We start from the raw sequence: 132,761 nt of genomic DNA on the forward strand, positions 1-132,761 counted from the left end.
GAATAGGAGTCTGATTGTCAAAGTGTTTTGAAGCTTAAAATACAGAAAAACAAGGTGTGGCCCACTGACATTTTCTTCAGTGTATCAACACTTGCGCTTCCTGCAACATTGCCCTCTGGTGGTTGACACTATAATCTATAAATTAGACGCACGGTTGTAATGACCGCAGGGTTCAAAGCGTGGAAAGAAGTGGATTAAAGTCCAAAAAGTATATGTTTTAAAATAAGATTTAACACTGTTATAAGGTAATTAAAGGCTGGAAAACCAGTTTTTTTTTTTTTTACAACTTTGGCCATTAATTTACATTTTTTAAAAGAATGCAAGCACAGAAAAAAGAAGCATTCAGTAGCCGGTAATGAAAAATCTGGTATTAAGTATTTGTATTGAAAAAAATCAGATGGTATCCAGCCCTCGCTGAGATGGTGGTGAGTGTGTTGTGGACCCACCCTCCAGCAGGTCTCGGGCCAGCCCTGGCTCAGCTCCGGTGGAACGGACAAAGTCGGACAGCACTGCGTCCATGTCCACGGTCATGTGATCATGAATTCAGATGGATGTTGGGGGTCCAGGAGGAGCTCTGGTCACAGCCACACCTACAACACAGAAGAGTGCTTAGCTTCAACTGTGGGACAGAATATTCATGTTTGTAGAAAACAACATTGTTTGGTTTGAGGTTTTTTCACACTGGGCTCAATATATCCATATTGTGATATATCTAGGGCTGCAGCTATCGATTTTAGTAATCGAGAAATATATATTTTTTTTTAATTGAATAATCGGTAGATTTTTTTTGTGTACATTCTGTAAACCATTTAAAAGCATATCAAACAGACTTATGAAAGGTTTGGATCTTCTCTTCTCGTTCTGTTCATTCTGTGGGAATTAACATCTGCACTGTCTAGTTTTATCAGTGTTATTTGTTCATTCAATGCTTATGCCATTGGTTTTAATTTAATCTAACTTGTTTTGTCACTTTGACAAGAAGGAACAGTTGGAGCAGTAAAAGATACATGAGTAAGGACAACTATTACTATTACATTTTCAGTTTATTAGAATGTACATTTAAACTTGTTTACAATAATATCATTGTCAGTTATTTTTCTGCTGATGTTTGTACTTGACCTTGTTATGTTGTGATGAGTGAGCGCTATTGCGGCCCATTCCTCCATGTTAAGTGCTGATTGCTGTAATTGTCTAATAAGAACATTAGTTATTAATATTAACAAACACTGTGGCCCTCCAGTGGTTTAGTTTGTTATGGTATTTAACTTGGTGTTCAATTAAATTATGTTTTAGGTACATTTATTTTGTTATGAACACAATTTGACCATAACTATTTTTCATGGACAATATTGTATTGAGTAATTAAGTACACTGATGTATTCATAACTGGCTTTAGTCACTTTCTCCTGGCACAGTTTCATCACATCACAATTTTATAGCATCACAATTTTATAGCATCACAACCTCAACATTTGAGTCTTACTTTCGCCGGCTGGACCTCATTAATATGCACCAGAATACACTAGAGAGCCCCCAAACCCCCCTGTTGAATGAGGCTGTAGACCAGGGGAGTCCAAACTTTTTTCACCAAGGGCTGCGTTTTGAAACTTAAAGGGGCAGAGGGTCCCGTTGACAAAAAACAAGTTGTCAACAACTTGACAGTCGAATTTGTTGAATGACAAAGTGAATCATTTGAAATGTTGCTTTTGACATCATTGCGATGAGCCTCCACCTTCAATTAGACCTGGAACATTAATATTAGGTTGTATAACATCAATATGCCTGAATTTTCCCAATTTCACAATAAAAAGTATTACTTTTTGTTGCTTGGGCCGACAAAAGCAGGACACTGGAGGGCCAACAAAAATTGGGCTGGGAATCGCTGGGTACCTCACGATACGATACACGGCTCACGATACGAAATCGCGATACTGGGATTATCGATATATTATCTATAATAACTCGCGATATCATATGTTTTGTTTTTTGTAAATTTATCTCAATTTATTTTTGGTTGAAACAATGATAAATAAATAACTTGTATCCTATTTGTCATGTCATGCTGGCACTTTAAGGGGCGATACTTGACGAGAACGTAGTGATAATCGATCGCGGGAGAAAATAACGCAATATATCGCCATATCGATATTTTGGCGCTCACCTAAGGTGCACACACGCATGTGTGACGGACAATGATGCTTGCATTTGTGTGCGGAGATGCTGGGCAGGAACAAGGACATTGCTGCGGTGCCGTTTTACTGTTTTTCAGCACACTGTCACTTTTTCATCAAGAAGGATCGAGACACGTGTACGATTACGAGGCGTATCATGACATTTAAGAATTGCGATGCATCGTTACAATCCTACCTTTAACATTGAAGGATACTACTTGTAAGTAGTATCCTTTAACATTAAAGGATACTACAAAACTCTCTGGTCGAACACAACAAATAAACACAACAACTAGAGAAATATGAAACAGAAGAACAGAAAGTGAAAAGGGCCATGCCAAAAACATGCACTGATCCCAACACATGATTGTATGAAAGATAAAAAAATGGGGGGAAGTAAATTCTTAATGAAGGGCCCTAAGAACATACCCCAGTCAACACCTGCTTCCGACGCACGAAATTCCTCTGTTTACATTGAGAATGCGTGAGCTAACAGTGACGTAGAAGAGTTTGGTTGACTTATTATTCTCGCCAATAAGAATACCTTTCAAATGGTGGGTGGGACTTAGGGCTTCTTCACACAGAATCCTCTGTATTCACATGCGTAAAGACAGTCAGCCTACATTTTTAGGCAGGAGGCAACTAGATTTTACGCATCACGTTTTCTGATTTTATTAGCATTTTGTTAGATATATGTATTATTATACCAATACGAAAATTAATTAAAAAAATTATATTTTTTTAACCTCAATATGGGAAAACTCATAGTTACACATTTTCACATACATTGTTTTTAGCAATTATAAGTATTAGTGGCCTACAAAACATCAAAATGTATGTTTTATGATCATAGAGGAGCTAAAACTGTAATAAAACAGTTTGGCACAGTTGGCACATATTTGGATCACTTGAATATACTTTTTGATACAAAAAGGTCAAAGCACCAAAATGCCTGTTCCTAGAGACCTGAAACTTGACACAGTTGTTGTCATGACAACAGCATGTACAGTGAACAGCATAAGCACACAATGAAGTATGTCCTGCTCAGGACCTTTACAAATGGACAATATTCAGGCGAGACTAAAAAAAGGATGTTTTGTTCATGTTTGTGCTTCTGTAGTGTAAGTTCTGAAGCCCTGACAGTGTGACATGTGCACATCTGCAGAAACTAGAAGGCCTAAGCTTTCCCATGATGCATCACACTCACATGTGGAACATAACATCATCTTTTAATAAACAATAATCATTTGTGTCCAACCATTGTGCACAGGGCCAAACAGGTGGATGGGAACAGGTTAAACATGTACCGAATGGGGTCATGTTTTAACTCTGGATAAGAAAATGTATGAAATGTCATGTTTATCCACAAAGCACTTCTTTATAAATCCATTCTGCTCTAATAACTTCATACATCCAACTGATCCAAATAGAAATATATGGAACACATTCTAGTAAAGTATTGTATGTTTCATGATCTGAACATTCTGCAGCAGCATCTTCTGCACAGATCAGCTTCTGATCAGGTCCACAGCTCCTTCTCTCCTCCAGAGGAGCTTCTGATCAGGTCCACGGCTCCTTCTCTCCTCCAGAGGAGCTTCTGATCAGGTCCACGGCTCCTTCTCTCCTCCAGAGGAGCTTCTGATCAGGTCCACAGCTCCTTCTCTCCTCCAGAGGAGCTTCTGATCAGGTCCACGGCTCCTTCTCACCTCGACCCAGAGGAGCTTCTGATCAGGTCCACGGCTCCTTCTCACCTCGACCCAGAGGAGCTTCTGATCAGGTCCACGGCTCCTTCTCTCCTCCAGAGGAGCTTCTGATCAGGTCCACGGCTCCTTCTCACCTCCAGAGGAGCTTCTGATCAGGTCCACGGCTCCTTCTCTCCTCCAGAGGAGCTTCTGATCAGGTCCACGGCTCCTTCTCTCCTCCAGAGGAGCTTCTGATCAGGTCCACAGCTCCTTCTCTCCTCCAGAGGAGCTTCTGATCAGGTCCACGGCTCCTTCTCACCTCGACCCAGAGGAGCTTCTGATCAGGTCCACGGCTCCTTCTCACCTCGACCCAGAGGAGCTTCTGATCAGGTCCACGGCTCCTTCTCTCCTCCAGAGGAGCTTCTGATCAGGTCCACAGCTCCTTCTCTCCTCCAGAGGAGCTTCTGATCAGGTCCACAGCTCCTTCTCTCCTCCAGAGGAGCTTCTGATCAGGTCCACAGCTCCTTCTCACCTCCAGAGGAGCTTCTGATCAGGTCCACAGCTCCTTCTCACCTCCAGAGGAGCTTCTGATCAGGTCCACGGCTCCTTCTCTCCTCTAGAGGAGCTTCTGATCAGGTCCACGGCTCCTTCTCACCTCCAGAGGAGCTTCTGATTAGGTCCACAGCTCCTCAGCGCAGCACAAACAGCAGATCAAAAGTACTATTCCACCTTGTTTAAAGCCTACGGGCCACAAAAAAAAATATCGATACTGTGACTCAGTATCGATGCGGAGTCCGTGACGATATATCGCCGTATAAATATTTTACTTACTCGCACGCACAAAACATTAGTACATTAGTAATACATAAGAAGATATTTCCTCTACAAACATCCTTATTTGAACTCTATATAGTGCTTTTCCTTGTTCATAAGAGTCATTCTCATTATGTAAAATCCCATGTGACTGTCAGCCAATCACAAGTCCCTGCTTGTTTGACGGTGGTCGTACAGAAGTGCAGTGGTGTCCTATTCTTCACACTGCGCTGGAGCGGGTGTGTCAGCAAACAAAGGCCCACTTAAAACAGGAGCTGAATTATTGAAAGGAAACATGACCTGGTGCTCCTGTCCAAAAGGCCAGTCATGGTGGAGGGGCGGGGCCAGGACTCCTCCGCCTCTCACTGAAGTGTGTGCTCAGCTCTGACTCATCACAACACACAGCCCGACTCACGCAGATCCAGGGACTATTGTCAAACGCTAGATCCACCACAATCCCATTTTAACTCTGATCGTCGGAAATAAAGGCTTCAAGGCACATCACAACATGCTGAAGAGCCTATGTTTCAAAACTTGAGTCTGACTGTAGAAGCAGGGTTCAGAATAAGCGGTATTGCATCGCAAAATGCGACGCAATTTCTCTCAAATGCGATGTGTTCGTCAGAAAAGTGTGTATCGCAGCTTTTGCGATACAAATGTGTGTTCAATTGTATCATCAAAGCGCCTAAAAGCACTGATCACTCGTCAATCGATTGTCAACAACGGCATGACACATGTAGGACGCTGTGTTGACGTGACGAGTCTGAAAGTGGGAGGAGCCACAGTGCGGTAAAGTTAGCGTCACAGATTCAGACTTCCAAAAGTCTTTGCAGATCATTCACAGCCAAAATACTCATATTTACACTGTCAAGTGACACAACCTCGTTTTAACAATCAGATGCGTATTTTGGGCGCCGCAAATTACACGGCTCCGAATGTGCAGAGCCGAGACGAGTGCTTAGGGACCGTCATCAAATAGCAAAACGAAAAATGGATTGGAACGTCAAATAGAGCGGTACAATTTGAATAACACATAAAATACACCATGATGGACGCCACAGCAACACTTATTTTTCCATCAGAAGCTTAAGACATATTTTTTGTGAGTGTAAAGACAATTAATATGTAAATGAGACTCCTGAGAATAGTCATCTGCTTGATGATGATACGGAAGAAAGTTGTAAATAAGGCCATATGATTTTGTGTTGACTAATTTGTTATATATATTTATTATATATATATATTCTTTCACAAATGTCTGGACTACACAGAGTTCAAAAAGTGCTGAGAGAAGAGGTTTTCCGACTTGGACAAAGCAAGACTAGGAAATATGTCCGTTTAGAGATTTTCATCAAAAATCTATTTGGTCTGTAAACAAACTACCGGTATCAGGATTTGATATAATATCAAATCGTTCAATTCAAACTCACACATTCACCCTGACGGGACAGACTCGCTAAGTCAGGTCTCGGTGAAGCACAAAATCATCAGCAGAGCCAGTTGGTCCAGTTTGTTGGAGGGAGTTCACGTTTAGAGAGAAAAATCCCAGGTACGGGCTTTAATGTGCCTCGTTTTCTCAGGCGCACCAGGACCTCTGCCCGTTTTCCCATTTTGCAGCGTCTCACGGTTTTAGCCAAAAAAAGGAATAATTCTGCAGCAGATGCTGTAAAAAACTTGAACTCTTGTATTATCTTGTAGAGCTTAAGGTTGTGTTTCCCGGTGGTTGAGTGGTTAAGGCAGCAGCACAACTGCCAGGCTCCATGTGCAGCTCTGACAGACTGAAGCATGTTCCTCTCTTTTCTCTACAGCTACAGTGTCTGCCACTGCCCTGCCACTGCCCTGCCACTGCCCTGCCACTGCCCTGCCACTGCCCTGCCACTGCCCTGCCACTGCCCTGCCACTGCCCTGCCACTTTCTGCGCTGGAGGCCAGGGAACTCACAAGCTCAAAGAAGAAGAGAGAAGAGCAGGAGACTTGTGAAGAATAAAATGGCATGGAACCAATCTGTTTGTGTTGTTGGCGTGAACCAAGTCTCAAGCCCCGCCCCTGAGCGTTGCCATGGAGCTCATCTCTCTAACAGATGATGTAATGCTTAAAAGAGCTTAAGAGGGCCAATAAGCATATATTTATATTATTTAATCAATTTGTGGTGATTATAATTTATTTTTAAATTAATATGCTGTATTAAAGGGTAGGGAAGTTAATTGTTTTGTTTTTATCTTTAAATATTTGCAAGTTTGAACGTAATGAAATACAATATAAATGTTTCCTTTGTTTATGCTAATAATCGTTACTAATTGTAAAATTGTGATATTTCTCCTCATATTTGTGACTGTAAAATTAATATTGTGACATTCCTGGAGAAGGGAATCAAATTTTAGATTCAATTTTACAAAAGTAAAGTTTTGACTTTCAAATATTCCATGTGTTAACCTGTTCCCATCCACCTGTGGCTGGCGAGCATTTTCCATATCTCAAATATTCTCTTACATCATTTTATTTCCGTGGTCAATACCAGCAAGTTATACATCATTTTAAAGGTTATTTTCTTAACAAAACGAATATGTCATTGATTTACATTGAATAATTTGCCCCAAGAAGCAATTGCCAATAGTTTGTGAGAAAGTCTCAACTTTTACAAACACATGTCCTGTTTGTGTTTATGACGGACGAAACGGCTTTAATTCTGTTCATCCTTGTGCTCAGTCTGTCCGTAAGGAACCATTGAAAAACAATATCCACTTGTATTTTTCTGATTTCGAGATATTGTCAAGTAAACAAAGTTTTCTTCTTATGACGATATCAGGATCCGGCGCATTTCTCCGTCCATAACAAATGACCTGTTTGACCTATAAGACAATATTTGGTATCCTTCTTTTCTTCAGACTGTTAGCTACAGAATGAGACCATCCACGATTTTTCTGTCCACGGGTTTGTTTGCTACAGCCTCCGCAAAAAAAAAAAAAATGCGCCGCTTGCGGCGCACATGGATTCCTCTGTTTACATTAAATAGCGCCGCATGCTAGTGACGTAGCAGACGTTGAATGACATATTATTCTAGCCAATGAGAATAGCTTTAGAAAGAGGGGCGGGACAAAGGGCTTATTGACACAGAATCTTCTGTATCATCGTGCGTAAGGCTCAGGTAAGGCTGTAAAGAGCCAGATTTCTCGGCAGGATTTTACGCATCACGTTTTCTGATTTTATTAGCCTTTTGGACGTGCATTTTGTTAGATATATGTATTATTATACTGATACAAAAATAAAATAAAAATATTATAATTTTCTTGGGTAAACTCATAGTTACACATTTTCACATACCTTGTTTTTAGCAGTTATAATAGGTATTAGTGGCCTACAAAACATCAAAATGTATGTTTTATGATCATAGAGGAGCTAAAACTGTAATAAAACAGTTTGGCACAGTTGGCACATATTTGGATCACTTGTTCTGAATTTACTTTTTGATACAAAAAGGTCAAAGCACCAAAATGCCTGTTCCTAGAGACCTGAAACTTGACACAGTTGTTGTCATGACAACAGCATGTGCAGTGAACAGCATAAGCACACAATGAAGTATGTCCTGCTCAGGACCTTTACAAATGGACAATATTCAGGCGAGACTAAAAAAAGGATGTTTTGTTCATGTTTGTGCTTCTGTAGTGTAAGTTCTGAAGCCCTGACAGTGTGACATGTGCACATCTGCAGAAACTAGAAGGCCTAAGCTTTCCCATGATGCATCACACTCACATGTGGAACATAACATCATCTTTTAATAAACAATAACCATTTGTGTCCAACCATTGTGCACAGGGCCAAACAGGTGGATGGGAACAGGTTAATTCTAACAATTGACCTGCCAACCATTTAATACAGCTGATTATTATTTCATATCTGCACCTCATTGTAGCTCTTCAGGGGGAGGAGTCAGAGACTTTGAGAAAGTCACTATCCTTTGGCTCACGCCAACAATAAACAGATTTGTGAAGAATAAAGGATGACACTGACTTCACCCGTCTCCTCCCCTTCTGCTTTTTCAAGCTTATGTGTTGTGCGGCTTCACTTTTAGCTCGCGCAGAGCGGCTGCTTTTGCTCCAACTGCCCGTGTAAACACAGAAGCAGCACTACCGTCTGAGGTGTGGCAGTAGTTTGTGTGTCTGAGATGTGGCAGTAGTTTGTGTGTCTGAGGTGTGGCAGTAGTTTGTGTGTCTGAGGTGTGGCAGTAGTTTGTGTGTCTGAGGTGTGGCAGTAGTTTGTGTGTCTGAGGTGTGGCAGTAGTTTGTGTGTCTGAGATGTGGCAGTAGTTTGTGTGGCTGAGATGTGGCAGTAGTTTGTGTGTCTGAGGTGTGGCAGTAGTTTGTGTGTCTGAGATGTGGCAGTAGTTTGTGTGTCTGAGGTGTGGCAGTAGTTTGTGTGTCTGAGGTGTGGCAGTAGTTTGTGTGGCTGAGATGTGGCAGTAGTTTGTGTGTCTGAGGTGTGGCAGTAGTTTGTGTGTCTGAGATGTGGCAGTAGTTTGTGTGTCTGAGGTGTGGCTGTAGTTTGTGTGTCTGAGGTGTGGCAGTAGTTTGTGTGTCTGAGATGTGGCAGTAGTTTGTGTGTCTGAGGTGTGGCTGTAGTTTGTGTGTCTGAGGTGTGGCAGTAGTTTGTGTGTCTGAGGTGTGGCAGTAGTTTGTGTGGCTGAGATGTGGCAGTAGTTTGTGTGTCTGAGGTGTGGCAGTAGTTTGTGTGGCTGAGATGTGGCAGTAGTTTGTGTTGTATCACTTACCCACAGCCAGACAGAGTGTAGACTATGATTTCTGTATTGATCACTGATGCCCCCTTGGCCCTTTAGTACTTTCTTTACTGTAGAGCTGCACAAACCCTACTGTCCTCTTTCCTCAGTCACTTCTCTGAGGTGTCACGTATCCTTTACTATGGGCCGCGAGCAGTGGGCTTGTTGAGGTTTAGAATCAGACTCAGAAGAAACAGCAGCGCTGGTGGTTCAGGGTCACTGGAGGACATGACGCACAGCCTTGTTCTGCTGGTGTCAAGCAGAAAATGCCTTTATTTGATGTTTATCAGCCTCGTAGAAGATGCAAAAGCATGAATGAAGAGCAGCGCCACATGGAAGCTCCACCAAGTCAAGACAACGTGCAGCCTGAGTGTGACCTGGAGTCTCTCCACAGGAAGGAGAGAAGAGAGGTGACCAGGGGCTGTGCAGTCAGACTCAGGGCCTGCGGGTAACGGGATTTTATTTGACTAAAAATAAAATCATATCATGCAGCCAAGTGAATGGGCAGTGACCTGCTAAAATAGTGTAGCTAAAATTTAGCAGAATGCAGGAAATGTTGCTTTTAAATGGCGGCTAGCACAAACTGCAATTTACCTCCTTCTAATTTATCCTTGAGACTAAGTTCTTTATGTTCTTTATGTGCCCCTGCACATGTAAGAAATCATTTATGATTTCTACATTTTCTAAGAGTTGAACCACAGACTTTTAGATCTGAGGAGTTTACTCTTGACAATAATATTGTGCTCAGTGCAGGAGGCAGTGACTTCAGAGCCAGTGAGGACAATAAAGGATTCACAGAAAGATAAGATAAAAAAAATAAAACAAGCAAATGTAAAAAGCTTATGAAGTACAAACTATATAGACAAGCCCATAGGCATTACAGGCTTTATAAATAACAGGCATATTCAAATGTTTGGAGCTTCCATAAAGAGCAGCGATATTGTAATTGTCCAAAGTGTTCAAAAAACAAATTTGATTTGATGTCCACATCGCCCAGACCTACTTTTAGATATTTGTTGTTGTTGTTGTTGTTGTTTTATGGCGGTCGGCATCCAAATGTTGCATTACCGCTTCGCAGCAAAGTCCAATGTAATCCACAAGGATTCTGGCTCCTGCCCGCAATCTGAGGTTATGACATCATCTCATTCTAGAATCTGTTTTGCAATAGGTTGTGTTCACATTCTAGAATGTGATGTCATCATAACGTCAGGTGGGGGCAGGAGCCACTTTTCCCTTTGATTACTTTATTTTTCGGACTTTAAGCCGCTACATTTTCCCGCGGTCATTACAACGGTGCGTCTAATTTAAAGATTTCTGGCTAACGGCCACAGGGGGGCGCTCTAGCAGGAAGTGCAAGCGTTTTACACACTGTAGAAAAATATGTCAGTGGAAGCACAGTCCAGGGCCACGTGTTCTCTATAGTTTCAGCTTTAAAACGCTGTGTGTTTTATTACAATCAGACTTATATTCATGGAGTCATTAGTCTAATTAACGCAGCGGTCCTCAGGTGCTCCGCAAGAGCCCCGGGTCAAACGTGGCATCACTGCTGTGTTTATGTGTAAATATCTCATGTTACAACGTGGCACCTGCGGTTTATTTTCAGGTGCGGCCCGAATATGGACAAGTTCTATTTTCTTCATGAGTTTTCTTCAGGAGCGATGTATCGACATAAGAACTCCTTTTATTTCAAGCAAAATCTGCATTTTAACATAATTCAATTTATCTGCATCTGTACGAAATATCATGGACTGATGGAATGTTATGATGTCACGTGAACGAAAACTATTGTTGCACCGATTGATAGAGACATGATTGCATTATTGACAGGCGCGGTGTCACACCGGCACGCAGCGCTGTAGCAGGTCATAGCCTACCTGCCCGAGCTCCACTGTGGTTACACTCCACACTTCCAGGCCGCGACCATAGAAGTAAAAAGAAAAACTTACTCAAGATGAGTCTCAGTAAATTTGAGGTGAATTGGGCGAATGCCCTGGGAGGAGTTCGTGGAAGGGTCATGTTCAAATTTCAGGGATTTGGCAATTTTCCCATTGGAATAACATGGGAGCTTTCGCTCATCGCTACAGCTACGCCGTAACAAATATGACATGGGTCTTGTTGACGTTTTTGATGACAAAAATAGAATTTTGTGCCAAATTTCATAAAATTTCACAAAAATAAATGTTTGGTTTCACTTCAAAAGCGCTGCCAGCTGTGCCCCTGGTCTGTCTGCGTGTGTTTAAGCTGTGGCTTGTACCTGCCCGTGTACCTGCCCGTGTACCTGCCCGTGTACCTGCCCGTGTACCTGCCCGTGTACCTGCCCGTGTACCTGCCCGTGTACCTGCCCGTGTACCTGCCCGTGTACCTGCCCGTGCGCATCTCACACTCAGAACACAAGGTCATTTCCCGTGCGTTCAGATCTGGAGCCGCAGAAGATGGGACACTGACCAGGTCAGATTGAAATGAACCTGTTGGTCCCGTTAGCTCCGCCTCCTCGGCCTGATATGGTTCCAGACATGGCTCTGAGGAGGAGGGGCTTGGAGCTCACGTCTCACACATCGATTACAAAAAAAATCATATCCTGTGGGAAAATTACAAATTATCTACAGATTATTAACTATTATTTAGTAACAACCTAATGCGGTGCAAAGGTTTTGAAAAGAATATCAAAAGTATATATTATTAGTTCCTGGATTAGTTCAAATTGCATTATGAACAAAAAAAAACTCAATATGTTCTAATTAAAATTAAAATTTCAAATAAACAAATATAAAAAAAAGGTGTTTCCTGTAACTCGACCGAGCTGGATTTCAAAATAAAGAAAACCCGACCTTAAACATTTTATTGCATATTTACTGTCCCGTACGTTTGGAGAATGTCAAATTGTGAGAGAGAATCCAAAAGCTGCGGGAAAAAATCATCTGTGGGGATCGTAAGATATGAAAATCGCTGCACTTTTGATTTGGTTTTACCTCCGGGCGTGGACGCCTGCGCAGGTGCTCATATTTGGTCAGCGTGCAGCCATGGCAGGGGCGACAGGCACGCCCGGGGCAGCAGCGGTGAAGATATTGGGCGTGACTGTCGAAAAATGCTCACGGCGCCTGCTCATGGCTCTTTTCCTGTGGTTGGACTAGTTTAGATGTAGAACTATTTTATTCAATATCTGCACCAATAAGAACACTTCAATGTGAAGCGCTCTCTTCTGAGAAAAGAAAACTGTGCAAAACCTGTGCCAAAATTTTAAAATATATTTAAAAAAATGAAAATAAAATCCGACCAACCTGGATTTTTGGTTTCAATATTACCAGAAACACATTTTTTCTTGGCCTCAGTATTGCAATATTTGTAAGAAAAATAATGAAATGATTTTACCACAATATGGACTTCCTAATGATGTCATGGCTGTTCCCTCAGAGCTGTACTCTAGGACCTGTGCAAACACTGTCCACTACATGTTCAAGTTTTTACCATTTCCAATAGTCTTAAAGGTTGAATGGACAATTTTTTTGGCATAAATCTGAGTCTTATTTCCTCGTGGCGTGGACGCCCGATTAGTCCTGCCACGTGTCAATCATAGAACTCACCTACCGCTCACCTGCTGCCTCGAACAGCACGTTTCCGCGTGTCTAAGCGCATTGATCTATCATAATATAGTTCCCTCAGTGTACGGGACAAAATGAAGACGGAGAAAGACAGTTCGAGCTCAGAAGAGACGGAAATCTACGGGAGACGAGAGATGTGATGCGATCCGTTGCGCTAATAAACAAACGCACGTGTGTGTTGTATCAGTCCACACGGGGGAGTGGCATGAGCACGGGGGAGTGGCATGTGCACGGGGGAGTGGCATGAGCACGGGGGAGTGGCATGTGCACGGGGGAGTGGCATGAGCACGGGGGAGTGGCATGTGCACGGGGGAGTGGCATGTGCACGGGGGAGTGGTATGTGTACGGGGGAGTGGCATGTGCACGGGGGAGTGGCATGTGCATGGGGGAGGGGCATGTGCACGGGGGAGTGGCATGTGCACGGGGGAGTGGCATGAGCACGGGGGAGTGGCATGTGCACGGGGGAGTGGCATGAGCACGGGGGAGTGGCATGTGCACGGGGGAGTGGCATGTGCACGGGGGAGTGGTATGTGTACGGGGGAGTGGCATGTGCACGGGGGAGTGGCATGTGCACGGGGGAGGGGCATGTGCACGGGGGAGTGGCATGTGCACGGGGGAGTGGCATGAGCACGGGGGAGTGGCATGTGCACGGGGGAGGGGCATGTGCACGGGGGAGTGGCATGTGCACGGGGGAGTGGCATGAGCACGGGGGAGTGGCATGTGCACGGGGGAGTGGCATGAGCACGGGGGAGTGGCATGTGCACGGGGGAGTGGCATGAGCACGGGGGAGTGGCATGTGCACGGGGGAGGGGCATGTGCACGGGGGAGTGGCATGTGCACGGGGGAGTGGCATGTGATTGACCTTACAGATCAGCAAATAATTTCTATTACTAAACTATAGCATATTGAATTAGTATATCCTATAGCCAACGCACCATGTCCATAGAGAACAGGCAGTGAACCAATGAGGTGAGACCTCACGCACTCGGGATTGTAAACATTCAAAAGTACATGACACGGCAGAGTGAGAAGTGGCTCCGCCCAATATCAGGTGGTTCCACCGCTTTGTTTACATGGTTTTGTCTCATCTCTTTCTATGCACATCAACCCACATGGCGGATCTCCATGGTAACGGTCGTTTTTTTACTTTTCATCCCTAGCTCTACACAACGCACCAACATACACATCGCTTTAAATCATTCTTATATAACGTTAATGGTTTAATAAAATATAATAAACTTCTGACTTTCTCGAAAATTGTGCTCAACTGTGGCCCAGAAGGAGAAACGGCCTCTGCTCCATATGAACGCTCTTCATCTGCCTGGAAGAGCCGGTTCTCCTCCGGAAGAGCCGGTTCTCGTTCTCCTCCGGAAGAGCCGGTTCTCCTCCTGATGCGCCGGTTCTCCTCCTGAAGAACCGGTTCTCCTCTCCTCCTGAATAACCTGGTTCTCCAGAATAACCTGGTTCTCCTCCTGAAGAACCTGGTTCTCCTCCTGAAGAACCTGGTTCTCCTTCACTCTGGAACTCCTCCAGGTTTATACATTTTCCCAAAGAGATTTTGTAGTTTTTCCTGGCCGAGAAGTAGGGTCTAAGGACAGAGGACTCTGGGACATTTGTCTAAGGACACGGGACGCTGGGACATGTGTGATTTTGAGCGTTACAAAATGAATAGAATAGATTTGGGCAGAAGACAAGCAGACAGAAAATACTTGCCACATCATGTTTTACCTACATTCACTTGTGTATCGGACTGGAGCCCCGTGAGGGGCAGAGGGTCATGTGGAGGGGTCAGAGGGGTCAGAGGGTTAAGACGCCAGCACACATGTGATGGGACAGTAAGAGCGTCAGTCTGCGTGACATGGCAGGAGGACACGGCAGGAGGACACGGCAGGAGGACACGGCAGGAGGACACGGCAGGAGGACACGGCAGGAGGACACGGCAGGAGGACACGCCGTTACATAAACGCATTAGACCGGTTCAAATGGGATTTGTGCGCCGTTAGCTCGCTGCTCTTCTACAGCCTTCACGCGCTGTGCGGACGCGCGTTCAGCTCCAATGAGACCGCTCCGTGCCATAGAAAATGGCAACATTGAGTTAGCAAGTGGCTACTTTAGCCAGGCTAATCAGCAGCTAGCGTTAGCCAATGGTAATGCTAAAGCTCACTTACCGTAAACGGCTGCGTAGCCTGTGTGCTCTGCATCCTCTCAAGTTTCCCGCAGCGCGCCGACATGTTCCTGGAACATATTCCCGGGGAAAAAGGCTAAATCCAACTTTTCTGCACCGCACAAAAAACAAGGCGTACATTTACTAAACGGACCATCGCCGACAAAGTAACTCTACAGCACTTACAACAACAACGTCAAACCCGTCTAGTCCCGCCTTCGACAGACTGTCAGCGAATCACAGAGCGGGAGGTAGCACACAGGCGTTACTTTCAACCAATCAAGTGTGTGCAGGGCAGTGACGGACATGCGTCGAGTGAGTAAACCCTAAATGAGTGACGGAGCAGGACATGTGCTCGGCCATTGGCTGCGGCGTCCCGCGCACGCACGCGCGTCCCGCGCACGCACGCGCGTCCCGCGCGGCAGGTGGACGCCACATCCCGGACAGGCTCATTCTCTTCACATGAACAGTAAAAAAACTTGCGAACGGACCAAACCCGACACCATTGTGGAATTGTAAATGTTTATTTTTTTCTCATTTGAAACAATAAAATTCGTTTTTTGGTAGATACACTCTAAACTAGACAGAACATTTACATATCAACCAGATACAAGTTCAAATAGAAAACATTAACCAGATAAAAAAATTCAAGTCACTTGTCAGTGAGTAACACAGAATGATCACTACGTCAGGTGTATGAGCTCCTGTCAGGGTGAGCTTCAGCGCCTCCTCCGGTCAGGACTCCTGCTGCGTCTGCGCCCACTAACCCTAAAGGAGAAACAGCACAAGGTGAGACGCTGTGGACATGTCAAACTGCTAATATTAAAGCTTATTTTGGGTAAATAATAATAATTTTTATTTATATAGCGCTTTTCAGTGACCCAAAGACGCTGAACATGTATAAAAAAGGGGGTGTATTTACAGACAGGGGGGACAACACGTACATTACACATTAATATACAGATAAAATGAAGACAGAAGAAGTAGAGAGAAAAAGATGGGGATGTAACAGGGGGTAGAAGAGTAGGCAATGGGGTAGAGGAGGCTAGGGGTAGGGGAGGTCATAGGCTTGGGTGAAGAGGTATGTTTTTAGGCGGGATTTGAATGTTGTGAGTGAGGGAGAGTGGCGGACAGGTTGGGGGAGGGAGTTCCAGAGTCGGGGTGCTGTTCGGGAGAATGCTCTGTTGCCAAAAGTTTTGAGTCGGGATGTTGGTGCAGTCAGGGTGAGAGAGGAGGAGGATCGGAGAGCTCGGGAGGGGCGGTGGGGGATGAGGAGGTCAGACAGGTAGGGGGGGGCAAGGTGGTGAAGAGCTTTGAAGGTGAGGAGGAGTATTTTAAAGTTTATGCGCTGCTTGATGGGGAGCCAGTGGAGAGAGCGGAGAACGGGAGTGATGTGATCACGGGACCGGGTGTGGGTGAGGAGGAGGGTGTGGGTGAGGAGGCGGGTGTGGGTGAGGAGGAGGGTGTGGGTGAGGAGGAGGGTGTGGGTGAGGAGGCGGGTGTGGGTGAGGAGGCGGGTGTGGGTGAGGAGGCGGGTGTGGGTGAGGAGGCGGGTGTGGGTGAGGAGGAGGGTGTGGGTGAGGAGGCGGGTGTGGGTGAGGAGGCGGGTGTGGGTGAGGAGGCGGGTGTGGGTGAGGAGGCGGGTGTGGGTGAGGAGGAGGGTGTGGGTGAGGAGGCGGGTGTGGGTGAGGAGGCGGGTGTGGGTGAGGAGGAGGGTGTGGGTGAGGAGGAGGGTGTGGGTGAGGAGGAGGGTGTGGGTGAGGAGGCGGGTGTGGGTGAGGAGGCGGGTGTGGGTGAGGAGGCGGGTGTGGGTGAGGAGGCGGGTGTGGGTGAGGAGGCGGGTGTGGGTGAGGAGGCGGGTGTGGGTGAGGAGGAGGGTGTGGGTGAGGAGGCGGGTGTGGGTGAGGAGGCGGGTGTGGGTGAGGAGGCGGGCAGCGGAGTTTTGGACCATTTGGAGTCTGTGGAGGGAATGGGAGGAGGTGCCAGTGAGGAGGGAGGTGCAGTAGTCGAGGCGGGAGGAGATGAAGGCATGGATGAGGGATTCAGCAGCGGGGCGGGTGAGGCAGTGTGGGATTTTGGCGATGCGGCGGAGGTGGAAGTATGAGGTCTTGACGATGTGGCTGACATGGGGAGTGAAGGAGAGGGTGGGGTCCATGATGACACCGAGATTGCGTACCAGGGTAGAGGGGGTGATGGTCGAGGTGTCGATGCTGAGTGAAAAGGGACCAGTTTTATTGAGAGTGGATTTGGTGCCAATGAGGAGGAGCTCTGTTTTGTCACTGTTCAGTTTGAGGAAGTTGAGTGAGCCATGATTTTATTGTAGAGATGCAGGTTTGGGTGTGGGTGAGGGGAGGGTTTTGGGTGGATTTGGTGGTGAGGTATATCTGGGTGTCGTCAGCGTAGCAGTGAAAGTCCAGGTTGAGTTGGCGGAGGATGTGACCAAGGGGGAAGATGTAGCAGATGAAGAGGAGGGGGCCGAGGACTGAGCCCTGGAGGACCCCCTGCGTTACTGGGGAGAGGGTGGATGAGTGACCGGAGAGGGAAATGAACTCGGTAGGATGTGAGCCAGTCAAGTGCAGAGCCCTCAACACCCAGTTGGCGCAGCCTTTGTAGGAGGATGGAATGGTTTATAGTGTCAAAGGCTGCGCTGAGGTCTAGTAGTAACAGGATGTTGAGGGCCCCGGAGTCTGCAGAGGTGAGGAGATTGTTGAGTACTTTGACCAGGGCTGTTTCAGTGCTGTGAAGTGGGCGGAGCCAGATTGGAGGGGTTCATAGAGGTTGTTTGACTGGAGGTGGGTGTGAAGTTGGGCGGCGACGATGCGTTCCAGCGTTTTTGAGAGGAACGGCAGGTTGGAGATGGGGCGGTAGTTGGAGAGGTTGGCGGAGTCTAGGGTGGGTTTTTTGAGGATGGGGGTGATGGAGGCCAGTTTGTAGATGGAAGGAACATGGCCGAGGGATAAAGACTGGTTGAAGAGGGCGGTGAGATGGGGGATGAGAGCAGGGAGGCAGGCCTTGGTTAGAGTCGTTGGGAGGGGGTCGAGAGAGCAGGTGGTGGTTTTGGAAGCGGTGATGAGGTCTATGATATGAGAGGAGTTAACAGAGGAGAAGGTGGTGAGGGGAGGGAAGGGTGGGTGGTCAGGGAGAGGGGGGGGCAGGGGTGGGGGTGGTGATGGAGTTAATGGAGACGGCAGTCATGGAGCTGTTGATTTTGGAAATTTTGTCATTGAAGGCAAGGAGGGAAGAGTTGCAGAGGTCAGGGGAGGAGGGTGGAGTGATGTCTGGTGGCTGGAGCACAGTACACAGCTGGGTACAATATTAATTCATATAAGTGCTCTGTCCTTCACCTCTGTATCTACCTTTGTTGCAACAATGAAATTTCCCCATGTGGGACAATAAAGGAACATCTTATCTTGTATGAATAACCCCATCTAAAAAATTATGCCAAAAGAATTGGATACAAATTTCGCCTGCCCCCGTGCGCCCGCCCCCGTGCGCCCGCCCCCGTGCGCCCGCCCCCGTGCGCCCGCCCCCGTGCGCCCGCCCCCGTGCGCCCGCCCCCGTGCGCCCGCCTGCCCCCCTGCCCGCGTGTGGTGTGGTGATCTAGACCGAGGCAGGATGATGCAGTGTTCTCACCTCCTCTTGTTCTTGGGGGGCCCTCGCACGAAGCCCCAGTCCACACTGATGGGCTGTCCCATCAGGTCCTGACTGTTGAGCCCTTCCATCGCCGCTTGGGCCTCTTTGTAGGTCTCATATTCCACCAGAGCGTAACCCTGGAACACAGGCACATGTCAGTGTTAGGATGTCCCATTCCTTCAACTCTTCAGCCTCGAGGCAGCTGTGGCTACATCAGCGTGTGGAGGGAACAAATCATGAAATGTAAAGCATCATTTTTAACTGTCACTTAAGACTTTTAATCCTGAAACTACTTCTGCCTCCTCCAAGCTCGGCTCTGGGACTGAAGTGAGCGGAGCCTCCAGGAGTGATGTGCTCACGCCACCTGGGACGGCCCAAGTATTCAATCACATTCAAATGAGCCCTTTGAAGACATCATTTAAATATGTTCAATAGTGAACCTCCACATCCTAAAGTTAATTTATTACTAAGGGCTGGGAAGGAACCAGTTTGGATGGTAAAACCAATATATATTGTCTATACATTTTAGTTTAAAGAATTGTATTATTAATTTAAATTATATTGTCAACAAAGAAATATTGCAGTAAATTTTTTATTAAAGGCGGTATGGACGATTTTTCGGCGATTTGAGAACGCAGGCAGAAGTGCACATGCCCCTCCCCCGTGCGCATGCCACTCCCCCGTGCGAACTGATACAACACACACGTGCGTTTGTTTATTAGCACAACGGAGCGCATCACATCGCTCGTCTCCCGTAGATTTCTGTCCACTTCTGCGTCAGCTCCAACTGTCGTTCTCCGTCTTCATTTTGCCCCGTACACTGAGGGAACTATATTATGATAGATCCATGCGCTTAGGCACGCGGAAACGTGGGGATGAACCGCACGCGGCTGCAGGTGAGCGGTAGGTGTGTTTTATGATTGATACGTGACAGGACAAATGATTTATCCACAACACGAGGAAATATGATACAAAAAAAAAATGCTGAAAAAAATTGTCCATTCCACCTTCAAGGATCACATCCATTTTAAAACGTTGATATGTAGTGCTGTAGATCAGGGGTCACCAAGGTCCAGTCTGAACGTCCAGAACTTTATTGCATTTCTTTGATGCCACTTTTATATTTCAGAGTATTAGAATAGGGTTAGTTATATGTGTTTGATCATATTTAATATCAAATGGTCTAATGACGTTTAAATTCATTTAAACGCTTACACATGTAATAGTGTGTTTAGACTTATACACATGTAATAGTGTGTTTAGACTTATACACATGTAATAGTGTGTTTAGACTTATACACATGTAATAGTGTGTTTAGACTTATACACATGTAATAGTGTGTTTAGACTTATACACATGTAATAGTGTGTTTAGACTTATACACATGTAATAGTGTGTTTAGACTTATACACATGTAATAGTGTGTTTAGACTTATACACATGTAATAGTGTGTTTAGACTTATACACATGTAATAGTGTGTTTAGACTTATACACATGTAGTGTGTTTAGACTTATACACATGTAATAGTGTGTTTAGACTTATACACATGTAATAGTGTGTTTAGACTTATACACATGTAATAGTGTGTTTAGACTTATACACATGTAATAGTGTGTTTAGGCTTATACACATGTAATAGTGTGTTTAGACTTATACACATGTAATAGTGTGTTTAGACTTATACACATGTAATAGTGTGTTTAGACTTATACACATGTGTGTTTAGACTTATACACATGTGTGTTTAGACTTATACACATGTAATAGTATGTTTAGACTTATACACATGTAATAGTGTGTTTAGACTTATACACATGTAATAGTGTGTTTAGACTTATACACATGTAATAGTGTGTTTAGACTTATACACATGTAATAGTGTGTTTAGACTTATACACATGTAATAGTATGTTTAGACTTATACACATGTAATAGTGTGTTTAGACTTATACACATGTAATAGTGTGTTTAGACTTATACACATGTAATAGTGTGTTTATGGTGCACCTCACGGTCACTTCCTGGTTTTGCTCTGGTTCATTCGAGTTCACAATTACCCAAACGAACCAGCCAGGCAAATAAATTCTGAATCCAATAGAAAGTATTTTGTGAATGCTCCAATATTCTGCACAAATACTAACAGGGTGTGATTAAATTGATCCATAAGTTAAAATGCTCACCTTCAGGTAGCCTGTTCTGCGGTCAAGATTTAAATGCAGATTCTTGATTTCCCCAAACTCTGAAAACTTGTCGTGGATGTCCTCCTCAGTGGCCTCTTCATGTACACCAGTCACAAACAGGATCCAGCCCTCCACCGCTGAAAACACACATTCGTTTAGACTTAGGCTGAAGTAAACCTGCTTCATCACTGCACGTGCACAGCAGAAACAAAGACCACGTCTTCAACCAGTTCATGTCACAGCACGTAACGCATTCAGAGCCCTCATGACGGACACATCTGCACCTTCTCGAAATCGAATCAGGAAATTGGCCAGGATATGTGTGTATGTGTGTGTGTGTGTGTGTGTGTGTGTGTGTGTGTGTGTATGTATGTATGTATGTATGTATGTATGTATGTATGTATGTATGTATGTATGTATGTATATATATATATATATATATATATATATATATATATATATATATATATATATATATATATATATATATATATATATATATATATATATATATATATATATATATATATATATATATATATATATATTTTTTTTTTTTTTTTTTTTTTAAAGGTCGCATGACATTCTAAAATGTGATGGTCCATTATCTGGTGGGAAACGGCCCGTGCAACTTGAGTTACTATTTTTGAAAGAAACATCCAAATGGAAATCCACATGCACTGAACCTTATTCGTTATTGGGGCTGGATAAAACATTTAATCGATTTTGGATCGATGTAATTAAGATTTTGCAGTATCGATTCATAAGGCATGAGATCGATTTTCCCCCATGAAGTTAACCCCAGTAGTCTTGTGCAGGCGCAGCAGTCTTGTGCAGGCGCAGCAGTCTTGTGCAGGTGCAGCAGTCTTGTGCAGGCGCAGTAGTCTTGTGCAGGCGCAGTAGTCTTGTGCAGGCGCAGCAGTCTTGTGCAGGCGCAGCAGTCTTGTGCAGGCGCAGCAGTCTTGTGCAGGCGCAGCAGTCTTGTGCAGGCGCAGCAGTCTTGTGCAGGCGCAGCAGTCTTGTGCAGGCGCAGCAGTCTTGTGCAGGCGCAGCAGTCTTGTGCAGGCGCAGCAGTCTTGTGCAGGCGCAGCAGTCTTGTGCAGGCGCAGCAGTCTTGTGCAGGCGCAGCAGTCTTGTGCAGGCGCAGCAGTCTTGTGCAGGCGCAGCAGTCTTGTGCAGGCGCAGCAGTCTTGTGCAGGCGCAGCAGTCTTGTGCAGGCGCAGCAGTCTTGTGCAGGCGCAGCAGTCTTGTGCAGGCGCAGCAGTCTTGTGCAGGCGCAGCAGTCTTGTGCAGGCGCAGCAGTCTTGTGCAGGCGCAGTAGTCTTGTGCAGGCGCAGTAGTCTTGTGCAGGCGCAGTAGTCTTGTGCAGGCGCAGCAGTCTTGTGCAGGCGCAGTAGTCTTGTGCAGGTGAAGCAGTCTTGTGCAGGCGCAGCAGTCTTGTGCAGGTGCAGCAGTCTTGTGCAGGCGCAGTAGTCTTGTGCAGGCGCAGTAGTCTTGTGCAGGTGCAGTAGTCTTGTGCAGGTGCAGTAGTCTTGTGCAGGTGCAGCAGTGCCGCGTCCCAACTCAAGTCTGACGTCTGGAACCATTTCAGATTTAAAACAACGAAGGACAAAGAGCCGGATAAAACCAAAGTGGTTTGCAAAATCTGCGAAGTGGAGGTCAGTTATTGTGGAAATACTACAAACCTCACTTGACCAGTATCACACTACGCTAACGTTAGCTTCCGACAACAAGCCGTCCGGGGCAAAACAAAATGAAACTGAGGGAATCACTAACATGACCAGACGATTCTCCTCTGGTCATAAAGATAACAGAGGCCATCGCAACTTTTGTCTGCAAAGATTTACGCCCGTACTCGGTCGTGCAAAACCAACGCTTCAAGCGGCGTGTTCAGGTGCTAGATCCACACACCGTGTTGTGTCTGAACGCGTTCATAATTTTGGTGAAGGTAAACTGAACGAACGGTATTACTGCAGAAGAACGATAATATGAACGCGTTCATTCTGGTGTCGGTGAAGGGCACCTTCGTTCTTTTTTTCGTTCAATAAAGTCAGATTTCTAGAGACTTCCAGGCGAAAAACACCATTATGTTGCCCCAAAAAGAGCCTGTGTCTGGCAAGTGTGAGAGCTCCAGTTGTAGAGGCGATAGATCGGAGACAGACAGAGATTTAAGTGTCGCAGCACACTGCAGTTCATGTAGAAAGTGAACTTTCCCAACACTGTCCACACTACGTTATGGTGCACCGTAAACATCAGACAGAAAGTTCTCCCCACGATGTACATGTGTGTGAAAGACGCCATCATGACGAAGATGCAGTATCTGCATAACTTGACACCTGGACATCACGATCAACGCAGTCGTACCGGACAGTGACCCGACGAGCCACACCGCTAATACAGCTAATGTTGACGGGGTCCACACAGGAGTGGGGGGGGCAGACAGGAGTGTGACCAGCAAAGACCCAGCAGTCGTGAGGGACAACGCTTGATGTTTTGTAGGCCACTAATACCCATTATAACTGCTAAAAACAATGAATGTGAAAATGTGTAAATATGAGTTTACCCATGAATTTCCCATATCGAGGAAAAAAATAATGATATTTATATTTTTGTATTGGTATAATACATATAACAAAATGCCCGTCCAAAAGGCTAATAAAATCAGAAAACGTTACGCGTAAAATCTAGCCAGCTCCTGCTGAAAAATCTAGGCTCTTTACAGCCGTTACGCACGAGAATTAAAAGATTCTGTGTGTGGGACCCCTAAGTCCCGCCCCCCCATTCTAAAGCAATTCTTATTGGCTAGAATATGTCAAAGTCTGCTAAGTCACTGCTGACGTTAGCTATGTGGCTAAAAACAAGTTAGCTTCGCGCGTCGGAAGCGGTGCATTTTTTCCTCCGGAGGCTGTAGAGAACAAACCCGTGGACAGAAAAAATGTGTGGATGGGCTCATTCTGTAGGCAACAGTCTGAAGAAAAGATCGATGCCAAACACCATCTTATAAGTCAAACAGGTCATTTGTTATGGACGGAGAAATGCGCCGGACGAGCCTTCATCCTGAATATTGTCAGAGAAGAAAACTTTGTTTACTTGACAATATCTCAAAATGGGAAAACTTCAGGAAAAATACAAGTGGATATTGTTTTTCAATGATTCCTTACGGACGGACTGAACACAAGGATGTACAGAATTAAAGCCGTTTCGTCCGTCATAAACACAAACAGGACATGCGTTTGTAAAAGTTGAGACTTTCTTGCTTCTTGGGGCGAATTATTCAATGTAAATCAATGACATATTTGTTTTGTTGAGAAAATAACCTTTAAAATGATGTTTAACTTGCTGGTATTAACCACAGAAATAAGTGATGATGTAAGAGAATATTGAGATATGGAAAATGCTCGCCAGCCACAGGTGGATGGGAACAGGTTAACTGTTTTACAAACAGGAGGTTTCTTATTTTAAGCTAATGTTACTCACCGCCTGTGACAAGTAAAGTAGTTCTTTATATTCTAACAGAAACATTAGGACTGAAGTGGAACGTTGCCGTTTCGGGAACATGTGTGAAATTAGGACTAAAATGTAAGCAGAATGTTAATATAGATTATGTAAACATGTATTATCTCCACAAAGGAGAAGCGCTTACAGATTCGTAAATACAAGACGTTTTTTGTCAACATTAAACTTAAAAATTAGCCAAAGGGAGGAGATATGGACTAATATCACAGTTACACTGAACTTTTCCACTCTGATAACTTGGTGCCGTCGAATTAGCGTTCCTCTGCAGCCAGGAGGCACCATTCCCATGTGTTTGACTGTCCTTTGGCTCAGAAATGAAAGCACTGCAGACAGTTCTGGACATCACCACTCCATTTCAGAACCTCTGCAATGGACACGGTAAATGGAACATTCTTCTGGCTGCACCACACATAAAATAGATTGTCTGGACCAACATGGACATTCAATTTATTTTTAAATTACCATCAGAAAATAGACAGCATGTGACAGACTTTAGACAAAGCAGATTGAATATGCCGGACCACATGTTCAGAACTTGGTAAATTGAATGCTCCCTCCGTCTTTTTTGTCCCTAGTTCAGTTAGTTTTTGTTATGAGGGGAAGAGAAACTGTACCTCCTGCCCCAGATGTGCAGAAAAGATGTAATTCTAGATCAAACTAGCCCTGACTCTTTGATAGTCCATCACCTACGTGCTGTAAACCTCACCACGCCCTAGAGGCCACTTCTGCCCATGACAACTCTTTCAGTTGTGATTGCAAAAGCAGGTATATTCAAGTGTATCTGCATAAAGAGCAGGTACTTTTGCATCGATACAATCACTCAGCAACATTAGTATTGTTTGGCACAGAACGATGAGGGGCAGTTGGCAACCGAAAGAGATAAAGTGCAAAATCGCCAAGTGGAACGAGAGTGAGTGAGGACCAGGGAGCCACGACATGTGCTTCAAATGCCTTTAAATACTGTTCAAAATGGCATTTCTACCATCAAACTTGGTCTGTGCAAGAGTGTGTGCCAGTCAGAGAGACTAAATAAAATAAAGAATGGGTGGTACCAGTGCCACAAGTTAAAACGAGTCTTAAGGCCTGAAAGGACGACTCTTGCACTCACATCGTTGAGGACCAGGCTCGTCTCCGTCCTGCTCCACGGTGTCGTAGTCCTCTTTGACCCGGGACCGGGCGCCCTCCTCTGCAAAACACACAAAACACCAAACATCCTTGATTTTCACAGCGCACCAGATCCAACACATTCAGGATGTGAGCGCAACAGAAGAAGAGGCGCTCACCTGAGCCAAAGCCACGCCCTTTCCTCTTCTTGGCCTTCTCCTTCAGCTTGTGGATGCTTTCTGTGAGGACAGAGGACAGAGCGGACAGAGGACAGTGAGGACAGGATTAGGCACCAGCTCCTTTCAGTGGTACAATGAGCTCCTCTGGATTTAGAAAAGGTTTCTATTCACAACAGACATTTCTGGTCAACATGATAAATATCAGAGTATTGAGATTATAGTTTGGATTTATGTGAACACGATTCTGTAAAAAGAATGAGCTGTGAACTGAAAAATGAAATATAAACTACACAGTGAACGTGTTTTCAGGCAGAATAAGTATTTTTTTACGTTTGAGTTATGATTTATACATTTACTAACTGCAGCCCCACAAAGTATACTCCCTCCCGCAGTACAAGTATACTCATACTCCGCAGTACAAGTATACTCATACTCCGCAGTATATACTCCCGCAGTACAAGTATACTCCCTCCCGCAGTACAAGTATACTCCCTCCCGCAGTACAAGTATACTCCCTCCCGCAGTACAAGTATACTCCCTCCCGCAGTACAAGTATACGCCCTCCCGCAGTACAAGTATACTCATACTCCCGCAGTACAAGTATACTCATACTCCCGCAGTACAAGTATACTCCCTCCCGCAGTACAAGTATACGCCCTCCCGCAGTACAAGTATACGCCCTCCCGCAGTACAAGTATACTCATACTCCCGCAGTACAAGTATACTCATACTCCCGCAGTACAAGTATACTCATACTCCCGCAGTACAAGTATACTCATACTCCCGCAGTACAAGTATACTCATACTCCCGCAGTACAAGTATACGCCCTCCCGCAGTACAAGTATACGCCCTCCCGCAGTACAAGTATACTCATACTCCGCAGTACAAGTATACTCATACTCCGCAGTACAAGTATACTCATACTCCGCAGTATATACTCCCGCAGTACAAGTATACTCCCTCCCGCAGTACAAGTATACTCCCTCCCGCAGTACAAGTATACTCATACTCCCGCAGTACAAGTATACTCATACTCCCGCAGTACAAGTATACGCCCTCCCGCAGTACAAGTATACGCCCTCCCGCAGTACAAGTATACTCATACTCCCGCAGTACAAGTATACTCATACTCCCGCAGTACAAGTATACTCATACTCCCGCAGTACAAGTATACTCATACTCCCGCAGTACAAGTATACGCCCTCCCGCAGTACAAGTATACACTCCGCAGTACAAGTATACTCCCTCCCGCAGTACAAGTATACTCCCTCCCGCAGTACAAGTATACTCCCTCCCGCAGTACAAGTATACTCCCTCCCGCAGTACAAGTATACTCCCTCCCGCAGTACAAGTATACTCCCTCCCGCAGTACAAGTATACTCCCTCCCGCAGTACAAGTATACTCATACTCCCGCAGTACAAGTATACTCATACTCCCGCAGTACAAGTATACTCATACTCCCGCAGTACAAGTATACGCCCTCCCGCAGTACAAGTATACACTCCCCCGCAGTACAAGTATACACTCCGCAGTACAAGTATACACTCCGCAGTACAAGTATACACTCCGCAGTACAAGTATACACTCCGCAGTACAAGTATACACTCCGCAGTACAAGTATACACTCCGCAGTACAAGTATACACTCCGCAGTACAAGTATACACTCCGCAGTACAAGTATACACTCCGCAGTACAAGTATACACTCCGCAGTACAAGTATACACTCCGCAGTACAAGTATACACTCCGCACAATGGCACAGTTCTGCTTTAGGCCCGCGCGCTCTCACATATTTACAGAGGCACTCGTGGGCCAGAGGCTCGCGCCGATGAATGGCCTTGTTAGCATGTTAGCATGTTAGCTTGTTAGCATGTTAGCACGAAGTTAGCGTGAGCGGCACAGGGGCCACTTCGGGGCCGTTATTGGCCTCAGCGGCCCCCGGAAACCTGACCAGAGCCTCAATCAGTTTTCTATAGTATTTTCATACCATCACCATCCTCGTCCATGGGGAAGTCCTCTCCTCCCGCCTCATGCAGATCTAACACGTCCGCCATCTTCACTGCGTTGTTGGAGCTGAGCGGCCGCGCATGCGCTCTTTTACTCTCGTGTTACCGCGAGAACGCGTGAGACCGGGGCTGTTCTTCTTCGTCTAATACTTTCAGGCTGTACATACTGCACAATGCTGCCCCCTGTCGTTGGGCAAAAATTGCCATCGTTTTGTTGTTGTTGTTTTATGGCGGTTGGCATCCGAGTGTTGCATTACCGCCAGACTTTATTCCTTAGACTGTTGTTGCTGTTGTTATTGTTTTATGGCAGTCGACAGCCGAGTGTCGCATTACCGCCAGACTTTATTCCCCAGACTTTGTCGTAGTCCTAAAAGTTGTTCTTCCAGTGCTTTGACCTCCAGTGCTTTGACAAAGCCCAAGAGGTCATGAGATGCCTTTGTCATTGTATAGAGTCTGAGGACTACGACAAAGTCTGAGGAATAAAGTCTGGCGGTAATGCGACACTCGGCTGTCGACTGCCATAAAACAACAACAACAACAACAACATTGTATCCTATAGAAGTTCTTCCTCCCCTCAGACTTTGTCGTAGTCCTTAAAAATTCTTATTCCATTGCTTTGGAAGTACAAAGCCCATGAGGTCATGGGACGTCTTTGTCGTTTTATCCTTTAGAAGTCCTTCTTCCATCACTTTGGTGTTTCTAGCGCGTTAGAACATCCTCTTGCTCCTCATCCTCGGCTCAGTCTCCAACACCTCCCACCTCTATAAACGTTTACCCAGCCCTGTGCTACATAAGTAGGCAACCACAGCCTGACACAAACCCTGTGACTGGATCGCCAGAACGTTCCGCAGATTGAACTCCCGCCCATTATTCCGAAACCACAAGGCCAACCCGGCCCTTTCTCTATCATAAGCCTCACAGCAAATCAGCACATGCTCGACAGTCTCTGGCACCCGACAGTGACCACACAGACCGGTCGGATGTTTGCCTATCCTACTCAGTGACCAATTGACAGATGTGGAGGTTTTTATATGTTTCACTCACGCGCTCACGTGACCTTTTGACCCGACTCTCCACTAACATGACGGCAAAGCTACGAGTACAAGGACAACGCCCCCAAAAATGCGGGGCGCTACAAGAATAAAGTAATTAATGAGAAAAAACTCATAATTTAAAGAGAATAAAGCCCCGGGGCCGATCCGCGTTTCACTTTCAGCACCACTGCCTTGGATGAGTTTAAAGTGCAACACTGGAGTACGTCACATAATCATATATTATGAGGCCCGTACTGCTCTGATGTAGAACCTATGCACCCTATGCACGTGTGTCGTGACCTTGTGAGCATTCAGGACATTGAAGAAAGGGTGAGACCATTATTTTATATTTGTACTATGCTCAGTGTACTAGCTGGAGGGTTGCTGGTTCGAACTCCACTTAACTCATCGGACCTGATGTATTTGTGATCTTTAGACTCCCGCTGCGATGCTGGCTGGCTGTGTTGTATAAGGACTTCTGCTATTATTTTGAGAAAGAGAAAAGGCTGAACTGGCACAAGGCTGAGGCTTATTATATCAAAGAGTGAGGACATGTGGTCAGCGTCCACTCCAAGGACGAGCTAGGATTTATAAGAGGTGTGAACTGTATATCATATTATAGAAAAGGACACCAGCCGCTCCACCTCCTGTAGACAGACTCATCCCCGTCCGAGATGAGCCTGATGAGGGGGGCGTTGTCATGGTGATGAGGGTGGTGTTGTCCGCAAACTTAATTCGTTTTACGGAGTCGTGGCTGGAGGTGCAGCAGTTTGTCACAGGGAGAAGAGCAGAGGAGAAAGTACACAGCCCTGTGATAGTCCCAGTGTCTGAGACATTCTTCCCCAGCTGCACGCACTGCCTCCGATCCGTCAGGAAGTCGGTGCTCCCCCTGCAGGTGGAGTCAGTGCTCCCCCTGCAGGTGGAGTCAGGCAGGTTGAGCTGGGAGAGCTTGTCCTGGAGCAGAGCAGGAGGTGGTGCTGATGCAGAGCTGAAGTCCACAAACAGGATCCTGGTGTAGGTTCCCGGGGAGTCAAGGTGCTGCAGGTGAAGTGGAGAGCCAGGTTGATAGCGTCATGCGCAGACCTGTTGGCTCTGTAGGAGAACTGCAGGGGGTCCAGCAGGGGTCCAGCAGGAGGTCCAGCAGGGGGTCCAGCAGGAGGTCCAGCAGGGGGTCCAGCAGGGGGTCCAGCAGGGGGAGGTGAAGGACTTGAGGTGGGGGAGGACCAGGCCCTCAAATGACTTCATGACTATAGACGTCAGCACCACAGGTCTGTGGTCATTAAGTCCAGTGATCCGGGGCTTCTTGGGGACAGAGATGGACGACATGAAGCTGGGACATGGCATGACTCCAGGAGGTGCTAAAAATGCCAGGGAAGACCGGGGACCAGCTCATCTTCCGAAATAGTCTGCTTACATCCTGCTCCTGAACTGTGAGAGTGGTGGGGGAGGGTGGGGTTGGCCACAGTGGTGGAGGGGCGGTGGTCAAATCATCAAATCAAATGTAGCGTAGAAGCCGTTAAGGAAGAGAACCATTTCTCAAGCTGTCATACTTCCCCCAGAGTTGCTCCTAGGGCAGCGGAGCTGAAACTGTAGTTTTATATTTCTGTTCCTAACTGGTGTGACCATAAGTCATTTGAAAGAGGAACGTTTTAAGCCTGGACTTAAATGAAGAGACTGTGTGTGAAATGGGGATGAGAGCGATGGACATGCAGTAAAACGCAGCCGGCTGCACATGAAGCATATGAGCCGTCACCTTAACCACTCCACCATCGGGCCCTCCATACCTGCTGACCAATGAAGCCAAGCAGGTCAGGCCTGTGGGGTCAGGCCTGTGGGGTCAGGCCCGTGGGGTCAGGCCCGTGGGGTCAGGCCCGTGGGGTCAGGCCCGTGGGGTCAGGCCCGTGGGGTCAGGCCCGTGGGGTCAGGCCTGTGGGGTCAGGCCCGTGGGGTCAGGCCCGTGGGGTCAGGCCTGTGGGGTCAGGCCCGTGGGGTCAGGCCCGTGGGGTCAGGCCTGTGGGGTCAGGCCTGGTCAGCACTTGGATGGCAGACCGCTGGGACACCAGGGGCCAGTGCAAACTGCTGTTGTGTCCTTAAGCAAAACACTTTACCCACACTGCCTCGTATGAAAGTAAAGGTGACTATTTGGTGGTGGTGGGAGTGGCGCAGATTGCTGGTCAGTCTGCCCCAAGGCAGATGTGGCTGCAGTATTAGCACCATCAGGAGTGAATGAAGAATAAGTGTCATGAAGGAGCTGTAGAACTGTAAGAGCAGCGTTCAGCCGTGTCTGGCACCAACACGGCTTTTCACACACTTGTCTGAGGCTGAAACACTTTGAGCATAAAAAATAATGTAATAATGTGCATCTGTGCACAGGCCATGTCATCACAGGTTTATTAAGTGACTTTGTACAAGTACAAATGAAAAATAACATTAAAAATACAGATGGATACATAGCCAGAGCAAAGTGTGGTGTCGTCTCTTCATGTCCCACGTTTAAACAGTCCTTTAGTCCTGCTCGTGCCTCAGGGCGTGTCCTGGGCACGTCCAAACAGGAGGAGTTTCATATAAAAGATGTTAGAACTTCCGCTGGCTCAGTATATATAAAAATAAAGTTATAAATGGTGGTCCAAGAATAGATAAACACAAGGGAGAAGGAGGCGTTACATCATTCATCTATAAAAAGGCCCAAGGTGCGTGTTATTTTCATCATTTCTGTAACAAAATTCAAAACTAAAATGACTTTGTTCACATCTTCATCATAAAGACCCTACGACGGTGGCCCTGAGGGACAAGTTGCAACAAATAGCAATGCAAAAAATAAAACGCACAAATATAGGATAATGGGAGATACCGTTACAAAACAATCGTGAGATCTCTTTTAAAAGGGGCTGTTGGGTCAAAATGAGACCACTGTCTGCATTCAGTGTTGTGTTCTCTGTAGCGTGATAGTTGTGCTTAGCTTTACTGTGATGGCAAAACTGACAGTTTTACACCTTTTTTAGACGGTAAAAATCAGGTAGAGCGCATTTCCTTCTATATTTCATGTCCTTTCTGAAGAGGCTGGTCTCCATGGAGACGCTCCACACTGGCATTACACAGATCCATCTGGCATTTAATCAATTATAGGTTACATTTTTTATGGCTAAAAAAAAAAGACTATAAAAACCGCCACACGTTCTTATTGTGACAATCCCAGATCTGACTAGGCCGGCTTATCTCCATGGAGACTTTGTGTATTCATTGTACTTTGTCATGACTTGTCCCTTCAGGGCTTCCGTACTCAACAGAATATTTCCTCTGCTGTTTCACTGACACATGTCAAAGTCCGTCAAAACAAGCTCGGTTTTAGAGCGAGCGGCGAAGGGGCGGGGCCAGTATCAGCGTGACAACATCCACAGTGAGAAGCATGGAAACGGTCGGATGCGGTCAGATGGGGTCAGATGGGGTCGGAAGCGGTCGGAAGGGGTCGGATGCGGTCGGATGGGGTCGGATGGGGTCGGATGCGGTCGGATGGGGTCGGATGCGGTCGGATGGGGTCGGATGGGGTTGGATGCGGTCGGAAGCGGTCGGATGCGGTCGGATGGGGTCGGCCTTGGTCTAAAAGAAGGTTATCTTAAAGTAAACACATTCATTGATGGTGATGAGTCCGGATGCGGTGCAGGACCCGGTGGCGTGTGCAGCACCACGGCACCCCCTGGTGTCCAGGAGCGGTGGCATGTACAGTAAAGGTGAGGGGTCAGAGTCCTGACCCGAGTCGTCCTGACCCGAGTCGTCGTTGGCAAACACATCCCAGCGTGGTCCTGCCGCCGCTTTAGAAGATCTTGCCTTTCTTTTTGTTTTTCTCCAAAGTTCTGGAATATAAAAAAAGGTTTATTGTTCAGACTTTGGATCAATTAACCCTGTGACGAGCTGGCCCCCGTGCAGGGCGGCCCCCGTGCAGGGCGGCCCCCGTGCAGGGCGGCCCCCGTGCAGGGCGGCCCCCGTGCAGGGCGGCCCCCGTGCAGGGCGGCCCCCGTCTCGTCCTGGGTGACCCCCAAAGTCACTGGGGTTTTTGACCCTAACCCACACTTAATATGTATGCAAGCGCACTTTTGACTCTCCACAGTTTTAGTCTTTTATGTTCATGTAAATGACACAATATCTAAACGGACGTCATTAAAAACATGACTTTCTCTCCTCCTCCTGCTTCTTGCCTTGACTCTCTCCTCCTCTTTCCTTCACGTTACACAACTTGCACTTGGGTCTGAAAAGGGCCTTTTGGTCTGAGGAGAACGTTCTCTGGAGGTCACAGCTGTGTCACTGATCCAATCAGAAGGAGGATTATGTGGCGATGCCCGGACGGGCTTCAGGAATAAGGTGAATTATAGTAGAACAGTTAAACACATGACCATGTGCATGGTCAGATTGTTCAGTGTGCAGTTACCTGGACGACTCAAGCTTCTGTTGCTCCAGCCTCTGCAGCTCCTCCCACTTGGTCCTCTCGTCCTCAAACACACGCCTCTTCTCCTCCAGCTCCTTGTGTTGGGCCTCCAGGTTCTTCTTCATCTGCTCATGTCGCCTCTGCAGCTGCACAACAGACACAACCTTTTTGAACATGCTACTTGACTGAGTACAAAAGGAAATAGAAGAGCAACTAAAATATCCATCCATCCATCCATTTTCTACCGCTTGTTCCCTTTCGGGGTCGCGGGTGACTGGAGCCTATCCCAGTGACTTCGGGCCTTAGGCGGGGTACACCCTGGACAGTGGCCAACTTGTCGCAGGGCCAACACAGAGACATAGACATTACAGACAGTTCACGCTCACATTCATTCACTAGGGCCAATTTAGAGTCACCAATTTTGCCTCACACATGCATGTCTTTGGACAGTGGGAGGAGCCGGAGAACCCGGAGAGAACCCACGGTAACACGGGGAGAACATGCAGACTCCACCCAGAGAGATCATGTGATGTTGGTCTGGTCCGGGAATCGAACCCATGATCTCCTTCTTGGGAGGCAAGAGCGCTAACCGCCTTTGCCACCGTGCACCCCCTAGCAACTAAAATATGTTGAACTTAACTAATTAAACAAATTCACAAACTCAATTAACCTGTTCCCATCCACCTATTTCCCCCTGTGCACGATGGTTGGACCCAAATGTCATTGCTTATTAAAAGAGGATCTTACAGACCTCATGCAAGTGTGATGCATCATTAGAAAGCTTAAGCCTTCTAGTTTCTGCAGATGTGCAGATGTCACACTGACACATTAAAATCTATTTATGAAAGTGTAAAGTTCATTTGGGTTGGTGTGCACACAGAACACTATGTGCTCTGAAGATGTCACAGCTCAACAGCCTTAATGCAGCAGCAGTTCAGAAGTGCACAACTATGGGATGTAAAATGCATTTATGTTGGTTAAAACTCACGTTACACATCTGGTACTTTATAAAAAAAATTGATAATAATTTATTTTACTTATATTGTATAAATCAATAATCTAAGTGCGGCGGGTCCGTAAACCAAGTAATAAAATGACTAAGGCCTTACTGAGTTTAAAAAGGCCAGTACAATGTCAGTAATGTAAGTTACAAGAGAATTTTGACTGTTGAGCTGTTGAAGTCAGAACATCAGGACCTGTGATGTCACACGTCTTAACTACATGTGATGTGAAGCAGACATTTGTCTCACACAGATGTCCCACGCTCAACTTACCTCAGCCTCTGAGTCTTTGAGCTTCTGCACCTTCTCCTTGACCTTCATCTCAAACACCTGCTCCATCTCCATCTCCATCTTCTTCATCTTGGCCACGTGTTCCCTCCTCTCCTCCTCCATCTGAGCCAAAGGACTCCTGCAGCACAGGGGGGACACAAGGAGGCACAGGGGGACACAGGGGGGATACAAGGAGACACATGGGTGTACAGGTCAGCATGTGTCAGCAAGAGTCGGGTGCAACCAACAAGAAGGACAGACGGATGTGAAACCGTGGTGTGAAACCCAGATCACTGTCAGGACAGTAGAAAGTGCAGGTGACAGCTCAGACTACAAGACATTTCACTAAAAAGTAGTGAATACAATTTAACAATCAAATACAAGAATGTCAGTGCAACCTGTTAAAGTAAATGTTACTGTCCATTAAGGCCAACGCTGGTCTAGTCACACATTAGTTATTGAATACATGTTTAAACTGACAAAATGTGCTCCATGTGCCTCATTTTCAGCCTTTTATGTTATCAATGTCATTTATATTATGCATCTTTTGCTGTGTTTTTCTAAATTGCTTTCTTAACCTGTTCCCATCCACCTGTTTGGCCCTGTGCACAATGGTTGGACACAAATGATTATTGTTTATTAAAAGATGATGTTATGTTCCACATGTGAGTGTGATGCATCATGGGAAAGCTTAGGCCTTCTAGTTTCTGCAGATGTGCAGATGTCACACTGTCAGGGCTTCAGAACTTACACTACAGAAGCACAAACATAAACAAAACATCCTTTTTTTAGTCTCGCCTGAATATTGTCCATTTGTAAAGGTCCTGAGCAGGACATACTTCATTGTGTGCTTATGCTGTTCACTGTACATGCTGTTGTCATGACAACAACTGTGTCAAGTTTCAGGTCTCTAGGAACAGGCATTTTGGTGCTTTGACCTTTTTGTATCAAAAAGTATATTCAAGTGATCCAATTATGTGCCAACTGTGCCAAACTGTTTTATTACAATTTTAGCTCCTCTATGATCATAAAACATACATTTTGATGTTTTGTAGGCCACTAATACTTATAATTGCTAAAAACAATGTATGTGAAAAAAAAAAATATATATATATATATATATATATATATTTTATATATATATTTTTGTATTGGTATAATAATACATATATGTAACAAAATGCCCGTCCAAAATGCTAATAAAATCAGAAAACGTGATAAAATAAAATCTAGTTGCCTCCTGCCTAAAAATCTAGGCTCTGACTGTCTTTACGCATGTGAATACAGAGGATTCTGTGTGAAGAAGCCTTAAGTCCCACCCACCATTCTAAAGCTATTCTTATTGGCTAGAATAATAAGTCAATCAAAGTCTTCTACGTCATCTCAAGCAAGCGCTAACTGGATGTAAACAAGATGGATCCGCGCGTCGGAAGCGGCGCATTTTTTTTTTTGCGGAGGCTGTAAAAAAACCTGTGGACAGAAAAATGTGTGGATGGGCTCATTCTGTAGGCAACAGTCTGAAGAAAAGATCGATGCCAAACACCATCTTATAAGTCAAACAGGTCATTTGTTATGGACGGAGAAATGTGCCGGACGAGCCTTCATCCTGAATATTGTCAAAGAAGAAAACTTTGTTTACTTGACAATATCTCGAAATCGGAAAACTTCAAGAAAAATACAAGTGGATATTGTTGTTCAATGATTCCTTACGGACAGACTGAGCATGAGGATGTACAGAATTAAAGCCGTTTTGTCCTTCATAAACACAAACAGGACATGCGTTTGTAAAAGTTGAGACTTTCTCACAAACTATTGGCAATTGCTTCTTGGGGCAAATTATTCAATGTAAATCAATGACATATTCGTTTTGTTAAGAAAATAACCTTTAAAATGATGTATAACTTGCTGGTATTGACCACGGAAATAAAAGTGATGATGTAATAGAACTTTTCTAATTTGGAAAATGCGCGCCGGCCACAGGTGGAAGTTTTCAGAGTGAAACTTTGATCAGCCGTCAAATGCACTTTAAGTATTGTAAGTATTTCCCCACAGAATCCCAGTACATTTGGTGAGGTTTGATATTGCATCTGTGCCTCTGACAGCCTGAGGTACAGCTCAGACACTGGAAAGGGATCAAAGAGAGAGCAGCAAGTGAAGCCCAGACCAGAGCCGAGACCAACCCAGACCAGCTCAGATCAACTCAAGACGCCTCATCAAAAAAAGATTTGTGTAGAAAGTTTGCTTGTTATTGGAAACTCCCAAAAAAAATAGTAGATTCATTTTTGTCAATATCCCCAGTGGGGAACATCAGGGACTTCTTGGCCTAGCATTTAAATGTTACGTATAATCAGGTCCAAGCGCCACAAGCTGGCGAGAGGCCTATTAGTTCCGTAAGGCCGTGCGAAGCACGGCTGCATAAGTGTGCACGTAAAGCACTCGTTTGCGTTAAGTAGCTCACGAATACGTTCCCCATCTCTTGCATATTCCGTCCATATAAGATAAGATAAGATAAGATAAGATATTCCTTTATTGTCCCACATGGGGAAATTTCATTGGTGCAACGCAGGTAGATACAGAGGTAGATCCAGAAGAACAGATCACTTATAGGAAGTCTGAAAAACACTTTCAGTAGAAGATCTCCTATAAATAAATAAAAACTCCAATAGACAAATAAATAAATAAATAAATACCATTGCATGTGATCCCGACAGTAATTGCACATGAATATGTGTCACGACAGCACATGGATTGCACATGAATTTCACAGTAATTGCACATATGACAGAATTGCACATCAGTATTAGGTTAGGTCAGTATTGCGCCGGGATAACGTGACGATCTCCGGGTAAGACGACAGTTCTCAGCAGTTTCATGAGTTCCTCCTTTGTATAAACGCGGTAGGGCGCCGGCCGGGGGGCGGGGCCGGAGCCGGGGGGGCGGGGCCGGAGCCGGGGGGCGGGGCCGGAGCCGGGGGACTCAGAGCCAAGACACATCGCAACGACACGACGAAAACACTCAATCCAGCTGAATAAAGTCAAAACAAGTTAATTTAAAGCGATTCCAGTGCGTGTCCCGATCGTTGGTGAAGTTCCTCTTTCATATAAACGTGTATAAAAACGTGTACCGACGACACGCCGTACTTTAGCGCGGCCGGAGGGCGCGGGGGAGGGGCTGGTGGGCTCGCTCGGAGCTAGCTCACGTCACAACAACACAACGAACGCAACGAAAAACGCTCAAATCCAGCCGAAAAAAGTCAAAAACAGTTGAATTAAAAAACTATTCCAGCGCGTGTCCCTATCGTACAGTAAAATAGAAAAAATATACTAACTATATTTACAAAATATAGGAGATAAAGCACAATAAGTGTGAGAAAAAAGAGAGAGCGTTTACACCGGGCTGCCAGCTGTACCAGCGCCTTATGACGTAATATATAAGCATGTAATGCAAAAATTTTACATTATTACTGTATAGAGGGCCAAAAACACAAAGTGGGCGGAAACCACTCAAAATCAACGAAAGTACCCGTCAGTGACCAGGGACCCACACAATGAGGTAGGAAAGCGCGAGCGCTTTCCGAAAATGTAGTTTATGATATTTGAAAAATATCATAAATATCAAGGCAAAATCTCCTCTTTTTAAAAAAATTGGCGCGTCAGCGCCCCCAAATGTACCAAAAATGCATTGAGAGATGGGAAATGACCCAAAAAAAATCTGATCGTAGAATCATGAAATTTGGCGCAGAGGTAGATGGTGACAAGAGAAGTAAAAAATATTATTACGGCAACGCCGTCCGCCCAACCAAATGTCGGCCATATTGCTTCAAAAATGGCTAAACATGACTTCGGAGTTTTTCCAAACGTCGTACTTTTACGAACTCCTCCCAGGGCGTTGGCCCTAAAAAGCTGAAATTTGGTGAAAATGCTACTGAGGAGTGGGACATCAAAAGTTACTCAAATTACATTGATCCCTGTCACAGTCTCTGAGTGGCGAAGCCGCAAACTGTAGCTAGGATTTCAGAAATCTCCCAAATTTTAAATTTGCTGCGTTTGCGCAGATAAAAGTCCGAATTGCGTCAAATTAGAATCAGTTGTTGAACTTTTTGTCCTAAACTTACTTGAAGTGAAATAAATAAATTTGGCGCCACAGCGCCCCCTACAGATTTTATATGGAGGTAAAATGTTTAGTTTTATAAAATTATATGAAATTTGACACACAACTCAATTTTGGCATCCCCATCAAAAAAGTCAATGAGACCCATGTCATAATTTTTACAGCTTTTGCCGTAGCGATGACAGAAACCTGCCATGTTATTCCAATGGGGAAATCGCTAGAACTCTGAAATTTGAACATGCTTATAATTAATACTTTCACAAACTCCTCCAAGGGCGTTAGTCCTATTAACCTGAAATTTGGTGAGACTCATCTTCAGGGGAGGACCATCAAAAGTTATCCACATTTTTTATTAAAGTATTCAGGTTCTGTTTGTAGAGAAATATAGTTTTTTTCTGTTAATTGGTTTGGGGGAGGAGCCTCCTTGTATAAAAAGACGTCGTGCACCACAAAAGAGGTGTGTGTGGATGAGGAGGGAGCTGGGTGCACCGCAGGCACGAGCTCCAGAGCCAATGCTGGATATAATCTTTGGACAGTCCATGTAAATATTCTGTAAATACTTATTTTTGCACTCTGTTTTTTTGCACTTCCGGGAATAAATTCACTAGATTCACAAACCTTATTCTTTGACTTTGCCATAAATTTATTTAGTTAACAAGTACCCACCACATTTTTGAATGGTAAAACGAAGGGGAGAAAATGTAACAGCATCATGGATTCAGCAGTAGGTGAAATAAAAGGAAAATTGGGGCGTGTTGCGCCCCCTCCTCTTGCGGCGTGGCGAGGGCCGATCATTGCTGCTTGTGGCTATATTGTTATAATTATTGTTACGATGCATTAATTATGTCAATAAAATCATAATTTTTAAGGCAATATTAAATTATAAATTAAAGCTGCGGTAGCGGCGATGATGACTCTCGCCTCCCGCGCGACCGCCTTCCCGCCTGTCCATGTTTTCTGCTGCGTTTTGCGGCAGACCAAACAAAGCTCAGTAATTCACCGTTGATGATAGCGTAGTTTGCGATTCAAATAGTAGTTTGTCCTGACAAATTGCAAGATTGTGCTGAACGCAGACCTGAGCAGGGAGAAAGAGCCTCGGTGACCGTGACTTTTCATTGATGTTCAGGGGGTCAAAAATACCTGAGTGGTGGGAGAAAGAATAAAGTTGTTGTTGTTGTTGTTGTTGTTTTATGGCGGTTGGCATCCGAGTGTTGCATTACCGCCAGACTCTGTCGTAGTCCGTAAAAGTACTCCTCCCATCGCTTTGGCGTTACAAAGCCCATGAGGTCATGATGTGTTTTTGTGACTAGAATAGTTGTTGTGTCAGAGACCAACCGGCTTTATTCCAGGGAGACTCTTCTTCACCTTCCTCGCCCTCAAAGTCTAAAGAATAAAGCCTAAAGAATAAAGCCTAAAGAATAAAGTCTAAAGAATAATAATTGTAATGCGGCAGAGAGGAAATGTCCCATCAAAATAAAAGAGGAAGTGAAGGCATTCATTGCGCCTCTGCTGGCCAATTGTGAAAATACACAATATCTGCAATGCACTTTTTTCATGGCGTCTCGAGGAGAACCTATGACCCCATGTGTGACCTATGACCCCATGTGTGACATTCATCAATGTTCAGGGGGTCAAAAATGACCGAGTTGTGGCAAAATTTTACCATGCAAAACAATAATAATAATAATAATAATAATAAGAAACCATGGCAAGAAAAAACGTCTCGATCCATTCCATTCTGGACGGCTCGAGCCAAATATATTTGAAATCAGAAGTCATGTGAGGACAGAAAAAGTTGACTCAGAGTGTGTTTTGGAGTTTCATGATCAGAACTGGCTCATTTGCAGGTGTCAGTGTTGATCACTGACCAGATCAGATTCTCCCTTTACAGTGATTGATGGGCAGAAATAAGCTCGAGTGCAGTGACTAGTTGAGCCCACGACTATCTGCGCTAGTCTGGTGTAATGACTGGGGGGGGCCTTTAGAGGGCGCACAACCATGTTTGCACTGAAAGTGTGTTGATGGCTCGTGGATCTATTAAAGAGGATTCTTCGCCAATTTGAGAACTCAAGCGACTGTTTTTAAAAACAAATGCGCACGCGCTACGTTACTATGGGAACGAGGCTGCAGATGTGCAGTAGCACGCAGGGAATGATTGACATGTGGGAGAACTACTCAGCTGTCCACGAGGAAATGAGACTCAATCCTCTATTATTCCTTTAAGACCTTTCATTTCTTTCGGAGTTTAAGAGCAAATGGATTGTTTTGAAGCTTTCATTTGGACTAATAATGGGATTTATTTTAGGGATGGTTTATTCCCCCCCATGTCAAAACTGCTGGCGGGCCATTTTGATTTATCATGTTTGTATGTACGTAGCGAGACCCCTGAACAGCGTGACTTATAAGTGTAACATCGTTACCTATAAGTGTTTTAACATTGTGACCTATAAGTGTAATAACATCGTGACCTATAAGTGTAACAACATTGTGACCTGTAAGTGTAATAACATCGTGACCTATAAGTGTAACAACATCGTGACCTATAAGTGTAACAACATCGTGACCTATAAGTGTAACAACACCGTGACCTATAAGTGTAACAACACCGTGACCTATAAGTGTAACAACATCGTGACCTATAAGTGTAACAACATCGTGACCTATAAGTGTAATAACATCGTGACCTATAAGTGTAATAACATCGTGACCTATAAGTGTAACAACATCGTGACCTATAAGTGTAACAACATCGTGACCTATAAGTGTAACAACATCGTGACCTATAAGTGTAATAACATCGTGACCTATAAGTGTAACATCGTGACCTATAAGTGTAATAACATCGTGACCTATAAGTGTAATAACATCGTGACCTATAAGTGTAACAACATCGTGACCTATAAGTGTAATAACATCGTGACCTATAAGTGTAATAACATCGTGACCTATAAGTGTAACAACATCGTGACCTATAAGTGTAACAACATCGTGACCTATAAGTGTAACAACATCGTGACCTATAAGTGTAACAACATCGTGACCTATAAGTGTAATAACATCGTGACCTATAAGTGTAACAACATCGTTACCTATAAGTGTAATAACATCGTGACCTATAAGTGTAATAACATCGTTACCTATAAGTGTAATAACATCGTGACCTATAAGTGTAATAACATCGTGACCTATAAGTGTAACAACATCGTTACCTATAAGTGTAATAACATCGTGACCTATAAGTGTAATAACATCGTGACCTATAAGTGTAATAACATCGTGACCTATAAGTGTAACAACATCGTGACCTATAAGTGTAATAACATCGTGACCTATAAGTGTAATAACATCGTGACCTATAAGTGTAACAACATCGTGACCTATAAGTGTAATAACATCGTGACCTAGAAGTGTAACAACATCGTGACCTATAAGTGTAATAACATCGTGACCTAGAAGTGTAACAACATCGTGACCTATAAGTGTAACAACATCGTGACCTAGAAGTGTAACAACATCGTGACCTATAAGTGTAACAACATCGTGACCTATAAGTGTAATAACATCGTGACCTATAAGTGTAACAACATCGTGACCTAGAAGTGTAACAACATCGTGACCTGTAAGTGTAAACATCGTGACCTATAAGTGTAACAACATCGTGACCTATAAGTGTAACAACATCGTGACCTGTAAGTGTAATAACATCGTGACCTGTAAGTGTAACAACATCGTGACCTATAAGTGTAACAACATCGTGACCTATAAGTGTAACAACATCGTGACCTATAAGTGTAATAACATCGTGACCTATAAGTGTAATAACATCGTGACCTTTAAGTGTAATAACATCGTGACCTATAAGTGTAATAACATCGTGACCTATAAGTGTAATAACATCGTGACCTATAAGTGTAATAACATCGTGACCTATAAGTGTAACAACATCGTGACCTATAAGTGTAACAACATCGTGACCTATAAGTGTAATAACATCGTGACCTTTAAGTGTAATAACATCGTGACCTAGAAGTGTAACAACATCGTGACCTATAAGTGTAATAACATCGTGACCTGTAAGTGTAACAACATCGTGACCTGTAAGTGTAATAACATCGTGACCTATAAGTGTAATAACATCGTGACCTATAAGTGTAACAACATCGTGACCTATAAGTGTAATAACATCGTGACCTATAAGTGTAACAACATCGTGACCTATAAGTGTAACAACATCGTGACCTATAAGTGTAATAACATCGTGACCTATAAGTGTAACAACATCGTGACCTATAAGTGTAATAACATCGTGACCTGTAAGTGTAACAACATCGTGACCTGTAAGTGTAATAACATCGTGACCTATAAGTGTAATAACATCGTGACCTATAAGTGTAATAACATCGTGACCCGTAAGTGTAAACATCGTGACCTATAAGTGTAACAACATCGTGACCTATAAGTGTAACAACATCGTGACCTATAAGTGTAACAACATCGTGACCTATAAGTGTAATAACATCGTGACCTATAAGTGTAACAACATCGTGACCTATAAGTGTAATAACATCGTGACCTATAAGTGTAACAACATCGTGACCTATAAGTGTAACAACATCGTGACCTATAAGTGTAACAACATCGTGACCTATAAGTGTAATAACATCGTGACCTATAAGTGTAATAACATCGTGACCTGTAAGTGTAACAACATCGTGACCTGTAAGTGTAACAACATCGTGACCTAGAAGTGTAACAACATCGTGACCTATAAGTGTAACAACATCGTGACCTGTAAGTGTAACAACATCGTGACCTATAAGTGTAACAACATCGTGACCTATAAGTGTAACAACATCGTGACCTATAAGTGTAACAACATCGTGACCTATAAGTGTAACAACATCGTGACCTATAAGTGTAACAACATCGTGACCTATAAGTGTAACAACATCGTGACCTATAAGTGTAACAACATCGTGACCTATAAGTGTAACAACATCGTGACCTATAAGTGTAACAACATCGTGACCTATAAGTGTAATAACATCGTGACCTATAAGTGTAACAACATCGTGACCTATAAGTGTAACAACATCGTGACCTATAAGTGTAACAACATCGTGACCTATAAGTGTAACAACATCGTGACCTGTAAGTGTAAACATCGTGACCTATAAGTGTAAACATCGTGACCTATAAGTGTAACAACATCGTGACCTATAAGTGTAATAACAGTGTGATCTAGACCCCGATTGTGGGGAGGAAGAATAGGAGGAAGATGACGAGGAAGAAGATGAAGAAGAAAAAAAGAGGAGGAGAAGAACGAGGAGGAGGATGAAGAAGGGGAAGAGGAGGAGGAAAGGGGCCATTCATGTAGAAAACAAGTGTAAAACAAACCACTTACATTCCTTGGACTGTGTCAAGTCTAAGAGAAAAACACAGGTGCATTTCAGAAGGATGATCACATGACAAGCATCCATGTTTGATCTCTCTAATCACTGGAGCTATATTCAGCTACTATGGAAGTGTAGAATCTTTGCTCATCGGGAGCGGACACTCACTTGGTGGACAGTTGTGCTTTGGAGCGGTTGTTGTCCACTCCGTTGCAGGTGACCGCAGCCAGCTTTCTGCTCCTGTAGTTCTCATAGTGGACATTGTTGGTCACGTCCTTCAGGTCCTGCATGTGAGTCCTGGAGACAAATCACATGTTCAAAAGAGGACCCAAAACAAATGTAATCCATACCTAATGATATTGTTATGGCTGTACCGGATGAGCATGTCCCTGAGGATGGTGAAGTCGCAGTGGTCACCGTTTTCAACTGTGGAAAACACAAGATGAGATCAGGGAATGACAGGGTTAATCATGTCCATCATGTCTAAAATGACAAATGTCCCATCCACTCTGGCAGTGGTGCGGGAGAGAAGTTTGGATTGAAACCAACAGTATCGGCCACAATGAACAAGCTTGAATGGAGTTTCAGAGTGTGTGGTTCATCTTTGCACCGGGATGTGCAAAGGATCGAGGGCAGATGAAAGAGAAGATGATTTCTGCAACTAAACGGGAAGAAGTGAGTCAAGCCTCATATTACTTAAGGCACTAATACAAAGCGCAGCATTCATTTTGGGGAATGGCTTATTCATCATCTCATAACTATTCAAAATGCCTCAATTAGAATGGGCAGAACGAGTGGAGGTGTGGACGCACGTGTGGCGCTCAGGAACGTCTGTGTCCGGCGGCGTCACTCTGACACAGACACCACCCAGCTCGGCAGCCATTTTTGATAACATCAGTGATCAGATTAAAGTCAGGTTTGATCATTTTGCTGAGCTAGCTTTCCTTGGTTTAAACTTTAGTGGATTGCACAACATTTTGTGAAATGTCCCAAAATGTTGATGACACAAAACTGCAGCGCCTGTCAAAATATGCAAGGTTTTTGACTTTGTGAGACTAAGGGCGGAGCTAGTGGGACTGTATAGCACACAAACGGTGAGGAATGAATGCAAGTCTCCTGCAGCTTCTCTTTTTGGTCCAGATCGACTTGTCTTTTGGGTTCATTCGCATTTGTAAATCTGACTCTGAAAGAGTTGGTGCCTCACTCGCCCTGAACCTCACCACACGTCACCGACTGAAGAAGTGAACGCTGGACAGCTACAAAAGCTTTCTGCAGGCTTTCAATGGCCTGAGCAAGAGATGATCCAGAGCAGTAACTAACTGTCATCAGCATAAAAATACATGTTAGCATCAGAGATTTTGACCCAGGTCATTGATGTACAGAATAAATAGGAGGGGCCCCAATACTGATCCCTGTGGTACCCTTGTGGACAACAACAAAATCAGAACAAAGACCCTCATATTAAATGCATTGAGTCCCATTATTCGGATAATTTGAGAACCATCCAACTGCAGACTGACAATCCGTAGCAAAAGAAACTACAAAAATATATATAAATATGCCTAATTTTAGAGCTTTACAACTTGAAATTAATACAGACGTCCATTTAATTTTACTGTGGGGGTCCAGAGTAGGTTGCATGGTTATTATGGGGGCCGTGGCCTAAAACGTTTGGGAACCACTGGTCTAATATACTGGACATATGACAAAGTACAAAGCAAAGAGGAGGGGACCAAGCACAGCCCTGTATCACACCTTTTTCCAGATTCAGTGGGTCTGTCAAGTGACCGCTGATTTTAATTCTTGATGTTGGATTGTCGTAAAGATCCCCAATATTTTTTTCTTTTTTGCCGTGTTTAATATGATTAGTTTTTAAGATGCATTGATATTTACCATTTATTAATTTAAAGACAAAGATCAAAAGCAAACATTTTAAGTTACGTTACTTTTCATAGGCTTATCTTTGGGTTTATAGGCTTTATATGACATTAAATAAAGTCTGTTCAGTTTTGATCTAGTCCAAAGGCCTGTACAAAGCTGGAAGAGTGATAGCGACGTAACTTTAACCCTGGCTCTGCTTTAAAACGAAGCTGGTTCACTTTCTATCAGCACAAATCTCTATAGCAACTGGCCACATGCTCATAACCTGCTCCTGACAAAGTTCCCAATTAAGATAAGACGACGACTCTTTGACCAATCAGAGGCGAGAATCCAACTGAACGAACATGCAGCCGTGTTCGGAGGAGAGCGAGCGGCAGAGAAAAGAGGAAATACAGAAGCGAGAGCACATCGGGCAGCTGTCCAGAAGTGACGTAGGATTGCATACTATGTTAAAAGTCCTGTGAAAGTACTACACCGCCCATAATGCAACAGGGATTATTGTAGTTCCCTAAGGCCCATATGCTGCGTTGTTTGTCATAACTGTGCCAGGAGCGGAGCCTTGGGTTGCTGTCTTTTTCATCTTGCCTTATCCTGTGTGTATAGGTACTGTGTGCGGCCATATGATATAACCACACACACACACCAAAGATAACTACACACACACCCACTCACACCTACGCACTCTCAAATTCATCCTCCTCTCAATATCTGCTCCCTTCAATAAATGTTCAAAGTGTGAACTAGAGTTGTCTGTCCCTTCTGAGCGAGGAAGACTCAGTTGAAGACTGATCAGTGGTCAGTGCAGACCGGACGCACATAGTATCGCACACATGTGATCAATCAGAGCCAGTTGCTAGAGTGGAGAAGCGTAAGAGAGTGAGCCAAGAACCAAAAATTAGAAAACGGAAGGATTTGGAACTTGGAAAAAGATAGGATCTGAAAATGGGCAAAAATCTGCACAAAGTTCCGGCCTTTGTGAAAGCTGTAGGTCCCTTTCAGTTTGACTTTATCCAGCGCTCTATGGGAAACATGCTTTCTGCAGTGCAAAGGATTTTTGGGCTGCAGTAACAATGAACTGGCCACTGGGGGTTTGACGTCTGATCTATACGGGCAAGAGAACCCTACTCATGACTAACTTACAGCCTGTGATTTATTGAAATGTTATTCAATATATGGTGTTAATATTCTTCTAATTAGCAGAAAACAATATCATGCGAGTACTAATGATGCGTCTGCCCAGGCTGTACCTTCTGCCACTCCCCAGGGGTACTGCCTTCCTCGGATCCTCTTTGCGTTCACTTCGATGATAGTGTTGCTCCCGACGACAGCCAGGGGCAGTTTGTCCTGTCAAAACAACGGCAGGTTCAGAAAGATGAACGTGAACAAACACGGGCTCTCATGTTTCTTTGGCTGGTGTGGGCACCTTGATCTTCTTGACCATCCTGTTCTCCTCCTCGTCATCCGTCTCTGGGAACTCATAGATCTTGATTTTGTGTTCTTGGATTTCACGCATTATCTACAGAGGGGAGAAATCATACCATTTATGAATAAACAGTCATTCTTGACAGATAACATGACACTGAGAACACAAACTCAGACTAAACCAGCAACAAGCTTGTGTTAGCTTCAGTAGTTAGCTCCTCCCTTCACACAGATTCACTGCCTTATATCTCAGTTCTGTCGTTACAAAGCTTCTGGGAAGAGCGGCCAAACGTCTTCACTCTTAAAACTATTGTCCAATTGACAGAATTCAATTAAAGAATTAGGGCTGCAGCTTTGGATTATTTTAGTAATAGAGTAATCCATCGATTCTAATTCTAACTCTAATTTCTTGTACATTCCATAAACCATTAAAAAGCATATGAAATATTTTTTTTAAATAAATGATGTAGTTCATAGCAACAAAAAAACAAATCAGGAGTTTTGCTTAAAATAACATATTTTATTCTTAAAACAACATTTCACTTCAGTCCAAACTCTACGGTTTGTATATAAAGAATATATATATAAAGTACTAATTATCTTATCATGATGAATTCATTTGCATTTTAAGTCACATAACCTAAAATAAGAAACTTGTTTGTAAAACTAAGTGAGCCCAATGATGCTGGCGTTTAGAGCTGTAACTCTGCATTTTGTAGCATTAGCTCCGCGCGCCGCTCGCTTTAGCCTCAACACAGGCAGAGGCTAAAGCGAGCGTGCATGTGAGCGTGTATGTGTGCGTGTACGTGTACATGTGAGCGTTTACATGTGAGCGTGTATGTGAGCGTGTGCATGTATGTATGTATGTGTGCGTGTACGTGTGAGCGTGTATGTGTGCGTGTACATGTGAGTGTGTACTTGTGAGTGTACATGTGAGCGTGTATGTGTGCATGTGAGCGTGTGCATGTATGTATGTGTGCGTGTACGTGTGAGCGTGTATGTGTGCGTGTACGTGTGAGCGTGTATGTGTGAGCGTGTATGTGTGCGTGTACGTGTGAGCGTGTATGTGTGCGTGTACGTGTGAGCGTGTGCGTGTGCGTGTGCGTGTGAGTGTGTGCGTGTACATGTGAGCGTGTATGTGTGCGTGTACATGTGAGCGTGTATGTGTGCGTGTACATATGAGCGTGTATGTGTGCGTGTACATGTGAGCGTGTATGTGTGCGTGTACATGTGAGCGTGTATGTGTGCGTGTACATGTGAGCGTGTATATGTGAGTGTGCGTGTATGCATGTATGTGTGCATGTGAGTGTGCATGTGAGCGTGTATGTGTGCGTGTACATGTGCGTGTACATGTGAGCGTGTATGTGTGAGTGTGCGTGTATGCATGTATGTGTGCGTGTGCATGTGTGTGTGCGTGTACATGTGAGCGTGTATGTGTGCATGTGAGCGTGTATGTGTGCATGTGAGCGTGTATGTGTGCGTGTACATGTGAGCGTGTATGTGTACATGTGAGCGTGCATGTGTGCGTGTGCATGTATGTGTGCGTGTGCATGTGAGCGTGTATGTGTGCGTGTACATGTGAGCGTGTATATGTGAGTGTGCGTGTATGCATGTATGTGTGCGTGTACATGTGAGCGTGTGTGTGTGAGTGTGCGTGTATGCATGTATGTGTGCATGTGAGTGTGCATGTGTGCGTGTGCATGTATATGTGAGTGTGCGTGTATGCATGTATGTGTGCGTGTACATGTGAGCGTGTATATGTGAGTGTGCGTGTATGCATGTATGTGTGCGTGTACATGTGAGCGTGTGTGTGTGAGTGTGCGTGTATGCATGTATGTGTGCGTGTACATGTGAGCGTGTGTGTGTGAGTGTGCGTGTATGCATGTATGTGTGCGTGTACATGTGAGCGTGTATATGTGAGTGTGCGTGTATGCATGTATGTGTGCGTGTAAATGTGAGCGTGTGTGTGAGTGTGCGTGTATGCATGTATGTGTGCATGTGAGTGTGCATGTGAGTGTGCATGTGAGTGTGCATGTGAGTGTGCATGTGAGTGTGCATGTGAGCGTGTATGTGTGTGTGTATGTGTGTGTGTATGTGTGAGCGTGTATGTGTGTGTGTATGTGTGTGTGTATGTGTGAGCGTGTATGCATGTATGTGTGCGTGTAAATGTGAGCGTGTGTGTGTGAGTGTGCGTGTATGCATGTATGTGTGCATGTGAGTGTGCATGTGAGTGTGCATGTGAGTGTGCATGTGAGTGTGCATGTGAGTGTGCATGTGAGCGTGTATGTGTGTGTGTATGTGTGTGTGTATGTGTGAGCGTGTATGTGTGTGTGTATGTGTGAGCGTGTATGTGTGTGTGTGTATGTGCGTGTACATGTGAGCGTGTATGTGTGTGTGTATGTGTGAGCGTGTATGTGTGTGTGTGTATGTGCGTGTACATGTGAGCGTGTATGTGTGTGTGTATGTGTGCGTGTACATGTGTGTATGTATGTGCGTGTACATGTGTGTATGTATGTGCATGTGTATGTGTGCGTGTACATGTGTGTATGTATGTGCATGTGTATGTGTGCGTGTACATGTGTGTATGTATGTGCATGTGTATGTGTGCGTGTACATGTGTGTATGTATGTGCATGTGTGCATGTGCATGTACATGTGCCTGACCTGTTTCTTGAACTGCTGGCACTCCTCAGGGGTGAGTGTGTCCGCTTTGGCGATCAGCGGGATCACGTTGACCTTCTCGTGCAGGCGCTTCATGAACTCGATGTCCAGGGGCTTCAGTCTGCAGGGACACACGGATCATGAATCGCACACACGGATCCTCGTGTATGGTCCTCGTGTATGGTCCTCGTGTATGGTCCTGGTGTATGGTCCTCGTGTATGGTCCTGGTGTATGGTCCTGGTGTATGGTCCTGGTGTATGGTCCTGGTGTATGGTCCTGGTGTATGGTCCTGGTGTATGGTCCTTGTGTATGGTCCTTGTGTATGGTCCTGGTGTATGGTCCTGGTGTATGGTCCTGGTGTATGGTCCTGGTGTATGGTCCTGGTGTATGGTCCTGGTGTATGGTCCTGGTGTATGGTCCTGGTGTATGGTCCTGGTGTATGGTCCTGGTGTATGGTCCTCGTGTATGGTCCTCGTGTATGGTCCTCGTGTATGGTCCTCGTGTATGGTCCTCGTGTATGGTCCTCGTGTATGGTCCTCGTGTATGGTCCTCGTGTATGGTCCTCGTGTATGGTCCTCGTGTATGGTCCTCGTGTATGGTCCTCGTGTATGGTCCTCGTGTATGGTCCTCGTGTATGGTCCTGGTGTATGGTCCTGGTGTATGGTCCTCGTGTATGGTCCTGGTGTATGGTCCTCGTGTATGGTCCTCGTGTATGGTCCTCGTGTATGGTCCTAATGTGCAAAATGTGCCCAAACAACTCATTTTGACATGTGACGCTCACATACCCGTGTCCTGAGGGGGCGATGAAGTACAAACAGCAGTGGATCCTGCTGTCGGGCATCCGTCTGCGGTTCACACGTGACTCGGAGTTCAGGTAGTCCTCAAACTTACTGTCGATGTGGTCGATGACGGGCTGCCAGCTGGGCAAAGGCAAGGCACAGGTGTAAACATGAACCATGGTAAAAACAGTGTAGGTAACGTCAAACTGTTACCAGTTACTGTTGTCCACAGCGTCTCCAAAGCCCGGTGTGTCCACGATGGTGAGCAGCAACTGCACACCGCCCTCTTTTATTAGAACTTTGGACTGTTCCACCTGAGCAGAACACAGGAGAAGAGTCAGGTTAGTACTTTCACTCCAAGTGTCTCCAAAAAGCATGTAAAGTAACAAATCAAGGCTGAATACATGATTTAACAAGGACTTAACAAGGCAACATGTAATATTGAAATGGATATATTCCCACAAGGCTTTACAATGTTGCTCTGCCAAATGACACCAGAATTAAACTAGGACTAGACTAATACTTATCAGGTCTGAACCAGGACTACACTGTTCCAAAAAACTAAAGAACGTTGAGTGTTCCATGAGTTTCAATTCCATCCAGAAGAAGCATATTTCGAACTCTGATCTTTAACTCTGAAAAAACTCTGAATAGTTTAGTTTTTATGTATTTTCTCAGTTTTAAAATTAAAGAAAATTTATTTGAAATATTGTCCAGCCTTGTAAATCAACGGTTTATATTCAGAAACATTTCGCAGCTAAAAATTCGCTCACTTTGTTAGAGCATTTTCCAATCTTTAGTACTATACGCCTCAGAAAACTGACAGCTTATAACAGATTTATAACGGGCAGGGACTGGAACTGTGGTTGACTTCAGTGCTAGGACAGGAGTAGCTGGCTGGAGGATCGGGCTGTCGTGCTCATGGTTTCTCACCTGTACGGTCTTTTTGATTCGATGTGAAGGGCCGGGATATTCTGCTGAGTACAGGTCTGTGAGGAACAGGGAGTTGATGAGTGTGGACTTGCCCAGGCCCGACTCGCCTACAACACAAGAAAGCAGAAGGTCAGAACAGGCCCTGACAGAAAGGACAGTGCTTCTTTTGTGGCCAATTGTGCCGTTTTCCAGACAGCTCTTTTAGTCACAGGCTGCGCTCCTGTCCAGATGACTGGTTCTGTGATGGATCATCTCAACTGGTTTGACCTTTGAGAGTCCGTTTCCCAGCTCCACTGAACACACTCACTATCACAATCAGCAGCGGGGCAGACAAGTGGCACAAGCTGCAGCTCACCGCTCAATATTTAACCAAACCCAGAGAAAGAGCCATGCTGTGGTATTTATGTAGCACATGTGAGGTCATCCACTCCAGTAGAGGACTGAGAGCTGTGGACTAGAATGAAGTGTGCAGGGAATTCAAAATTACTTCATTATCACGATATATTGCTGCAATTTGTGAACCAAGACAAATGGATATAAAACTGAGTGCAAACTGCTATATTATGGGGCTGAAGGAAGGACAAACATTGTGATGTCTCTAGAGGTGTTGTTGTCCCTCTGTGGTGTTCCAGCTTGTGCCTTGGAGGTGGGACATGTGGGCCCACAGCTGAGAACAAGAGTGACCTGACAAACAATGGACCCATTTAAAGCTCCTGTTTATGCACAGCCAGATTTAACACATACGGTATATCCACAACACGGTTTTAAAAGACATTTATCCTAAATTGACTTTTTAGAGCGTTTAACCATGTTATAATAATATATTAACTTGGAGTTGTATTTAGCCTCATTCACACTCATTAATCCTCCCCCTCAAAGCCTCAGAAAACACATGGGTTCAACCATGACCCTTTTGTGAGGTCAGAGGCAGAGGAGGTCTCTGTAAGTCCATTAAACATGACCACCTGTTCAAATCACTTTCATTACAATGATGTGCTTACATTAGCATGTTGGGGGAAAGCTAGCTGCCAGTGGATGGACCAGTGTCCATTACTAGTGTATGAAAGAGTGCGTTTGAGAGAGTGAACGTGGGACAACGGATGCAAAATAAGACCAGAGCTACAATCTGTTCACAGCCTGTGTCATGTAGGTTCAAGACACTCTCGACAATGGAGTGCACTACATACTACATTTAAGATATATAGGACTCAATATATATATCTATATCAATATACCAACCCATCTTCTGATCAACCACACGTCCTTTTCATATTTATTTTCTTGCACAAAAAGCCCACTATGTAACTACGGTGGAGGAGCCGTTCATAGGCTCGTGGTCTACAATGTGACAGCTGCAAGTTCTGTTTCTCCCACAGGAAAGCCCTGTTTTAACCCAGAGAAAGGTTTTCATGCAAACACAGGAGAGACCGGCTCAGAAGGATCCTGGCCCTGAGACAAGAGTCACATCAGAGCATCTCAAAGAACCCTGTGTTTGAAGCATCACTGCTGCAGCTCAGCACGAAGCTTCAGCAGCACGAATCCAAGACATACATCCAAACATCTCCCCTACGTCTACAACCATGAGGACACATGAGGGATCAACCATGAGGACACATGAGGGATCAACCATGAGGACACATGAGGGATCAACCATGAGGACACATGAGGGATCAACCATGAGGACACATGAGGGATCAACCATGAGGACACATGAGGGATCAACCATGAGGACACATGAGGGATCAACCATGAGGACACATGAGGGATCAACCATGAGGACACATGAGGGATCAACCATGAGGACACATGAGGGATCAACCATGAGGACACATGAGGGATCAACCATGAGGACACATGAGGGATCAACCATGAGGACACATGAGGGATCAACCATGAGGACACATGAGGGATCAACCATGAGGACACATGAGGGATCAACCATGAGGACACATGAGGGATCAACCATGAGGACACATGAGGGATCAACCATGAGGACACATGAGGGATCAACCATGAGGACACATGAGGGATCAACCATGAGGACACATGAGGGATCAACCATGAGGACACATGAGGGATCAACCATGAGGACACATGAGGGATCAACCATGAGGACACATGAGGGATCAACCGTGAGGACACATGAGGGATCAACCATGAGGACACATGAGGGATCAACCATGAGGACACATGAGGGATCAACCATGAGGACACATGAGGGATCAACCATGAGGACACATGAGGGATCAACCATGAGGACACATGAGGGATCAACCATGAGGACACATGAGGGATCAACCATGAGGACACATGAGGGATCAACCATGAGGACACATGAGGGATCAACCATGAGGACACATGAGGGATCAACCATGAGGACACATGAGGGATCAACCATGAGGACACATGAGGGATCAACCATGAGGACACATGAGGGATCAACCATGAGGACACATGAGGGATCAACCATGAGGACACATGAGGGATCAACCATGAGGACACATGAGGGATCAACCATGAGGACACATGAGGGATCAACCATGAGGACACATGAGGGATCAACCATGAGGACACATGAGGGATCAACCATGAGGACACATGAGGGATCAACCATGAGGACACATGAGGGATCAACCATGAGGACACATGAGGGATCAACCATGAGGACACATGAGGGATCAAACACACACATCACATGGACCGCACCACCATAAAGACATCACAATGACACGATTGGACAGAGATCTTACCCACGACCATCAGGGTGAACTCGAAACCCCTCTTCACTGACTTCCTGTACACTTGGTTGGGCAGGCTGGCGAAGCCCACATATCCCTCTAGATTCTTCTGCTGCTGGATAGAAAAAACAAACAAAATATTGAAGGTTTAGAACGTTTATATGATGTCATAGTTGTGATCTCTGCAGTAAAAGATCATGTGGTCTACGCGGCTACGCTAAAGCCACGTTTGGACCGGCCCTGAGCACAGACTAATTCTTCTGCAGTAGGAGCACTTTAGATGCTTCTTTAGGTCACTGCCCCAAAGCGCTGGACAAAATACATCACAGGACAAAAATAATGAGATACTTTGTGAAAAATATATAGTCATGAAATAAATCAAAGAATGGCCATAATAATTGAAAACAAGCGTTCAGCTCAGGAGTTAAAGACAATACTAAAACAGAAGTGTTTTTTCTAATGCTGAGGGGGAAAATGCTGCTCTGGAAAAGGCTTTGTCCCCTCCTGAGCTGTGACCCAGGGCAGTCCAGCAAACACTGGTCAGAGGACCTTCATGCTCTGGTGTGCAAGGACAGCATTTCAGCTAAAGAAGTGCCAAGACAGGAGTAGATTTAAAAAGAGCATTTTGAAGTGGACAGGCTGTTTCACTGAGGCCACCACAGGGTGATGTGATCATGTTTACTGAAAGCAGCCGTGCATTTTGAACCATGTGTACCATGTTGAGTATACAAATACATATACAGAGTTACATCGTCCAGACGGTCGATAAAAACACCAAGACTTTTAGCAGCAGAACAGCAATTGGACTTAAGTTGACTGAGGGCAGTGTTAAAACCAGAGTCTGTCACTGTCCAGGGTGTACCCCGTCTAAGGCCCCAAGTCACTGGGATAGGTTCCAGTCGCCCGCGACCCCTAATGGGATAAAGCGGTAGAAAATGAATGAATGAACACCCGTTTCCCCCTCACTTCTGCTGCTGAAGCAGTGTGTCTTTTACTGCCCACTACAGGTCAGTAAGCAGTACTGCAGGAAGCTTCTTCTTCTGCTCAGTCTGTGGGCGTGTTCAGAGGCCCGTTCATGCTCCGCCCTCTAACAAGAGCTTTGAGAAGCAGAGCAGACAGCAGCTTGTTTTAGAGCTCTAAGGAGAAGCTCTAACTGAGCATGTGCAGAGGAGAAGCTCTAACTGAGCATGTGCAGAGGAGAAGAGAAGCTCTAACTGAGCATGTGCAGAGGAGAAGAGAAGCTCTAACTGAGCATGTGCAGAGGAGAAGAGAAGCTCTAACTGAGCATGTGCAGAGGAGAAGCTCTAACTGAGCATGTGCAGAGGAGAAGAGAAGCTCTAACTGAGCATGTGCAGAGGAGAAGAGAAGCAACAGCAGTGCCACGTTCAAACAAATGGACTTACAATCCATCTCAGGTTTGTGTTTGAGGCTCATGGTCATGTTCATAATGGTCAGATCTTTAGTTATAAATACAGGCAGTATTTGCGTCACGTCACAAATGTTATCCACTAAATATTGGTCCAGTTTTAGAATGATCTTGAGCTTTAGCAGAACAAGTAGGCAAGGCAAGTTTATTTGTAGAGCACATTTCATACACAAGGCAATTCAAAGTGCTTCACAACAGCAGGAAAAATGCATTAAAATCATAAAGAAATTACAGAAACAATAAAATTAACTAATCAAAAACAATTTAAGTCATAAAAGAGAAGAGTGCAAAGAAAATCCTTTCAGTCATATGCGCAGCTAAACAAAACTGTTTATAGCTTAGATTTGAACATTGTCAGAGTAGAACCTGTCTCACATCTTCAGGAAGAATGTTCCAGATTTTAGCTGCATAAAACTGAAACACAGATTCTCCATGTTTAGTCCTGACTCTGGCACCAGCAGGAGGCCGCTCCATGTTTAGTCCTGACTCTGGCACCAGCAGGAGGCCGGTCCATGTTTAGTCCTGACTCTGGCACCAGCAGGAGGCCGGTCCATGTTTAGTCCTGACTCTGGCACCAGCAGGAGGCCGCTCCATGTTTAGTCCTGACTCTGGCACCAGCAGGAGGCCGGTCCATGTTTAGTCCTGACTCTGGCACCAGCAGGAGGCCGCTCCATGTTTAGTCCTGACTCTGGCACCAGCAGGAGGCCGGTCCATGTTTAGTCCTGACTCTGGCACCAGCAGGAGGCCGGTCCATGTTTAGTCCTGACTCTGGCACCAGCAGGAGGCCGCTCCATGTTTAGTCCTGACTCTGGCACCAGCAGGAGGACATGGACCATGGCTTTTGGTTTATTAGCTTTACAAAGTCCAAAAACAGAGGTGATGGGCCCCGGGGCCCGTCTGGGACCAGCATATACTTCAAAGCTGAGCAGAGTTTAGTCAATATCATTATTTGCTCCAAGAGCTGCGTTTTAAGGATTTTTTTTAATCTTGCGGGTTTGTTTTGGGTCTTTTTCCGGGTCGTGCGTATCACGTCATCTCTGATTGGCTGCTGCGGCGCATCTGCAGCAGAAAGTTGAACAAATCTGAACATGTCGCGCCGGCTGCTTCGGGCGCCTCGGGGGCCTCATACGCGCGCTCAAAGCGCCGAGAGCGTAAGAAAACGCGCTCTCGCGTCGCAAAAACTAAGAAATCGCGCCACGGGAAACGCACAACGTGCTCGACGTGCGTTTACACAGACTTTGAATGTAAACGGGACACTTCGGCCGCCGCAGTGTGGAGGCCCCTTAAAGCAAAGACTAATCAGGACTAATTCAGGCCATGTTATGGAAAAACCTTCTTTTTTAACGTGTTCATTTGAATAAACAAACAGCACATTTCTGTTGGATGGAGGCCCTCAGTGTGTTTGCTCATTTCCGCTGCTGCAGCCCTGATGCACGTGTGTGGATCCTAATCCTAATACCACACCAATCCTGAGGGAAAATGAGAGCTGGGCCAGAATACACAGTTGAACAAAAGCAAGTGCAGTTGGAGAAGACTGAATACTTACAGCTGTTGATGGGGGTTGTTGGATGGAGTCGATGAGTGGGCAGAGCCGGCGTCAAGGCAGCAGAGAAAAAATAACACGAGAGAAAACACCATTAATAAAGTCAAATCATATTCAGGCAGATGTGTGACAAAAGCATGTAGCCGGGAGACACATTCTGAACACATGGCATATTTCACAACCTTTGTCCTTTTTGTGTCAAGACCATTTCTTTGGTGGACAGAAGACACTACACTGCTCTGTTTTGTGTCAGTGTTTTGTCCTTAGGCTGAACCAGTTTCTGTCTTAAAGTGTTCTTTAAATTAAATAGGAATTTCGTTTTTCAGACATCACTTTCTATCACTTATGTCTCGAGACATAAGTGATAGAAACACCCTTCTTTCTTTGTTCCGTTTCCCTTTTGTCCTGCTTTTTGGTTCTCTTCGCTCTGTTGAGAGCACAAGCCGGCAGGCTTTTAGCCAGGATTTGAAAACACCCCGTCCAACCGGGGGCTTCAAAAATTTCCGCGAGCGCCGAAGCCAATATGTGTTTCATGACCTTTTTTCAACGCTTTTACTAAATAAAGCGGCGCTTTTAACGTGCGTGTAGGCGCCCGCACGGCAATCTAGAGCGGCGCCCGCACGCCTCTTGTATAGAGCTGGGTTTCGATTCAAATTTCGAAAAAATCAAAAATCTATTCGATTCCGATTTTTACGTTTCAAAATAGTTTTTTTCAGATTTTCTCAGATTCCATCCGATTCGATCCGATTTTGATTCGGGGGTTAATGTTATTAAAAATGAAAAATGTATTTGAACCATTTCCTTCACTTCATGACTGTGTAGAGAAGCAACATATTAAAACTAGTATTATATCAATATTAAACAGCAAATCTTACAAGTATTGGTAGTTACTGATGGAAGACTGATGAAAAGGTTAAGGGTCAATCTACCTTCAAGAAAGATAATCCAGGACAATAAATGGAGGACATCATTGAGGTGACGACATCTGCAACAGTGGATTCTACTGCGACACTAACCACTGCATTATTATTATGCTTGAAAATAATTAAGAATTCACCCAAAAGCGGTTGCTACCAAAAGCATTTTTATTTTAAAACTGCTCACACACTGCCACTACTGAAACTGGAAGTATAAAATGTAAACGTTGAGCATTTTTAATTTTTTTTTTTTTTTTTAATACATTTTTTTTTTATTAAAAAATAAATAAATAAAGATCTTTGGACGTACGAATCGATAATTGGTCATTAATATGTGAATTGATTAAAAATCGGAAAATCGATTTTTTCAACCCAGCTCTACTCTTGTATCATATTGACTTTCCATACTCTCGGCCGTGCGCATCACACTCTGACACTGAGGAGCGGCGTATCGCGCCGTATTTTACATGGTATTTGGCCGTGGAGGTTCTGGATTTTCAAGACCATGGCTCGGCAGCCAATCAGAGCCAAGCACACAAACTTTGTCGACCAATCAGCGCGCAGCATGCAAATTTTCACTTGTAAACAAATTTTCACTTGTCCATCCACATGGTGAGATACCCCGTCCAAAAAAACTGAAAGACGGCCCTCTAGCTAAAAGCCTGCAAGCCGGGTATCCACAGGCTGAGAGGGCATTCCTCACGTGTTTTTCCTCTTTCCTCTTGTCCTCTGAGCTGGTGGGCTTCTCTTGTCCTCTGAGCTGGTGGGCTCCTCTTGTCCTCTGAGCTGGTGGGCTCCTCTTGTCCTCTGAGCTGGTGGGCTCCTCTTGTCCTCTGAGCTGGTGGGCTCCTCTTGTCCTCTGAGCTGGTGGGCTCCTCTTGTCCTCTGAGCTGGTGGGCTCCTCTTGTCCTCTGAGCTGGTGGGCTCCTCTTGTCCTCTGAGCTGGTGGGCTCCTCTTGTCCTCTGAGCTGATGGGCTCCTCTTGTCCTCTGAGCTGGTGGGCTCCTCTTGTCCTCTGAGCTGGTGGGCTCCTCTTGTCCTCTGAGCTGGTGGGCTCCTCTTGTCCTCTGAGCTGGTGGGCACCTCTTGAGCTCTGTGTTGTAAGGTTCTGATCACCTCCAGCTTGTGCTGTAGTGGGTGGTTAGAGCCAAAGAGCGGGTACTGATCCGTGTGAGTAGGTTTCCTATATTCTTCTATTTGGAGCTTCCCGTCCTCTGATCGTGGAACAATCTAGAAAGAGTCTTCTCTTGTAAACCTGATATTCAGGTCCACACTTCCCACATATGTAAATGAGCCCATGGCTACAACATTCACAGCATGTATGTCATGCACTGTCCGGACAACAACAAAAAAGCAGGCTTCATCAAACAAGAGTGAATGAAGCTAAATGTAAGTCCAGGAATGTTTGTGACGAGGGGACAAACTTTAGACTGCTTAGACAATTTAGCATAATATGTGTCCTTTAGAGTGCCACCTAAAGAGACCACATTTCTATCTTGTACGTTTTGTGAAGTATTTGATCATTCTTACATTTCTAGATTGATTTTTAAAGGTTTTAACCTTTGACAACAAAGGCCCTTTTTATATACATTCTTATGAAATAAAAGCCCAAATTCTCTCAGTGTGTACATTTGATAAACCTGAGTACATATTTCAGGAGGCTGTGGCAGAAATGTGCCATTAGGGAGCATTTTTGAAGCAAATTTGTCAATGATTATAAACTTGCAACATATTTTAAATGAATCGACATACATTTACAGATAACGTAGAAACCATTTTGTCCACATTTACCTGCAGTGTCGCTTACTATCACACTGGCTGACTTTACATATCTGTGTGAGGAAGTGGTCAGATGTGAAACACCAATAACATGAGATAAATAACTTTACAAAGCAGTGATTCTAAAGTCACCGAGCATCAGATCAGATCAAGGTTAATCCAGATTAGACGGCACAGACTTGTCCTCTTTCCCCCGGTCACACAGCTCCGATGCAAACAGTCTTATCGTACCGACCACAGACGCCAGACTAAGACGAGGTTGGTATGAAAATGATTTGGCAACAGCACAACCACAAGTGCTTAATATTAAACTAGTATTAAACGCCCATGTCTCCTTTAAACTCTGACCGTGTACAATGTATGTGCATAATAACTTCAGACAAACTAGTAATTCCATTATTGGCGGAATTATATTGAACAGAATTTCAAATCCAAACGAGCCAAATCATTCAACTAAAGCAGTATCCTGACAAAAGATATGACACAACTGTAGTGTAGGATTATTGTGAGCACAAACACCACACTGTAACGGTCATCGTCAGATCAGGAGCCAGACCGGGAACTCTTTCATTTTCTTTTATTCCCATTGTCTAATAAAACCATCTCCCAGCTTTGTGTCCAGCTTTAATGTACAGAGTCGACTGAATGGCAAAATAAAGTTAAAGTGACAACGCAGCAGGATCTTTGCATTCAGATATAACAGCTGTACTTTGAATTTAAAAGATCTAATTGTGCTTCCAAAATGCTGGCGATTATTATTATTAGTATAGTTCTTATTAACTTGCAAGTAATAATAACGACTGACCTGATATTCAGTCATTATGATAAAGGCTAACGACGTGATTTTGACTAGTTTGGTCGCATTTTGTGAAAATCGCATGTTACTACAACAATGTGCGGGAGAAGCACTTATGTTCACGATGAAACGATGTTCAGAAGAAAGACGTTTTAGGAGCGATCTCAAGGCAGGAAATGATACACACTCGGCTGTTAGGACGAGCTGCTAGCCCAATGCTAAGAGGCTAGCTCCATGGGCGTTGGTTGCTCAGACAACTGCATGAGCTGAGCGCGGCGCCACTAAACTCTTATATTTAGCGGTCGTGATTCCGGTCCATAATGACAGTGTGAGCTCGTACGCGGCGCTGCGTGTGGCGCGGGAGAAGATGCGGACTGAAGGAGGCTCACCCATAACGTTGACGCTCTGTGCCGTCTCAAAAGCGGATCATTCACGAGCCCACATTCCCCTTGTGAGAGCCGGAGGAGCTACGCACGATCAGGCGCGTACAGGCCGCGCGCTGCCATCGCGCTACGGCGGAAATTCAGCGTAAAACCTACGTGAATGTGAAGCGGAGGAATGTTTCGGTCTCGCGATATTATAGTATTCTCTGTAGCTGTGTGTTAATCTCGCGGTAATAACCGTAAAAGGCGGTGTTTTTGTGTTTTTGTTACTATTTTTTTTTTTTTGACATCGTATTTATTTATTTTTGACATTGAATTTCATATTTTTTAACTTTGTATTTTTTTTTACATCGAATTAAAAAAAAAGTAATACAATGAATATTTTTACTATATTCGATGTAAAAAAAAAAAATCGATGCAAAAAAAAATAAAATCGTAATTAAAACAAAATAACCGTCATACAAATATCCATAATTAAAAACTGTTGTCGTTGTTGTTATTCACATATGGATCCGGGGGTTTGTAGTATCGTACGCTCTCTTTAGGTATATTAAGAATGGTTTTACAGGGAGCTTTTTCTGACTTGGCCACAAACAAATGAGAACAGACTTATTTCTATAGCGCTGTTGCTGGACAGATTTATTTCAAACATCAGTTTAACTCTTGACACGTTCCTTTCCATAGTTTCCTGCTCAGTTGCTGTGGTCCCCCGTTTGAAAACATGACAGTGAAATGCATTGTGGGGAATGTAGTGTTCAGAAGTCCACACGCTCCTCGTGCATTTCAACTTCATTATACATTTACATTTGTTGAAAGGGAGTTTATCATCGATTCAGATGTATTTATACTGAATTAACCATGTGCAATATCGTCATATTCATGTGCAATTACTGTCGTACTCACAATCAATTAAGGCCATATTCATGTGCATATAACTGATGTAAATAAGAGTGTTTACTTACCATTAGTATTAGTACTATTTAGTCTTATGTTAGCTATTTTTACTTTACTTTATTATTTTTACTTTATTTTTATTTTTTATCTTTTTATTTTATTTTTTATTTTTTTGTTTTGTTTATAAGAGTTCTTCTATTAAGATTGTATTTTTATTTTTTTTATTTATTTTTTTAACTTCCTATAAGTTATCTGTCCTTCCGTCTGGATCTACTGCGTTGTAACACCAACATTTCCCCATGTGTGGACAATAAAGGAATATTCTAATGCATTTTTCCTGCTGTGTGAAGCACTTTGAATTGTGTATGAAATGTGCTCTACAAATAAACTTGCCTTGCCTTTATCTTATTTGTAGTAGGGCAGGAACAAAAGGAAAAAGTCCTTCAAATATGACGTTAGAGCATTATTATGATGCCCCTTGAAATGTGGCATCATTCTGAGGATCGTAGAATAGAACATCCTGTAAATCATCTCTTGTGATTATTTGCCCATAACTTTATCTTTTCACTGATTCGTTTGGTGTGATTTATTTCCGGTTTAATGTTTGTGTTTGTGTTGGAACAAACTGCAGCAGGTGACGGAATGTAAGAGCGCGTCTGGTGCGGTATCCATGGTAACACAATAGGTAACACTCACATCACTATCATCCCCTCGTTCATTGGTCTAGACTGAACGAGTGCCCAACATCGCCTCTTGTGATTGGCCGACACAGCCGAGTTAACGTTAAATAAATGATGCGCGCAACGACTGGATCATTTTTAGACTAAACTATCCAACTGTGGAGTAAACTCGACAGATAAACTAAAGTAGAAGATGTTGATATTTTTATGCCGCTATGTAAGGTAAGAAACTACGAATTTGTGATATTTGAACGTCCTCATTTGTTCGTCTGAAACAGTGAACTTCAGATAAACAGTGCTAAGCTAACTGTTAGCTAACTGCTATCATTTACTTTTATGCTTTTCGTTTTGTTATCTTTATTTTTATCCACTTTTAGATACACATCTCAATGACTTCACGCTGTATAGAAACAAGGAGTTTAATTATACCCTAAATACAGACATAGAAACATAATATTAACATCTTGAATATGTTATTATATCATATTTTAGGTTGTAAATTATTATTAGGGTATTTACAACAAGTCTGTGCCTTTTGTGTCCCAGAAACACTCATTAGTAATTAATTAATCAATTAGGAATACTATATATATCAGAACACTTTTTAAAATAGTTTTGTATTATATTCAGTCATTTAAACACATTTCAATAATAGTGAAGACATTTGTATCAAATTCATTCTTACAAATGTGTGTTTTTGGGTCATAAATGGGATTGCTCGTGTAAAGCAACTTTTTCTTATTGTGGTTTACTTCATATAATACATACGTTTTTATAGTATTATATTTAGGCCGTAGCTGCAGTGCCGCGGTCAAATGGCCGCGCAGTTTCAGGAACCGCGGGACTTCTCTTATAGCGTCATGGCTAACCCTAACCTTAACCCTAACCTTAACCCTAACCCACACTAACCCGAACACTAACCCACACTAACCTTAACCCTAACCCTAACCCTTAACCCTAACCCACACTAACCCTAACCTTAACCCTAACCCTTAACCCTAACCTTAACCTTAACCTTAACCTTAACCCTAACCCTTAACCCTTAACCCTAACCCACACTAACCCTAACCTTAACCCTAACCTTAACCCTAACCTTAACCCTCACCCTAACCCTAACCCTAACCCTTAACCCTAACCCACACTAACCCTAACCCTAACCTTAACCTTAACCCTAACCCTAACCCTAACCCTAACCCTAACCCTAACCCTAACCCACACTAACCTTAACCCTAACCCTAACCCTAACCCTAACCCTTAACCCTAACCCACACTAACCCTAACCCTAACCTTAACCTTAACCCTAACCCTAACCCTAACCCTAACCCTAACCCTTAACCCTAACCCACACTAACCCTAACCCTAACCTTAACCTTAACCTTAACCTTAACCTTAACCCTAACCCTTAACCCTAACCCACACTAACCCTAACCTTAACCCTAACCTTAACCCTAACCTTAACCCTCACCCTAACCCTTAACCCTAACCCTAACCCTTAACCCTAACCCTAACCCTAACCTTAACCTTAACCTTAACCCTCACCCGCGGCTCTGCAGACACTCCCAATAATCACTCAAAAACAATGATTGATTATAATGTCACAATGGACATGGACTGGAAACAGACTCCACAACATGAAGAACCAGCAGCGTCGCTCTCATCTATATTTATTTTGTATTTATTGATAGGAAAATCCCAAACAGAATATGTCTTTGTGCTTGTTTTAACATGTGCGTATTTCAAGTATGAAACGAAAAATCAAATTCAAATGATAAAGTAGATAACAATATTGTGGAATGAAAAATGTGAAGCTCATTTTGTAAATTTGCAACAACCACAGAATATGAAAGAATATGCAGAGAAATTACTTCATTCCTGTTCAAATGAATGTCTGAACCACAAATATCTTATCTTATCTTAAATGTGTTAAAAGTAGTTTCTTCTCAGGAGAATTTGAACCATGTCCAACCCTCTGAAACACGCCCCCAAACAGAGGGCGCGGCCAGTGGTGAAGTCGACCAGCCAGAGCCAGTGAGACGCTTCAAACTGTCATATTCCATTTTTCTGACACAAAAACAAACTGATAAACTTGTCGTTCAAGGGCATGTCGAGACCTCCAAAAGCTTCTGTCTCTGCTTGAGAGGAGCGCGCGCAGACCAGAGGTAAAGGTTCGGTTTGGGGTTTGAAACTTTGCGGGTCAAACGTCTGCTTGTGTCACATGTTCAGGGGGAAGTGAAGAAGTCACACACGCCTTGTCCAAACAACTCCAGCGCACACAAGGCCGAGCTCAGCATCAACCTGGCGCTGCAGAGATTCAGGTTTGGAGCATCTTATTCAGTCGTGTCCATTGGTTTCAGCGTGATGAGGACATAGGACCGTTGTCATAGCAATGAACAATTTCATACAAATGTTGTGTCTTAGGAATGGGACAAAGTCCTCAGACTGTTGCGTGTTACACATGTCACACTGGCAACATGATCCTACACTCTGACAGTGGAGGTGGGAGGGGCCGATGGCGCAGATTGGCAGCCTCACTTCCATCAGTCGACCCCGGGGCAGCTGTGGCTACAGTAGATGCTCACCTTTATGTCGCACCCGAAAGTTGTAAACATTTGGTCATTTAGTTGATTAATTGCTCGATAGTGTCTTAATTGACCAACGTTTTTATCAGTTGACGAATTATTTTATTGGGATTGTAACATTTCAACAGCAGAAAGTGATCCAGTTATTCTGCTTCTGTGTTTTGGTGTTGTCAATGATTGAATTTTTCACACTTTAATGATATTTTGTGTGTACTTTAGGTCACTGTATGGTCAGATTATAGAAGCTCTTTAGCAGCACTCTCTTTCTCAGTCTTTAGTGGTTATTTCCATGGACTACAGCCCTAAGACCCTGTCCCAGCACTCGCACTCCGCACTACACACGTGACTGAAGTGTGTGAGTGCACAAGGAGCAGGAGGTGAACAGGAGAACTGGTAAAGAAACACAGCGGTGTAAAACAGCTGTGAGTTTGTGGTTAAAGACACAAACAAATGAGAACAGACTTATTTCTACAGCGCTGTTGCTGGACAGTCACAGATTTATTTCAAAATCTTTACTGACACGTTCCTTTCCATTGTTTCCTGCTCAGTTGCTCAGGCCGAAGCGCTGCCCCGTTTGAAAACATGACAGTGAAATGCATTGTGGGGAATGTAGTGTTCTGAAGTCCACGCGCTCCACACGCTCTTCAGAGGCTGCTCGTGTTGGGACACGCCCATAGTTTGAGATTCACTTTAGAGCAGGCATGTCTAAACTAGGGCCCGGGGGCCAAATGCGGCACTCAGACCAATTTTTGTTGGCCCAAACAACAAAAAGTAGTACTTTCTACTGTGAAATTGGGAAAATTCAGGCATATTGATGTTATACCAATCTAATATTAATGTTCTAGGTCTAATTAGAGGTGTGGAGGCTCATCGCAATGACGTCAAATGAAAAATTTCGAATGATTCACTTTGTCATTCAACAAATTCGACATTGTCAAGTTGTTTGTGGCCCTCTGCCCCGTTTAAGTTTCAAAATGCGGCCCTTGGTGAAAAAGGTTTGGACACCCCTGATTTAGAATGTTCATTTCCACCATTGTGAGTGAGAGGCCTCTGTCCTGCTGTATCTGGGGGAATTATAACCTTCTGCTTGTTTTGTAGTGAGGAGTATGAAAAGCACCGGTGCTTCAGCAGCCACGCTCTGCACAAACTCTTTAGAAACCTCCTGATTTCTCTGGTCAAGAATCGACTGTGCAGGTAGCGTAAAATACTAAATGTTTACTGCTTTATTTATTTAAGGTTGTGTTTGTTCTCTGCTTTGACAGTGACTGGATTGACACTGCTGGACCTGAGTCCGTCCTCAGAGTTCTCATCTGTCTTCGAATACTGGTCCGAGACGCGGAGCTTCAGGTGAACCACTCTGAAGCCGTTCGGTCAGGGCTGCACTGAAGGAGAGGCGGAAACACTGATTATGAGGAAACTGAGTCAGCATTTTGAGTTCAATGACATTAAAACACATGTTAATTCATTTATTTACTCCACAAACCAAAACAAGCCTAGAATAGGACTAAAGTAACGACAAGATTGTGAAAAAAAAAAAAATCATCCATATCCATCAATCTTAATCATCTTATTTTAAAGGTAAGGTTTATAAAACGCAGCTCCCACTCAAGCATTGTTTTATATTTTGCTGTGTTGTCATTTTTGATATACACTCATCAGCCATCATATAGATACACAAAAGTTTAAAAGTATGAAAATGTAATTGTCAAAAACGGAATAAAAATGTATAGAAACACATGCTCATTTCTGAATTGGTGAATATGTAAAATCCAATGTTTTAGAGCTCCCAAATCAATAAACATGAGTCGTTCATAGAATGTACAAAAGAGACAAAAGAATGTTTGTGGGAAACATAGGGAACAGAAGAAGCTGCAAAAAGAGGTTTCCAGAGACGATCTTAAATCAAAGAAAGGCCTGTTTTATTTGTATTTATTTTTCTTTCGGTTTCTTTTCAGTAAGTTGTATGAGAGAGATATATATATAGTGTTGTATGTATTGTTCCCTCACCCTTGATACTCCATTGCACACCTCATCACTTTCATCCTCATTGAGCTCTGTGTTTGTGTTTTCTTCCCAGACTCTCTTCCATCAGCATCAGGGCATCACACTCTTGGCCAGGGTATATTTGATTCCATATTTATCCTTCTTTGTCAGAGCCGGAGCCAGATGTTGTGTGTGTTTCAGTATCTGGAGAGGGTGAGCGTGGCGTACGTGTCGTGTGGTGGACAGGCCTTTGCAGGGCAGATGCTGGTCACCATGACATGTGAGGACGGTTGTGTGAGAAGACTTGTGATGCTCTGGCTCTTACTGCACATGTGCTGCTCCTCCACAGACATGTTCCAGAAGATGTCAGCGTGTGAGGAGCTGAGGCCGCACATCATGGACACTGGAGTTCACAGGGTGCGTCAGTCCTCTGGTTATTGTAATACTAAGTCAAGTTTTAGTTAATAATAATAATAATAATAATAACTTTTATTTATATATAATCAGATAAAATGAACAAGACAGAAGAAGTAGAGAGAAAAAGATGGGGATGTAACAAGGGGTAGAAGAGTAGGCAATGGGGTAGAGGAGGCTAGGGGTAGGGGAGGTCATAGGCTTGGGTGAAGAGGTATGTTTCTAGGCGGGATTTGAATGTTGTGAGTGAGGGAGAGTGGCGGACAGGTTGGGGGAGGGAGTTCCAGAGTCGGGGTGCTGTTCGGGAGAATGCTCTGTTGCCAAAAGTTTTGAGTCGGGATGTTGGTGCAGTCAGGGTGAGAGAGGAGGAGGATCGGAGAGCTCGGGAGGGGCGGTGGGGGATGAGGAGGTCAGACAGGTAGGGGGGGGCAAGGTGGTGAAGAGCTTTGAAGGTGAGGAGGAGTATTTTAAAGTTTATGCGCTGCTTGATGGGGAGCCAGTGGAGAGAGCGGAGAACGGGAGTGATGTGATCACGGGACCGGGTGTGGGTGAGGAGGAGGGTGTGGGTGAGGAGGCGGGTGTGGGTGAGGAGGCGGGTGTGGGTGAGGAGGAGGGTGTGGGTGAGGAGGCGGGTGTGGGTGAGGAGGCGGGTGTGGGTGAGGAGGCGGGTGTGGGTGAGGAGGCGGGTGTGGGTGAGGAGGAGGGTGTGGGTGAGGAGGCGGGTGTGGGTGAGGAGGCGGGTGTGGGTGAGGAGGCGGGTGTGGGTGAGGAGGCGGGTGTGGGTGAGGAGGCGGGTGTGGGTGAGGAGGCGGGCAGCGGAGTTTTGGACCATTTGGAGTCTGTGGAGGGAATGGGAGGAGGTGCCAGTGAGGAGGGAGGTGCAGTAGTCGAGGCGGGAGGAGATGAAGGCATGGATGAGGGATTCAGCAGCGGGGAGGGTGAGGCAGTGTGGGATTTTGGCGATGCGGCGGAGGTGGAAGTATGAGGTCTTGACGATGTGGCTGACATGGGGAGTGAAGGAGAGGGTGGGGTCCATGATGACACCGAGATTGCGTACCAGGGTAGAGGGGGTGATGGTCGAGGTGTCGATGCTGAGTGAAAAGGGACCAGTTTTATTGAGAGTGGATTTGGTGCCAATGAGGAGGAGCTCTGTTTTGTCACTGTTCAGTTTGAGGAAGTTGAGTGAGCCATGATTTTATTGTAGAGATGCAGGTTTGGGTGTGGGTGAGGGGAGGGTTTTGGGTGGATTTGGTGGTGAGGTATATCTGGGTGTCGTCAGCGTAGCAGTGAAAGTCCAGGTTGAGTTGGCGGAGGATGTGACCAAGGGGGAAGATGTAGCAGATGAAGAGGAGGGGGCCGAGGACTGAGCCCTGGAGGACCCCCTGCGTTACTGGGGAGAGGGTGGATGAGTGACCGGAGAGGGAAATGAACTCGGTAGGATGTGAGCCAGTCAAGTGCAGAGCCCTCAACACCCAGTTGGCGCAGCCTTTGTAGGAGGATGGAATGGTTTATAGTGTCAAAGGCTGCGCTGAGGTCTAGTAGTGACAGGATGTTGAGGGCCCCGGAGTCTGCAGAGGTGAGGAGATCGTTGAGTACTTTGACCAGGGCTGTTTCAGTGCTGTGAAGTGGGCGGAGCCAGATTGGAGGGGTTCATAGAGGTTGTTTGACTGGAGGTGGGTGTGAAGTTGGGCGGCGACGATGCGTTCCAGCGTTTTTGAGAGGAACGGCAGGTTGGAGATGGGGCGGTAGTTGGAGAGGTTGGCGGAGTCTAGGGTGGGTTTTTTGAGGATGGGGGTGATGGAGGCCAGTTTGTAGATGGAAGGAACATGGCCGAGGGATAAAGACTGGTTGAAGAGGGTGGTGAGATGGGGGATGAGAGCAGGGAGGCAGGCCTTGGTTAGAGTCGTTAGTTCTACTAGAGCTGATGATTCAGGTCATCGTTATAACTACTCATTTGTGAAAGTGTAACGGCCCAAAAGCCAAAGCCACACACACACGGTCTAGTCAGCATTTTTCTGTGGGCCAAATGATCTCACTTGTTTCCCTCTGATGTTTCCAACGGCAGTTTTGCACCTCAAGGACAGACGTGTGATCACAGCTCCAGTTGCACTGCTATGATGATGATCAAATACTGCTCACCACTAAATCAGCCGCTGTGCTCCCTCATTGAGTGTTCCATTGTAGAAATGGCTTCAGTGTATCATCTGGACACTGTTTTTAGTAAGACAAGAGGCTTTGGAGTTTCCCACATGTAAATTCGGCTTGGAGAAGGCGTTTGTGGTGTTTATAATCTGCAGGGTTAGGCAGTGTTGACAGTTGAAATCCCGTTCATTTCAGCGCAGAACCGTTCACGTAGATACAAATGTTTCTCTGACATCGACGTGGAAAATCAGGGCGAGAGGGCGTGTCCGAAAAAAGGATGACATTTGTTCCAGTGATAAGGAGCTGCAGCAGCTAACAACAGACTGTCTATGGCCCATCACAGGGCTGTGAGGGGAACAAAGAAGATTAGTTTCAGAAGAAATTTAAAACAGTGCAAACAAATAGACAAACAGGACAGACTATTAACAGAAGGCTCCGCCCAGTGGGCGGGGCTAACTCAGAGTAAGATAATACACTCGGTCCAGATAATACAACTACAATGGAACCCTCCTGGACCAATGAGGAATCACCCACTTGTCCTGTCATATTGCAGTTTATTATTTTAAACTCATTTTAAAAACATTGTTATCTTTTACACTTTTAAGTGTCCATCCATCCATTTTCTACCGCTTGTTCCCTTTCGGGGTCGCGGGTGACTGGAGCCTATCCCAGTGACTTTGGGCCTTAGGCGGGGTACACCCTGGACAGTGGCCAACTCGTCGCAGGTTTAACACAGAGACATAGACATTACAGACAATCATTCATTCACTAGGGCCAATTTAGAGTCAGCATAACACATGCATGTGTTTGGACGGTGGGAGGAGCCGGAGAACCCGGCGAGAACCCACGGTAAGAACGGGGAGAACATGCAGACTCCACCCAGAGAGATCATGTGATGTTGGTCTGGTCCGGGAATGCCACCGTGCACCCCTATTTCCTATCACTTTTAAGTGTAAAGAAGTGAATTTTGAGCCCATGCTCATATACAATAAATGTATGGATACATGCTGCATTAACACACACATGTTTTGGTTGATGGCTTATTAACTACAGATGCTAATAAATGCCTTAAACAAATAAGTGGTGCTTATGATGCCTTAAAATAGTATACCTTATTTTAAAGTGTTACCTATAATTGTATTACATATATTCTTCTTTGACTCACTTGTGCAGACGCTGGTGAAGCTCCTGACCTCCTCAGACACCAGTGTGTTACTGGGAGCTCTGCTGGCTCTCACCTCCTTGGCCCAGTGAGTATACAACACTGGAGCAGGGGTTCCAAACCTCTCAGCCCGGGGCCCCCAAATGACCATACAATCCACCCGGGACCAACCAGTAAAGCCAAATACACTGTAATAATCTCAAGTGGTAAATCTTTTAAAAGTAGGTTTATTTGTATTTATTTTAGTGCTGTTCCATTTCACTACAACATACTGTTTTCAATTAAATAAATAAATATACAGTTATGTAAATTAAAAATGACATTAGGAGCGTATGATTAATAGTATTACTGTTTGTTCAGTCCTGAATGTAGGGAGCAGATTGGGGACCTGCACATTGTGGAAAACCTGCTTGTGATTCTTCAAGAATATGACCTTCTGTCAAAGAGGTTGGAGTGTGTTTCACTGTGATGTATTGTTCACTATTAGTTCTGATATCTTTGTGTATAATGTGTATGTAGCTTTGTCTGGTTTCTCTGAGCGTGTCCTGAGCTCTGGTGTGCCCTCTGCAGGATGTCGGCGGAGCTGCTGCGTCTCCTGACCTCTGTGCGGGGCGTCCGGGAGCAGCTGCGTGCTCTCAGGGCGGTGCCGGTGCTCCTCAGCCTGCTGCACTCTCACCACGTCAAGCTGCTGTGGAGCCTGTGCTGGGTCCTGGTGCAGATGTGTGAGGAGCCTGACACCAGAGCTGAGATCAGGAGCTGGGGAGGGATCCAGCAACTGCTCCGGCTGCTCAGCTGGTCTGTGTTGCACCCTGTTCTGCACACTACATTATACTGCACATGGACACTGAGTGTGGCAGCCATTATCCACTATTACCACCAATGACTTTGTCATGATATTTGTCTTCTTATAAAGTACATGAAGATTTAGACTAAAGTTGTGTTTGGCAGATAAATGTCTAGGCAAGACAAGTTTATTTGTAGGGCACATTTCATCCATCCAACCATCTTCTTCTGCTTATCCGGGGCCGGGTCGCGGGGGCAGCAGACTTCCTCCTCCCCAGACACTTCATCCAACCCCCTTCTTGAACAGAGGGACCACCACCCCGCTCTGCCAGTTCAGAGGCACTGTCCCCGACCGCCACGCCATGTTGCAGAGACGTGTCAGCCAAGACAGTCCTACAACATCCAGAGACTTTAGGTCCTCAGGATCTCATCCACCCCCGGAGCCACTGAGGAGCCAACAACCTCAGTGACTTCAGCCCGGGTGATGGACGAGTCAGCCCCTGAGTCCCCTGTCTCTGCTTCCTCTTCGGAAGATGTGACGGTGGAATTAAGATAAGATAAGATAAGATAATCCTTTATTGTCCACACATGGGGAAATTTCATTGATACAACGCAGGTAGATACAGAGGAAAAGGACAGATAACAGAATATAGGAAGTTTAAAAAACACTCTTAATAGAAGAACTCTTATAAACAAAAACTCCTATAGACAAAACCTCCCATTTCCCAACAAGGGATGGAGGGGAAAAATTAGGATGTCCGTCGGGATAACGTGACGATCTCCGGGTAAGACGATGGTTTCCCCCTCAGTTTCATGAGTTCCTCCTTTGTATAAACGCGCACCAGCGGCGGTGGCCGGGGGGCGCGATGGGGCCGGGGCGGCTAGCTCGGAGCTAGCGCACATCGCAACGACATGACGAAAAACACTCAATAATCCAGCCGAATAAAGTCGAAAGATGTTGAATTAAAGCGATTCCAGCGCGTGTCCCGATCGTACAACTAAAGTAGAAAAAATATTTACAAAATACAAAAGATAAAGCACAATAAGTGGGAAAAAAGAGCGGAGCGTTGCACCGGGCTGCCAGCTGGACCGGCGCGATATCGACTATATCTAGTCGATATTGCTCAACCTCCCGCACGAGCTCAGGCTCCTCCCCCCAGCGAGGTGACGTTCCATGTCCCCAGAGTTAGTCTCTGTGTCTGGAGATCTGGTCGCCGAGGCCCCTGCCGTCGACTGCCGCCCAGATCACTCTGGCCCCTCATGGATCCTCCTGCGGGTGGTGGGCCCACGGGAGGGCGTCCCCATGTTGCTCTTTCGGGCTGTGCCCGGCCGGGCCCAGTGGGGAAAGACCCGGCCACCAGGCCCTCACCGTTGAGCACCCACCCTAGGCCTGGCTCCAGGATGGGGCCCCGGTGACGCCGATCCGGGCGACGTAACTGGCCTTGATCTTGTGCTTGTCATAAGGGGTTTCTGAAACGCTCTTGGTCTGACCCGTCACTTAGGACCTGGTGGCCTTGGGAGACCCGACCAGGGGCCTGAAGCCCCCGACAACACAGCTCCTGGGCTCAATCGGGCGCTCAAACCCCTCCACCACGTTAAGGTGTCGGTTCAAGGAGTGGGAGCACATTTCATACTCAAGGCAATTCAAAGTGATTCACACAACAGGAAAAAAAATGCATTTAAATCACAGGCATGACAGAAAACACAACAGTTTAAGTCATAAAAGAGAAGAGTGCAAATAAAATCCTTTCAGTCACAAACACAGCTAAACAAAACTGTTTTAATCTTAGATTTGAACATTGTCAGAGTAGAACCTGTCTCACATCTTCAGGAAGAATGTTCCAGAATTTAGCTGCATAAAACTGAAACACAGATTCTCCATGTTTAGTCCTGACTCTGGCACCAGCAGGAGGCCGGTCCATGTTTAGTCCTGACTCTGGCACCAGCAGGAGGCCGGTCCATGTTTAGTCCTGACTCTGGCACCAGCAGGAGGCCGCTCCATGTTTAGTCCTGACTCTGGCACCAGCAGGAGGCCGGTCCATGTTTAGTCCTGACTCTGGCACCAGCAGGAGGCCGGTCCATGTTCAGTCCTGACTCTGGCACCAGCAGGAGGCCGGTCCATGTTTAGTCCTGACTCTGGCACCAGCAGGAGGCCGGTCCATGTTTAGTCCTGACTCTGGCACCAGCAGGAGGCCGCTCCATGTTTAGTCCTGACTCTGGCACCAGCAGGAGGCCGCTCCATGTTCAGTCCTGACTCTGGCACCAGCAGGAGGCCGCTCCATGTTTAGTCCTGACTCTGGCACCAGCAGGAGGCCGGTCCATGTTTAGTCCTGACCCTGGCACCAGCAGGAGGCCGGTCCATGTTTAGTCCTGACTCTGGCACCAGCAGGAGGCCGGTCCATGTTCAGTCCTGACTCTGGCACCAGCAGGAGGCCGGTCCATGTTTAGTCCTGACTCTGGCACCAGCAGGAGGCCGGTCCATGTTTAGTCCTGACTCTGGCACCAGCAGGAGGCCGCTCCATGTTTAGTCCTGACTCTGGCACCAGCAGGAGGCCGCTCCATGTTCAGTCCTGACTCTGGCACCAGCAGAAGGCCGCTCCATGTTTAGTCCTGACTCTGGCACCAGCAGGAGGCCGGTCCATGTTTAGTCCTGACTCTGGCACCAGCAGGAGGCCGGTCCATGTTTAGTCCTGACTCTGGCACCAGCAGGAGGCCGGTCCATGTTTAGTCCTGACTCTGGCACCAGCAGGAGGCCGCTCCATGTTTAGTCCTGACTCTGGCACCAGCAGAAGGCCGGTCCATGTTTAGTCCTGACTCTGGCACCAGCAGGATGCCGGTCCATGTTTAGTCCTGACTCTGGCACCAGCAGGAGGCCGCTCCATGTTTAGTCCTGACTCTGGCACCAGCAGGAGGCCGGCCCCTGAGGTCCTCAGAGTCCGAGATGGTTCATATGGCACTAACATGTCTGAGATGTACTTTGGTGCTAGGCCATGGAGAGACTTGTACACAAGCAGAGCTGCTTTAAAGTCTCTTCTCTGAGCCACAGGGGGCAGTGCAGAGACCTGAGAACAGGACTAATGTGATGGTACTTCCTGGTTCTAGTCAGGACTAATGTGATGGTACTTCCTGGTTCTAGTCAGGACCCGAGCAGCAGCGTTCTGGATGAACTGCAGCTGTTTTACAGCTCGTTTGGAGAGACCAGTGAGCGGCCGTTACAGTCTAATCTACTGGAGAGACATGCGTGGAATTGATGTGGCTGTTAAAGTTCACATCTGAGTCCATTATTACCCCCAGATTTGTAACTTGGTTTGTAGGTTTTAGAGCGAGACTCTGGAGGTGACACTAACACTTTCTCTTTGTTTCTGTGACAAAGACGATGATTTCAGTCTTGTCTGAGTTCAGCTGGAGAAAGTTGTTTTGCTCCACACACTGATCTGTTGCACCTGCAGGAGGCCCTCTGGCACCAGCAGGAGGCCGGTCCACACACTGATCTGTTGGATGCAGTGACAGAGTGAATCCACTGGTCCATATTCACCTGCCGACAGTGAAACATAGATCTGACTCGTTTGCATCATTGTGATAGGACACATTTTCACTGCGTGTCATGTGACCTAACAGCAGCATGTAGAGGAACAGAAGGAGACCCAGGACTGACCCTTGGGGCACTCCACAGGTCAAGGGCATGTGGTCTGAGACCCAGTTAAGTACATTTACACATTCTTTACTTAAATTACACAATTTCCTTAACTTTAAAACTTAAAAATATATAAGAAGTTTAATGCTGTAACCCAAAGTGTGGTGTTACATGAAAAATCACGTATTTAAAAAGACATTGTAGAAAAGATTCAGTTGTAGCCATCTGGACATTGTTTTAGTGTGGGAAATACACTTAAAAAGAAGTTACACAAGAACCAGAAGGAGCTCATCAGTCAATTATGCTCCAGGACAAACTCTGACTTCAGGGCAAAACAAAGAGTTATTTTACTGAAATCACTTTTTTAAAAACATTGAATGCCACTTTGATGGGCTGTCCTATATTTCCTGTGAGAAATACATTCTAATTGTTAAACATGTCTTTTAGGCTGTGACAGTGACATAACTATTTACACTATAATTAATTATATTTTTACCATGACAAATGTGTCTTGAATGTGCTGTAGGTTGACAGGTGACACTACCACACATGTTAACGTATTTCAAATTAAAAGAGTTAGACCCAATATAATGTAATGCTTGTGAAATGTCGGAGTCAGGAATCAAACATATAACATAAATATGGATCTATATTTATACATTCAGAGTCACTTAGCTGAGATATACTTTGGTCCCCATCCATATTTGATCTGGTTATCATTGTGCTGTCTGGGCCTTCAGTCAGTACCAGACTCTGACTCTGCACAACAAACTAATGCTGCCTGTTTCAGTTCTGACTCTGCACAACACATTTCAGTGACAGACAGTATGTTGGGGACCGCTCCTCCATTGAGAGCTTGTCCAGTGCAAACGCTGCAGGTCGACTCCAGAAGCAGGAGCTGATGGAGGAGCTGAGCCCACAGGAGCAGCAGGACAACATCGCCGCCCTGCAGGCAGGTCAGTGCAACAACCCAAAATATGTTTACTCTTATTATTGCATTCTGTCAGGACTGGGATTATATTCTTTTATCACAATACTACCTGCTCACAGAATATTGCAATATGCAATTTATCTGCAATACGTTCTCTTTTAAGTGCAGGACATTATGATGACTGTGAAGTATATCCATAATAAATACTGTGATTTTAGACAAAAATCGTTCACACATTAGAATTCACAGAGTTAATGTAATCACCACAGGATCAGTGCTAAAAATAAATCCATGAACACTGAAGCTGGAGGCCATGCCAAATGTTGTGTTTTCTCCCAAATACTATTGTAAAAGCAGCAATTTGTGAGAACAATGAGATATGAAAAGAAATAATAAATAAAATGACTTCAATCCGTAATAACTGAAAGCAGCACTCTGATTGGCTGCACTTGGGTGGTCCTCCCCAGTTTCAATTAACCATTTAAATAAAAAAAGATAATTTAAAGCGGTGCAAGAGCTCCAAAATGAATGCTTTTCTAGAAACCAAAGGGTTTGTGAGTTACGCAGATTTAAAAATCTACTTCCAGTTTCATGGTGTGAAAATCTAGATTCAAGAGATTAATTTTGGACTTGTCTTATTTTCAGCCAGAAAATCAAGAATAAAAAGTTTGCTTGGTTACAAGAGTCATGTCATCAGGTCTTGATAATACACTCATCTTGTTGTGTGACTCCAGCTTGCTGCACAGCTCTGACAGAACTCTGCCTGGACGACTCTTGTGCTCACCACATTGTGCAGGTGATCAGGGCTTTTCACTGCTTCTGTCTGCTCTGCTCTACACTGCAGCAGATAACCTTCACCCTCTGTGCAGGAGAATGGTGTTTTCATTATCGCAAAGTTTATTCTGCCAAAGACTTCTGGAGCGAAGGGTGTCTTACAGGTATAAAACACATTTTTCACGTACGTGTTCATATAAGTTTGTGAGATGATGAATTCTGGAATGGAGGTGAAAGGAAGTGAAATGAAGAAACTGGGATTAACCAACAAATTTCACAAAATATGATATCAGCCTGGTTTAAATACATTTAACGTTGGATCTAACCTTAACCCTTGTTTATTAAAAGGTTGAATAGAGGATTTTTCGCCAATTTGAGAAATCAGTGACAGCCCTTTTTTTTTTTTTAAATGCGCATGCGCACAATGTGCCACACACTCACCCCCCCACCCTCCTGTTCTTTCCAAGAGACCGCCTACCATCAAACCTCGTGCATGAGCATGCAACAACCCCGCTGCTACACGTGCGTTTGTTTATTAGCATCTCTTTGTGTCTCCGCAGATTTCCGTCTCTTCTGAGCTCGTCTTTCTCTGTCGTCCCTCAGCCATTTTTGTACTTGGCGGTCCGAAGCGTGGAGCTACACTGAAGTAACTCACTGCTCGCTTAGCTAAACCATGCATGCGCAGCCAGGGAACGTGCTGATATCCTGGGAACGAGCCAGAGCGAGGCTGCAGGTGTGCAGTAGCACGCAGGGAATGATTGACATGTGGGAGAACTACTCGGCTGTCCACGCCACGAGGAAATGAGACTCAGATTGGTCGCAAAAATCCTCTATTATTTCTTTAATAGGAGAGAGTTACACTTTTTTTTGAAGGTGAAATACAGATTTCTTTCTATGTTTTACTGGACAAGTACTTACAGAAATATTGAGCCCACAATAGTTTTTCATCTTACTTGCAGATATTGCAGACTTTACCACAAAATATACTATTTGTATATGGAGGAGGAACTGAGAATAGTTTTTGACTCCGCACGTCCTCAAAGCTGTGTCAAGCATGTTGTGTGAACACAAGCGAGAGGAGATGGCGCTCGCATTTGTCATTTGTTTGGAAATGTGGCGCGGTGATGCTGCACTGGTACACGGCACGCTCAGCGGACTGACAGGACGTGGCTGCAGTGCCGTTTAAAAAACTGCACCTCTTTGCATCAAGAAGGATCGAGACACGTGTGAAATGCGTATCGTGACATTTAAGACTCGTGATGCTTCATGGAACGAAGCATCATTACTCCCCTAATACAAACACATTCTCTTTGTTTCTGTGACAAAGACGATGATTTCAGTCTTGTCTGAGTTCAGCTGGAGAAAGTTATTCTGCGCCACACACTGATCTGTTACACCAGCAGGAGGCCCTCTGGCACCAGCAGGAGGCCCTCTGGCACCAGCAGGAGGCCGGTCCACACACTGATCTGTTGGATGCAGTGACAGAGTGAATCTACTGGTCCATATTCACCTGTGACAGTGAAACATAGATCTGACTCGTCTGCATAATTGTGATAGGACACATTATTTGCTGCGTATCAACTGACCTAACGGCAGCTGTAGAGGTTGAACAGAAGGGGACCCAGGACTGACCCTTGGGGCATCCCACAGGTCAGGGGCATGTGGTCAATTTCAACAAATCCTTTCTATTCTTCCAGATAGGACCTTAATCAGTTTAGGGCGGGGCCAGTGATGCCCACCCAGTCCTCTAGTCTGGAAGAGGGTCACATGATCGACAGTGTCAAAAGCTGCACTCAGATCTAACAGAATTATCTCCAGTTAATTCAAGTTTCAGGATCACCTTCTCGAGAAAGCCCTCAGTATTTTCCTCCTCGTCACCCTCCGGGACTCCCACGTGATTGTTTCTGTGGGATCTGGAGACCAAATCCAGTATCTTGCTCTTGTTCTCTGCTCACAGTTTCACCACCTCGGGTTTAAGCTCCTGCAACTCATCTATAATGTCTGAGATACGCTGCTCCACCTCAGCAGTGCGCCCGCCGTCTCCTCCTGCCTTCAGGGTCACCACTTCCACTGTCGAGCCAGGAACCGCTCTCAGCCCTGACCTCAGCTCTCAATGACGCCATGTCACGTTGCATTTCACGCTTGTTTAGTTCCGGAAACATGATCTATTTTTTATGCGTTTCCTCATCTCTTACAGCGTCTTGCTCCTCGTTTCTTGGGGTTATGTGGGTGAAACGTAGATTTTTAAGGGAATTGTCAGCAGAGGCGGGGTGCTATGCGTGTGTCTTGTCTAGAGCCATTACTGGAAGAAAATACAAACACTTTCAGTACTATTTCCACCACTGCAGTTTTAGGAAAAACAACACATTTCGATTCTCATCTGAGAGTCATTCTTAATCTGCGATTTATCCTACTGAGTACGACCTGCCCACCGGGGCACTAGAGAGCAGGTCTGAACTCTAGTACAATTTTCTGTTTGACCTGGGCTATTTTATTTATTTATCTTTGTAATTTCTGGTTCTGTTCATATGAAACAAAAAAAGGTTCAACAACTTCTCTGTTAGCAAGAACTAAGGTGAAATAGTTTTGTCAAAATCAAAGGTTGAAAGGACCTTTAGCAACGAGATGAATATTGAAAACTTGAAGACCCAATTCTTAACAAAATAAGGCTCAACATAATGTCAACGTTCAATTTGGATATTTCTTTCAACAGTGACTCTCCCATAGTTAGTATATAGCCCCCTGATGACGGTCTGTTTCTGTTGACAGTGCTATGCATTCAGGGCCTTACGCTTTCTGTTCAGTGTGGAGAGAAACAGACATCTCTTCAAACGGTACAGTTCAGAATGCAGATCTTTTGAACTAAATATGGCCATCATTAATATGTGATCTGTCTCCCCCAGGCTCTTTCCCACCGACCTCTTTGAGCTGTTTATTGACATTGGCCACTACGTCCGGGACCTCGCGGCCTACGAGACTCTGCGGGACAAAGTCTTACTCTACACTGTAAGAAACTCATCAAGCACAGATAGTTCCAGTGGTTAGAGCGTCCACCCTCTGTTGTGCTGCCTGCATGCTGTTGTTGTGTCCTTGGGCAAGACACTTTGACTTTGAGCAGTCAAAATACAATAATACTACTATACTATGACTCAAACAAAGGTGTCCTGCCCAGGAGTGACAGGTGGATTTTACCATCTTCTACTTTAACCTGGTACAAAGCATTTTTCCTTTGGTCAGTACACTGTCCCTGAATAAAGAAACATACCATTTGTACCAGAGGTCAATAGCTAGCTCCTTGTATGGGCTTTATGGGGACAGGAAAAAAAACTTTGTAGAGCATAATTTGTACACAAGGCAATTAAAAAATGCATTCAAATCACAAATACATGACAGAAATCACAAAACCTTAATTTTCTATTCATTCAGTTTAACAATTTAGCTGACATGAATCATGCATTTTGTCCGTGCTTAGTGATCGCCACAGGGCTCAGATGAAGGATTCTTTCTTGTATAGCAGCGCTGCTAAACAATCCGTTCATTTTAAAACACGAAAATGACTAACAATCAAGATTTTCCATTGACGTAACAAGATTATTTATTTCAAATGTATTTGTAAATATTCCATGTAAAAAAACTCTTAACAAATTAACTTTTAAACACTGGACTGGCTCCTCCCACTCTCCCGGTGGCTCCTCCCTCGCTCTCCCGTTTTCATGGATCTATTATATTATTGCGATCTGTGACAGCAGCGTCAAGTCAACACAGCGTCCTACATGTGTCATGCCGTTGTTGACTATCGATTGATGAGTGATCAGTGCTTTTTTAGGTGCTTTGGTTATACAATTGAACACACATTTTTGTATCGGAAAAGCGCGATACAAAAACACTTTTTTTGAATGCATCGCGTTTGAGAGAAATTGCTTCGCATTTTGTGATGCGATGCCGCTTATTCTGAACCCTGCACCAGATGAAAAACAAAATGTATTGGCCCACACTGGCAGACACTCCAGACACTCTTTTTCATATGTATTTGACATTGCCATAGTGACGGGCGTCTCCAGGATGGGCACATCGCTTTTAGATTGATTCATTCCCATGTTTGACCGTCCCTAGACGTCAGCGCGCTATCTGCCTCTGCACACGTCTGTGATGAGCGTATGTATCTTTTACCACAACTCTCTGGTCGACGCCTCCACCTGATGTGTGGAGCTTTTGTATCTGTAACGACGGACCCAGTCTCGTCTACCCCGCCCTAGATTTAGTTTTCGCTAAACGAATTGTCCCAGACAAAACTCAACCAAAGTTTTGGGTATTAAGTTCTAATAGCCACTCTTGATCAGTGGGTCGGTGCGCCAGGCTCTTCCTGGACTTTGCAGTGGCCTCAGTGCTGACTGACAATCTCACCAGCGTGTGTTCTGACCCTCTCCCCAGGCACCTTCTATGTGGCTGCGCTTGGATAGCCGCACAATGGGCTATTGTGTCGAGTGGAAATGTTCAAATGTGTCTAAATAGTAGTTTCAGAATTGTAAGGAATTTCTCTAACAAAATTTAAAGGTGCTATTTTTAGGCTATCCGTCAAATAGTTTAAGTTAAGTCACAAAGACATGACAGAAATCACAAAACAGTTAAATGCACTTTAGACACTAAGAAAGGGCAGAAATTATGCAAGAAGAGATTATTAAACATGTATATATATGTACTGTATGAGAATCAGAATCAGAATAGGGTTTATTGCCATTTGTCGATAAACAAAATGTACAAACATAGGAACTTGTCCTGGTGATTCAGTGCAACACAAACAACAAAACATTGAACACTGAGCACTAAACGGCATGATATGTACATAATAAAGTATAGGGTATAAAGTTATGTAGTGCAATATGAAGTGGTGATATGTACATGATAAAATATAAAGTTAAGTAGGGCAATAGGAAGTGCTTAGGCAGTGTTCATGAGTTCAACGGCAGAGGGAAAGAAACTGTTCTTGTGACGGGAGGTTCTGGTCCGTATGGACCGTAGCCTCCTGCCTGAGGGGAGTGGCCTCCTGCCTGAGGGGAGTGGCCTCCTGCCTGAGGGGAGTGGCTCAAATAGTCCGTGTCCAGGGTGAGAAGGGTCGGCTGTGATCCGACCTGCATGACCCAGAGTCCTGGAAACGTGCAGGTCCTGCAGAGATGGAAGTTCGCAGCCGATCACCTTCTCAGCAGAGCGCACAATGTGCTGTAGTCTCTTTTTGTCCCTGGCTGTGGCTCCAGCGTACCACACAGTGATGAAGGAGGTGAGGATGGACTCAATGATGGCCATGTAGAACTGCACCATCATCTCTGCTGTCAGATTGGCCATCCTCAGCTGCCGCAGGAAGTACATCCTCTGCTGGGCCTTCCCGGTAAGAGAGCTGATGGTGGGCCCCCATTTGAGGTCCCGGGTGATGGTGGTACCAAGAAAGCGGAGGGAGTCCACAGTGGAGATGGGGAAGTCTGAGATGGTGATGGTGAGGGGCTGGGGGGCTGTGACTTTCCTGAAGTCCACGATCATCTCCACTGTCTTCTGGACTTTGAGCTCCAGGTTGTTACCGCTGCACCAGGACACCAGCCGCTCCGCCTCATGTAGACAGACTCATCTCCCTCCAAGATGAGCCTGATGAGGGTGGTGTTGTCATGGTGATGAGGGTGGTGTCGTCCGCAAACTTGATCAGTTTTACGTCGTGGCTGGAGGTGCAGCAGTTTGTGTACAATCTCCCGTAGATTTCTGTCCACTTCTGCGTCAGCTCGAACTGTCTTTCTCCGTCTTCATTTTGCCCCGTACACTGAGGGAACTATATTATGATAGATCCATGCGCTTAGGCACGCGGAAACGTGGGAACGAGCCTGACGCGGCTGCAGGTGAGCGATAGGTGCGTTTTATGATTGATACGTGGCAGGACAAATGATTTATCCACGCCACGAGGAAATATGATACAAAATTTGCTGAAAAAAATCGTCCATACCACCTTTAAGGTGGCCGGGGTGACACTGTCTGGTCCAGCAGCTTTTCGCGTGTTGGATTTGCGGAATAGTCTCCACTCCTGTTCCTGAACTGTAAGAGGGGTGGGGAGGTGGGGGGACCGGGGTGGGGTGGCCACAGTGGGGGAGGGGGTGTCAAATCTGCAGTAGAAAGAGTTGAGTTGTTGGGCCAGTTTCTGTACATGTGTATACATATTTGTATATATATCAGGGGTCATCTCTACGTACATTCAGGGATGGCGTGCGTCCACGCGGCGAGCGCAGAAAAGCTTAATGCGGCAGACGCGGCACAGCAACTAATCAGAGATTACACTCTACTGACGTGCTACGCACCTGGAAAAAGGCCCAAAACAAACCCTGCAAGGATAAACAAAATTTTTAAAAATCCTCAAGATTCAGCTCTTGGAGCAAATAAAGATATTCACTAAACTCTGCTCAGCCCTAAAGTATCTGACTCTGATCTTCTCTGATCCTGACTCTGAGGCCTGTGTCCAATGGATGAAAAGGCCGAGAAGAGTTGATGTGTCTAAATGATTTCAGCATTATAATACTGCCTTCACCCATGAGCTAAAACTGTCATTACATACCAACATTGTGAATACAATTGTGTTTTATGATACAGTGTTCACTGGTAATACATTTACATGTCTATGTCTTTATTTTTATTTATCATTTCCATGATTCCATAAGTTTTGGGCAGCCAATGTTCTGATGTCTTGATGGTGGATAAACTTATACACATGTAATAGTGTGTTTAGACTTATACACCATGTAATAGTGTGTTTAGACTTATACACCATGTAATAGTGTGTTTAGACTTATACACATATAATAGTGTGTTTAGACTTATACACATGTAATAGTGTGTTTAGACTTATACACATATAATAGTGTGTTTAGACTTATACACATGTAATAGTGTGTTTAGACTTATACACCATGTAATAGTGTGTTTAGACTTATACACCATGTAATAGTGTGTTTAGACTTATACACATGTAATAGTGTGTTTAGACTTATACACATGTAATAGTGTGTTTAGACTTATACACATGTAATAGTATGTTTAGACTTATACACCATGTAATAGTGTGTTTAGACTTATACACATGTAATAGTGTGTTTAGACTTATACACATGTAATAGTGTGTTTAGACTTATACACATGTAATAGTGTGTTTAGACTTATACACATGTAATAGTGTGTTTAGACTTATACACCATGTAATAGTGTGTTTAGACTTATACACATGTAATAGTGTGTTTAGACTTATACACCATGTAATAGTGTGTTTAGACTTATACACATGTAATAGTGTGTTTAGACTTATACACATGTAATAGTGTGTTTAGACTTATACACATGTAATAGTATGTTTAGACTTATAAACCATGTAATAGTGTGTTTAGACTTATACACATGTAATAGTGTGTTTAGACTTATACACATGTAATAGTGTGTTTAGACTTATAAACCATGTAATAGTGTGTTTAGACTTATACACATGTAATAGTGTGTTTAGACTTATACACATGTAATAGTGTGTTTAGACTTATACACATGTAATAGTGTGTTTAGACTTATACACATGTAATAGTGTGTTTAGACTGATACACATGTAATAGTGTGTTTAGACTTATACACATGTAATAGTGTGTTTAGACTTATAAACCATGTAATAGTGTGTTTAGACTTATACACATGTAATAGTGTGTTTAGACTTATACACATGTAATAGTGTGTTTAGACTTATAAACCATGTAATAGTGTGTTTAGAATAAACATACTAAATAAGTACCTTAAAAAGCCCCCAAAAATGTTTAAGATATAAAAGGGAAGAGTGCAAAGACAAAACTGTTTTTAGCTTCGAACTTCACAAGCTGCAAACATGTAATTAAGTTTGATTGTAAAAATGCTCCATATCATACTGCTATTGCTCTTGCCTGTAGGAGGAGGATCTGGAGAGCCTGAGGGACAGTATTGTGGCTGTGGACCAGAACAGGCCTCCTCTCAGGGTCATCAGTGGATACTCCATACTGGATCATCTGGGCACTGGGGCCTTTGGGAGTGTCTTCAAGGTAAACTCGTTGTTGTTCTTGTTGTTCTTGTTGTTCTTGTTGTTTTTTTTTACCTCAAGTAAGTCATTTTCAGAATATTTTATCAATTGGAATCATGTGGGACTCCAAGAATGGCCACCTAGCTCAGTCAGGTCTGTTGGGCTGCGGTCAAATCTATATTACGATTTCACCTGTGGAATGTCGACATTTCTGTGTGTGAGCAGACATTAAATGAGCTTGGATTTATTTATTGAAAATGTCTAATCAACCAAACAAGAAGAACAATGCCACTCAGAGCCAGGTAAAGCTAACTATCCCCCCCCCCTCCATGTGATACATATTATTGCCCTTGAAAGTTCTGATTTATAAGCTTTTATACATATTTCTGTCAAAGGGTTATAATGGTGATTATGTTGTTTAATTTCTTGATTATAATGACTCCTTATTTGTAAATGTCCTGTTTCTCCAAGTCAAAAGATTTTTTAAATACATCAAAGCTTTTCATGTGATTTCCTTTTACAACCTGGTAGAAAACCTTTATACCTTTTGTAATCCAGACTTTAAATCTTAAATCTAGGCTATTACCATATGAGCAAAACCTTTTCATGAGCACAAAGATTGTAACATCTTTGTTTAGTTTGTATGTTTGGATCAGCTCCTTCCATGTTGTAAGAACAGATTTCACCCAGGGATTCTTCACTTCCTCCAAAATGACTCAAGCGTCTGTCATCTGCAGTAAGGCCTGTACAATTCAATTCAATTTATTTTGTAACGCCCAAAATCTCAACAGCAGTTGCCTCGAAGGGCAACAGTAAAAAACAAATGAAACAATGTTTGTAGGAATTTAGCAAGTGGATAATGACCCAGCATCCTCCGTCCTTAGACCTTCCTTCTCGGCAATCAAAAAGTACAAACCTTTTGGGGAAAAATAGAAACCTCTGGGAAGGTAGGACAGCTGGACAAGCTGCAGATGGCCATGGACTGATGCGCTTCCATTTGCAGATAGACTGTGGGGCCAGAACCACTTAAGAGGAGAGAGGGAGGTTCATCTAGCAAGACAATTCATCCAATCCAGGCAGATGAAGAGCATCCACGGGTCAGCATCAGTACCACATTCCAGAAAGACAAAAACACTAACAATGAACGGACACAGGTGAACCAAAGTATTCAATATTGTTGAAAAGACTTATCAGAGGATAGAGCTCAAGCTGTCATACTTCCCCCAGAGTTGCTCCTAGGGCAGCGGAGCTGAAACTGTAGTTTTATATTTCTGTTCCTAACTGGTGTGACCATAAGTCATTTGAAAGAGGAACGTTTTAAGCCTGGACTTAAATGAAGAGACTGTGTCGGACTCATGACCAAGGTTATGTACCAAACAGAGCTGACCTGAGATTCAAGGTCTGGATTAAAAGGTATTTTATTACCTTACCCATTATTTTATTAAATTCACCAGATTGTAAAAGAAAATCACATAAAAAGCTTTGATATGTAGAAAGAATCAAATAAAGAGTTATTATAACTAAGAAATTAAACAAAGTAATGACCATTATAGCCCTCTTACCAAATGTATTATAAAGGCATATAAATCAGACCTTTCAAGGGGAATAACATTTAAACTGTATCAATGCATTGCTAATCGGGAGAGCTAATCTACTAAACATATTAAAAACAAATGGGAAAAAGTTGATAACCTTGTTTTACAGATGAAATCATCACAAAATCACATGCCTGGAGTGAGTTTTGTTGAATAAAAGGGTCACATCACACACCATGTTAAAGTGCAAATTATTCACAATGAAGGACTGTCCTTTTGCTCAGAAATATTGGATTGAAATGAATAATGCACTGCAGACTGATTTTGACATTTCCATCCCTCACAATGTTTACTGTGTACTTGGGCCTCAAAACTCCTGCCATGGACACAATAAATGGATAACTTTGGAGCGTACTTTTGGCTGCAGGAAAAAAAACGTCACAAAAAAATGAATGACACAAACATCACCAATGATCAAGGACTGGACTGGTGAAGGAACAGACATCAGGCAAATGGAAAAAAAGGACATTCAGATTTAATTTGGAAATAGAAAATCTTTGGACTAAAGTGGCTTGACTTTTATTTTAATTAAAATGTGCCGTGATTTTGTTTCTATTGATGTTAAGTTGTGTTCTTCTTTTGCTCTCTCATGTTGTGTTCTGTAATGCTCTATGTTTATGAATGTAATCCTATCTTTTTTAATCTTATTGGAATCATGTGAACCATGCAGCAATGTGTCTTTAACTAGAGTGAAGAAGATACAAGCTAGGACATGTCATGATGAGAGTGGTGAAGATTTGTGATTAGTCAGGGGAAGACAGCTAATCATTTTTTGAGGTGCAAACAACATTATAGCACAATTAAAGCGTTGTTGTAATGTGTGCCAGGTGAGGAAGCAAGGCATTCAGACCCTGCTGGCTCTAAAGGAGGTGAACCTACACAACCCGGCCTTTGGGAAAGACAAGAAGTCCAGAGACAGCAACGTGGACAAGATCATCTCAGAGCTCAGCATCATCAGAGAACAGGCACAAAACACAAATGCTTCTGATACACTTGCTGCCTGACCAGTTCATCACTCACATGTCTTTATTCACTCTTGGTAGATGGCTCATCCAAATATTGTCAAGTATTACAAGACATTTCTGGAAGGTAAGTATTCACGGGTCCGAAGTGACGTCACAGTGGCAAAAGTGTCCTTCCCCGGCCGATCATGACGTCCTAGTCGAAAAAAGCCCATACACTGCCCCTAGTGGTTAACACAGGAAATGCGCTGCCTTGAGGGTTAGTATTGAGAGAGCAGAAACATAGAATATTTGTCAAAAAGATAACTTTCACATGCAACACTTCAGATTTAAAAATAAAACATGAATTATTTGAAGTAATTTAAAAGTAAGTACCTGTTGTAGAAAAAGATTCAGTTGTTTCATCTGGACTCTATTTTTAGGAAAAACAAAACGTTTCGACACTCATCCGAGAGTCATTCTCAATCTGCGAATCAAGGCCAGGAACTCAGATATTTATCCTACTCTGGGTAGGACCTCCTGATAAAGGGTGTTAAACCCTGGTTTCTGTTTAAGGACGGATTTTCCTTTTTAACAAAGCTTCCTAACTCCTCTTTCAAACCATCTGTTCTCCTGCTTAGAATCTTCTCCTCACTGTCTTTGGTAGAGTGGTTTGTGTCTTTAAGATGCAGATGCACGGCGCTCTGTGGTCCTGAACTCCAGTGTCTTCTGTGCTGATAAAGCCTCTTGTGCAGTGGCTCTTTAGTCCCACTATGTGGCGCTCTTCACACTTTTCTTCACTGCATTGGACAGAATAAACTACACTAGAATAAACAGGGATTTTGTGTTGTCTAAAAAATCTTTGCACTTTTTCAGACAGTCTAGAGACATAAGGGATAGAAACACCCTTCCTTCTCTGTTCTGTTTCCCTTTTGTCCCTTTTTTCCTGTTTTTTGGTTCTCTTCACTCCCCTCAAGAGCCCAAGCGGGTTAGTCACAGGCTGAGAGGGCATTCCGGATGTGTTTTTCCTCTTTCCTCTTGTCCTCTGAGCTGGTGGGCTCCTCTTGTCCTCTGAGCTGGTGGACACCTCTTGTCCTCTGAGCTGGTGGACACCTCTTGTCCTCTGAGCTGGTGGGCTCCTCTTGTCCTCTGAGCTGGTGGACACCTCTTGTCCTCTGAGCTGGTGGGCACCTCTTGTCCTCTGAGCTGGTGGACACCTCTTGTCCTCTGAGCTGGTGGGCTCCTCTTGTCCTCTGAGCTGGTGGACACCTCTTGTCCTCTGAGCTGGTGGGCTCCTCTTGTCCTCTGAGCTGGTGGGCTCCTCTTGTCCTCTGAGCTGGTGGGCTCCTCTTGTCCTCTGAGCTGGTGGACACCTCTTGTCCTCTGAGCTGGTGGGCTCCTCTTGTCCTCTGAGCTGGTGGGCTCCTCTTGTCCTCTGAGCTGGTGGGCTCCTCTTGTCCTCTGAGCTGGTGGACACCTCTTGTCCTCTGAGCTGGTGGACACCTCTTGTCCTCTGAGCTGGTGGGCTCCTCTTGTCCTCTGAGCTGGTGGACACCTCTTGTCCTCTGAGCTGCTCTGATCACCTCCAGCTTGTGCTGTAGTGGGTGGTTAGAGCCAAACAGCAGGTCCTGATCTGAGTGTGTGAGGTTTCCTGTATTATTCTATTTGGAGCTTCCCGTCCTCTCCTCTGATCGTGGAACTATCAAGAAAGGCCAAGCGGTTCTCCTTAGAGTCTTCTCTTGTAAACCTGATGTTCAGGTCCACAGCGTTGATGTGCTCTGAGAAGGCTCCTGCTCTTGTTTCTTGATTGTAACAAATGTATCATCAACGTAGCGGAACCAAAGTTTTGGGGCAATGCCTGAAAAGGAGGTTCGTGCCTTCTTCTCAAAGTGGAAGAACTGTGATTGCCAGGAGGCCAAACATTACCGTGTGTTGGACTGTCATATTGTAAATACTGTACGGAAATTAACAGGGCAACGCAAACTGTTTTTGAAACCACATCCCACTCAGTTTTGTTTTGGAATAATGTACTTGGGCCTCAAAGCCCCCACCATGGACACAGTGGATGGATACCTTTGGAACATTCTCCGGGCAGCTGTGAAGGCGACGATTACAGACTGGACTAATATAACAGCCATATGCACAATGGGGACAATAACCTCATGACTCAACTTGAAAATATAAATTTGTATGATGCCACGCCCTTATTTTCTACTTTTACTCCTTTTCTTGCATTATGTTTTACCTGGTCCGGCTCATTCTTTGCGTTGTTTTTTTTGTCTTTTCTTTTTCTGTTGATCCATTTTCTAATTTAAAAACATAAAAAATGACCTTGAGTTTTGGACAAACGTTGAAAGAAATTGCATTTAATTAACATTAAAATAAATGTTTACGCTTTAGGCCTTACAAACTCGGATGTACTGCAGTATCTGATTTAGAACACCACAATTTACAAACTTAAAGAACTAAACTTTAAAGCTTAAATTCTGACTAACTAGTATTAGTTCTGTTTCCCATCAAAGTCTGATGACTCAAAAATGGCACTTGTTTGGTTGAATAACCCATCTTTAATTTTCATCCCTTTTATCAGATACTTTTAATGTTTTCAATAAATGATTTCCCCCCAGGTCATGTGACATGTTAGTTGATGTTAGTTGTGGATTGTGTGACTGTGGGGTCCATGTGTGTGGTTTCAGGGGAGAGGCTGTACATTGTGACATGGATTGTGTGACTGTGGGGTCCATGTGTGTGGTTTCAGGGGAGAGGCTGTACATTGTGACATGGATTGCGTGACTGTGGGGTCCATGTGTGTGGTTTCAGGGGAGAGGCTGTACATTGTGACATGGATTGTGTGACTGTGGGGTCCATGTGTGTGGTTTCAGGGGAGAGGCTGTACATTGTGACATGGATTGTGTGACTGTGGGGTCCATGTGTGTGGTTTCAGGGGAGAGGCTGTACATTGTGACATGGATTGTGTGACTGTGGGGTCCATGTGTGTGGTTTCAGGGGAGAGGCTGTACATTGTGACATGGATTGTGTGACTGTGGGGTCCATGTGTGTGGTTTCAGGGGAGAGGCTGTACATTGTGACATGGATTGTGTGACTGTGGGGTCCATGTGTGTGGTTTCAGGGGAGAGGCTGTACATTGTGACATGGATTGTGTGACTGTGGGGTCCATGTGTGTGGTTTCAGGGGAGAGGCTGTACATTGTGACATGGATTGTGTGACTGTGGGGTCCATGTGTGTGGTTTCAGGGGAGAGGCTGTACATTGTGACATGGATTGTGTGACTGTGGGGTCCATGTGTGTGGTTTCAGGGGAGAGGCTGTACATTGTGACATGGATTGTGTGACTGTGGGGTCCATGTGTGTGGTTTCAGGGGAGAGGCTGTACATTGTGACATGGATTGTGTGACTGTGGGGTCCATGTGTGTGGTTTCAGGGGAGAGGCTGTACATTGTGACATGGATTGTGTGACTGTGGGGTCCATGTGTGTGGTTTCAGGGGAGAGGCTGTACATTGTGACATGGATTGTGTGACTGTGGGGTCCATGTGTGTGGTTTCAGGGGAGAGGCTGTACATTGTGACATGGATTGTGTGACTGTGGGGTCCATGTGTGTGGTTTCAGGGGAGAGGCTGTACATTGTGACATGGATTGTGTGACTGTGGGGTCCATGTGTGTGGTTTCAGGGGAGAGGCTGTACATTGTGACATGGATTGTGTGACTGTGGGGTCCATGTGTGTGGTTTCAGGGGAGAGGCTGTACATTGTGACATGGATTGTGTGACTGTGGGGTCCATGTGTGTGGTTTCAGGGGAGAGGCTGTACATTGTGACATGGATTGTGTGACTGTGGGGTCCATGTGTGTGGTTTCAGGGGAGAGGCTGTACATTGTGACATGGATTGTGTGACTGTGGGGTCCATGTGTGTGGTTTCAGGGGAGAGGCTGTACATTGTGACATGGATTGTGTGACTGTGGGGTCCATGTGTGTGGTTTCAGGGGAGAGGCTGTACATTGTGACATGGATTGTGTGACTGTGGGGTCCATGTGTGTGGTTTCAGGGGAGAGGCTGTACATTGTGACATGGATTGTGTGACTGTGGGGTCCATGTGTGTGGTTTCAGGGGAGAGGCTGTACATTGTGACATGGATTGTGTGACTGTGGGGTCCATGTGTGTGGTTTCAGGGGAGAGGCTGTACATTGTGACATGGATTGTGTGACTGTGGGGTCCATGTGTGTGGTTTCAGGGGAGAGGCTGTACATTGTGACATGGATTGTGTGACTGTGGGGTCCATGTGTGTGGTTTCAGGGGAGAGGCTGTACATTGTGACATGGATTGTGTGACTGTGGGGTCCATGTGTGTGGTTTCAGGGGAGAGGCTGTACATTGTGACATGGATTGTGTGACTGTGGGGTCCATGTGTGTGGTTTCAGGGGAGAGGCTGTACATTGTGACATGGATTGTGTGACTGTGGGGTCCATGTGTGTGGTTTCAGGGGAGAGGCTGTACATTGTGACATGGATTGTGTGACTGTGGGGTCCATGTGTGTGGTTTCAGGGGAGAGGCTGTACATTGTGACATGGATTGTGTGACTGTGGGGTCCATGTGTGTGGTTTCAGGGGAGAGGCTGTACATTGTGATGGAGCTTATCGAGGGCGTTCCTTTGGCTGAGCACCTGAGCTCTTTGAAGGAGAAGAACCAGAGCTTCACTGAAGACAGGCTGTGGAACATCTTCATCCAGGTCAGCTCGTAACCCTCCCAGTGTACGTAGGCATTACCAATCAAAGATACATTGGGTTATGATCACTTACATACATTGCAGATGTAATATGCTTTTAAAACTTTTTAAAACTGCGCCATAATAAATTAACCCCCGACCCCGCATCAGCTGATGGGCGATCAGCTGAGCAAATGAAAAAATGACTACACTCCATTAACAATACACATCACAACAATGAACATCACAACCTGTGCTACAAGCTCCACAGACTCCTCCCCTCTGCTGTCACTCGTCTGTACTCTGACATTTACTGTACGCTCAGCTTTAATGGCCTTTTAACAGTGTTTCCACCTCATGAGTTTATTTAAAGTTGTTTTTTGAATGAGTCTTGTATGTTTGAGTACATTCTGTATTGTCCTGCAACTCGACTGCTCAGAAAATTCCTGTTTTCACCTACATAGTGTGATTATTTGAAACATAAGGCTCCGAGTGACACATGTATGGTTCCTTTTTGAACCATACATGTGTCACTTATGTTTCATGAACTCCCAAAAATAAAAACATGTAAATGACAATCTGCTGCTTGTCACTGTGAAGTGTCTCTTAGAAGAGGCGGGGCGTGCTGCTCGGTGGTCGTGTGGTTGGGGCGCAGCACACATATACACACATAATTATGCAGCCGGCCACAGTGTTGTGGGTTCCAGTCCCGACTCGACTATTTGCTGCGTGTCCTCCCTTCTCTCTCATCCCCCCTTACGCTCTCATCTGTCCTAAAGCCTACAGGCCAAAAAATAGAGACGGGGCAGTTCTGCAGCTTTAGACAGGAAGTGAATGGACCTGTTTCTAAGACAGTTTAGATCAACATTGTGTTTATGAAAAATACAAACTGTAAAATGAAGATCTACGTATGTTATAGTTCATGCGCATGCCCCTCCCCCGTGCACATGCCACTCCCCCGTGCACATGCCACTCCCCCGTGCACATGCCACTCCCCCGTGCACATGCCACTCCCCCGTGTGGACTGTTACAACACACACGTGCGTTTGTTTATTAGCACAACGGAGCGCATCGCATCTCTCGTCTCCCGTAGATTTCTGTCCACTTCTGCGTCAGCTCCAACTGTCTTTCTCCGTCTTCATTTTGCCCCGTACACTGAGGGAACTATATTATGATAGATCCATGCGCTTAGGCACGCGGAAACGTGGGGATGAACCGCACGCGGCTGCAGGTGAGCGATAGGTGTGTTTTATGATTGATACGTGGCAGGACAAATGATTTATCCACAACACGAGGAAATATGATACAAAATTTGCTGAAAAAAATCGTCCATTCCACCTTTAACATTAAAAGATGTTACTCGAACATTTTCAGATGCCATTGTATTAGCCATAGTGGAATCTTTCTTGTAAATCTGCTTTTATTACAGAGCTGTTGTTAAATTGTAAATCTTTGAGGATCCAAGCATCCATAAACTTGACCACATTATTCCCTTCAGTTTCCTCTGGATGACCATTAATCTGCAGGGTAGAAACCAGTCTTTCAAGTCGAATATCTTCCTTTTCAGCTGTTGTGTGGCTCAGTCATCCAGTTGATAGTCTTAGAAATGAAGCCTGCGTAAGTCCACCCAGGGACAAACAGAGACTACAGCGTATCGTGCGCTCTGCTGAGCGGCAGACAGAGTGGAAAAGTCTCTGTACATCTCAGTAGAGGACAACAAAATTACATGTCAGGAAAATGTGTCATAACATCATGTGAAAATACTCATTATTCACAAGGAAATGTTGACTGATGGAGTAAATCAGGCAAAAAACGATCCTGTCCTGTCACTCAAAAATATTGGACCTGAGGTTCACAATGCACTGCAGACTTTCTTTGATATTGTCATCTTTCTGAATTTTAGAACTATGTATTTGGGCCTGGAAACTCCTGCCATGCACACAGTGAAGAGTCCTTTGGACTGCCCTTTTGGTGGTGGGAAAGGATGGTTGACACAAAACAAATAGAGATGACAAAATTGACAGACTTTGGACTGGTTGGGACAGTTAATTTGATTTGAATATGCCTTTATTTTGTTTTTGAATGTTTGGTTGATATGCATTTGTTTATTTCTTTTGCTCACTGAGGTTGGCGGGGCTGTTACGTGTAGGCACTGGTAGGTGAGGAGGCAGGTAGAATTTATATTGAATTCCAATCGACCACCACCAACACACACTCAATTCAATTCAATTTATTTTTGTAACGTCCAAAATCACAGTTTCCTCTGAGGGCGACAGTGAAAAACGGATAAAACAATGTCCGTGGGGACGAGGGACAATGTCCCAGAGTCCTCTGTCCTCAGATCCTCCTTCTGCAGGAAAAAATACAAAAATGTAGTATAAACCTGGAGGAGTTCCAGAGTGAAGGAGAGATCTGACTCTCACAGACGAGAGAGACAGTGGAGCTGGAGCCACCCGGGAGGAGAACCAGTCCTTCAGGAGGAGAACCAGGTTCTTCAGGAGGAGAACCAGGTTCTTCAGGAGGAGAACCAGTTCATCAGGAGGAGAACCAGGTTCATCAGGAGGAGAACCAGTTCTTCAGGAGGAGAACCAGTTCATCAGGAGGAGAACCAGTCCTTCAGGAGGAGAACCAGGTTCTTCAGGAGGAGAACCAGGTTCTTCAGGAGGAGAACCAGTTCATCAGGAGGAGAACCAGTCCTTCAGGAGGAGAACCAGGTTCTTCAGGAGGAGAACCAGTTCATCAGGAGGAGAACCAGTCCTTCAGGAGGAGAACCAGGTTCTTCAGGAGGAGAACCAGTTCATCAGGAGGAGAACCAGTCCTTCAGGAGGAGAACCAGGTTCTTCAGGAGGAGAACCAGTTCATCAGGAGGAGAACCAGTCCTTCAGGAGGAGAACCAGGTTCTTCAGGAGGAGAACCAGTTCATCAGGAGGAGAACCAGTCCTTCAGGAGGAGAACCAGGTTCTTCAGGAGGAGAACCAGTTCATCAGGAGGAGAACCAATCCTTCAGGAGGAGAACCAGGTTCTTCAGAATGAGAACCAGTTCTTCAGGAGGAGAACCAGTTCATCAGGAGAACAAGTTCTTCAGGAGGAGAACCAGGTTCTTCAGGAGGAGAACCAGTTCATCAGGGGGAGAACCAGTTCTTCAGGAGGAGAACCAGGTTCTTCAGGAGGAGAACCAGTTCATCAGGAGGAGAACCAGTCCTTCAGGAGGAGAACCAGGTTCTTCAGGAGGAGAACCAGGTTCTTCAGGAGGAGAACCAGTTCATCAGGAGGAAAACCAGTCCTTCAGGAGGAGAACCAGGTTCTTCAGGAGGAGAACCAGTTCATCAGGAGGAGAACCAGTCCTTCAGGAGGAGAACCAGGTTCTTCAGGAGGAGAACCAGTTCATCAGGAGGAGAACCAGTCCTTCAGGAGGAGAACCAGGTTCTTCAGGAGGAGAACCAGTTCATCAGGAGGAGAACCAGTCCTTCAGGAGGAGAACCAGGTTCTTCAGGAGGAGAACCAGTTCATCAGGAGGAGAACCAGTCCTTCAGGAGGAGAACCAGGTTCTTCAGGAGGAGAACCAGTTCATCAGGAGGAGAACCAGTCCTTCAGGAGGAGAACCAGGTTCTTCAGGAGGAGAACCAGTTCATCAGGAGGAGAACCAATCCTTCAGGAGGAGAACCAGGTTCTTCAGAAGGAGAACCAGTTCTTCAGGAGGAGAACCAGTTCATCAGGAGGAGAACAAGTTCTTCAGGAGGAGAACCAGGTTCTTCAGGAGGAGAACCAGTTCATCAGGGGGAGAACCAGTTCTTCAGGAGGAGAACCAGGTTCTTCAGGAGGAGGTGAACCAGTTCTTCAGGAGGAGAACCAGTTATTCAGGAGGAGAACCAGGTTCTACAGGAGGAGGAGAACCAGTTAATCAGGAGGAGAACCGGTTCTTCAGGAGGAGAACGGGTTCTTCAGGAGGAGAACTGGTTCTTCAGGAGGAGAACCAGGTTCTTCAGGAGGAGAACCAGGTTCTTCAGGAGGAGGAGAACCAGTTCTTCAGGAGGAGAACCAGTTCTTCAGGTGGAGAACCAGTTCTTCAGGAGGAGAACCAGTTCTTCAGGAGGAGAACCAGGTTCTTCAGGAGGAGGAGAACCAGTTCTTCAGGAGGAGAACCGGTTCTTCAGGATGAGAACCAGGTTCTTTAGGAGGAGGAGAACCAGTTCATCAGGAGGAAAACCGGTTCATCAGGAGGAGAACCAGTTCTTCAGGAGGAGAACCAGTTCTTCAAGTGGAGAACCAGTTCTTCAGGAGGAGAACCAGTTCTTCAGGAGGAGAACCAGGTTCTTCAGGAGGAGGAGAACCAGTTCATCAGGAGGAGAACCGGTTCATCAGGAGGAGAACCAGTTCTTCAGGAGGAGAACCAGTTCATCAGGAGGAGAACCAGTTCTTCAGGAGGAGAACCAGTTCTTCAGGAGGAGAACCAGTTCTTCAGGAGGAGAACCAGTTCATCAGGAGGAGAACCAGTTCTTCAGGAGGAGAACCAGTTCTTCAGGAGGAGAACCAGTTCTTCAGGAGGAGAACCAGGTTCTTCAGGAGGAGAACCAGTTCATCAGGAGGAGAACAAGTTCTTCAGGAGGAGAACCAGGTTCTTCAGGAGGAGAACCAGTTCATCAGGAGGAGAACCAGTTCTTCAGGAGGAGAACCAGTTCTTCAGGAGGAGAACCAGGTTCTTCAGGAGGAGGTGAACCAGTTCTTCAGGAGGAGAACCAGTTCTTCAGGTGGAGAACCAGTTCTTCAGGAGGTGAACCGGTTCTTCAGGAGGAGAACCAGTTCTTCAGGAGGAGAACTGGTTCTTCAGGAGGAGAACCAGGTTCTTCAGGAGGAGAACCAGTTCTTCAGGAGGAGAACCAGGTTCTTCAGGAGGAGGAGAACCAGTTCTTCAGGAGGAGAACCAGTTCTTCAGGAGGAGAACCAGTTCTTCTTGGCAGATGAAGGACCATACGGGGTAGAGACCGCTTCACCAGGGACTCGAGGAGTGTTGCGGAAACTATTCTATAACAAATGACAGAGAAAATGAGGCAAAATATAACCAAGTTGTCTTGTTCAAAAGTGGTTCTTTATTTTAGCCGTGCACAGCCAAAAAAGCTCTCCCTGACATTTGCCGTTCTGTCCCTCCTGATCTGACCAGAGCAAACATTGAGTTCAGCTTATTAAGGCACAACAGGTGCCACATGTGCACAAAACCAGTCTAAACATATTGCAGAGAAACACACTCAATGTTCTACCTCATGTGAGACATCCTTGGATCCGCAGCTGTCAGTCTGTTTACCCAGGGACGTCTGCAGACAGAGTCATAATAAGTGTGACCCAGATGTTACACATGTTGACCTAAGTTCTGTGGCATCAGGCAAAGACATGACATTTTTACACCACAATTCCCCCCTTATGATTAGAATCAAACCCCTGGTTTATTATTAATCATTAGCAAAAAAATGTCAACAATGTATCAATCAATATAAGTAAATCAACAACCTGAAAATCAAAAGAATGTTAAACACATCATCAAAATTCAGCAGAAGCAAAACTGTCAAAGGAGAAACACTTAACACATGTTCAGAGTATAAACCTTTGTCCTGGGACTTTAAACCAGTGTCTCAATCCTCACATTACCACAAAATTAGCACATGTATTTAAAATGCAAACAATGATTAGTTCATCTCCGGTGATTAGGTTAAGTATATGATTAAGAATAGATAAAAAATAAAACCAAGTGGTTCCAATCTAATTTTTTTTTTTGTTATATCTGAAACTAATCTACAAGACTCCTCTGCAGATGGAGTCATCATCTGAGTCACTCACATGATCAGAATCACCAGGTGGAGTGATTGTGTCAGGTCCTGTACTTTGAATGGACACAAATTGGGCAGAAACTGTCTTACTAATCATCCTGTGTAAGCATGGGATCACATCCTGTGTAAGCATGGGATCACATCCTGTGTAAGCATGGGATCACATCCTGTGTAAGCATGGGATCACATCCTGTGTAAGCATGGGATCACACCCTGTGTAAGCATGGGATCACACCCTGTGTAAGCATGGGATCACATCCTGTGTAAGCATGGGATCACACCCTGTGTAAGCATGGGATCACACCCTGTGTAAGCATGGGATCACATCCTGTGTAAGCATGGGATCACACCCTGTGTAAGCATGGGATCACACCCTGTGTAAGCATGGGATCACATCCTGTGTAAGCATGGGATCACACCCTGTGTAAGCATGGGATCACACCCTGTGTAAGCATGGGATCACATCCTGTGTAAGCATGGGATCACACAGGAGAATAGGATTAAGATCACTACCATAATTATAGCAAAATTGATAAGTCTGTTATGCAGGAGGACAGAGACCAGGAGGACAGAGACCAGGAGGACAGAGACCAGGAGGACAGAGACCAGTCGAACACCGACGAAGAGTGAGTGTGGGACAGAGTCTCTGACTCCATGAGATCACGGAGCTTAGTCAAATTTGCGAGTCCCTGTTGGATTGCTCCTCCATCCTCATCGTTAGAGGGAATGTATGTACAACAAGCTTGGCGCAGTAAAATGCAGACTCCGCCCTTTGAGGCTGTTATCAGATCGAGGACGATGTGATTCTGAAGTGCCACTGCGCGAAGTGCAGCTCTTCTCTCTGTAATTCAATAGTAGCCAGTGTTGTGTTGATAAAGGAAGTAAATCTATAGCTAAGAGTCTCTACAGGCAACATCAGTTTAACTCACACCTAGATTTGGGAACAATGCCAATAATACTTTTTCCCCTGTTGTCCAAATGTTGTGGCTTTAAGTGAGTCATGATTCTGCAGAGTGCGAGTGTTACGGTCTAAACTTTGTTCTTTTGGACATATCAAATTAAGCAGAGCAATATGAAGTATCAACCATGTTAAAGCTGCAAACAACAACAACAACAACGGGACAAGAAACATGATTCTACAGATCAAAGACCTGTCGGTGCTCCTGCCGGTGCTCCTGTCGGTGCTCCTGTCGGTGCTCCTGCCGGTGCTCCTGTCGATCTTGTTGGAGCTCTTGGGCTCCAGGTGTGGCTCAGGAGCCATGAGGAAAGTGGGAAAGTGGAGAGTGTCTGTGTAGATGTGATTACCAAACGCTGCAGAGGAAAGTGGAGCTTTAAACTGCGCTGTGGTTTGGCAAAGTGCCACGTGCTCGGAGCACCCGATCAGACCGCTCTGGTTGTGCGGGTCGAGCCTTACGACCTGCTCTGCCCCCCGCTCTCTCGCACTTGAGATCGTTGCAACTCAAAGGTCCCACGACGTCCTCAGTGGTCGGCCCGTGTGTCTGACCCACAGGTGGACAGACAGTCTCCACAGGTGAGCTGAAGATGGCTCTGCAGTGTGATGCGTGAATCCAGGTGCCCCGTTCTGCAACTTTCACTGCAGTGTCGGCGATGAGAAGAACTTGGACCAGGATCCATTCCCCTGGTTTGAAGGACAGCTTCAGCTGCCTTTGGGAGAGCAGTTTTCACCTGCACAGAAATAGAGAACAACAGTGCATACAATTCTTTACAGGACGCCATGCCCCGGCGTGGTACTCTGTGATCAGAGCTTTGACCACTGCGTTGCTGGAGGCGTGTTTCCATGGAAACGCCTCCACATGCCGGGACTAAGCATCGACAAATCCTTTGGGCATAAATGTTAAAATCTTTGTGAACCAATTTATCATTCCCCCCTTCGATGCAGGTCACGGCCATGTGAAATCAGCACCATCTGCCTGAAAACATATTTAGATAAGCAGACCAACCAAACTTCAGCCCTTTTCCACGCCCCAGACTTCTTCCACACAGAGATTTCCTCTGTTGTGGCAAAGCTCTGCATGGCATTGAGAGAATGTGGGATGGATGCTACATGAGACACAAAACATACAGTAAAAATGGTCACAGTCCTATGGTTACTATGGTTACTATGGTTACAGATGTGTCTGGGCAGGGGACCTGAGCCCAGCACCTCTCAGTTAGTGCACACTGCAAACCCTACTCGGTTTCCGTCCTGTGTCTGCGTCCCAAGATGCAGAACCATCTAGAAAAAGAATCAAATCAGGGTTAGTGAGTGGCTCCTCCCTCAGTGTGTGGCTCCTCCCTCAGTGTGTGGCTCCTCCCTCAGTGTGTGGCTCCTCCCTCAGTGTGTGGCTCCTCCCTCAGTGTGTGGCTCCTCCCTCAGTGTGTGGCTCCTCCCTCAGTGAGCGGCTCCTCCCTCAGTGTGTGGCTCCTCCCTCAGTGAGCGGCTCCTCCCTCAGTGTGTGGCTCCTCCCTCAGTGTGTGGCTCCTCCCTCAGTGTGTGGCTCCTCCCTCAGTGTGTGGCTCCTCCCTCAGTGTGTGGCTCCTCCCTCAGTGTGTGGCTCCTCCCTCAGTGAGCGGCTCCTCCCTCAGTGTGTGGCTCCTCCCTCAGTGAGCGGCTCCTCCCTCAGTGTGTGGCTCCTCCCTCAGTGTGTGGCTCCTCCCTCAGTGTGTGGCTCCTCCCTCAGTGTGTGGCTCCTCCCTCAGTGTGTGGCTCCTCCCTCAGTGTGTGGCTCCTCCCTCAGTGTGTGGCTCCTCCCTCAGGTCCGGTCAGTGGAAACATAACAATGAGATAGAAAGATGAGAAATTTTCTGCAACTGGGTCCAGTTTAGCAGAGAAATAAGCGACAGGTGGTAGGGCCCCCCCCCGTGGACAGATGTCATGCAGCCGTTGTGTTCGTGGACAGTCTGTGTGAAAGGTCTAGTTGGGTCGGGTCAGAGTTGGAGGCTTCTGTAAGGCCATTTTCAACTCACAGAAAGCTGTGTCTGCTTCATCTGTCCAGGTCATTTTGTCATTAGTCCGAAGGCCTTTACCATGGATGAGTGCACTTAAAGAATTATTACAGAATCATCATTACAGAATCATCATTACAGAATAATTTGGGATGAATTGTCGACAATATGAACACATTCCCAGGAATGACATCAATTGTTTCTTAGTTATTGGTTTTGGAATATTTTGTATTGTTGCAACACGCTTTGTGGATATACTTTTGCCATGTTTAGATATCACATGACCCATGTTTAGATATCACATGACCCATGTTTAGATATCACATGACCCATGTTTAGATATCACATGACCCATGTTTAGATATCACATGACCCATGTTTAGATATCACATGACCCATGTTTAGATATCACATGACCATGTTTAGATATCACATGACCATGTTTAGATATCACATGACCATGTTTAGATATCACATGACCCATGTTTAGATATCACATGACCCATGTTTAGATATCACATGACCCATGTTTAGATATCACATGACCCATGTTTAGATATCACATGACCATGTTTAGATATCACATGACCCATGTTTAGATATCACATGACCCATGTTTAGATATCACATGACCATGTTTAGATATCACATGACCCATGTTTAGATATCACATGACCCATGTTTAGATATCACATGACCCATGTTTAGATATCACATGACCATGTTTAGATATCACATGACCATGTTTAGATATCACATGACCCATGTTTAGATATCACATGACCCATGTTTAGATATCACATGACCCATGTTTAGATATCACATGACCCAAGAAGGTGACTTCCTCTTTAACGAATTGTAATTTAGAAAGGCTCGCTTTGTGGCCTTCTGCATGTAAATGTTTGAAAAAAAAACCTCCTTCAGCAGCGTTGCTCTTCTCGATGTCTTTGGAAACACAAACGTCTGCAAAGCTCGAGACAAACGCTTTCTCCAAGACTTTGTGGAATGTTAAAACAACGCATCAGAATCAGGCATTTCAACCCAGTCCTCCACAGAAATCTTTAACAAAATCTTGAGTTTCCCCCCAGTTAGCCATAATAGGCTTTGATAATGCTAGATACATATTTGTATTAGACAAATTTAAATTTTCGAGATAGTCTGGGAGTGGCACAGAGACGCCAGAGAAATGATCATCCCAGTAAGAGAAGTCAGTCATCAGTACATCTTCCCCACATTCACACCACAGCATCATTCACTTCTATGTCTGTGACAAACATGAATGAGCTGCAGCTCTCCTACATCTCTAAAGTCAGTGTCATCAGCTTCACTTTGTTCTGAGCTAAAGAAATCAGTTCAATTGAGGAATTAGGGGTCAATTTCCAGTGAAAATCCGATTTGGGAGCTGTGAGCTCCATAAGGAAATTTGAATCATAATTTAATTCTTTGATAGTCGTCACCTTTAATCCATCTGAAGTGGAGATGAGACAAAGACCCAAATGACACATGAGATCTCGTCCAAGAAGATTGACAGGACACGAGTGAGAATATAGAAATTCATGTTTGAATTTTTGACCACTGCTATCAGAGCATGTTAAAGGAGAGGTATCAGAGCATGTTAAAGGAGAGGTATCAGAGCATGTTAAAGGAGAGGTATCAGAGCATGTTAAAGGAGAGGTATCAGAGCATGTTAAAGGAGAGGTATCAGAGCATGTTGAAGGAGAGGTATCAGAGCATGTTAAAGGAGAGGTATCAGAGCATGTTAAAGGAGAGGTATCAGAGCATGTTAAAGGAGAGGTATCAGAGCACGTTAAAGGAGAGGTATCAGAGCATGTTAAAGGAGAGGTATCAGAGCATGTTAAAGGAGAGGTATCAGAGCATGTTGAAGGAGAGGTATCAGAGCATGTTAAAGGAGAGGTATCAGAGCATGTTGAAGGAGAGGTATCAGAGCATGTTAAAGGAGAGGTATCAGAGCACGTTAAAGGAGAGGTATCAGAGCATGTTAAAGGAGAGGTATCAGAGCATGTTGAAGGAGAGGTATCAGAGCATGTTAAAGGAGAGGTATCAGAGCATGTTAAAGGAGAGGTATCAGAGCATGTTAAAGGAGAGGTGTAGTGTTCCTTTAATGTCTCACCAGACGCCGCTAATGAATATGTGTAGCGACCACTTAACTTTTTTTTTAGTGCAGATTTTTTTGACTACAGAACGTGTAGCTCCTGAGTCCACAAGAAAATTGATTTTTTCACCATTAACAATTAAAGAGAACTCTGGAAATTTAGAACTTGATTGAGATGTTGTGAGATAAATGTCATTAGGTTTAGCAGCTCGAGCCTCGAGATGGGAGATAGCGTGTGTGAGAAGTGTATCGTGCTCGTTACCCTCCTGCAGAGACAAGTGCTCTGGGTGTGTTGTCCCGGCTGCTGTTTCTGCCACGCGCTGAGACCCCCCTTTAGCCCCGTCCAGTCAGTCCAACCCATAATTCCCTCCAGGCCGCTGTTGGTTTAGGTGCTGTGGTGGCGCTGGATATGGCTGCTGCTGTCCTTGATAAGACTGTTGCTGTGGCCCTGACCAGGCCTGTTGCTGTGGCTGTCCTGGAAATGGCCCAAAGTAGGCCCCATGCTGTGGTCCAGGACTGTGTGGTCGCAGGTTCTGATGTGGGCAGTCTCGATAGAAATGTCCAGATTTACCACACACGTAGCACGCACCTCTCTGTCTATGTATTGTCTGACCATGCATGACGCGCATGGTCAGACAGTACGTGGAGTTTGGGCCGTTTGATGCCGCCCACGTATGAGCCCTTGATTGCTTTGACAATGTTCTTGTGCAGTCCTCCGATTATTGCCTGACAGAGCAATACCTCATGGACCGCCTGCTTGGTCTTTCAAGTCCTTCATGCCACTTTGTTGGTCAAACACCTGGGTGAGCCTGTGTATGTGTTCATCCGGGGACTCGTCTGGCATTTGTACGCATCTGTCAATTGCTGTTAAGTCATACACCAGCGGGAACTCACGGGCGATGGCAGTGGTCAGGGTTGTTATGGCAGCAGTGTATTCCACATTGTCCTCATATGTGGGTTTGTCGGCATGCAGGTGATTCTGCGGGATACTTGTCTTCATTTTCGCAAAGTCACTCAATGTCATAGCAAAACCCAGAATTTTACGACTTTCCAGTCCGGAGGGACGGTACTCGGCGCAAAACTCGGTGAAATCTTTGGCAAAGGTTTTTCCATCTGTGACTGGATTGGGCAGCGATTTCACCACAGCCATGACCTCCTCCTTTGACCAGGGCCGGTGCACATAAAATTGCCCATCGGGTCCGGCCACTTCAATCATCGGACACGTTAGAAGCGGTCCTGGCGGTGCGTTGCTTCGCAGGGCCCGTGTCGCTGGTTGAAGTACGGGTGGTGCCCTCTCTGGTGTGGGGTGGGTGACGACCTCCACCATGTCCTCCTCCTCGAGTGTGGGCATGGTGGTTCTGACTGGACAGGCGTCCAAATCCGGGTCCAGCCGCGCCGCAGAACGGCAGGTGAGATCTGGGTAAATAGAAGGAACTGACACAGTCATATGTTCAGGTGAGAGTGTCCGTGTGTGTTGTGGTGCGGGTGTCCGTGTGTATGCAGGGGCACATGTGTTCTTGTGCCTGCACCAGCCTGTGTGCTCTGTGCAGTGCTCTGTGCAGTGCTCTGTGCAGTGCTCTGTGCAGTGCTCTGTGCAGTGCTCTGTGCAGTGCTCTGTGCAGTGCTCTGTGCAGTGCTCTGTGCAGTGCTCTGTGCAGTGCTCTGTGCAGTGCTCTGTGCAGTGCTCTGTGCAGTGTGTGGATTGCTCTCTCTCTCACTCTCACTCTCTTTCACACTCACACCGGTCATCTGTTTGCATAATTTCTTCCTTTCCCGAGTTACGGCCTCAGTTTCCCACAGTTTGATCCATTTCTCGTGCTTCTCCATGTCTCTCACGTCCTCTGTGGACACCGTTTTATTTCCCTCTAATGTCTCTTTTTTTGTTTTTTCTAATTTTGCTTTCAGATTTGCAATTTGATTAGTGCTCAGTGAACCTCCAGTTGGAAATCCAAACTTATTCGCCCACGTTGGCAGGCATTCCAGACACTCCTTCCCATATTTATTTGACATTGCCAGCATGACAGGTGTCTCCGGGACATGACAGGTGTCTCCGGGATGGACACTTCACTTTTAGATTGATTGGTTCCCATATCAGAGCTCTCTGCAAACTGCACACGTCTGTGCAGAGCGTATGTTTCTTTTTCGACGACTCTCTCGTCGACGCCTCCACCTGATGTGTGGCGCTTTGTATCTTTACCGACCTCGTCTCGTCACACCCTCCCTAGATTTAGCTTTCACTAAACTAATTGTCTCAGACAAAACTCGACCAAAGCTTTAGTGTTAAAACCAGGCTATTGGTCAGTGGGTCCAGGTGCGCCAGGACTTCCTGGACTTTACAGAAGGCTTAATGCTGACTGACAACCTAACCAGCGTGTGTTCTGACCCTGTCCCCAGGCACCTGCCATGCGGCTGCGTTTGGACACCAGCACAATGGGCTATTGTGTCCAGCAAAATTAGTTAAACGTTCAAATGCAATTGTGTCTAAATAGTAGTTTTAGAATTGTAAATGTCTCTAAAGAAAGACCTTTCAATTTGAATAAATTTAAAGGTGCTATTTTTAGACTAAAATTTAAAGTGCAGGGTACTACCTCAAAAATAGTCCCAGACACGTCCTTTAGTGTTTAAAATGTCAATAAAAATGGGTACCGGACTAGTCAGAATAGTCTGTCTGTCGATTAACAGTTAACATACATAAAAAAACCCTAGTCTACACATTTTGAAACAAGACAACTCACCACAACTTTTCTCTTTGCTCGGATCCTAGCGCCGACGCTGTCTTCTCAGGCCAATGAGACGGTCCTCTCTCCCAAATGATGAGGAATGAGGCTGAAATCTTGTTATGGTTTCAGGTGGCCAAACACCGGTCACGGCCCGCGAAGACGAGTCATCGGACGAAGGATCCCACTTCTGACACCAAACTATTCTATAACAAATGACAGAGAAAATGAGGCAAAATATAACCAAGTTGTCTTGTTCAAAAGTGGTTCTTTATTTTAGCCGTGCACAGCCAAAAAAGCTCTCCCTGACATCTGCCGTTCTGTCCCTCCTGATCTGACCAGAGCAAACATTGAGTTCAGCTTGTTAAGGCACAACAGGTGCCACATGTGCACAAAACCAGTCTAAACATATTGCAGAGAAACACACTCAATGTTCTACCTCATGTGAGACATCCTTGGATCCGCAGCTGTCAGTCTGTTTACCCAGGGACGTCTGCAGACAGAGTCATAATAAGTGTGACCCAGATGTTACACATATGTTGACCTAAGTTCTGTGGCATCAGGCAAAGACATTACATTTTTACACCACAGGAGCTGGTATTAAATATTAAATATAGTTTGATATAATAAGTGGTCTTTATCAGAGAATAGAGCTCAAGCTGTCATACTTCCCCCAGAGTTGCTCCTAGGGCAGCGGAGCTGAAACTGTAGTTTTATATTTCTGTTCCTAACTGGTCTGACCATAAGTCATTTGAAAGAGGAACGTTTTAAGCCTGGACTTAAATGAAGAGACTGTGTCGGCCTCTTTAACATGGACAGGAGCTCTACCTCCTACTGTGCTTTTAGAGACTCTTGGCACCACCAGAAGGCCAGCATTTTGAGAGTGAAGAGCTCTGTTTGGATGAGATGGTTCTATAGCATCTTTGAGGTGGGAGGGTCCATGTCATTTATGGCTTTGTAGGTCAGGTCTCCCATCCAAGTACGAACCATGCCCAACATGCTTAGCTTCTGAGATATGACGAGGTCTTCCTTGTAGCTATGGCCTAATACCTGCTCTAACCCCTGAAGAGTATGTACCTTATTAGGAGAATCTGTTATGTGAACCTAAACTTGTGCAGCATGTGTCATTCCAGATGTGCCTGGCTCTCAGATACCTGCACAGGGACAAGCGCATTGTGCACCGGGACCTGTCTCCAAACAACATCATGTTAGGAGACCAAGACTGGGTCACCATCAGTGAGTCACACAAATCACAAAGTGTTCACCCCCTAAATGTCTTTCTAACATGGACTGCTCTGCGACCAGCTGACTTTGGACTGGCCAAACAGAAAGAGGAGAACAGCAAGCTCACATCAGTCGTGGGCACCATTCTGTACTCCTGGTGAGTTTCTACTTTAGACCGTTCAATCAGGCATTTCCAGTCATTCATTCTTCACTTTTGCCTCATTTTTCTACAGATCAGCACTTCCCTTGTATTGGCACTTCGGTCCAGTCAAGTGGGAACTTCCTTCACTTAAAGGAATAATAGAGGATTTTCTCCAATTTGAGAACTCAAGCCACAGTCAGGCTGCAGTTATTTTATTACTTGGTTTACAGATTTTTAAATGAAATATATTGAACAGACGGACAAAGATAGATATCATTTCAATTTACAAAAGATTTTTTCTTCCGGGTTTACCCAAAATACACCACGGGAGGAGGGGGGAGGAGAGGGGGGGGACGCGGTGTGCAGGTGAATGTAACAGTAGATTCAGCGTGTTTTGCATTGGTAGAACTCACGCTTCTAAGTCTTAGTCACAGCAAAACGCGCTGGAGAAAATGTGGTAAAAGGGTTTAAAATGTATATTTGCGATATAAAAGGAAAAGGGTCTTCACATGCTCCTCCTCCCGGGGCCCCGCATAGGAACGGAGCTGCTCCGTCACAGACTCCCGCAGGAACAATTGCTTCACGGGCTCTTTTGACTTAATACCGCTTTTTATATTTCATTTAATGCGATTTTGCGTTGTCGGCGGTACTTTATAAAATGTTTTATAATTTATTTCATTAGTGTTGATATTGTAGAAATCAATAATCTAAGTGCGGCGGAACCGTAAACCAAGTAATAAAATGACTTCGACCTTAGTCCCTTTTTTAAAAATGCACATGCGCACAATGTGCCGCACACTCATCACCACCGTCCTGTTGTTTCTAAGACGCCGCCCATCAAACCTTGTGTGGAAGCACGCAACAGCCTCGCTACTACTCGTGCGGTTGTTTATTAGCGTATCATCTCTAGTCTCCGCAGATATCTGTCTCTTCTGAGATCGAGATTCTCTGTGGTCATTTTTGTACTGTTCACTGAAGGAATATCAACCACGCATGTGCAGCCAGGGAAACGTGCTGCTATCCTGGGAACGATGCTGCTTTGGTGCCAAAAATCCTTTATTATTCCTTTAAGTGAAGAGAACGAGGGAAAAGTCTCGCCGCTAAAATATGCTATTGACCACTTTTCCCTCTTTTCCCACGTGATCGCCACTTTTGTATTGATCGCTCTTCCGGTCCAGCAAGAATTCCTTTGGTTTAAACAAGGGGAAATTATGGCTGCTAAAATATGTTATAAAGTAGATTGATTTGTTTAAAATGTCCAATGGTCATGTGACCAACAAGTCGACAATGCACAGATTCCCTGGGCAGTAGTAGAGTAGTGTTTTAGGACGCCCATCACACTGCCGCTGCAAAACTTGGCTTTAAAATCACAGTTTGGCCCACCTAATCCCAAAGAGGAAGAACAAGACATGAGTAAATAAGGAAGCCACAAATCTGTTAACACTACGGGATTACACGCTACTTCTGCTGCTGCTTCTGCTGCTTCTGCTGCTGCTGCTGCTACTGCATGGTGCTACTACTGCATGGTGCTACTACTGCATGGTGCTACTACTGCATGGTGCTACTACTGCATGGTGCTACTACTGCATGGTGCTACTACTGCATGGTGCTACTACTGCATGGTGCTACTGCTACTACTGCATGGTGCTACTACTGCATGGTGCTACTGCTACTACTGCATGGTGCTACTACTGCATGGTGCTACTGCTACTACTGCATGGTGCTACTACTGCATGGTGCTACTGCTACTACTGCATAAGATAAGATAAGATATTCCTTTATTGTCCCACATGGGGAAATTTCATTGGTGCAACGCAGGAAGATACTGCATGGTGCTACTACTGCATGGTGCTACTACTGCATGGTGCTACTACTGCATGGTGCTACTACTGCATGGTGCTGCTACTGCATGGTGCTGCTGCTGCTCCTGCATGGTGCTGCTACTACTGCATGGTGCTACTACTGCATAGTGCTACTACTGCATGGTGCTACTACTGCATAGTGCTACTACTGCATGGTGCTACTACTGCATAGTGCTGCTTGGAGCTCTTGATGCCTATGCACTGTGTGTTATGTGCATAATGGGAGGCAGCAGGGCACAGCATGGGACAATGGGGAAAGAAGGGACTGCCCGCTCCTGCCCCCTCTTGCCCGCTCCTGCCCCCTCTTGCCCGCTCCTGCCCCCTCTTGCCCACTCCTGCCCCCTCTTGCCCGCTCCTGCCCCCTTCCCGCTCCTGCCTGAGGGCCTCATGTTTGAGGCTACATCAGTCCCACAACATTTGGGTCAGGACCATGAGACATTCCACAGTCGTTGTTTCTGCAGTGTATCGCCTGCACAGTGTGCAGCCTTATACCTACATGATATGCACTATGGGAGTGATGGTCAAACTTCCTAGTAGGGAGGCCAATCAGCTTGTAGAGTTAGCCGTTGCCACCCCTGTGGCGCCAACACTGCTGTGGACTTACTGTTATATTTATATTGTGTGAACGTTAAATTAATGAATTGACTGAAGACCTTTCTAAAGACGTTAGTCCTGCCAGTGTTCCATGTGTATTGTTGTGTGGCAGTCCTGAGGTGGTGAAGAGCGAGCCGTACGGAGAGAAGGCAGATGTCTGGGCTCTGGGCTGTGTGCTCTATCAGATGGTCACTCTGCAGCCTCCCTTCTACAGCACCAACATGCTCTCTCTTGCCAATAAGGTCAGAATATTCACTAACGGATGTCCAACTACGCCAAATGTTTACCACAGCAGCTACTGTCCCACCCAGCCCACTAATCTAGGCTCTGGACATGTCTTACGCATTCTTTGACTACAGCCCTGGACATATCCACATTTACACTACACAACACACTGGCTAATGTCTATAATTTTATCATTCATAAACAATTTCATTCATGTATCCATTTATTTTGTCATTTAAGTGTGTGTTTTGTGCAGATTGTTGAGGCCAAGTATGAACCTGTGGAGAGTGGACAATACTCAGACAGAGTCATCCACATGATCAGATGGTAATAACTTTCAATATTTAACACATGAAACATGTTTTGATATATTTTTTGGGACAGTTGAATTGAATAGAATTACTGGTTATAGAGGTATGTTTGATTAAATAATGAATTCCCTAACCCCGAACCTTCGGACTAGTGAACCTTCGTACTAGTGAACCTTCGTACTAGTGAACCTTCGGACTTGTGAACCTTCGGACTAGTGAACCTTCGGACTAGTGAACCTTCGGACTTGTGAACCTTCGGACTTGTGAACCTTCGGACTTGTGAACCTTCGGACTAGTGAACCTTCGGACTTGTGAACCTTCGGACTAGTGAACCTTCGGACTAGTGAACCTTCGGACTTGTGAACCTTCGGACTTGTGAACCTTCAGACTTGTGAACCTTCGGAATAGTGAACCTTCGGACTTGTGAACCTTCGGACTTGTGAACCTTCGGACTTGTGAACCTTCGGAATAGTGAACCTTCGGACTTGTGAACCTTCGGACTTGTGAACCTTCGGACTTGTGAACCTTCGGACTAGTGAACCTTTGGACGTGTAAACCTTTGGACGTGTGAACCTTCGGACTAGTGAACCTTCGTACGTGTGAACCTTCGGACTAGTGAACCTTCGGACTAGTGAACCTTTGGACGTGTGAACCTTCGGACTAGTGAACCTTTGGACTTGTGAACCTTCAGACGTGTGAACCTTCGGACTAGTGAACCTTCAGACTAGTGAACCTTCAGACTAGTGAACCTTCGGATGTGTGAACCTTCGGACTAGTGAACCTTCGGACATGTGAACCTTTGGACTTGTGAACCTTCGGACGTGTGAACCTTCGGACTAGTGAATCTTGGGACTAGTGAACCTTCGGACTAGTGAACCTTCGGACTAGTGAACCTTCGGACTTGTGAACCTTCGGACTAGTGAACCTTCGGACTTGTGAACCTTCGGACTTGTGAACCTTCGGACTTGTGAACCTTCGGACTTGTTAACCTTCGGACTTGTTAACTTTCGGACTAGTGAACCTTCGGACTAGTGAACCTTCTGACTTGTGAACCTTCGGACTAGTGAACCTTCGGACTTGTGAACCTTCGGACTAGTGAACCTTCGGACTTGTGAACCTTCGGACTAGTGAACCTTCGGACTAGTGAACCTTCGGACTTGTGAACCTTCGGACTAGTGAACCTTCGGACTAGTGAACCTTCGGACTAGTGAACCTTCGGACTTGTGAACCTTCGGACTAGTGAACCTTCGGACTAGTGAACCTTCGGACTTGTGAACCTTCGGAATAGTGAACCTTCGGACTTGTGAACCTTCGTACTAGTGAACCTTCGGACTAGTGAACCTTCGGACTAGTGAACCTTCGGACTAGTGAACCTTCGGACTTGTGAACCTTCAGACTTGTGAACCTTCGGACTAGTGAACCTTCGGACTTGTGAACCTTCGGACTTGTGAACCTTCGGAATAGTGAACCTTCGGACTTGTGAACCTTCGGACTTGTGAACCTTCGGAATAGTGAACCTTCGGACTTGTGAACCTTCGGACTTGTGAACCTTCGGACTAGTGAACCTTCGGACTAGTGAACCTTCGGACTTGTGAACCTTCGGACTTGTGAACCTTCGGACTAGTGAACCTTCGGACTAGTGAACCTTCGGACTTGTGAACCTTCGGACTTGTGAACCTTCGGAATAGTGAACCTTCGGACTTGTGAACCTTCGTACTAGTGAACCTTCGGACTTGTGAACCTTCAGACTAGTGAACCTTCGGACTAGTGAACCTTCGGACTAGTGAACCTTCGGACTTGTGAACCTTCGGACTTGTGAACCTTCGGACTAGTGAACCTTCGGACTTGTGAACCTTCGGACTAGTGAACCTTCGGACTTGTGAACCTTCGGACTAGTGAACCTTCGGACTTGTGAACCTTCGGACTAGTGAACCTTCGGACTTGTGGGCAGCCACAGATACTTCCTGGTGCTTCTTGTGCAGGTTGTTGAGCCCGTCTCCAGAGCAGCGTCCGGACATCGTACAGGTCAGCTCCAGCATCTCTGAGCTTGTGATGAGAGCCATGGACCGCCTCCACACTTCCCACAATGCACTGGAGCACAAGGCTCAGAGGGACAGGAATAGGGCACACCGCTACTTCTTGGAAAGGAACCAGGCCATGGTCCACTCAGCTCCTACAGAGGTGAGAAACTTAAAAAGAGAACATAGTTCTTGTACGTAGTGGAAAGTGACATGTACTGTGTTGGTTGCAGGATAAATCCTCACTGCAGATGGATTCCTCTACTCCACGTGAGCATAATCCTACTCAGAGGGAATTTGTAGTTATTTTGTGTGAAGATGAAAGTTCTGTGAGGGTTTTTGTGTGCTTCAGGTGATGGCTCAGATGAAGAAGAGGAACTGTTAGCCATCAAACCCAACGGTTCCTCTGGGGAATTCTGTGGTCAGTATTTTGCCAATGAAGTAAATAAATCTATATCAGATGATTTGAGGGGGGATTTTCCTCTGCCGCACCGCACGCACAGCGCAGCTCTCATTGGTTTATCTGCCACATGTCCCGCCTCCCCCGTGTCTCCGGTCATGTGTGTGTGCAGCAGCAGCGGGCGTTTGTTGTCAGTGGGATTACGGAGAGTGATATTCAAATTGTATCAAAACTAAAAGTTATCTGCCCTAAATAAGTAATATTTGGCTATAAGTTCTTCACTAGAGTCAAACACTGCAGCAAGAATTAAGAGACCACTGACTGACCACCTGGTTGTGGTCATTCATTGCATTTTGTTGGGTTTCAGATGACATCACAACATTCTACTGGCCAAAAATTCAAATTTACCTTTTAGATATTTCACCGCAATGTAATCAATAGGGGTTCCCTATTGCCCCCCATGTGGGAGTATGACATCATACCATTCTAGAATCTGAAAACCACCATTAGCACGAAATCAACGACAAATAATGAATCCAGAAAGACATTCTACACCCAACAAGCTTTCAGCCAGTCTTTATGTCAGCCAGTCTTTTCTTCACAGAGCTACGAGCACAAACACCTGACCATCCACATTTCTGCTGAATCATTTTAGAAGCAACATAAAACAGTTGTCAGTTTCAGGCTTTAGTTTTCCTGTCCACTAGTGACGGCCTCTGTCCAATACCATGTTCACCTTGATTCACTTGCTGCAATATAATTTGAACTAACCCCAAATCACAAGACATCACGGTTCACACAACATCGTATTTTTGGCGCTCGATCCAATTTTTTATAATTTCTTGTCTCCGATACTGCGATCCGATACTTATCTCACTCAGACAGGAATATTCACACACAGTTTAGTCTGATGCCTTTATAAACAGCAGTGGCAATGCTGAATTCGGCTCATTTGGAGTAAATTATTGCCTCTAAAAAATGGGCCAATGACTTGTTCTCATGTTTGTACTGAGCATCACTCTCAGTCACATGTCCAGTAGGTTTTAGCTCTCTGTTACAAAGGCAATATTATTTATGTTTGAGGCCTGTGAGGGTGGAAACACAGTTAATGACAAGGTTATTCTGAAAACCCAGTGCGGGTTTCATGGCAACCGCCAAGCCAATCAGGAGCAAGATTGTAGAAGGTACACGCCCCTTACTGCCCTTGCCCCTGGTTTCTGCCGCTTACAAACAAGCCGTGCTAGCTGCTGATCAAACCTGTTGCTAACGTAACCTGAACAGGATGTCAGAGAAACCAGGAACTTGGTCCTAACTTTATTTACAAAGACGATAGTGAAGTAAAAACACCAGGATCATTTAGAGCTTTTTAAGATGGACATTTTAAGGCCAGAGTGTGAGTGACAGCGGTAGTTACAGAGAGAGAGGCGAAGCGGCTAGCGGGCTAACACTGTCCACTCCCTCACGTAGTCTATGCTGCCAACATAGCTGGCATTGACCCCAAGACTATCCTGGGAAAACCCAACACTTATTTTTATATTTGGCAGCCTTAAATGTTTTTGTATGTGAGTATACTGCCTTTTTTACATAAAAAAAAAAAAAAGAGCCGGACATCTTCTGCTTGAGTCCATAATTCATCACCAGACTTGTTCTGAGCGTTTCACTGGCCAAATTTACTGTGAACACATGGCTATTAGCATAGCTGTCACGTTGCTTAATGGCTTCCTTTATCCTTTATCATTGTTATCATTATCATTGTTCCAATGCCTAATTATTGCTCTGGAAATCGAGCTATAGTATGTTTTCAAGACATATACATTATTTAAAAAAATAAGACCAAAAGCTAAGGTACAAAATGTATATTTAAAAGCCAATTATACCCCAATAACACATGATATTTAGTTTGTATTTGTTTACATGTACAGGATGGGAACTAAGGGTGTCTACATTTTTTTTCAATATCTCCTTTAGTATCAATATATTGATATTTGGTAGCAATCTACCATCACAAGTATTTAGTCAGTATCTGAATTGTATTTACTACTTTTATTGTATCAATGACTGGTTTCAACATACCAACCATACCAACATATATTCTTTTTACATTTCATGAAAAATCCACAGAATAACTCAAAATATATCCATGAACAGATGTTTTTTTCTTGAACGAAAGAAAGCAAATATCTGTCCGAAATTCCTTGAAAGTAGTTGAAGTGTAGACATGAATTCTAGAGCTTACTTTTTCTGTCCTGTAGCTCCTTTGTTCCTGCAGTGTCTAAAGTGTGAGTTGAGTTTTGTGTGTTTTGTGTGTGTTTTGTGTGCAGGCTCGACCGCTCTGTGCGTCTCCCAGAGCAGACTCAGGCAGATCGACGACCCTGTCAACAGACTCCTGCGCCAACTCCACAAACTCATATTCATAACACAGGTACAAGCAGCACAAAGACTGAATGAACGACTGGCATTGATTGAATGGCATCATCTCAGATGTTGGGCGGAGCCTATAAACAATCTACAAGAGATTTACTCTTTTTGAAAAAAATATCAAAGCTTCAATCCAATCCACTTTATTTCTATAGCACGATTTATACAACCAGAGGGTTCCAAAGTGCTTCACAGCAGGTAAAAGACAGGCAAAAATAGGATAAAAGTAATAAAATAAGATATAAAAACAAAATCAAATAGAAAATTAAATCAAACAAACACACTGAAATCAATGGAATAAAAATAAACAAAATAAAATAAATAAAACGGTGCTTATTTTTTTTATTTATTTGTTTTGGATTGGGTCAAAAAAATGCCATATTAATCTCATGTCTTAAAGTCATTTGAAATGACAATAATCACATATTTTGTATTGAATAATTTTACCATTATCTGAGGCTATTGTGAGAAATGACTTCACTCCTGTTTATTTGTGCTGAGAGAGAAGACCAGGTCAAGACCTGACACTGACACAGTTATCTGACCTGTCTCCAGCTCACTGTTAAAATATCATGATTCTAGGCACAGTGACATGGTGCTTAATCTTCCTGCCTCACAGTAAGAAGGTCCTGAGTGTGATTTCTGGATGAAGTTGACCCTTTCCCTAATCCTGAACATATACATACGCTTTACAGTGCATTATTCACTCCGCACTCGGAGGGAGCCACAGCTGCCCTGGGGCAGGCTGATGGAAGCCCCTCCCACCACCAACACTCACCTGTCTCACACTGGGCAGTGGGGGGAAGTGTGTTGCCTAAGGACACAATGACAGGTGGCACAAGAGCCACTGCTGCCACACTCCTCTAGAACTCTTCTGATGGAGTGTTTTCACCTGTCTCCTTGGACCTGTCATCAGGCGCTGAACGCAAGAGCCAGGTCCATGTTGAAAGAGAGAAGACGAGGTCCAAACGTATTTGAATGAATTAACGATTAAACAGTTCAAGTCTTCTGAAAAAAGCAGCAAAATTGTCCACGTATGGAATTACGTGACTGAGGTTCAGGAGCTGGACCACACCTCAACCTCCTACTCCTCCAGCAACCACGCCTCCACTCTTTAACCACTCCCCTCAGGCAGGAGGTCACTCCCCTCAGGCAGGAGGTCACTCCCCTCAGGCAGGAGGTCACTCCCCTCAGGCAGGAGGCCGCTCCCCTCAGGCAGGAGGTCACTCCCCTCAGGCAGGAGGCCGCTCCCCTCAGGCAGGAGGCCGCTCCCCTCAGGCAGGAGGTCGCTCCCCTCAGGCAGGAGGCCGCTCCCCTCTGGCAGGAGGCCGCTCCCCTCAGGCAGGAGGTCGCTCCCCTCAGGCAGGAGGCCGCTCCCCTCTGGCAGGAGGCCGCTCCCCTCAGGCAGGAGGTCGCTCCCCTCAGGCAGGAGGTTGCTCCCCTCTGGCAGGAGGCCGCTCCCCTCAGGCAGGAGGTCGCTCCCCTCAGGCAGGAGGTCGCTCCCCTCAGGCAGGAGGCCACTCCCCTCAGGCAGGAGGCCGCTCCCCTCAGGCAGGAGGTCGCTCCCCTCAGGCAGGAGGCCGCTCCCCTCAGGCAGGAGGTCACTCCCCTCAGGCAGGAGGCCGCTCCCCTCAGGCAGGAGGTCGCTCCCCTCAGGCAGGAGGCCACTCCCCTCAGGCAGGAGGCCACTCCCCTCAGGCAGGAGGCCGCTCCCCTCAGGCAGGAGGTCACTCCCCTCAGGCAGGAGCCACTCCCCTCAGGCAGGAGGCCGCTCCCCTCAGGCAGGAGGCCGCTCCCCTCAGGCAGGAGGCCGCTCCCCTCAGGCAGGAGGTCGCTCCCCTCAGGCAGGAGGCCACTCCCCTCAGGCAGGAGGCCACTCCCCTCAGGCAGGAGGCCACGGTCCATCCGGACCAGAACCTCCCGTCATAAGAACAGTTTTTTTCCGTCTGTCGTTGGACTCATGAACACTTCCATCGCACTGTTCACTTCTATTGCACAACATAACTTTATATTTAATATTTCATTTTAGAATGTACATATCATGCCATTTTTGTATAAAGTGTTCAAAGTTTTGTTGTCTGCTGCACCGAATCACCAGGACAAGTTCCTATGTTTGTGAATTTTTGTTCATCGACAAATGGCAATAAACCCTTTTCTGATTCTGATTCTGATTCTGGCCAATCTCAGCATCTCTTGTTGTCTCAGCTCTCTCGACCCCGCCCTCCCACCTCATGTCTCTATCATCTTCACCTTAACACATCACCATCTACGGAGGGGGGGTTCTGAATCGGCTGGGCTTATTACCCGAGACAGAGCCCCCATCCTGAGTCTCTACCCAGCCAACTCCCATCCATCATCATCATCGTCAACGTCACTATTATCAATAAATATTCCTTTATATTGCATTTTCTGACGTAGTCCTTGCTAGTAAAATGGAATTTGCTTGGCACCACAGTCTGATTTAAGCCACACATGTACCTGTCTGAGGTGACAGTACTTCACGTCTCAAGAACAGAACCTGAAATCACACTGTTATTTTATGTTTTGTATATTGAGAATCAGCATGGAGTTATATGAACTAAACCCTGTGCACATGCTCCTGCACACTGTTCTCTGAAACGAATGTGGTGGTTTGTGATCCTTTCTTCTGCAGCTTCCTCCTTCTCCTCATCATGACTCCAAGCGCCACCTGGTGGAGAGGTTTAAGAAGTCTCTGTTCAACGCACACAGTGATCCATACAAGCTCAAAGGGGAACTCTTCAAGGTACACCTTCACCACCACTGTCAAGTACACTGTGATTTGAGTGGAACATGTTGAAGTGTGAAACTGTTGCAGCTCCTCCAGACGTCCTCAGAAGTGATGGAGTTGGGTTTGGTCCCGGACTGGACTCTGGTGCAGCAGCCGGACACAGACTCAACAGGTACAGAGCTCTGATGCCATGTTTGGGGGAAGCTTTTTGGTATTACAGCCAAGAATAATTTCATGTGAGTGTGAGGGGCGTGGCTAAAGCTAGAGTGCACAGGAACAGTTTTGCCTCATATATTTCACTTCTGTGCAAAGCCCCTACGCCGCGTTTGAACCTCTCTTTATGAAATGCACTGGCTTTGGAGAATGTTAGATGCATTATGAGGTAAATGTGTCATTTGTACAATTCTGTTCTACAGAATATCACGATAAATATTGTAACATGAAATGAATATTTTGATAATACTGTATGATGACACATTTGTTCATGGGTCATTTTTCCAAACCAGTGCCTTTTTTAAAATTCAAATTTGAACATATCTACACTTTAAAGGGCCTCAGACACAAAATAATATTCATTCTATTTTGAAAATTGGATCTGGTATATGTTTTATACTAAACTGTCGTCAAACTTACCAAGTAAATACATTTTTTTAACATTAGAATTCTGTTTTACCTGCGTTTCAAGTGGAATTAAAGCCGCAAGCGGCATCCAACGGCCCTCGCGGGCCGCCGGCCTTCCGACTCTGCGCTTTCGACTTGATAAAGATGGCGCCCTTATTGTGTTGAATTAAAAAAGAACTTGACAGACGGCGACACATTGGACATGGCCAATCCAGTGCAAATGAACACAAGTGTCAGTCAAATTTGCTGCTCCGCCGAACAGAGACCGTAGCACTTGGAATATAAATATGGATAACTTTTGATGCCGCGCTTGTGTAGATGATATTTCCCAAAGTAAAGCTTGATCGGGCTATTGCCCACGGAGGAGTTTGTTAAAGTGTGAAGCGTAAATGTGAACATTTCAAAGATTTGGCGTTTTTCCCATTTGTGACAGGATATTTGCAGCTCCACGGCAAAGAGACCGTACCACTTAAAATCAAAATATGACTAACTTTTGATGCCCCGTTTGTGAAGATGATTTTCCCCAAATATGGGCTTGATCGGGCAATCGCCCTAGGAGGAGTTTGTTAAAGTGTGAAGCATAAATTTGAACAGTTCAAAGATTTGGCGTTTTCCCAGTATATTTGCAGCTCCACGGCACAGAGACCGTACCACTTAAAATCAAAATATGACTAACTTTTGATGCCCCGCTTGTGTAGATGATTTTCCCCAAATATGAGCTTGATTGGGATATTGCCTTAGGAGGAGTTTGTTAAAGTGTGAAGCGTAAAAATGTGGTCATTTTAGAGCTTTTGCGGTTTCCCCATAGGAATAACATGGGATGTTTCTGTCATCGCTACGGCTACGCTGTACAAAATATGAATTTGGCTCTCATACTTTTATTTTGGGGATGGCAAATAAGAATTGTGTGCAAAATGTTATGTCATTTGGAAAAACACTATTGTTTATAGGCCACTCTGGAGGCCAAATAGTCCAAATTCTGGGTAAAGTTTGCGGCTCCGTCGCACAGAAACCGTAAATGTTATCCTTAAACTTTTAATAACTTTAGATGCCCCACTTGTCTAGACGTACACCGATTTTGAGGTCGGTGGGCAAAACGCACTAGGAGGAGTTCGTTAAAGTGTGAAACAGAAAAATGTGGATATTCGAGAGATTTGGCGATTTTCCCATAGGGATAACATGGGAGGTTTCAGTCATCGCTACGACTACGCCGTAAAAATTAAGGCATTTGTCTGATTGGCTTTTTTGATCGGGACGCCAAAATAGAATTTTGGGTAAAGTTTAGAACATTTTGGTAAAACAAATTTTTGACCTTCAATGTTAATTTAATGGTCATTCTGTATTTCTGTATGTGGTCATTTCAATTTTGTCAGCCTAAACTGGTCCAAACTTGAAAGTTGAACAACTGATTCAAATTTGGTCCTAATCGGACTGGTTTTGATCAAATGGGAGCAATTTTTAGATATGCAATATTCCAAAATAAGTTGTCCAACTTTGCGGCTGCGCCGCACACAGACCGTAAAAGGAATACCAAAAATTTGGATAACTTTAGATGCCCCACTTGTCCAGAGGACGTACGCCGATTTTGAAGTCGGAGGGCAAAAAGCCCTAGGAGGAGTTCGTCAAAGTTTGATGTGAACAAAATAGCTGACTCAGCGTGTTTTCATGTTCAAAGGAAGATGGCGGCCATAGGGTAAGTCTGGGGGCGTGGCCACAACAATATTTTTTGTTTGTCCTCACGAGAGGAATGCGTGTCCCGAATTTCGTAGCTCTACAACAAAGTTGACCTCGGGATGCAGAGGAGGAGAAGGGGAGGCGGTAGTAGATGTGAAGAGAGGGTAGAGAGGATGAGGGGGATGCAGAGGAGGAGAAGGGGAGGTGGCAGTAGATATGAGGAGAGGGTAGAGAGGATGAGGGGGATGCAGAGGAGGAGAAGGGGAGGTGGTGGTAGATGTGAGGAGAGGGTAGAGAGGATGAGGGGATGCAGAGGAGGAGAAGGGGAGGTGGTGGTAGATGTGAGGAGAGGGTAGAGAGGATGAGGGGGATGCAGAGGAGGAGAAGAGGAGGTGGTGGTAGATATGAGGAGAGGGTAGAGAGGATGAGAGGGATGCAGAGGAGGAGAAGGGGAGGTGGTGGTAGATATGAGGAGAGGGTAGAGAGGATGAGGGGGGTGCAGAGGAGGAGAAGGGGAGGTGGTGGTAGATATGAGGAGAGGGTAGAGAGGATGAGGGGGATGCAGAGGAGGAGAAGGGGAGGTGGTGGTAGATATGAGGAGAGGGTAGAGAGGATGAGAGGGGTGCAGAGGAGGAGAAGGGGAGGTGGTGGTAGATATGAGGAGAGGGTAGAGAGGATGAGGGGGGTGCAGAGGAGGAGAAGGGGAGGTGGTGGTAGATATGAGGAGAGGGTAGAGAGGATGAGGGGGATGCAGAGGAGGAGAAGGGGAGGTGGTGGTAGATGTGAGGAGAGGGTAGAGAGGATGAGGGGGATGCAGAGGAGGAGAAGGGGAGGTGGTGGTAGATATGAGGAGAGGGTAGAGAGGATGAGGGGGATGCAGAGGAGGAGAAGGGGAGGTGGTGGTAGATATGAGGAGAGGGTAGAGAGGATGAGAGGGATGCAGAGGAGGTTAACCTCAGGATATGATGAATGTGTTGATGAGGGTCATGTCCATGTGAAGCTCCTCATGTCCTTGTCCTGTGCTTCTTGCAGCAGATGGAGTCACATATGAACAGCTGCAGGTCAGTTACAGTGAAACACACTTAAGAGGCTGAAAAAAGCAACGAATGAAACATGGCTCTTGTTTCAGGGCTTCATTGAAGAGCTGCTGGTTGAAAACGGCTACTACGACTGTCCCAGGTGACTTCAGAGTACAACTGCAGGACAATGTACTTTCAACTGAAATATGCTCTCATTATAGGTGCATACAGAACAGACAACATGCATGTGATACATACACAAATATACAACATATATGTTCAGAATGTATTGAATAATTAAGCAGTTTTCTGTTTGATGATCATTTACAAGGAGACGGAAGGCGAAAAACATGAATGAACAAATGAAGAGTGTATAATAAAGTGCTGTGAACCAGTGACATTGACATGCACGTTACTTGGATGTCCAGCAGGGGGCAGCATTGGAAAAGTTATAGACAAAGAGCCAGGAAACTGAACCCTGTGAAGAGGGGCGAGCAAAGCAGCGCGGGTGAGGAGTGAGGCGCTAAGGTGTGAGTGGTGAGGCGCGAAGGAGTGAGGCGCGAAGGTGTGAGGAGTGAGGCGCGAAGGAGTGAGGCGCGAAGGTGTGAGGAGTGAAGCGCGAAGGTGTGAGGAGTGAGGCGCGAAGATGTGAGGAGTGAGGCGTGAAGGTGTGAGGAGTGAGGCGCGAAGGTGTGAGGAGTGAGGCGGGAAGGTGTGAGGAGTGAGGCGGGAAGGTGTGAGGAGTGAGGCACGAAGGTGTGAGGAGTGAGGCGCGAAGGTGTGAGGAGTGAGGCACGAAGGTGTGAGGAGTGAGGCGCGAAGGTGTGAGGAGTGAGGCGCGAAGGTGTGAGGCGCGAAGGTGTGAGTGGTGAGGCGCGAAGGAGTGAGGCGCGAAGGTGTGAGGAGTGAAGCGCGAAGGTGTGAGGAGTGAGGCGCGAAGATGTGAGGAGTGAGGCGCGAAGGTGTGAGGAGTGAGGCGCGAAGATGTGAGGAGTGAGGCGTGAAGGTGTGAGGAGTGAGGCGCGAAGGTGTGAGGAGTGAGGCGCGAAGGTGTGAGGAGTGAGGCGGGAAGGTGTGAGGAGTGAGGCGGGAAGGTGTGAGGAGTGAGGCGCGAAGGTGTGAGGAGTGAGGCGGGAAGGTGTGAGGAGTGAGGCGGGAAGGTGTGAGGAGTGAGGCGGGAAGGTGTGAGGAGTGAGGCACGAAGGTGTGAGGAGTGAGGCACGAAGGTGTGAGGAGTGAGGCGCGAAGGTGTGAGGAGTGAGGCGCGAAGGTGTGAGGAGTGAGGCGCGAAGGTGTGAGGAGTGAAGCGCGAAGGTGTGAGGAGTGAGGCGCGAAGGTGTGAGGAGTGAGGCGTGAAGGTGTGAGGAGTGAGGCGCGAAGGTGTGAGGAGTGAGGCGCGAAGATGTGAGGAGTGAGGCGTGAAGGTGTGAGGAGTGAGGCGCGAAGGTGTGAGGAGTGAGGCGCGAAGATGTGAGGAGTGAGGCGCGAAGGTGTGAGGAGTGAGGCTCGAAGGTGTGAGGAGTGAGGCGCGAAGGTGTGAGGCGCGAAGGTGTGAGGAGTGAGGTGGGAAGGTGTGAGGAGTGAGGCGTGAAGGTGTGAGGAGTGAGGCGCGAAGGTGTGAAGAGTGAGACGCGAAGGTGTGAGGAGTGATGCGTGAGGCGCGAAGATGTGAGGAGTGAGGCGCGAAGGTGTGAGGAGTGAGGCGCGAAGGTGTGAGGAGTGAGGCGCGAAGGTGTGAGGAGTGAGGCGCGAAGGTGTGAGGCGCAAAGGTGTGAGGAGTGAGGCGGGAAGGTGTGAGGAGTGAGGCGCAAATGTTTTAGGAGTGAGGCGGGAAGGTGTGAGGAGTGAAGCGCGAAGGTGTGAGGAGTGAGGCGCGAAGGTGTGAGGAGTGAGGCGGGAAGGTGTGAGGAGTGAAGCGAGAAGGTGTAAGGCGCGAAGGTGTGAGGAGTGAGGTGGGAAGGTGTGAGGAGTGAGGCGCGAAGGTGTGAGGAGTGAGGCGCGAATGTGTGAGGAGTGAGGCGCAAAGGTGTGAGGAGTGAGGCGCGAAGGTGTGAGGAGTGAGGCGGGAAGGTGTGAGGAGTGAAGCGAGAAGGTGTGAGGCGCGAAGGTGGGAAGGTGTGAGGAGTGAGGCGTGAAGGTGTGAGGAGTGAGGCGCGAAGGTGTGAAGAGTGAGACGCGAAGGTGTGAGGAGTGATGCGTGAGGCGCGAAGATGTGAGGAGTGAGGCGCGAAGGTGTGAGGAGTGAGGCGCGAAGGTGTGAGGAGTGAGGCGCGAAGGTGTGAGGAGTGAGGCGCGAAGGTGTGAGGCGCAAAGGTGTGAGGAGTGAGGCGGGAAGGTGTGAGGAGTGAGGCGCAAATGTTTTAGGAGTGAGGCGGGAAGGTGTGAGGAGTGAAGCGCGAAGGTGTGAGGAGTGAGGCGCGAAGGTGTGAGGCGCAAAGGTGTGAGGAGTGAGGCGCGAAGGTGTGAGGAGTGAGGCGGGAAGGTGTGAGGAGTGAAGCGAGAAGGTGTGAGGCGCGAAGGTGTGAGGAGTGAGGTGGGAAGGTGTGAGGAGTGAGGCGCGAAGGTGTGAGGAGTGAGGCGCGAATGTGTGAGGAGTGAGGCGCAAAGGTGTGAGGAGTGAGGCGCGAAGGTGTGAGGAGTGAGGCGCGAAGGTGTGAGGAGTGAGGCGCGAAGGTGTGAGGCGCGAGGAGTCAGGCGCGAAGGTGTGAGGAGTGAGACGCGAATGTGTGAGGAGTGAGGCGCAAAGGTGTGAGGAGTGAGGCGCGAAGGTGTGAGGAGTGAGACGGGAAGGTGTGAAGAGTGAAGCGCGAAGGTGTGAGGAGTGAGGCTCGAAGGTGTGAGGAGTGAGGCGCGAAGGTGTGAGGAGTGAGGCGCGAAGGTGTGAGGCGCGAAGGTGTGAGGAGTGAGGCGCGAAGGTGTGAGGAGTGAGGGTGTGAGGAGTGAGGCGCGAAGGTGTGAGGAGTGAGGCGCAAATGTTTGAGGAGTGAGGCGCGAAGGTGTGAGGCGCAAAGGTGTGAGGAGTGAGGCGGGAAGGTGTGAGGAGTGAAGCGCGAAGGTGTGAGGAGTGAGGCGCAAATGTTTGAGGAGTGAGGCGCGAAGGTGTGAGGAGTGAGGCGCGAAGGTGTGAGGAGTGAGACGGGAAGGTGTGAAGAGTGAAGCGCGAAGGTGTGAGGAGTGAGGCTCGAAGGTGTGAGGAGTGAGGCGCGAAGGTGTGAGGAGTGAGGCGCGAAGGTGTGAGGCGCGAAGGTGTGAGGAGTGAGGCGCGAAGGTGTGAGGAGTGAGGGTGTGAGGAGTGAGGCGCGAAGGTGTGAGGAGTGAGGCGCAAATGTTTGAGGAGTGAGGCGCGAAGGTGTGAGGCGCAAAGGTGTGAGGAGTGAGGCGGGAAGGTGTGAGGAGTGAAGCGCGAAGGTGTGAGGAGTGAGGCGCGAAGGTGTGAGGAGTGAGGCGGGAAGGTGTGAGGAGTGAGGCACGAAGGTGTGAGGAGTGAGGCGCAAATGTTTGAGGAGTGAGGCGCAAATGTTTGAGGAGTGAGGCGGGAAGGTGTGAGGAATGAGGCGCAAATGTTTGAGGAGTGAGGCGCAAATGTTTGAGGAGTGAGGCGGGAAGGTGTGAGGAGTGAAGCGCGAAGGTGTGAAGAGTGAGGCGTGAAGGTGTGAGGCGCAAAGGTGTGAGGAGTGAGGCGGGAATGTGTGAGGAGTGAAGCGCGAAGGTGTGAGGAGTGAGGCGCGAAGGTGTGAGGAGTGAGGCGGGAAGGTGTGAGGAGTGAAGCGAGAAGGTGTGAGGAGTGAGGTGGGAAGGTGTGAGGAGTGAAGCGAGAAGGTGTGAGGAGTGAGGCGAGAAGGTGTGAGGAGTGAGGCTCGAAGGTGTGAGGAGTGAGGCGCGAAGGTGTGAGGAGTGAGGCGCGAAGGTGTGAGGCGCGAAGGTGTGAGGAGTGAGGCGCGAAGGTGTGAGGAGTGAGGGTGTGAGGAGTGAGGCGCGAAGGTGTGAGGAGTGAGGCGCGAAGGTGTGAGGTGTGAGGCGCGAAGGTGTGAGGAGTGAGGTGGGAAGGTGTGAGGAGTGAGGCGCGAAGGTGTGAGGAGTGAGGCGCAAATGTGTGAGGCGCGAAGGTGTGAGGAGTGAGGCGCGAAGGTGTGAGGTGTGAGGAGTGAGGCGCGAAGGTGTGAGGAGTGAGACGGGAAGGTGTGAAGAGTGAAGCGCGAAGGTGTGAGGAGTGAGGCTCGAAGGTGTGAGGAGTGAGGCGCGAAGGTGTGAGGAGTGAGGCGCGAAGGTGTGAGGCGCGAAGGTGTGAGGCGCGAAGGTGTGAGGAGTGAGAGTGTGAGGAGTGAGGCGCGAAGGTGTGAGGAGTGAGGCGCAAATGTTTGAGGAGTGAGGCGGGAAGGTGTGAGGAGTGAGGCGCGAAGGTGTGAGGCGCAAAGGTGTGAGGAGTGAGGCGGGAAGGTGTGAGGAGTGAAGCGCGAAGGTGTGAGGAGTGAGGCGCGAAGGTGTGAGGAGTGAGGCGGGAAGGTGTGAGGAGTGAAGCGAGAAGGTGTGAGGAGTGAGGCGCGAAGGTGTGAGGCGCGAAGGTGTGAGGAGTGAGGCGGGAAGGTGTGAGGAGTGAAGCGCGAAGGTGTGAGGAGTGAGGCGCGAAGGTGTGAGGCGCAAAGGTGTGAGGAGTGAGGCGGGAAGGTGTGAGGAGTGAGGCGCAAATGTTTTAGGAGTGAGGCGGGAAGGTGTGAGGAGTGAAGCGCGAAGGTGTGAGGAGTGAGGCGCGAAGGTGTGAGGCGCAAAGGTGTGAGGAGTGAGGCGCGAAGGTGTGAGGAGTGAGGCGGGAAGGTGTGAGGAGTGAAGCGAGAAGGTGTGAGGCGCGAAGGTGTGAGGAGTGAGGTGGGAAGGTGTGAGGAGTGAGGCGCGAAGGTGTGAGGAGTGAGGCGCGAATGTGTGAGGAGTGAGGCGCGAAGGTGTGAGGAGTGAGGCGCGAAGGTGTGAGGAGTGAGGCGCGAAGGTGTGAGGAGTGAGGCGCGAAGGTGTGAGGCGCGAGGAGTCAGGCGCGAAGGTGTGAGGAGTGAGACGGGAAGGTGTGAAGAGTGAAGCGCGAAGGTGTGAGGAGTGAGGCTCGAAGGTGTGAGGAGTGAGGCGCGAAGGTGTGAGGAGTGAGGCGCGAAGGTGTGAGGCGCGAAGGTGTGAGGAGTGAGGCGCGAAGGTGTGAGGAGTGAGGGTGTGAGGAGTGAGGCGCGAAGGTGTGAGGAGTGAGGCGCAAATGTTTGAGGAGTGAGGCGCGAAGGTGTGAGGCGCAAAGGTGTGAGGAGTGAGGCGGGAAGGTGTGAGGAGTGAAGCGCGAAGGTGTGAGGAGTGAGGCGCGAAGGTGTGAGGAGTGAGGCGCGAAGGTGTGAGGCGCAAAGGTGTGAGGAGTGAGGCGGGAAGGTGTGAGGAGTGAAGCGCGAAGGTGTGAGGAGTGAGGCGCGAAGGTGTGAGGAGTGAGGCGGGAAGGTGTGAGGAGTGAGGCACGAAGGTGTGAGGAGTGAGGCGCGAAGGTGTGAGGAGTGAGGCGCGAAGGTGTGAGGCGCGAAGGTGTGAGGAGTGAGGCACGAAGGTGTGAGGAGTGAGGCGCAAATGTTTGAGGAGTGAGGCGCAAATGTTTGAGGAGTGAGGCGGGAAGGTGTGAGGAGTGAGGCGCGAAGGTGTGAAGAGTGAGGCGCGAAGGTGTGAGGCGCAAAGGTGTGAGGAGTGAGGCGGGAATGTGTGAGGAGTGAAGCGCGAAGGTGTGAGGAGTGAGGCGCGAAGGTGTGAGGAGTGAGGCGGGAAGGTGTGAGGAGTGAAGCGAGAAGGTGTGAGGCGCGAAGGTGTGAGGAGTGAGGCGCGAAGGTGTGAGGCGCGAAGGTGTGAGGAGTGAGGCGGGAAGGTGTGAGGAGTGAAGCGCGAAGGTGTGAGGAGTGAGGCGCGAATGTGTGAGGAGTGAGGCGCGAAGGTGTGATGCTTGAGGAGTGAGGCGCAAGAAGTGTGATGCGTGAGGAACAAGCACTGAGGCGCAAAGGTGTGAGGAGTGTGATGTGTGAGGAGTGATGCGTGAGAGGCCTGAGGTGTGATGTGTGAGGAGTGATGTGTGAGGAGTAATCCGAGAGGAGTGATGCGCGAGAGGTGTGAGGCGCAAGAGGTGTGATGTGTGAGGAGTGATGTGTGAGGTGCGAAAGGTGTGATGTCTGAGGAGTGATGCGAGAGGTGTGATGTGAGAGAGATGTGGCAGATGTGGCAGTAGTTTGGTCATGAATTTGGGTGTGGCAGTAGTTTGGTCATGAGTTTGGGTGTGGCAGTAGTTTGGTCGTGAGTTTGGGTGTGGCAGTAGTTTGGTCGTGTGTTTGGGTGTGGCAGTAGTTTGGTCGTGTGTTTGGGTGTGGCAGTAGTTTGGTCGTGTGTTTGGGTGTGGCAGTAGTTTGGTCGTGTGTTTGGGTGTGGCAGTAGTTTGGTCGTGTGTTTGGGTGTGGCAGTAGTTTGGTCGTGTGTTTGGGTGTGGCAGTAGTTTGGTCGTGTGTTTGGGTGTGGCAGTAGTTTGGTCGTGTGTTTGGGTGTGGCAGTAGTTTGGTCGTGAGTTTGGGTGTGGCAGTAGTTTGGTCGTGTGTTTGGGTGTGGCAGTAGTTTGGTCGTGTGTTTGGGTGTGGCAGTAGTTTGGTCGTGAGTTTGGGTGTGGCAGTAGTTTGGTTGTGAGTTTGGGTGTGGCAGTAGTTTGGTTGTGTGTCTGGGTGTGGCAGTAGTTTGGTCATGTGTTTGGGTGTGGCAGTAGTTTGGTCGTGAGTTTGGGTGTGGCAGTAGTTTGGTCGTGTGTTTGGGTGTGGCAGTAGTTTGGTCATGTGTTTGGGTGTGGCAGTAGTTTGGTCATGTGTTTGGGTGTGGCAGTAGTTTGGTCATGTGTTTGGGTGTGGCAGTAGTTTGGTCATGAGTTTGGGTGTGGCAGTAGTTTGGTCGTGTGTTTGGGTGTGGCAGTAGTTTGGTCATGTGTTTGGGTGTGGCAGTAGTTTGGTCATGTGTTTGGGTGTGGCAGTAGTTTGGTCATGTGTTTGGGTGTGGCAGTAGTTTGGTTGTGAGTTTGGGTGTGGCAGTAGTTTGGTTGTGTGTCTGGGTGTGGCAGTAGTTTGGTCATGTGTTTGGGTGTGGCAGTAGTTTGGTCATGTGTTTGGGTGTGGCAGTAGTTTGGTTGTGAGTTTGGGTGTGGCAGTAGTTTGGTCGTGTGTTTGGGTGTGGCAGTAGTTTGGTCGTGTGTTTGGGTGTGGCAGTAGTTTGGTCGTGTGTTTGGGTGTGGCAGTAGTTTGGTCGTGTGTTTGGGTGTGGCAGTAGTTTGGTCGTGTGTTTGGGTGTGGCAGTAGTTTGGTTGTGAGTTTGGGTGTGGCAGTAGTTTGGTCATGTGTTTGGGTGTGGCAGTAGTTTGGTCATGTGTTTGGGTGTGGCAGTAGTTTGGTCGTGAGTTTGGGTGTGGCAGTAGTTTGGTCATGTGTTTGGGTGTGGCAGTAGTTTGGTCATGTGTTTGGGTGTGGCAGTAGTTTGGTCATGTGTTTGGGTGTGGCAGTAGTTTGGTTGTGAGTTTGGGTGTGGCAGTAGTTTGGTTGTGTGTCTGGGTGTGGCAGTAGTTTGGTCATGTGTTTGGGTGTGGCAGTAGTTTGGTCGTGTGTTTGGGTGTGGCAGTAGTTTGGTTGTGAGTTTGGGTGTGGCAGTAGTTTGGTCATGTGTTTGGGTGTGGCAGTAGTTTGGTCATGTGTTTGGGTGTGGCAGTAGTTTGGTCATGTGTTTGGGTGTGGCAGTAGTTTGGTTGTGTGTTTGGGTGTGGCAGTAGTTTGGTTGTGAGTTTGGGTGTGGCAGTAGTTTGGTCATGTGTTTGGTGTGGCAGTAGTTTGGTCATGTGTTTGGGTGTGGCAGTAGTTTGGTCATGTGTTTGGGTGTGGCAGTAGTTTGGTCATGTGTTTGGGTGTGGCAGTAGTTTGGTCGTGAGTTTGGGTGTGGCAGTAGTTTGGTCATGTGTTTGGGTGTGGCAGTAGTTTGGTCATGTGTTTGGGTGTGGCAGTAGTTTGGTCATGTGTTTGGGTGTGGCAGTAGTTTGGTCATGTGTTTGGGTGTGGCAGTAGTTTGGTCATGTGTTTGGGTGTGGCAGTAGTTTGGTCATGTGTTTGGGTGTGGCAGTAGTTTGGTCATGTGTTTGGGTGTGGCAGTAGTTTGGTCATGTGTTTGGGTGTGGCAGTAGTTTGGTCATGTGTTTGGGTGTGGCAGTAGTTTGGTCGTGAGTTTGGGTGTGGCAGTAGTTTGGTCATGTGTTTGGGTGTGGCAGTAGTTTGGTCATGTGTTTGGGTGTGGCAGTAGTTTGGTCATGTGTTTGGGTGTGGCAGTAGTTTGGTCATGTGTTTGGGTGTGGCAGTAGTTTGGTCATGTGTTTGGGTGTGGCAGTAGTTTGGTCATGTGTTTGGGTGTGGCAGTAGTTTGGTCGTGTGTTTGGGTGTGGCAGTAGTTTGGTCGTGTGTTTGGGTGTGGCAGTAGTTTGGTTGTGTGTCTGGGTGTGGCAGTAGTTTGGTTGTGTGTCTGTCTTCTGGTCAGCTAACGTTAGCACACACGCTGCTACTGCTGTTTTCAACAACAGGCTGGATTATATTCACTACAGTCACTCGTTTATTTAGTCAATAAATCTAATTTGTGAAGAGTTGTGCCTCCTTCATATCAGGATCATATCAGAACCCCAAAGTCCATATCGGTCAGGTGCTGGAAACACCAGGCTTGACCTAAAAGTCAATCATTTGTTACAGTTTTTTATTGAGCGTCTGGTTGGCTGTAAAAGACATCTTGGAGTTACTTTCACCTGGAGCTGGACCAGACTGACTTTTCTCAATAACGTGGTCCGGCTCCAGCGTGAGAACATCGAGCTGCATTCAACTCAAAGGCCCTGAAACACACAGAAGCATCTCTTTCTATATATAATATATTAAAATGCATTTATCAGAATGTTCAAAATTCTGGAAAGTAGGCAAAATTAATAGACCATTTTATATTTTCTGTTCAACAGCGCCACCAAAGGACCTGTCACATGTATTACAATCTTTTCAGGCGAAGTACATGTGGCCAGAGGCGGAGCCAGACATTCTAAACATCCGGGGCTTAGCCCAAAAAGAAAGGGAGGGGGTTCATTCTGGCCAATATGATGTGGTTTTAGTGCAGTTACAGACAGTTACAGACAGTTACAGACAGTAACAGACAGTTACAGACAGTTACAGACAGTAACAGACAGTTACAGACAGTTACAGACAGTAACAGACAGTTACAGACAGTTACAGACAGTAACAGACAGTTACAGACAGTTACAGACAGTTACAGACAGTAACAGACAGTTACAGACAGTTACAGACAGTAACAGACAGTTACAGACAGTTACAGACAGTTACAGACAGTAACAGACAGTTACAGACAGTTACAGACAGTTACAGACAGTTACAGACAGTTACAGACAGTTACAGACAGTAACAGACAGTTACAGACAGAGCTCGAAACCACACCCCTGATGTCCTCAGACTCATGCTCTGCTGACTGAACTAGTTGAACATTGACAACTTATAAATGATTATTTTCAAATTACTCTGATCTTTATTGAAAGTAAAAGTCAGTCTAACCTTCAGCAGATGCCTGCCTCATGAGCCGTTTGTCCTGTAGTTTCTCTGCTTTAGCTTTGTAGATGAATAAAACCTGAGCCACTGCTACAGCCACAATGAAGAGACGCGGCGCACAGGTGAGTGTAAGAGTAGATTTAGCGTGTTTTGCATTAGTAGAACTGACGCTTCTAAGTGTGCAGTCTTAGTCACGGCAAAACGCACTGGAGAAAATGTGGTTAACAGGTTTAAAATGTGCGATTAAAGGATTTGGCACTGCGCGGAGCAGACAGGGCAACGGGGCCGCGCACTGGACGGCGCCGCTCCGTCACAACAATGCTTTCCAAAATAAATGACTCCAGCAGGATTTTGACGAAAAATTGCTTCACGCGCTTTTATCTTTTGACCTAATACCGCTTTTTAGATTTAATTTAATGCTATTTTGCGTTGTCGGCAGTAATTTGATAATTTATTTTATTTATATTGTAGAAATCAATAATGTGTGTGTGGCGGATCCGTAAACCAAGTGATAAAATAACCGCGGTCTAAACAGGACCAAAGTGGACCTTGCCTATAATAGTTTTGGACTGGTCACCAGGGTTCATGCTTCTATGTAAAACAGATGAGAGAGCGGGGAGAGACATTCTTAACATGGCTGGATCTGACTCTGACAACAGCAGTTCAAGTGTGAGCTCAGACCTTTGGTGCTGATGGTTCGTAGGTCAGTGATCTTCATGAGAGCTTTAGGGAACATGAGGGGCATGCTGGGTCTGCGTCTGCGCGAGTACACCTTCAGAGCCTCCAGCTTAGAGGGCTCCTCCAGGGCCTGACGGTCTGTGCACACACACACACACACACACACACAAACTCACACTGCTGACCGCTTAGACAGGACTGTCCCCACCCCGGAGTCTGACGCATCCACTTCCACAACAAACTGGTGATCACGATCTGGAACAATGTGAATGGGAGCACAAGAGAACCGTGATTTGAACTCCTTTCTGCAGCAGGAGACCATTGGAAGGCAACCTTCTGGGAGGTGAGGGCTGTCAGGGGAGCTGCACAGAACTATAGTTACGGATAAACCTACGATAGAAATGGGCAAACCCAAGAAACTGCTGAAGCTTCCTCTGAGTGATGAGTGGTGGGAACTGATCCACCACCGCTTTAACCTTGGTGGGATCCATGTGGATACGTCCGACCGAAATGATGTATCCCAGGAACAACACCTCAGTGACATGGAACTCAAGACTTCTCTGCCTTCACGAACAGCTGGTTGTCTAGGAGCCTCTGGAGAACACTGTGGACGTGCTGCAAATGTTCCTGTTCAGATTTAGAGAAGATGAGGATATCGTCTTCCCCCTACCGGATCCGAACAAGGTGATAGGCGTTCCTGAGATCAAGCTTGGTAAACACAGAAGCGCCTTGCAACAGTTCAAATGCAGAAGAGATGAGTGGGAGGGGGTACCTGTTCTTAATGGTGATGTCATTCAGACCGCGGTAATCGATCAGGGTCCGAGGGATTTGTCCTTCTTATCCACAAAGAAAAATCCAGCTCCAGCAGGGGATGAAGAGGGACGGATGATACAGGGGATGAAGAGGGACGGATGATGCAGGGGATGAAGAGGGACAGATGATACAGGGGATGAAGAGGGACGGATGATGCAGGGGATGAAGAGGGACGGATGATGCAGGGGATGAAGAGGGACGGATGATGCAGGGGATG

General features: G+C 45.8%; 5 protein-coding genes across 7 annotated transcripts in view; 1 reads left to right on the top strand and 4 right to left on the bottom strand.

The window, feature by feature from the left end:
• Positions 1–15,419, bottom strand: part of otud7b (OTU deubiquitinase 7B) — a 40,772-nt gene extending 25,353 nt beyond the window's left edge. The window contains exons 1-2 of one of the 2 annotated variants that reach the window (XM_072460105.1): positions 15,204–15,419; positions 447–590 (exon numbers count right to left, since the gene is read on the bottom strand). In XM_072460105.1, coding sequence (XP_072316206.1) covers positions 447–531 — 85 coding nt within the window. In that variant the 5' untranslated portion in view covers positions 532–590; positions 15,204–15,419. The remainder of the gene's footprint in view (positions 1–446; positions 591–15,203) is intronic. The other variant, XM_072460104.1, reaches the window with a different exon arrangement.
• A 292-nt stretch (positions 15,420–15,711) lies between these two features.
• Positions 15,712–27,936, bottom strand: rbm8a (RNA binding motif protein 8A). Its single transcript, XM_072460276.1, has 6 exons — positions 27,805–27,936; positions 25,816–25,875; positions 25,641–25,718; positions 21,017–21,153; positions 18,833–18,969; positions 15,712–15,967 (listed from the first exon to the last, which is right to left on the bottom strand). Exons 1-6 carry the CDS (start codon positions 27,869–27,871, stop codon positions 15,919–15,921), a joined length of 528 nt encoding a protein of 175 aa, XP_072316377.1. The 5' UTR covers positions 27,872–27,936; the 3' UTR covers positions 15,712–15,918.
• Positions 27,937–32,465: 4,529 nt separating this feature from the next.
• Positions 32,466–54,574, bottom strand: LOC140374426 (septin-7-like). Of its 2 annotated transcripts, XM_072461316.1 has the most exons (13): positions 54,478–54,574; positions 51,728–51,834; positions 51,008–51,108; positions 50,801–50,935; positions 50,018–50,135; positions 47,356–47,448; positions 47,180–47,276; positions 44,426–44,477; positions 44,220–44,348; positions 44,063–44,083; positions 34,552–34,687; positions 33,281–33,423; positions 32,466–32,708 (listed from the first exon to the last, which is right to left on the bottom strand). In XM_072461316.1, exons 1-13 carry the CDS (start codon positions 54,485–54,487, stop codon positions 32,669–32,671), a joined length of 1,182 nt encoding a protein of 393 aa, XP_072317417.1. In that variant the 5' UTR covers positions 54,488–54,574; the 3' UTR covers positions 32,466–32,668. The 2 variants fall into 2 exon arrangements, with proteins under 2 accessions (XP_072317417.1, XP_072317418.1); XM_072461317.1 differs by lacking the exon at positions 44,063–44,083.
• A 10,818-nt stretch (positions 54,575–65,392) lies between these two features.
• On the top strand, positions 65,393–121,626 carry nek10 (NIMA-related kinase 10). Its single transcript, XM_072460746.1, has 30 exons — positions 65,393–65,484; positions 66,561–66,656; positions 66,725–66,809; positions 67,540–67,581; positions 67,647–67,725; positions 67,795–67,862; positions 71,175–71,251; positions 71,524–71,610; positions 71,734–71,958; positions 76,397–76,536; positions 77,246–77,307; positions 77,381–77,449; positions 80,055–80,119; positions 80,189–80,291; positions 85,235–85,363; positions 87,764–87,901; positions 87,980–88,025; positions 92,496–92,617; positions 107,322–107,424; positions 107,494–107,569; positions 110,123–110,252; positions 110,492–110,562; positions 112,529–112,727; positions 112,798–112,834; positions 112,917–112,985; positions 115,277–115,386; positions 118,036–118,146; positions 118,219–118,303; positions 121,459–121,487; positions 121,556–121,626. The coding sequence occupies exons 1-30, from the start codon at positions 65,393–65,395 to the stop codon at positions 121,607–121,609; spliced, it is 2,799 nt and encodes a 932-aa protein (XP_072316847.1). The 3' UTR covers positions 121,610–121,626.
• Positions 121,627–130,121: 8,495 nt separating this feature from the next.
• Positions 130,122–132,761, bottom strand: part of LOC140373986 (retinoic acid receptor gamma-like) — a 5,086-nt gene continuing 2,446 nt past the window's right edge. Inside the window, exons 2-3 of the mRNA XM_072460747.1 lie at positions 131,735–131,869; positions 130,122–130,177 (exon numbers count right to left, since the gene is read on the bottom strand). Of these exons, the coding sequence (XP_072316848.1) occupies positions 130,122–130,177; positions 131,735–131,869 (191 nt within the window). The remainder of the gene's footprint in view (positions 130,178–131,734; positions 131,870–132,761) is intronic.

This window comes from Eucyclogobius newberryi, unplaced genomic scaffold (genome assembly GCF_026437365.1).
Source record: "Eucyclogobius newberryi isolate DKJ021-1_F unplaced genomic scaffold, fEucNew1.0.hap1 SCAF_3, whole genome shotgun sequence".
In the NCBI taxonomy this organism is placed as follows: Eukaryota; Metazoa; Chordata; class Actinopteri; order Gobiiformes; family Gobiidae; genus Eucyclogobius; species Eucyclogobius newberryi.

Excerpts from the sequence above, each read along its gene's own strand:
- rbm8a (XM_072460276.1), bottom strand. The coding sequence starts at position 27,871 with ATGGCGGACGTGTTAGATCTGCATGAGGCGGGAGGAGAGGACTTCCCC. Across the intron at positions 18,970-21,016 it reads GCAGAACAGGCTACCTGAAG|GGTTACGCTCTGGTGGAATA; the intron begins GTGAGCATTTTA and ends CCTGTGTTCCAG. Across the intron at positions 15,968-18,832 it reads CCCCCCAAGAACAAGAGGAG|GGTTAGTGGGCGCAGACGCA; the intron begins GTGAGAACACTG and ends TTTCTCCTTTAG.
- LOC140374426 (XM_072461316.1), bottom strand. Across the intron at positions 50,936-51,007 it reads GCTGTGGACAACAGTAACTG|CTGGCAGCCCGTCATCGACC; the intron begins GTAACAGTTTGA and ends GCCTTTGCCCAG. Across the intron at positions 32,709-33,280 it reads CAGAAGCTTGAGTCGTCCAG|AACTTTGGAGAAAAACAAAA; the intron begins GTAACTGCACAC and ends TTTATATTCCAG.
- nek10 (XM_072460746.1), top strand. The coding sequence starts at position 65,393 with ATGGCGCAGATTGGCAGCCTCACTTCCATCAGTCGACCCCGGGGCAGC. Across the intron at positions 112,728-112,797 it reads TCCACTCAGCTCCTACAGAG|GATAAATCCTCACTGCAGAT; the intron begins GTGAGAAACTTA and ends TGTTGGTTGCAG. Across the intron at positions 112,986-115,276 it reads TTCCTCTGGGGAATTCTGTG|TGTGTGCAGGCTCGACCGCT; the intron begins GTCAGTATTTTG and ends TTGTGTGTGTTT.